This window comes from Vulpes lagopus, chromosome X (assembly GCF_018345385.1).
Source record: "Vulpes lagopus strain Blue_001 chromosome X, ASM1834538v1, whole genome shotgun sequence".
Lineage (NCBI taxonomy): Eukaryota > Metazoa > Chordata > Mammalia > Carnivora > Canidae > Vulpes > Vulpes lagopus.
In genome coordinates, this window is record NC_054848.1 from 100,566,642 (window position 1) to 100,688,537 (window position 121,896).

Below are 121,896 nucleotides of genomic sequence, written 5' to 3' on the forward strand. Positions count from 1 at the left end.
AGATAAGATGAACAGGACTTGGTGATTGAAAGTAAGAGAGGAGAAAAAAAGGGGGTTAAGAATAAGTCCTTGATTTAGGGCATAAGAAACTAGGTGGTTGGTGATGCCATTCATTGAGATAAAGAATGCACAGGAGAAGGTACAAACTTGAAGGACTGTAGAGAATGACAGATGAGTTTAGTTTCACAAATTTTGAGTTTGCAGTACATGTAAGTATATCCCAATAGATATAACTAATCAGTAATAGAGGAGAAGCTTGGGATGGAAATATAACCTGAGAGTTGGCATCATTTAGATTCTACTTGAAGCTATCAAATAAGACTGCCTAGGCAGAGAATGTAGGGCAATAGGACTGATGCTCAAGTCCTAAGAAATTCAACATTTAAAATGAGACTGAGAAGGAGAGGCCAGGAGTAAGAAGAAAATGTAAAAATTGTGTCATAGAAGAATAAGAAGGGAATGTGTTGAGCAAAAGGGAGTAGTCAGTAATGTAGTATGCTGCTGAGGAGCCAGTAAGATGTGGACTAAGAAGTGTCCACTGGATTTAATGACATGGAGATACTTTTCTCTTCTGTATCGTAGGTGTCTCACTCTTAAAATATAGTAATTGGGTTCATCTTGGTCTCACTCCAATTCAATCAAAGTGCTTTGGCTTTTATATGCTTTACATGTGGGGCTTCCTTACATAAGATTCCATTTGGGAGCACCTAGGTGGCTCAGTGGTTGAATGTCTGCCTTTGGCTCAAGTTGTAATCCCAGGGTCCTAGGATTAAGTTCTGCATTGGGCTCCCCACAGGGAGCCTGCTTCTCCCTCTGCCTATGTCTCTGCCTCTCTCTCTCTTTCTCTGTCTTTCATGAATAAATAACTAAATAAATAATTTTTAAAAATAAGACTCCACTTTAAGAAAAAACTCTATGGATTAAAAAGAATCTAATGAAAACTATAGAAATTAGACACTGGACTAGGAATTCCAGCTCCAGCTGGAATATTAGCAATATTAGCCCTTCCAGCTCTAATATTCTGTGATTCTATCTACTTAAGATGTACTTCAATCTGTATTTATTTTACTACATTGTCTCCAAATGGTTCCTGATATGGATTTTCAACTATGTTAGTCAGCCTCCTTATATTGTCAACCCCCTGTTAGTTCCTTTGCCTCCCTTTCACTCGTCTCTCCGTCGAAATCTTTCCAAGTCAAATGTAAGAGCTCGCCTTCTCTCAAAGCCTTCACTGACTCCAAGTCACACCGACCATATGCTCCTCTGCCCTTGTTTTAGCAATTATCACACACTATCTCTAACTTAATAGCTCTCTGTTTGAGGTATATTAGTCTTATCATCCCAGTGAGACTGTAAACTCCTCTAGAGCAGCAACAATGTATTTGCTTGCCTATCCCCCCATACCTGACACAGGCTACATGCTCAGCAAGTACCTAATAAAAACCATTTTTATCCTAAAATTGGTATGCAGCCTGCCGTCTTAGGACAGCAAGACTAAGCCCAACACTCTGATATTTGTGGTATGCTTATTGCAAAAGAGTTCCATTCTATGGCATTTGCCATAGTTAATGGGGTGGGGCAGAGAGATGTCAATATTTTAGTCGCAGTAAAGCACACATACACACACACACACACACAGGCAAATGCCACAGGAAAGAAAACAACAGCAAGCACTATGCTCAGGAATCTGGGACATTTGCTACAAACCTTCAAACCCCAGCATGGGCCTGGCCTTAAGAATGAATATTTCATGCTAAGAGGCACTCATTTCTAAAGAAGGTCATGTTTGAGGTCATAGCTAGTAGACTATATTGCTTTAATGGAGACAACAATAAAAAATCACATATTTTCTAAACAAGGGCTGTGGGAATGACTTTGCCTTGGCTTGTGATACATCTGCTTTGAATGGAAAGCAGGTAAACATGGTTGAGACTTTCATTAAGGTATAAAAATTGATGGAGCCAATTATCTCCTTCTGAAACTCAGCCAGTATAAGAAGAGAAATAGCTTGGAAATGGAAATGGGGCATTGATAGAGGTATGAGTAGCATCTAGGCAGTCTCTGATTTTCATAATGGCCTACAAGAAAGTGGAGGTCCTTCTGGGAGAACAAAATTTGACTGAAGTCAGACAGCTTTTATGAAGCACCTCTTGTTCCTATAAGCCTTTGTGTTGCACCCTGTGGTGAGCAATATTAAAATACAAGGTTTCTGCTCTTTGCTCTACAGAAATCCACAGTTGGTGGAACCAAGACAAAGATATCTGAAATAACAAATGAACAGTTACAAAGTGGTATGAGCTGAAACTAAATGTAAATTAGCTTCAAGCACCCAAGGAAATGGGAAGTCAGGGAATCACACGATGTGTGTGTATCTTCAGTGTATGTGTACCCACTTGTATCTGCTGAGGGGGTGGTGGTACAATGATTTGGTAAATCGAGCTTTATCCAGAGGAAGTATATGAATTAGATTGTTGGAGGAAATAGGGCATTCTTTGTACCTATATGAGCAAGGCAGTACAGAATCAAAAATAAAAAGTGCATGTAGGGGGCACCTGGGTGGCTCAGTCAATTAAGCATCTGCCTTTATCCCACGTCATGATCCTGGGGTCCTGGGATCGAGCCCCACATTAGGCTCCCTGCTCAGTGGAGAGTCTGCTTCTCCCTTACCCTCTGCACCTCCCCCTGCTCCTGCTCATGTTTTCTCTCAAATAAATAAATAAAATCTTTTTTTAAAAATAGTGCATGTGAAGCATAAAAAATATCCAGGTTATTTAGATAACTGGGTCTTTGTAAACAAGGCTAGGATTGAGGAGTTGGGCAAAAGGTATGCAAAGGTTGGTAGTGGGGGAAAAGTTGGATAGATCAGTTAAGACAAGTTGAAGGAGAGCTTCAAAACCCACAACTATGGGTGCCTGGGTAACTCAGTCAGTTAAATATCCAACTCTTGATTTCAGCTAAGGTCATGATTCAGAGTCATAAGATCGAGCCCTGTGTCAGGCTCCATGCTCAGTGGGGAGTCAGCTGTGATTTTCTCTCTCCCTTCCCCCAACACATGCTCACTCTCTCTCTAAAATAAATAAATAAATAAATCTTTAAAAACAAAATCCACAGCTAACATCATAGTTAATGGTAAAATAGAGTACAGAGTCATTTCAGGAATAAGATAAGAATGCTCACTTTCACCGATTGTATTCAACATTGTACTGATAGTTCTAGCCCAGGCAATCAGGCAAGAAAAAAGAAATAAAAGGCATCCAGATTGGAAAGGAAGAAGTAAAACTATCTCTAGTTGCATATGATATGATTTTATATTTAGAAAAAAGGAATCCACTAAAAATCTATTATAACTAATAAACATGTTCAGCAAAATGCAGGATACAAGATCAATATACAAAAATCAATTGTAGGACAGCCCAGGTGGCTCAGTGGTTTCAGTAGCACTGCCTTAAGCCCAGGGCCTGATCCTGGAGAACCAGGATCAAGTCCCACGTTGGGCACCCTGTGTGGAGCCTGCTTCTCTCTCTGCCTGTGTCTCTGCCTCTGTGTGTGTGTGTGTGTGTGTGTGTGTGTGTCTCATGAATAAATAAAATCGTTTAAAAAATCAATTGTATTTCTATACATTTGCAATGAACAATCAAAAAATGAAATTAAGAAAACAAGCATGAAGCCTTCTTCTCCCTCTGCCTGTGTCTCTGCCTCTGTGTGTGTGTGTGTGTGTGTGTGTGTGTGTGTGTCTGTCATGAATAAATAAATACAATCTTTAAAAAAAAAAAAAGAAAACAAGTATATTTCCAATAGCATCAAAAGAATAAAATACTTAGGAACAAATTTTAAAATAAGTGAAAAACTGGGGCACCTGGGTGGTACTGATTTTTGGTATTGGCTCAGGTCATGATTTCAGGGTTGTGTGACTGAGCCCACTGTCAAGCTCCATGCTTGGTGTAGAATCTGCTTGAATTTCTCTCTCCCTCTTTCTGCCCCTCCCACTCATATTCACTCACACTCTCTCTTCTCTCTCTCAAATAAATAAATAAATGTTTTAAAATTTAGAAGTGAAAAACTTATAACTCTAAAAACTACAAAGTACTGTTGAAGGATATTAAAGATCTAAATAAATGGAGACACATCCTATGTTCACAGATTAGAACATTTCATATCATAAAGATGGCAGTATTCCCCAAATTAATCTGCAGATTCAACATAATCCCTATCAGAATCCCAGATGACTTCTTCGTAGAAATTGACAAGTTTATGCTAACATTGATATGTAATTGCAACTTCCCCAGAATAGCCAAAACCACCTTGAAAAAGAACAAAGTAAGAAGACTCACACTTCCTGATTTCAAATTTTACTAAAAAAACAACAGTAATCAGAAAAGTATGGTAGTAGCATGGGATAGTCATACAGATCAGAAGAATAGAATTGTGAGTTCAAAAATAAAACCATGTGTCTAAGATCAACTAATTTTCAATACGGGTGCCAAGACTACTCAGTTGAGAAAGATATTCCTTTCAATAAATCATGCTGGGACAGCTGAATAGTCATGCAAAAGAATGAAGTTGAACCCTTACCCCACATATTACACAAAATTAACTCAAAATGGACAAAAAACCTAAATTAAGAGCTAAAACTATAAAACTCTTAGGAAACACAGAAGTAAATCTTCATTCCTCAGATTTTGCAGAGGATTCTTAGACCAGACATCAAAATCATGACCAACAACAAAAATAGATAATGTGGACTTCATCAAAATTAAAAATTTTTGTGTTTCAAAGGGCATCATGAAATAAAAGTGGAAAAGAGAACCAACAGAATGCAAATATCTGCAAATTATATGTTGAATAAAGACTTGTATCCAGACTATAAAAAGAATCCTTACAACTCACCAATAAAAAGACAAATAACTCAATTTAAAATATGGTCAAAATATCTGAATAGACATTTCTCCGAAGAAGATACACAAATGGCCAAGAAGCATATGAAAATGTGCTCAACATCATTAGTCACTAGGGAAATGCAAATTGAAACCATGAGATTTCATTTCATACCCACTAGGATGGATATAATAAAAAAAAATGAATAGGGACACCTGGCTGGCTCAATTGGTAGAGCTTATGATTCTTGATCTCGGGGTTGGGAGTTTAAGCCCCACCTTGGGTGTGGAGATTACTTAAAAATTACTTAAAAATCTTTTTTAAAAAAAGATAACTAGTAACAAGTGTTGAGGAGGACATGGATTAATTGGAATCTTCATACATTTCTGATGGAAATATAAAATCATGCAGCCACTATGGAACACCATTTGGCAATTCTTCGAATGATTAAATATGACCCAGCAATTCATAATTATATACCCAAGAGAAACCAAAACATATCCACACAAACACTTGCAAACAAATGTTCATAGTAGCATTACACATATATCCCAAAAGTGGAAACTCAAATGTTCATCAACTGATGAAAGGATAGACAAAATTAGTATATCCATAGGAGGGGATATTGTGCAGCCACAAAAAAAGAATGAAGCATTAATATATGCTATAACATGAATCAAACTTGAAAACATTTTTCTAAATGAAAGAACAGTTACATTGGACATACCATATGATTCCATTTATTAAAATGTCCAGAGAAAGCATATTATAGATTAGTGATTGCTTAGGGCTGGGGCAGGGAGAAGAGGGAAATAGAGAATGGCTACTAATGGATATGGCATTTCTTTTAGGTGGAACAGAAATTCTAAAATTATATTGTGGCAATGGTTGTACAATCCTGTGAATTTACTAACAATCATTGAATGTACAGTTTAAATGGGTGAGTTGTATGATGTGTGAATTATATCCGAATAAAGATGATAATATGAGTTGAACTGTATCTCCCAAAATATGTATTAAAACCCTAACCCGGGCAGCCTAGGTAGCTCAGCGGTTTAGCGCCGCCTTCAGCCCACAGTGTCATCCTGGAGACCCAGGATCAAGTCCCACGTCGGGCTTCCTGCATGGAGCCTGCTTCTCCCTCTGCCTGTGTCTCTGCCTCTCTCTCTCTCCCTCTCTGTGTCACTCATGAATAAATAAAAAAAATATTTTAAAAATAAATAAAAAAATAAAACCCTACCCCCCAGGATTGGTGAACATGACCTTATTTATAAATTTAATCAATATTTAATCAAGTTAAGATGAAGTCACTACATTGATCCCTAATTAAACATGCCTGGGGATCCCTGGGTGGTGCAGCGGTTTGGTGCCTGCCTTTGGCCCAGGGTGCGATCCTGGAGACCCGGGATTGAATCCCACGTCGGGCTCCCGGTGCATGGAGCCTGCTTCTCCTCTGCCTGTGTCTCTGCCCCTCTCTCTCTCTCTCTCTCTCTCTCTCTCTCTCTGTGTGTGTGTGTGTGTGTGACTGTCATAAATAAATAAAAATAAATAAATAAATAAAAAACCTAATTAAACATGCCTGGTGTCCTTATAAAAAGAAGAGAATTTAAACAAAGACACACAGGGAAAATGCCATGTGCAACAGAAGCAGAGATTAGAGTGATGCAGCTGCCAGCCAAGGAACACCAAGGATTGATACCCAGCACCAGAAGCTAGGAAGAATCAAGGGATAGTTCTAGCTAGAATCTCAGAGGGACCATGGCTCACTGACATCTTGATTTCAGGCTTCTAGCCTCTAGAGATGTGAAACAATAAAATGCTATTGTTTTAAGTCACCCAGTTTGTGGGATTTTGTTATGATAGCCATATCAAATAACACAGTTGTTAAAAATAAATAAATAAAACAACCCAAAGTGTTTCAACTTATATGAGATTTCAAAAATAATTAAGAATTAAGAGACCTAAATTTTTTGTCCCAATTCTCTCTTGACTCACTGTATGGCTTAAGGCAAGTCACTAGCTCTCTCTGAGCCTAAATTTTCCCATTTATAAAATAATGCAGGAATTGGGTTATATAATCACTAAGGTCCCCTCAAAGAGGACATTCCCACCATTAATAGAACTGATTTATTTTACAGTTCTGAAAATGTTAGCATGGGGCCCCAAATTCAAATAATACCAATAAATTAGGGAAATATTTTATAATCAAATTAACTTTTTCCATCTTAAAACTCTTTTGTTCATCATGAAATCTTGCTGGAACTAAAATCACTCCCATTTCTTCTTAACTCATATAGGAACATGAAATCATTCCCCAAGCCTTGTAGGGACTATAAACTGGGACATAACATAGTTTCTAAAACACAATACAGTTGTGAATTAAACTCCATTTGTTCTTCCTCTTACACTTTATAAATACAGAACGTCCTTTCCAGCATTGTATTAATAAAAAACCTATGTGATGCCGACAACTAAGCCTCATTTAACAAAAGAAAGAAAAAAAGCAGCATTGTCCTAGTTCTTGTTCTGCCTTGTATTCAAAGATGCTTTATGTAGTTTGTAAACCATTGGTTTTGATATACATTAAAGTAATCTCATGCTGACCTTCCCTTCCTTATTAAAAATGTACAGCATACTTGCACAACACAGAAAGTGTTCAAAATGGTTTTGCAATCCCCTTTCTATGTTTTAAAGATATGGAACATAAAAAGCTTTCCTTTATGTTTCCTTTCTGCTCTTTTAAACTTTTTAAAATATCTCCTGTAGTCCTTTCTCTTTACAAGAAAAGTCATTTGACCCTCTTGACACTGGCAAACTCTTGTAGCTCAAGAAATGGAGTATGCATCAGTTGCTGAATTGTGTCCCTGCCATAAAGGTGTCTTTTCTTTAATACATAGCCTCATGTAAAGTTTAAATTAACTTCCCAAATCACCACAAACCAGCAGAATGCTTTTTCATAGGCTGAATATTCAGGAAGCAGTTTATTAATTTAGTTTCAAAATAACAAACTCTTCTAGAGGCCAATCACTGGCTTTTTGGCAACTCGTTATGGTTTCTATTTAATAGCCTGTGTGTTGAACTTAAGATTTTTCTAACTTACTACTGCTAATTTGTATCAAAACTTTTTATCCTGTAGGTTTTTATAACATGGCATTTTTAATTTCATCGTAGGGTAGTTAGTTTTACATTCATTCAGCCATTCATTCATTCAACAAGTATTTGTTGAGTACTGTGCAAAGATAAATAGATACAATTTTTACAAATTTAACCACATTTCAATACAATAAATGAGTGGTTACTTATTTATTTATTTGTATATTTTTTATTGGAGTTTGATTTGCCAACATATAGTATAACACCCAGGGCTCATCCCATCAAGTGCCCCTCTCAGTGCCTGTCACCCAGTCACCTCATCCCCCCACTCACCTCCCCTTCCACTACCCCCTGTTCGTTTCCCAGAGTTAGGAGTCTCTCATGTTTTGTCTCCTTCTCAATGAGTGGTTATTTAGAAGAAATCTAGAGTGGATCCTTCTGTAAAGTAAATAATCATTTGGCAAAGAGATACCTCTAACTTAATGTATTTTACATTGAATTTACTTGAAATAAGGACTCTATTAGTTGAACATGGATAGAACATTAATAATCCTAAGGGGGAGCAACAAATATGGTCTTAAGCCCACTTAAGACAGAAAACTGGAATTGAGTCTCCCATTTAAAATTAGGACCCTCAAAATCTACCCATTCTATGTAAAGGAGATTAGAACGATTTTACCAATCATCTCAGGGAAACATCAAGGATACTTATGGGTTCCTGACGGTTACAGATTGAAAATTAATTCTTCCATAAGAAGTCAAATTCTGAGTGTGTGACATATTTCTGCATGGATAAACAGGTTCCCCATAAACATTACTCACATTGATTAGGACAATAAATTAACATAAAACTTGGTCCAGAACTGGTATGATTCCTAAGGATTTTGTGGAATTGAAGCCAATTATTTAGAAATGCCTCCACACCCCAGGGTATGAAACACTCAAGAAAAGACAACCCGAGTTTGCAATAAAAACATACAAACCACTTGAGAAAACTAATCACCGTGAGGAAGAGTCAGCTGTCACAATAAACAGCAGGATTAGCATTTCAAGAACTGCACAAAGTAAACAGTTGAAGATTATAAAATAGGTATGTTTAAAATGATTTTTAAAAAATTAAAAAATAAAATGATTTAAAAGATAATAGGACTGTTGAAGAAAAAATTTGCAGAACAAAAAGAACTTCTAGAAATAGAACATACAGTCATTGAAATTCAAACTGAAAAGAAAAGTAAACCTTCAGACTAGACACAGCTAAAGAGAGACTTTGTAAATAGTAGAAGTAAGCTGAGAAAATTAACAACACGGAAAGATAAAAATAAATGGAAGGTGCGAGTGATTAAAACAGCTAGGGATAGGAGAAGCAAATATAATTAAAGAGATACTATTATTTTAAAGATCCCAATCACAGGAGATAAAAAATGAGTTAAAGAATTGAAGAAGGGATGCCTGGGTGGCTCAGCGGTTGAGCAGCTGCCTTTGGCCCAGGGTGTGATCCTGGAGTCCTGGGATCAAGATCCACATCGGGTTCCTTGCATGGAGCCCGCTTCTCCCTCTGCCCATGTCTCTGCCTCTCTGTGTCTCTCATGAATAAATAAATAAATAAAATCTTTTTTTAAAAAGTGAAGAAAAAGAATGGGGAAAAGGCAATATTTGAGGAGATAATGGTTGCAAATTTTATAGAACTGTTCTCAGATTTTATAGCTCTTCAGATTAAAGAGGCACATTGATCTTAAGCAGTATTAGTAAAAACAAACGCATATCTAGACATATTATAGTGATTTGGTATAGCAGAATACCAAACAAAGGTAAAACTAACCAAGAAAGTCCTACAAAGCAATGACAATTAGATTGACAATAGAGACTCAAATAAAATGGAATGCCAGCTTCAAACTGATGAGGAAAAATATCTGCTACAATGAAGCATATACGTGGCTAAACTAAGTGGGAATAAACAAAAGCATTTTCAGATAAATAAGTCTAGGACCATTTCCCACTCACAAACCCTCACTGAAAGACAATGAAAATATGTACTTCAGTAAGGAAAAAAAAAACAATAATTTCAGGAGAAAGTATAGGATACAAGAAACAATGGTGAGCAGAAAAACTGAAAAACATGTTGACAAGTTTTAAAAGCACAGAGTATAAAAATAAGCAATAATAATAGTTGGGGGTGGTTAGTAATAAAGTTACTTAATGTACTAGGAAATAACATGGAAGAGGGGGTTGGTGATAAGTATTTCTGTGCTACTGATCTTGAATTATTCAAAAAATATAGTGATTAATATTAGACTTTGTTAAGTCACATTCACAAATAAGGGGTCATATATTCATTTAAATTGTAAAATAAATAAAAATGTAGCAATAACATGTATGACTTCCAAATGAGTAGAGGGTGGATAGAAAAATAAAGAAAATTTTATCATTAAGAAGAATCATCATTGAAAGTTTCTCTAAAAGTTAAACATAAAGCTACAAAGGACCCAGGAATTCCACTGCTAGGTATATATTCAAGAGAACTGAAAACATGTCCACATAAAAACTTGTGAATAAATGTTCATAGCAGCGTTATTCACAGTAGCCAAGAAAAAAACCAATTCAAATGTCCATCAAAATGTTATATATATAAAAAGGAATATTAGTCATAAAAGGCAGTGAAGTACTGTAATATGCTACAACATGGATGAATCTTGAAAACATTATGTAAGTCAAAGAAGCAAGACATGAAAGGCCACATATTTCATGATTCCATTTATATGAAATGTCCAGAATAGGCAAATAAATAGAGACAATACGTAGATAAGTAGTTGCAAGGGGTTGTGGGAAGAAAAAGACTATAAATTACTGCTAATATATACAGGGTTTCTTTTGTAGATGATGAAAGTGTTCTAAAATTAAACTGGTGAGGGACACCTGGGTGGCTCTGCGGTTGGGCTTTGGCTCAGGGCGTGACCCCTGGTCAGGGAATCGAGTCAGGCAGCAGGCTCCCTGTGGAGCCTGCTTCTTCCCTCTGCTGTTCTCTGTCTCTCTATGTGTCTCTCAAGAATAAATAAAATCTTTGAAAAAAAACTGTGGTGATGATTGTACAAATCCCTGAATATATCAAAAGCCATTGAATTTGACATTTTTAAATATTTTTTATTTATTTATTCATGAAAGACACACACAGAGAGAGAGAGAGAGAGAGGAGAGAGAGAATGAGGCAGAGATATAGGTAGAGGGAGAAGCACTGCTCCATGCAGGAAGATGGATGTGGGACTTGATCCTCAGTCCCCAGGATCAGGCCCTGGGCTGAAGATGGTGCTAAACCACTGAGCCACACGGGCTGCCCTGAATTTGACATATTAAAAGCACAAATTTTATAGTATGCACATTATATCAATAAATAGGTTATTAAAAAACTAAACAAAAAAAAGAAATCCCAAATATATTGGTAGCCACAATAAATGATAATTGATTACATTTAGTTGCTGGGATGGCAAGGTTCATTAAAGCATCTGACTCTTGGTTTCAGCTAGGGTCATGATCTCAGGGTGGTGGGATAGAGCACCATATTAGTCTCCATGCTCAGCACAGAGTTCGCTTGTCCATCCCTCTCCCTCTGCTCCTCCCCATATTCTCTCTCTTTCTCTCTCTCTCTCTCTCTCTATTGCTGTCACTCGAATAAATAAATAAAATCTTTAAAAAAATTTTAGCTTCCAAAGGCCCATATGGTTTTAGAGGCAAATTTAACCAAAATTTTTTAAACACACAAAAACATTGTATTATAATTTTTAATACATTATGACCAAGTGGTATTTATCCTAGCTATGCAAGGTTAATTTAACATTAGAAAATCCACGTAATTCACAAAATTAAGTGTGTAAGGGAGAAAATTTCATCAAGTTTCACTGGGCACAAAAAAATCATTTAGTAAAATTCAACGTTTATTCATATTTTAAAAACCCAACTCTTAGCCAAATTAGAGCAAAAAGGAACTTCCTTAATTTGATAAAAGGTAGCTATCAAAAACCTGCAACAAACATCATACTTAATAGAGAAATATTAGAATCATACTCTTTAGAATCAGAAAACAAATCAAAGATCCTCATGGCTGTTTCTACAAGACTGAAGGGATCTGTCAAAAAAAGTAAAAGAGTATAAAAAATGAGAGGGGAGGGACGCCCAGGTGGCTGAGCAGCTGAGCATCTCCTTCAGCTCAGAGTGTGATCCTAGGTCCAGGGATCAAGTCCCACATCGAGCTTCCTGCAGGGAGCCTGCCTCTCCCTCTGCCTATGTATCTGCCTCTCTCTCTATGTCTCTCATGAATAAATAAAATATTTTAAAAAATGAAAGGGGATATTTTAAAGAAAAAAGAAAATTGCCATTATTTGCAAATGATATAATCAACATAGGAAAACCCAAGAATAAATGGGTAGAAAATATCAGAAAGGGAGACAGAACATAAAGACTCCTAACTCTGGGAAACGAACTAGGGGTGGTGGAAGGGGAGGAGGGCGGGGGTTGGGGGTGAATGGGTGACGGGCACTGAGGGGGGCACTTGACGGGATGAGCACTGGGTGTTATTCTGTATGTTGGCAAATTGAACACCAATAAAAAATAAATTTATTATTAAAAATAAAATAAAATGCTAAAAGAAAGAAAGAAAGAAAGAAAGAAAGAAAGAAAGAAAGAAAGAAAGAAAGAAAGAAAGAAAGCTTTCCTGGGCTGAAGAGAAAGACTCTAAAGTCCTGCCCCTGCTCCTTGACTTTAAGCCTATAAATATAAAAAAAAGAAAGAAAGAAAGAAAGAAAGAAAGAAAACCCAAGAATCTTCAAACTACTGTCAATAATAGGAGAATTCAGCAATGTTTCTGGACATCAAATCAACATACAAAATTCAAAGTACCAGCAAAAATCAATTAGAAAATGTATTGTACATTTTTAAAAAATATCATTCACAATTGTAACAAAACCTATAATACACTTAGGGATAAAACTAATGAAGTATGTGTAAAACCATAACTAAGAAAATTATTATTGAATTCTATTCCAACCAAAATTCCAACAGTATTTATTTTCATGGAACTTGACAAGCTGATTCTAAAATTGATATGGAATAGTAAGAGGCCAAAAACAGTCAAGAAAATTTTGAAAAAAATGAGGGGGGATTTACCCTACCAAATATCAATTTATTATAAGACTATATTAATCTTGAAACAATGTGATATTAATACAAAAATAAACAAATATGTAAAAAAAAAGGGGGGGGATCCCTGGGTGGCGCAGTGGTTTGGCGCCTGCCTTTGGCCCAGGGCGCGATCCTGGAGACCCGGGATCGAATTCCACGTCGGGCTCCCAGTGCATGGAGCCTGCTTCTCCCTCTGCCTGTGCCTCTGCCTCTCTCTCTCTCTGTGTGTGACTATCATAAATAAATAAATAAATAAATAAATAAATAAATAAATAAATAAATAAAATTGTAAAAAACAAAAACAAAAACAAAAAACAAAAATAAACAAATAATCAGTTTGCCTGGGATAAACTATCCCAGGCAGTGAGGAAGCTTTGTGCCCTCTGTTGAAGACATTCTCTAGATGAAGAGCTACTGGCCAAGGGGTAAGATGACCACTGACCAACCATTCCAATTTGCCTGAGGCTGCCCTTGTTTTAGCCTTGAAAATTCCATGTCCTGGGAATCCCCTCCACCTCCAGAAATCCAGGATGGTTGGTCACTCTGCCTAAAGGAGAAAGACCTGATGGGCTTGGAGGAAGGAAGAGTGGCAGCCACCACAATTATATTTTTAGCCCCAGTAACACCCTTTACATTTCCCAGAGAGCCCAGCTGTCTTAACTTGGGCAAGTGGCCAGTGGTGAAGAAACTTACCAAGTCACCAACTTCCAGACTGAGATTCCACTAAATTGACATTCTACCACTTCATGCTGGCAGTTGGCAATAGCAGAGCCTCCAACATGTAGGCAGAGACAATTGTGGGCTCTGGGTAGCAGGGAAGTGCAGTCACCAGAGGGAGAGCAGGCACTGGAAGTGGAAAAGGTAATAGGGGCAGAGGAGTATGCTCAGGCTCGGTCTTCACCACTTACATTGTTAGTTGGCTTGAGCCAATGCCTATGGGCAAGATGTGACTTGAGGGATAAAGTTCACTGACCCCTGAAATAGATCAGTGCTTCAAATTAGTACCCAGAAGCAGATTCACATAAAGGAACTTGGTATATGAGAGAAATGGCATTATAAATTTGTGGAGAAAGAATAGACTATCCAATAAATGGTGTTGGAACAATTTATTTCCACAGGTAGGGGGAAATAAAATTATATCCCTACCTCACACCATGCAAAAAAATATTTTATAAATGGATTAAAGACCTAAGTGTGAAAAGCAAAAAAATCAAAAAAACTTAAAATTAGAAATGGGAGAATGTCTTTATTGCATAAATTAGAAAATAACTTATTAAACTGGACACAATAAGCACAAACAAGAAAGAAAATATTGACAAAATTAACTACATCAAATAAAAATATTCTTTATGAAAAATGACATCATTAAATAAAGTTTAAAGATAAGCTACAGATAGAAAGAACACATTTACAATGAATTTAACTAATGATAAATTAATACATAGTATTTATCTTTTTAAATAATAAATTTATTTTTTATTGGTGTTCAATTTGCCAACATACAGAATAACATCCAGTGCTCATCCTGTCAAGTGCCCCCCTCAGTGCCCGCCACCAAGTCACCCCCACCCCCTGCCCCCGTCCCCTTCCACCATATTATTTTTTTATTTTTTAAAGATTTATAAAAAGAAGATTTATTTATTTCAGAGAGAAAGCACACACACATGTGCATGTGACAGGGAGGGGAAGATGGAAAAAAAGAATCTCAAGCAGACTCCCCATGGAGCATGCAGCCCCACACATGGCTCAATCTCATGACACTGAGATCATGATCTGAGCCAAAATCAAGAGTTAGAAGCTTTACCAACTGAGCCACCCAGGCGCCCCCACAGTATTTGATTTTTAACTCCTACCAATCAGAAAGAAAAAACAAACAGCCTATATGAAAAAAATTAGACATGGAATAAATAGGCAGTTCCCAGAAGAGGAAATCCAAATAGCTAACATTGCACTGCAGTAACAAATCATCCCCAGATTTGAGTTTCTTAACACTGAGTCTATTTCTCAATCATAAAAAGTCGACTGTAGATCAAGCAACTCTCCAAGGCAGCATTTCTCAGCAAGCTGACTTAGAAATTAAGGCTGCTATGACCGTATGGCTCCAATAGCTCTAAAGCCAACCTCCATGCCCATGATGCATGGGGGGAAAGGGAGGGAGGTGGAGGGGGGGAGAGGGAAAGGACAGGGAGGAGGAGAGTGAATAAATGAATATGGAATCACAGGGACTTTTCACTGCCTTAGCCAGGAGGTAGCCCACATCACTTTTGCTCAGATTATATTGGCCAGAGGCAGTCATAAAGCCTGGCCAGGAGACTGGAAAGTATAGTTTTCTATTGTTCAGGAAGGAAGAATATAAAACAGAATTTGGTAAATACATAGCATTGTGTCTGCCACAAATGTTCATTATAGTTTTAAGGTGAAAACAACACAGTTTGTAATATGAAAACTTGAAAATAATAAAAATATCTGCCAAATATAATGTTGGAGAACATAAAAACAGAGGGATAAGCACAAACCTGTAGATGATTAGCTCTGAAGAGGAAAGAAGGGAGGAGAAAGACATAGTGAGTGGAAGTAGAATGGGTCTTCAGTGGCTTGATGCAACATTTGTTTCTTTTTAAAAATTATCTATGAAGGCAAAATTATAGAAAAAGGTGGTCAATTCAGATGAATGGATAAAGAAGATGTGATATAATATATATATATATATATATAATGAAATATTAGCCATCAGAAAGGACAAATACCACCATTTGCTTTGACATAGTTGGAACTGGAGGGTACTATGCTGAGTGAAATAAGTCAATTGGAGAAGGACAGTCATCATATGATTTCACTTATATGTAGATATAAGAAATACTGAATGGTACTATAAGGGAAAGAAGGGAAACTGAGTGAGGAAAAATTAGAGAGGAAGACAAACCACGAGAGACTCCTAACTCTGGGAAACAAACAAAGAGTTGCAGAAGGGGAGGTGGGTGGGGTGATGGGGTGACTGGGTGATGGGCACTAAGGAAGGGACTTGGTGGGATGAGTACAGGTGTTATACTATATGTTGGTAAATTGAATTTAAATTAAAAAAATTTTAAAAAGTAGTCAATTAATGGTTGCCTGAGGCTAACAGGAGAAATGGGAGTGACTACAATGGACATGAGGGAACTTGTTAGAATGATAGAAGTGTTCAAAAATTGAATTTTGGTTACACAGCTCTGTAAATCACTGAATTCTACAATGAAAATGGCAAATTTCATGCCATTTAAATTATACTTCAATAAAACTATATAAAAATTATATGTAATAAATATAGCAAAATGTTATATCATTGGACTCCGTTTAAAATAAAACATGTTTGGGGATCCCTGGGTGGCGCAGCTGTTTGGTGCCTGCCTTTGGCCCAGGGCGCGATCCTGGAGACCCGGGATCGAATCCCACATCGGGCTCCCGGTGCATGGAGCCTGCTTCTCCCTCTGCCTATGTCTCTGCCTCTCTCTCTTTCTCTCTCTGTGACTATGATAAATAAATAAAAATTTAAAAAAAAAACATGTTTGTATATGTATTAAAAGCTTTTTTAAAAAATACGATGGGGCACAGTAGTTTGTTTCTGCTTATAGGTCTGATAGCTTAAGTTAACTGCTTTTTGGAAATGAAAGAGTTTGGGACTTAAAGATAGTGCAGCTAAAATAATAACAATGATAATAAAAGCTACTTTATATTACTTATTAACTTAGATACATGCCTATTTAAACTTTAAGTTACATGTGTTGATTATCTACTCTCATTTTGTGAAATCAAATCACTGTTTTCATCTCACTGGATCAGTTTTTGCATCACCTAACACAATTTTTCAGAGCACATCATTTTCACTTCCAAATAGTGGAGGAAGTATACAATAGAATATTACTCAGCCATAAAAAGGAATGAAATCTCCCCATTTGCAATGACAAGGACAGAAGAGAGTATAATGCTAGGCAAAATAAGTCAGTCAGAGAAAGACAAATACCATATGATTTCACTCATGTGGAATTTCAGAAATGCAAGTGGGAAAAAATAAGAGAAAAAGAGAGAGAGACAAGCAAAGATACAGACTCTTAACTATAGACAACAAACTGATGGTTACCAGAGTGGAGGTTGGGGTGCGGGGGCGTATGGGTGAAACAGGTGATGAGGATTAAGGAGTGCGCCTGTTGTCATGAGTACAGGGTAATATATGGAAGGGCTGAATTACTATATTGTACACCTGAAACTAACATACCACCGTATGTTAACTAACTGGAATTAAAACTTAAAAAAATAAAAAAAATTTAAAGATACAGCATTTTAAAAATACTTCCATGAAATGGAAAGAAAAGCCCATAACTAGAAGTAAGAAAACTATGAGAGGAAAAAAATTTTATACATAAAAGCAAACATAAAGGTAGTAGATTCATCACTTAATACACATAAAATGTTATATATAAACTCAATGATAACCACAAATGAAGCCTATAATAGATATAAAAAAGAGAGACAGAGAAATCCAAACATAACACTAAAGAAAGCCATCAAACCACAAGGGAAGAGAGGAAAGGAATAGAGAAGAACTACAAAAACAACCAGAAAACAATTAACAAAATGGAAATAAGTAAATTCCTATCAGTAATTACTTTAAATGTAAATGAACTGACTGCTCCAATCAAAAGACATAGGGTGACTGAGTTGATTAAAAAAAACAAGACCTATTTTTATGTTGCCTAAAAGACACTCATTTCAAACATCAAGATACATACATACTGAAAGTGAAGGGATGGAAAAACATATACCATGCAAATGAAAGTTTAAAAAAAGAAGATGAGGCAGCAATACTTATATCAGACTTCAAAAGAGACTGTGGCAAGAGACAAAGAAGGGCACTATGTAGTGATAAAGGGATTAATCCAACAAGAGGATATGACAATTTTAAATGTCTATACACCCAACATAACAGCTCCTAAATAGGGGCACCTGGGTTAAGCATCTGCCTTTCGGTCAGGTCATGATCCCAGGTTCCTGGGACTGAGCACTGCATCGGGATCCCTGCTTCTCCCTCTTCCTCTGCCTGTCCCTATATGCTTGTGCTCATTCTCTTGCTTGCTCTCAAATAATTAAATAAAACCTTTTTTAAAAAGAGCACCTAAATACACAAATCAAATATTAACAAACATAAAAGGAGAAATTGACAGTAATACAATAATAGTAGAGAACTTTAACATCCCCATACATCAATGGATAGATCAGACAGAAAAATCAAGAAAAAATCAGTGATTTTAAATGACACATGAGACAAGATGGACCTAACGGAGAAAATTCCATCTAAAAATAGCAGAATACGCATTCTTTTTAAGTACACATAGAACATTTACCAGCATAGATTAAACATTACGCCACAAAACAAGTCTCAATGAATTTAAGAAGATTGAAATCATATCAAGCATATTTTCTAAACACAATATTCTGAAAACAGAAATGAATAACAAGAAAAAATAAACTGGAAAAAACAGAAACACATGGAGGCTAAACATTCTACTGAACAACAAATGGGTCAATGATGAAATCAAATGGGGAAATTAAAAAATACATGGTCCAAAATCTTTGGTGTGCAGCAAAAGCAGTTCTAAGAAAGAAATCTACAGCAATACACGCCTACCACAAGAAACAAGAAAAATCTCTCAAATAAAAACCTAAAAGTGTAAGAAAAAACAACAAAGCCCAAAGCTAGTAGAAGAAAGGAAATAATAAAGATAGGAGCAAAATAAATGAAACAGAGACTAAAAAAATAGAAAAGATTAATGAAAATGAGAACGCATTTTTGTAAAGATAAGCAATGTTGATAAGCCCTTTTTAATTTTTTTTATTTTTTATTGGAGTTCAATTTGCCAACATATAGCATAACACCCAGTGCTCATCCCACCAAGTGCCCCCATCAGTGCCCATCACCCAGTCACCCCAAACACCCGCCCACCTCCCTTTCCACTACCCCTTGTTCATTTCCCAGAGTTAGGCGTCTCTCATGTTTTGTCACCCTCACTGATATTTTCACTCATTTTCTCTCCTTTCCCTTTATTCCCTTTCACTAATTTTTATATTGCCCAAATGAATGAGATCATAAATGTTTGTCCTTTACCGATTGACTTATTTCACTCAGCATAATACCCTCCAGTTCCATCCATGTCGAAGCAAATGGGGGTATTTGTCGTTTCTAATGGCTGAGGAATATTCCACTGTATACATAGACCACATCTTCTTTATCCATTCATCTTTCGATGAACACCGAGGCTCCTTCCACAGTCTGGCTATTGTGGACACTGCTGCTAGAAACATCAGGGTGCAGGTGTCCTGGCATTTCACTGCATCTGTATCTTTGGGGCAAATCCCCAGCAATGCAATTGCTGGGTCATAGGGCAGATCTATTTTTAACTCTTTGAGGAACCTCCACACAGTTTTCCAGAGTGGCTGCACCAGTTCACATTCCCACCAACAGTGTAAGAGGGTTCCCTTTTCTCCGCATCCTCTCCAACATTTGTTGTTTCCTGTCTTGTTAATTTTCACCATTCTCACTGGTGTGAGGGGGTATCTCATTGTGGTTTTGATTTGTATTTCCCTGATGGCCAGTGATGCGGAGCATTTTCTCTTGTGCTTGTTGGCCATGTCTGTGTCTTCCTCTGTGAAATTTCTCTTCATGTCTTTTGCCCATTTCATGATTGGATTGTTTGTTAATTGGGTGTTGAGTTTAATAAGTTCTTTATAGATCTTGGAAACTAGCCCTTTATCTGATACATCATTTGCAAATATCTTCTCCCATTCTGTAGGTTGTCTTTTAGGTTGGTGGACTGTTTCTTTGGCTGTGCAGAAGCTTTTTATCTTGATGAAGTCCCAATAATTCATTTTTGCTTTTGTTTCCCTTGCCTTCATGGGTGTATCTTGCAAGAAGCGTCTGTGGCCAAGTTCAAAAAGGGTGTTGCCTGTGTTCTCCTCTAGGATTTTGATGGAATCTTGTCTCCCATTTAGATCTTTCATCCATTTTGAGTTTATCTTTGTGGCTGGTGTAAGAGAATAATCTAGTTTCATTCTTCTGCATGTGGATGTCCAATTTTCCCAGCACCATTTATTGAAGAGACTGTCTTTTTTCCAGTGGATAGTCTTTCCTGCCTTGTCAAATATTAGTTGACCATAAAGTTGAGGGTCCACTTCTGGATTCTCTATTCTGTTCCATTGATCTATGTGTCTGTTTTTGTGCCAGTACCACACTGTCTTGATGACAACAGCTTTGTAGTACAACCTGAAATCTGGCATTGTGACACGTCCATCTATGGTTTTCTTTTTTAATATTCCCCTGGCTAGGGAAGCCCCAGTGGTGCAGCGGTTTCGCACAACCTGCAGCCCAGGTTGTGATCCTGAAAACCCGGGAATGAGTCCCACATCGGGCTCCCTTCTCCCTCTGCCTATGTCTCAGACTCTCTTTCACTCTCTCTCTGAATGAATGAATGAATGAATGAATGAATGAATGAATGAATAAATAAATAAATACATAAATAAATAAATATTCTCCTGGCTATTCGGGGTCTTTTCTGATTCCACACAAATCTTAAGATGATTTGTTCCAACTCTCTGAAGAAAGTCCATGGTGTTTTGATAGGGTTTGCATTAAATGTGTAAATTGCCTTGGGTAACATTGACATTTTCACAATATTAATTCTGCCAATCCATGAACATGGAATATTTTTCCATCTCTTTGTGTCTTCCTCAATTTCTTCCAGAAGTGTTCTATAGTTTTTAGAGTATAGATCCTTTACCTCTTTGGTTAGCTTTATTCCTAGGTATCTTCTGCTTTTGAGTGCAATTGTAAATGGGATTGGCTCCTTAATTTCTCTTTCTTCAGTCTCATTGTTAGTGTATAGAAGTGCCACTGATTTCTGCCACACTGCCAAATTGCTGTATGAGTTCTAGCAATCTTGGGGTGGAGTTTTTGGATTTTCTAAGTACAGTATCATGTCATCTGCAAAGAGGGAGAGTTTGACTTTTTCCTTGCCAATTTGAATGCCTTTTATTTCTTTTTGTTGTCTGATTGGTGAGGCTAGGACTTCTAGTACTATATTGAATAACAGTGGTGAGAGTGGACATCCCTGTCGTGCTCCTGATCTTAGGAGCTTCCCCATGAGAATGATATTTGCTGTGGGCTTTTCATAGATGGCTTTTAAGACGTTGAGGAATGTTCCCTCTATCCCTACACTCTGAAGAGTTTTGATCAGGAATGGATGCTGTCTTTGTCAAATGCTTTCTCTGCATCTATTGAGAGGATCATATGGTTCTTGTTTTTTCTCTTGTTGATATGATCTATCACACTGATTGTTTTACAAGTGTTGAACCAGCCTTGCATCCCGAGGGTAAATCCCACTTGGTTATGGTGAATAATCTTCTTAATCTACTGCTGGATCCTATTGGCTAGTATCTTGTTGAGAATTTTTGCATCCATGTTCATCAGGGATATTGGCCTATAATTCTCCTTTTTGGTGGGGTCTTTGTCTGGTTTTGGAATTAAGGTGATGTTGGCCTCATAGAACAAGTTTGGAAGTATTCCATGTCTTTCTATCTTTCTGAACAGCTTTAGTAAAATAGGTATGGTTTCTTCTTTAAACGTTTGATAGAATTCACCTGGGAAGCCATCTGGTCCTGGACTTTTGTGTCTTGGGAGGTTGTTGATGGCTGCTTCAATTTCCTCACTGGATATTGGCCTGTTCAGGTTTTCTATTTCTTCCTGCTCCAGTTTTGGTAGTCTGTGGTTTTCCAGAAATGCGTCCATTTCTTCTAGATTGCCTAATTTATTGGCATGTAGCTGCTCATAATGTTTTTAAAATCGTTTGTATTTCCTTGGTATTGGAGGTGATCTCTCCTTTCTCATTCATGATTTTATTAATTTGAGTCTTTTCTCTCTTCTTTTTAATAAGGCTGGCTAATGGTTTCTCTCTCTTATTAATTCTTTCAAAGAACCCACTCCTGGTTTTGTTAATCTGTTCCACAGTTCTTCTGGTCTCTATTTCATTGAGTTCTGCTCCAATCTTTATTAACTGTCTTCTTCTGCTGGGTTTAAGTTTTATTTGCTGTTCCTTCTCCAGCTCCTTTGGGTGGAAGGTTAGCTCTTTTATTTGAATTCTTTCCAGTTTTTGGATGGATGCTTGTATTGCGATGTATTTCCCCCTCAGGACTGCTTTTGCTGTATCCCAAAGATTTTGAATGGTTGTATCTTCATTCTCATTAGTTTCCATGAATCTTTTTAATTCTTCCTTAATTTCCTGGTTGACCCTTTCATCTTTTAGCAGGATGGTCCTTAACCTCCACGTGTTTGAAGTCCTTCCAAACTTCTTGTTGTGATTTAGTTCTAATTTCAAGGCATTATGGTCTGAGAATACGCAGGGGACGATCCCAATCTTTTGGTATCGGTTATGACCTGATTTGTGACCCAGTATGTGGTCTATTCTGGAGAAAGTTCCATGTGCACTTGAGAAGAATGTGTATTCAGTTGCGTTTGGATGTAAAGTTCTGTAAATATCTGTGAAATCCATCTGGTCCAGTGTATCATTTAAAGCTCTTGTTTCTTTAGAGATGTTGTGCTTAGAATATCTATCAATTGTAGAAAGTGCTGTGTTCAAGTCTCCAAGTGTAAGTGTATTATTATCTAAGTATGTCTTAACTTTGGTTATTAATTGTTTGATATACTTGGCAGCTCCCACATTCAGAGCATAAATATTCATGATTGTTAGGTCCTCTTGTTGGATAGATCCTTTTAGTATGATATAGTGTCCCTCTTCATCTCTTACTATAGTCTTTGGGATAAAGTTTAATTTATCTGATATGAGGATGACTACCCCTGCTTTCATTTGAGGACCTTTGGAATGGTAAATGGTTCTCCAACCTTTTATTTTCAGGCTGTAGGTGTCCTTATGTCCCTTATGTGTAAAATAAGTCTCTTGTAGATAGCAAATAGATGGGCCTTGCTTTTTTATCCAGTCTGAAACCCTGCGCCTTTTGATGGGGTTATTAAGCCCATTCACGTTCAGAGTTACTATTGAAAGATAGGAATTTCGTGTTTTCATAATACCTATTCAGTCCCTGTTTTTGCGGATTGTTTCCTTGGACTTCCTCTTTTTTTTTTTTTTTTTTTTTTTTTTTACAGAGTCCCCTTTAATATTTCTTGCAGAGCTGGTTTGGTGGTCACATTCTTTCAGTTTCTGCCTATCGTGGAGGCTCTTTATCTCTCCTTCTATTCTGAATGAGAGCCTTGCTGGATAAAGTATTCTTGGCTGCATGTTCTTCTCATTTAGGACCCTGAATATATCCTGCCAGCCCTTTCTGGCATGCCAGGTCTCTATGGAGAGGCCTGCTGTTAACCTAATACTTCTCCCCATAAAGGTTAGGTATCTCTTGTCTCTAGCTGCTTTAAGGATCTTCTCTTTATCTTTGGAATTTGCAAGTTTCACTATTAAATGTCAGGGTGTTGAACGGTTTTTATTGATTTTAGGCGGGGGATGTCTCTATCTCCTGGATCTGAATGCCTGTTTCCCTTCCCAAGTTAGGGAAGTTCTCAGGTATGATTTGTTCAAATACTTTCTGGTCCTCTGTCCCTTTCGGCACCCCCTGAAACTCCAATTAAAAGCAGATTTTTCCTTCAAAGGCTGTTATTTATTTCCCTTAACCTTTCCTCATGATCTTTTAATTGTTTTTCTCTTTTTCCCTCAGCTTCCTTCCTTGCCATTAACTTGTCTTCTATGTCACTCACTTGTTCTTCTACATTGTTAACCCTCATCATTAGGACCTCCAGTTTGGATTGCATCTCATTTAATTGATTTTTATTTTTTTTTTAATTTTTTAAAATTTATTTATGATAGTCACACAGAGAGAGAGAGAGAGAGAGAGAGGCAGAGACACAGGCTGAGGGAGAAGCAGGCTCCATGCACCAGGAGCTCGACGTGGGATTCGATCCCGGGTCTCCAGGATCGTGCCCTGGGCCAAAGGCAGGTGCCAAACCGCTGCGCCACCCAGGGATCCCCATTTAATTGATTTTTAATTTTGGCCTGATTAGATCTAAATTCTGCAGTCATGAAGTCTCTTGAATCCTTTATGCTTTTTTCTAAAGCCACCAGTAGCTTTATAATTGTGCTTACGAATTGGCTTTCTGACTTTGAATTGTAATCCAAATTCTGTAACTCTGTGGGAGAGAGGAATGTTTCTGATTCTTTCTTTTGTGGTGAGTAGTCTTCCTTCTAGTCCTTTTGCTCACTGCAGAATGGCTAAAAACAAGTTGTACTTGATAGAAGCGGGAACTCTTCTCACTGTAGCATTCTAGCTGTTCTCTCTTTAAATCTCAGGCCAAATTCGTAGGTTTTCAGGATGATTTGAAAGTTATCTAGGTAAGTTGGTGGGGACAGGTGACTTGGGGACCCTACTCTTCTGCCATCTTGCCCCGCCTCATGATAAGCCTTTTTTTTTTAAGATTCATTTATTTTTTGAGAGAGAGAAAGCATGCATGTGAGTGGGGGGAGGGGCAGAGGGAGAGGGAGAAAATCTCAAGTGGACTGCCCGCTGAGCATAGAGTTCAACCCAGGGCTCAATCCCACCACCCTGAGATGACCTGAGCCAAAATCAAGAGTCAGACATTTTACTGACTGAGCCACCCAGGCACACTGATAAACCTTTAGTCACAGTTATCAGAAGATAAAGAGGACTCAAATTATTAAAATGAAGGAGACAGAAATGAAGGAGACATTATAATCAACACTACAGAAATGCAAATAGTTACAAGAGAATATTGTGAAAAATTATATGTCAACAAACAGGAGAACCCAGAAGTAATGGACAAATGTCTGGAAATATATAATCTTCCAAAACTGAATCTGGAAAAATGTAGCAAATTTGAACAGACCAATTATAGTAGTGAAATCAAATTGATAATCCAAAAACTCCCAACAATCAAAAGTCCAGGGTTTCACTGGTAAATTCTACCAAACTTTTAAAGAAGAGTTATGAATACAGTAAAGTTGTGAGATAGAAAATTAATATACAGAAATCTCTTGCATTTCCATATACTACTAATGAAGTAACAGAAAGAGAAATTAAGAAAATAATTCCATTTATAATTGTAACAAAAAGGAACAAAATAACTAGGAATAAACTTAACCAAGGAGGTGAAAAGCCTATACTCTGAAAAGTATGACACTGTTGAAAGAAATTGAAGACAATAACAACAACAACAACAATAACAAATTGAAAGCATCATAAATGGAAAGATATGCTTGCGGATTGAAAGAATTAATGTTGTTAAAATGTCCTTACAACCTAAAGCAATCTACAGATTCAATGCAATCCCTATCAAACTACCAACAGCATTTTTCACAAAATCAGAACAGATAATCCTAAAATTTTTATGGAACCACAAAAGATTTCAAATAGCCAAAGCAATCTTGAGAAGGGAGGAAAAATCTCGAGGTGTCTTATTCCAGATTTCAAGATATACTACAAAGTAACAGTAATCAAAATAGTATGGTACTGGCACTAAAATATATGCATAGACCAATGGAACAGGATAGAGAGCCCACAAATAAACTCACACTTATATGGTCAATTAATCTACAACAAAGAAGGCAATAATATACAATTGGGAAAAGTCAGTCTTTTCAATAAAAGACTGTGGAATTTAAGAAATAAAACAAAGGAACAAACAAAAAACCCAAACAGATCCTTAAATACAGAGAACAAACTGATGGTTGCCAGAGGGGAGGTTGATGGGAAGATAGGCAAAATAGACAAAGGGGATTAAGAGGTACAAACTTCTAGTTACAAAATAAATAAGGCATGGAGATGAAAAATACAGCGCATGGAATATAGTTGATAATATTGTAATAACATTGTATTGTGAGAGATGATGACTGTACTTATCATGGTGAGCACTAAGTAATGTATAGAATTGTTGAATCAATATGTTGTATACCTAAAAGTAATATAACATTATATGACAATAAGTAATAAGTATTTTCTCCTTAAATAAATAATAAAATTCTTACATGACGTTCTGTCTGAAAAAAAAAAATGTTCCCAGGTAATAAGTACCTATAGGGATAATATACACAACAGTCCATTTTTTCCTACTGATAATGTAACACAGTGATTAAAATATAGGCTCTGGAGTTTAACCAACTAACATCTATTGAGGACTTACTAAGTGCCAAACCTATCCATCTTCACAATAACCCTGTGAAGTAAAGTGTTATTTAGCACCATTTTTTAGATGATGAAAAACAAGGCTCTGAAAACTTGAATTATTTATAGCTAGTGAGGATCTGATGGTGAATCCTGAGCATCTCTATTCAAGCTGTTCCTGTTCAAGAATCCAATCTACCCAGAGTCATGTTATGAAATTAGCCACAAGAATCTGGTGGGAAGGGAGTGTTGTCCTCAATTCTTATCATGGTGTCAGAGCAAAATCTTGTTTTCAGTTCATTCAATGATTTCAAGTAATTTTGACACCAAGGATTCCAGAGAATTCAGAAGTCTTTGCCTGAGTTTTTCAGATTGTTTAAATGTTCAAACAAAGCAATTGACAGATTCAATGCAACTTCTATCAAAATCTCTATGGCATTTTTTTTACAGAAATAGAAAAAAATAATTGCAAAATTCATAAGGAACCACAAAAGACCCCAAATAGCCAAAAGAAGTTTCAGAAATAAGAACAATTTTAAATAGCATCCTCAGAGAGATTCAAGATATTGCCTCCCTAAAACAAGGACAAAATGCTATGACAAAGGACCAATCAGAGAAAAAGTTTGTATAAACTTAAAATGTTATTTCCAGGAGTACCTGGGTGGCACAGTTGGTTAACTGACTCTTGGTTTTGGCTCGGGTCATGATCTTGGGGTCATGGGATCAAGCCCCATGTCCATCTCTGCACTATGTGCAGTCTGCTTGGAGTCTCTCTCTCCCTCTCCTACTACCTCTCCCTCTTGCGCACTCTCTCTTCTCTCTCTAAAAATATATAACAAATATTTAAAAATAAGTAAATAAAAATAAAATGCTTCTTTCAAAACAAAATTTACTGGCAAGGTTGAGCATAAAGCTGAGGAAATTTCCCAGAAAATATAAGAGACAAAGAGATGGGATATCTGAGCAAAAAGACAAGAGACAGAGAATCAACACAGAAATTCTAAATTTGATTAATAGGAGCTTCAGAAAAGAGAATTGAGAAAGGAGAGGGAAAGAAATTATCAGAACAAATGATACAAGATAATTTTATGGAGCTCCATGAAGAACACAGTTTCTATATCAATGAGTTCTGCCCCCTCCCCAGTGTTGGGTGCAATGAATCAAAAACACTCCACAACAGGCCACATCATTATGAAATTCTAGAATGCAAAAAAATCAAGAGAAGTTGCTAAATGCTTCCAAAGATTACAAAACTGGTTATCTACCAAGGTACAAGAACCATTATAATTTTCATCAGCAACATCAGATGCTAGAAGAAGACAACTGAGTCATGCCTCCATATTCTGAAATAAAAGTACTTTCAAATGACTTTCCACATCTACAAAGTTATCAAACAAGTGTAAGAATAGAATGAAAACATTTTCACATACTTAAAATTCAGAAAGTTTATCTCTCACGCATTCTTTCTTAGGAAGTTACTTGAGGATCTATTCCAGCAAGCAAAAGTACTAAGCCAAAACAACGACAACAACAAAAGACATTGAGATCCAAGAACCAGTGGCTCCACCCAAGAAATGCAGTGAAGAGAAGTCCTAGAATGACTTCTGTTCTTTAGAACTGGGGAGCAATCAGGTCAGATTGAGTAAGATGGAGTGCTCCAGGAGTGAGGTATTCATGGAATCAAGAGATATACTATCCTTAAAAAACCTGAACAACCAAAGGAGATGACAAAGGCAACAAATGCCTGGGCATTAGGAAAGCAACCAAGCTAGCAATAAGTTAAGCAATACAATGCCCACAGACTCTTCTGGAAAGAACTACTTAAGAATATAATAAATTCAGGCAAGAAATAAAATAAAATCTTATAGATATTGTTTGATAAAATGGACTGGTGGTCCAGGCATTAAATCAATATAAATATAAAATTAAAATCAACCAACTATGGAAATTGAGGTTACAGGAACTTCCCATGTTAGGTGATGTGGTGAATAGCAAAATTATATTCCCTGGCCTCCCCTACAGATGGCAGGGCCTGGGGCAGGCAGTGAAATATAAATGGCATTTGGGGCTTCTAAAAGAGTCTTTTTTGGGGGCAACTGGATGGCTCAGTCATTAGAGCATAGGACTGTTGATCTCTTGAACTCTTGATGAGTTCAAGCCCCATGTTGGACATACAGATTACTTTTAAAAAATTAAGACTATGAAAAAAGCATATGTAAGTCTTTTTTACCTTATTCTCTCTTCTTCCTGCTTCTTGCTTGGAGTATAGACGTAAGGACTAGAAGTCCAGCAGCCACCTTATGACCTTGAAAATGAAAATCACACACTAAACATGGTAAAGCAGGAAGACAGAGAAAGCTGAATTCCTAATGAGTTCATGGAGCCCTGATCATGTCCTGACTCTTACCTTCAGTTTCCTTTAGGTGTGAGACTAAATCTTTATATGTTTAAGTCACTATAGTCAGGTCTCTATTAACTGGGAGTCAAACACAATTTCTAACCAATTATTAGAACATGAAATAAATGTTATAAACTTTGACATTGTCATAAATTATTATATAAAACATAAATTGGAAGGAGAGAAGAAAAAACCTAAGTGGATTTCCTCATCTTTTATAGCAATCAATAGTATTAAAATTGAAACAATAAGGAAAAAAGAACAACCTCTTGATGTTTTTTACATCAATTTTTCCCCTCAACTTCACAGGGATCTATTAGAAACTGATATGCCTTGTGGGGAATAAATATCTTTCCAAATTATGTAGTTTCTTCAGTTTGACCTTATTTTCTCTTTATTGCATTAATTTCTGGTAATAGTATATTGAGTAATTTTGATTAAAATATGTATAATATGATGCAAATTTTATTTTAAAAAACGATTCTGTACACCTGTCACCTCTCTGCAATGAGATATCTAGAATGCTGTTAACCTCACATTAATGGTGTTGGTATCAGGGTGGTGGGAATTCAGGTGGTTGTAGCTCTCAACTTTTTACTTTGAACTGCTTGAATTTTTAACTAACGAACATGTATCATTTATAGAAGAACAATAAAGTCATTTTGAAATGAGAGCAGACTCAAAGGACTCCAAAAATCTCCAAGCCCTGTAAGTCTATAATTTAATATTCTATGAAGCAAAACAGATCCATAATTCAATGATAAAAGTCTCCAGATTTTTTTTAAAAAATAATGTTTCACTGAATCTTCTAGCCTCCTTTGATCACTGATCTCTGTCTAAGCTCAAGTCAAATAGAAAAGCACTAGAGGACCTCAAATAATTAACCCTAGAAGATAGTGTGTTCTCATAAACAAAAAAATTTTGAATACAAATGAAAAATTTAAAACAGGAAGCAGGCAGAGCACCTGGCTGGCTCAGTCAGAAAAGTATGTGACTCTTTATCTCAGAGTCATGAGTCTGAGCCTCACATGGGGTGTAGAGATTACTTAAATAAATCTTTAAGAAAATAAAAAATAAAACAAAGCATGCTGTCTAATCCAAGAACAATGAAGGAACATTAACTTACACATAAAGTCATTCTAATATTTAATTGTAATGATGATGGACTCTCTATTTAGAGAGGGTGTAAATATAACGTACATTGGCATCCTTCCTTCAAAACAAGAAGTCCAAATACAATATCTGTTGGGAACGTTCACTATTCCCCTAAGCTCCCAGCTCTTTCATACATCTGTGTCTCTATATATACCCTAATGCTTCCTCCTTCATCTGTAAATTTGGACAAAAGACATTCACCTGGCAAAACTCAGTCCTGCCTACCAGTGTAAGCCTATATAGCACTTGGTATATACTCTGTTATAACAGTTCTCAGGGCCACAGTGTATAATTGTGCAGCTTGTGCACTGCTCAAAAGCACACAGATGAAGGAGTAACTCCTAGTTACTACTAGAAATCCATCCTGAGTTCAGCTACCAAGCTAAGCTGGTAGGAAGTCTTTTTAAATTAAATTTGAACAAAGACACCTTATAGGTTCACATTAACTCTTAAAATCGTTGGGTTAAAATCAGAATTTACTCATCTATTATTCTTCCTAGACTGTGAACTCCTCAAGGATCCTGCATAGAGTATGAATTTAATGTTTGCTTAATGGAACCACAGTTCCTCTTAATCTCTTAACATCACAGTAAAAACAAGTGTCAGGCATTTTCTCTTCCTTTATTTAGGTTGAAATACATGTTTTTAAATGTTCTACAGAAAAAAAAGAATATAAAACTAAAATTTCATAAGCAGCAACTGTGTGTTAAGAAGTTCACATATATCTCATTTGATGTTCCCAATAACCCTACCCATTAAATCTTATTCAGAGCAATAACCAAAATATTTAACAACCAGTACAGCATAGGCATCCATCAATCAGAGTGGACACTGGCCCAATCAGAACAGAGCCCAGCTGTAAACAGCTGCTCCACTCATGTTGGTAAGTATCAGCTGAATGTCAGCCTTGAATAGATCATCCCCACAGTACAGATGGGCAAATTAACACTCAGAGAGGTTAGATAATGTGTCAAGCTCACATAGCTAGTAAGTGGAGAAGCTAGGATTAGAACCTGAATGAGTCTGAGTCCCAAAACCAATGCCCTTCCCACTATACATGATGCTTCTCCCTGGCCTCTAGCCCAGCAGGAATGTGGGAAGCTGAGTCTGAGTTTCCTGATGTCTATTCAAATGTCTATTCACTAGACTACTTACCTCCTCAAAAAGGAATAACCATTGTTTATGACTCTAAAGTAATGACTCTCATTCCACAAGTCACACACAACAGTCATGTTGCTTTAGAGTCACGTTTCATATCTTAATAAATCTGAGTGAGACATTTTTATTACTTTATATATTGAAGGGGTTAGCAAAAGGAGACAATTCTTGAATAATGCTCCTGGCTCCCTTTGCATTTTGAAAAGTCTGTATTCTTTGAATTTGAACTACACAATGGAGATCCCTTCAGCAAGTATACTTCCACTACTGAAGATATACCAAATGTAATTTTGTTCTGTGAAAGTTCGGGACAATATTTGCATCCTACACATTTTTTAATCAGTTGATGAGTTCTACCTTGTTTTAAGGCCTCATATGTTCTATGAACATATGTTAATTTCTGGATCCTGTTATTTACTCAATCCTTGGATCAGCCATTGCATAGCACTATGGCCAGACACTATATATTATGCCAAATCCCTACTGGGAAAGAAAACATTCAACAATGTTTGGTTTACTTTTAGCTTGTTTTCCATTACAGCTCTATAAGAGATTCTAATAAATTTGTTTCTACTATGAAATCAGTTCTTCTCTGTAAAGGAAAGGGGATTCTCCCCCGCCCTTAGGTCAGTTTTATTAGAATATAATACCAACTTACAGGTAACCAACTCATTCTGATTTGTGACCAAAATTAATTTTTCTGGCAATAGAAGAGTGAACCTAGGGAAAGATTATTACTTTAAAATGCCTTTTTAGGGACACTTAGGTGGCTCAGTGGTTGAGCGTCTGCCTTGGGCTCGAGGCACAATCCCAGGGTCTCGGGATTGGGTCCTGCACTGGGCTCCCTATATGGGGCCTGCTTCTCCATCTGCCTGTGTCTCTGCCTCTTTCTCTGTGTGTCTCTCATGAATAAATAAATAAAATCTTTTAAAAAATAAAATAAAATAAAAATGCCTTTTTAAAACCTGATTTATTCTTCTCTACAGAATAAATGGTAAATGTTTAAAAAATGCAAAATTTATAGAAAGGCACATTGAAATTGCTTTAGAAGAAATCAAACTACAAAATGTGTTACTTACAACTATACTTACACAAGTACACTGTACATATGTCTTCTGTAATCTGGGTTTTGAATCCTCTTTCTGTGCAAGTCACAGGAGTGGCATTCAAAATATTTAGCAATCACTATGGCACACACATCAGCCAATCAAAACGGAAGCTAACCCTAACCCTAAGTCAGAAGCCTGGAGTCTTCCCCTATACCACAAATTAACTATTTGATTGTTGGATAGTAAGAAGATCTTGAGGTTCTGAGGGAGAGATCAAGTCAGTTGGGGTGGGAAAGGCACTCAAGAGGCTCAGGAAAGGAACTACTTGCTAAGAGGTATTCAATATTTTAATAACCAGTACAGCTGTACTAGCTATTAGATAATTATTAGTAGTATATTTTAATGTATATTATATTTTCGTATTATATTAAATATTACTATATTATTAAAATTAACCAATATGGTAGGTACTATCTGAAAACTAATCCTGCCAGTCAATATGCTTTACTTAAAATGTCCATCAGTGCCTGCCACAACTCAAGCCCTTTTTCTAACTACCCTACCCTTAAAACCTGCTGTCTAGGCTGCCATGTTATATACCATATGACTCAGACATTCACTGGCTTCAGCTACCAAGACAGGCCATAGCCAATAGAACTCAGTACGGACTCACAATCCAAGGGCTGAAAATCCATAGGCCAGCCAGCAACCCTTTTTTGCCTAACACAAAAAGATAACCTAGCCCCACCAATTAGATTCCCAGTCTTAAGATTTTGAGTTCAGAAACACAAAAAGACTGATGCTAGTAGCAGCAAGTCCTTTCCTGACAGGAAATAAGAATGGGAAATATGATAACAAAGGTATCACTAAATACACAAAAGAAGGGGGAAACTAGGTTTGGACACAAGTGGCAGTGTTTAATCACAAAAGGGAGTATGGATACCACAATCAGCACATGAAGAAGGATGGCAATCCAGGTGCCAGGAGAGACAGAACATAGACCTCTGTTGTGGGTTTACAAATTGAGGGATTACCACAGAATAGAAAACCCAGACATAAACCCACAATTATAAGGTCAATTAATCATCAACAAAGCAAGAAAGAATATGCAATGGGAAAAAAGACAGTCTCTTCAACAAATGGTGTTGGGAAAACTGGATAGCCACATACAAAAGAAATAAACTGGACCACTTTCTTACACCATACACAAACATTAATTTAAAATGGATTAAAGACCTAAATGTGAGACCTGAAACCATAAAAATCCTAGAAGAGAACACAGGTAGGAACTTCTTTGACATCAATCAAAGCAACTTTTTTCTAGATAGGTGTCCTGAGGCAAGGGAAACAAAAGCAAAAATAAACTATTAGGACTATATCAAAGTAAAAAGCTTCTGCACAGCAAAGAAAACAATTAACAAAACTAAAAGGCAATCTACTGAATGGGAGAAGACATTTGCAAATGACATCTGTGATAAAAGGTTAGTACCCAAAACATATAAAGAACTTATAAAACTCAATAACAAAATAAATAAGCCAATTAAAAAATGAACAGAAGACATGAACAGACATTGCTCCAAATAAGATATCCAGATTGCCAACAGACCGATGAAGAGATGTTCATCATCACTTACCATTAGGGAAACGCAAATCAAAACTACAATGAGATATCACCTCACATCTGTCAGACTGTCTAAAATCAAAAACACAGCAAATAACAGCTGTTGGCAAGGATGTGGAGAAAGGCAGACACTTCCACTGTTGGTGGGAATGCAAACTGGTGCAGCCACTCTGGAAAAACAGTATGGAAGTTCCTCAAAAAGTTAAAAATAAAACTACCCTACAGTCTGGCAATAGTAGTACTGGCTATTTACCCAAAGAATACAAAAATACTAATTCAAACTATATGTGCACCTTTACGTTTACAGCTTTATTTACAATAGCCAAGATATGGGAGAAGACTAAGTGTCCATTGATTGATGACTGGATAAAGAATATGTGGTATATAGGGGCATCTGGGTGGCTCAGTGATTGGGCATCTTCCTTTGGATCAGATTGTAATCCTGAGGTCCTGGGATCGAGTCCTGCATCCAGCTCCCTGTGGGGAGCCTTTTTCTTCCTCTGCCTGTGTCTATGCCTTTCTCTGTGTGTGTCTCATGAATAAATAAAATCTTTAGAAAAAAGAGTATGTGGTACATATAAACAATGGAATATTAATCATAAAAAAGAATGAAATCTTGCCATTCACAACATAGATGGAACTAGAGCATATAACGCTAAGTGAAATAAGTCAGAGAAAGACAAATACCATAGGATTACACTCATATGTGGTACTTAAGAAACAAAACAAATGAACATGGGGGGAAGAGAGAGATAGAGAGGCAAATCAAGAAACAAAATCTTAACTCTAGAGAACACACTGATGGTTACCCGAGGGGAGGGCTGTAGGGGGATGGGGAAAATAGGTGATGAGAATTAAGAAGTGTACTTGTTGCAATGAGCTGTGGATGATGTATGGAATTGTTGAATCACTATATTGGACACCTGAAACTAATGTAACACTGTGTTAACTGACTGGAATTAAAATTAAAACTTAAAGAGAAAAACTTAAAAAGCCAAAACAAAATTGAGGGTTTCCCAGTAATGCAAATGACAGATAACCTAGAGAGACTCTCCTGGATTGAAACTACCAACAAAACCCCACTTCTACTTGACCACCAAAGCCTGATTCACTCACCCTAGAATAATGGTTTTTAAAGTATGGTTCCTAGACCAGGGAACCTGTTAGAATGCAAATTCCCACTGAAGCAGAAAGTCTAGGGTTGGAGCTCAGCACTCTGTATTTTAATAAGTCCTCCAGGTGATTCCAATCCAAGCTCAAATTTGAGAACTAACCACTCCAAGCTGGCTTTGCCCAGAATGTCAATATTACCTGGAAGTGGACTGCTACTGCCATTAGAGCATATCAAGGGTAATTCTCCCAGAGGCAGATTCTCCAGTTGGTCATATTTGCTGACCAAGGAATGCACTTTTGTGCAATAATGTATGCCTAATGATTCCAGTATATAATTCACCATACCCAAGCAGCTGCAGGATGCAATATATACTCTGAATAAACAACCATAGGCAGGCCTAGGATTTGAAAATTTGAAGATGCCACCTAAAAATTAATCAACACTGGGTCTGATAAATAGCTTTTAATGTGATCTTTTCACATTATTTCTATATAAAACCAGGTTATCTTCCTCCTGCAAGTAGGGGAGCAGGTGTTTGTGGTTGAGGCACGATTGTTAGATTGTTTTAGGCAGAGATGAATTTGGTACAGCATATAGGAGAAAGGTTAGTATACTAATGGGAAAGAACCAGACCATAGGGAGATATCAATTGCTGTGACCTTTGCTGCTCATGCTGCCAAGTTCCTGTAGCCACAGTGTACCCCTAAACCAGGTGCAACCAAGTCAGTCAAACCACTTACCTACAATGTGACCTGATGCAGAAGATAATCTATACCCCTATGATTCTCCCACTTAAAAATCTGAAGACTGTAGCAGTTAGAAATTCCAACCTTCGCTTACCAAAAATGCCATGAAGAGAAGGATCTTTGGAGGATCATAGCAAGGCAAAGTAACAACAAAAGCAAAATTGCCCAAAAAAAAAAAAAACAAAATTGCCCAAACACAGCATGGTGTTTCAAGAAATAAAATCAGTAGGCCATCCATTGAGACTACACATAGAAAAGTAGATATACTGAGAGGAAATGACAATGACAATGACAAGGACATTGAGAGACATCATATAGTCCTGAAGAGAGATGGAAAGCATAACTACCTGGATTCCTGCTGGCTGGTGTCCTTACAATGCCTGAGGGGTCTATTTAAGTTAGAGTATAAGTTAGTTTGAGCAGGGGTCTATTTAAGTTAGAGTATAAGTTAGTTTGAGCAGGTGAAGGTGATTAACAGGATGAGAGAAACACAGTCAATGAGAGAGACAATGATAATGATAGAGAAATATAGATCAAAGGAGACAGAGAATGATAATCCTAGTGATGCAAACCTTGAAGGGCATTCTATCAGAAAAGTGGTCATGGCTACAACCCCTTCTCCCAGGAATTTATCCTAAAGTCCAATTAAACGAAGAATGAATGCACAAATGAATAAATAACAAATGTATTCTAAATAAATACATTAAGTTAATGACATTTGTCAAGATGGACAGAGGTGACTCTGGTCAAGGCCCAGTGGCAGAGAGCAACAACGTTTCTGAGATCAAACCACTAGGAGAGTAGAAAGAGATGGCACTAGTGACCCAGCTCTTGCCCCATGCCAGGTAGTCTGAGAACAGGATTGGATCTGTGGGGTGGCAAACCCAGTAACCAATCACACCTCAGTTCTTCTGGTGTCCTGAAGAAAAGCTAATGTTTCTCAAGAGCCCAAGTGTTTGAATTCCAGACCAGTTTTTGCTAGAGCACCTCTGCTCAATAGACTGGGTGGGATTTCAGGAAGGGGCCAGAGAAGTGATGTGAGTGGGAGATTTCTGCCCTAGACCCATAAATTGAGTCACATCAACTGATAATGCACAGTCCAGCACAGCAATGACAATAGTAGCCATCAAGGGATCAAAAACTTTGCCAACTTCAGTGGCAGTAAAGTGGCATGAAAGTCTTTCCTGAAGCAAACACTTTAGGGTGGCCAAGGTAGAAATCTCCAGACTCAAAAGGACTTGTCTGAATTCATACCCAATGCCAAGAGAGGAATAGCAGAACCAAGCCCTGAACCTGGATAAACATACAGTACCTTGGGGCCATTCGCAGACACAGAGAACACTTTTGCTCTCACTATTTTGACCCCAAGAACATTTTTGTTCTGTTCATGTTTGCTCTTTTCTCCACCCAGAGTGAAGCCATTCACATTAGAAGAACTCAACTTTGCTAGTTTAAAACCTCTTCAACTTGTAAGAAATTTCGTTGAATGTACAAACAGGGATTTGACACCTTGAAAGTAGCCGAGCCCATGAGAGGAAAGATGCTGATCTTCCCAGTTAGAGTTGGCACACATTGCATTCAGTTCTCTTCTTAGAGTACTCCTGTTTTGCTAGTTTATAGCAATGACAACCTGAAGTATGATGCTTGAGAAAGAAAAAAGGCATCCAAAAGCTGACCTGATGGTCACAGCTAAGTCACGTTATTCTCTTACTGGACATTAACAATTTCACATATGAATTCCAGAAAATTTTACTGAGAACAGGAGAATGTGAGATAAAACAAAGCCACTTCATAATTTTGTCTTAAGCACCAAGTCAAGGTCACTGTGCCCCCAACAAACTACCAAACACTACATACGGCCTCTTGGCTAAAATGAGTAACCAGTACTTCTTTACCATTTAATAGCTTTATTCCGTCTCTACCCTGTCATCTCTATAGATAAGATTTTATTGAGAAACCCAGTTATAGAATCCTCCCTAATTTCTGACAGCATCCAATCTAGAAGGAACCCTCATTTCCTTAGACCTTCCCTCAATTACCTAACCAAAGCTCAAATCCCATAATAGATTCTTTCTACTATCCTCTCACTGAGAGACTCCATGGTTCCCCATGGTTTGTATTCTCTCTCCCTGCAACAAGTAATAAACCCAACTTGTTCATATACAGGTGTTTCTGGTAGACTTGAGCTGAAGGTCATTGGCACGCCCCTAAAATGTATTCTTTTAATTAAGTTATTTTGTCTTTATTGTTATGCGTGTGCGTGTGTTGCATTAAAGGTTGAAGGAGGGACGCCTGGGTGGCTCAGCGGTTGGGCGCCTGCCTTCAGCTCAGGTCATGATCCCGGGATCCGGGATTGAGTCCCACATTGGGCTCCCTGCGAGGAGCCTGCTTCTCTCTCTGCCTATGTCTCTGCCTCTATCTCAGTCTGTGTCTCTCATGAATAAATAAATTTTTTAAAAAATGTTGAAGGACATAAACTTTCAGAATCACACTGGTGATTGGGGGTCTGGTAACAAAGTTTTACACGTAGAGCATACAAGAGCTGCAAAGAGTTTAAGGGGAACAGGTAAATAGCTATACTTATATTAGGAGAAATTGCCTAATTAGGTTGTATTATGATAAGTAACATTAATTATTAAACCACTTGAGTCTGTTTTAAGGGAAATTTGGTGGTGTTTTAACAAAATTGGTGTCATTTGGGGGGCTCAGGGATATACGACATTTTCTCCCATTTAAAGTAATGGTAATTGGGACGCCTGGGTGGCTCAGTGGTTGAGCACCTGCCTTTGGCCCAGGGCATGGTCCTGGAGCCCTGGAATCAAGTCCTGCATCGAGCTCCCTGCATGGAGCTGGCTTCTCCCTCCCTCTGCCTATGTCTCTGCCTCTCTCTCTGTGTCTCTCATGAATAAATAAATAAAATCTTTTAAAAAATAAAGTAATGGTAATTGAAATTTTGACTTAGGAGGATCTGCACTAAACAAGATTGCCAGAAACAAATCACTTGTATTCATAAGTATGGATGTGCAATAGCATAGATCCAGTCTGAATGGGAAAATTCTGGAACATCTGAGGGGAGTTGCTCACAATTTCCTCATGGAACCACCGAGAAATTTGTATCAATTTCAAAGTCGTAAAAAAATAGAAAGTAGAGGGGCACCTGGGTGGTGCAGTCAGTTAAGAATCGGACTCTTGATTTTGGCTCAGGTCATGATCTCAGGGTCCTGGGATTGAGCTGTTCATCAGGCTCTGAGCTCAGAGTGGAGTCTGCTTGTCCTTCTCCCCCTATTAGTCCCCCTGGCACTCACACACTCTTTCTCTCTACCTCTTAAATAATAAATAAATTAAATCTTTAAAAAATATATAGCAGGTAGAACTAATCAACATAAATAAAATGGTCAATGTCTAAAAAATACACATAGTAAAATTTATTAAAAACAAAAAATTAGGGATGCCTGGGTGGCTCAGCAGTTGAGCATCTGCCTTCAGCTCAGGGCGTGATCCCAGGTCCAGGGGATTGGGCTCCCTGCAAAGAGCTTGCTTCTTCCTCTATGTCTCTGACTTTCTCTCTATGTCTCTCATTAATAAGTTTAAATAAATAAATATTTTTTAAAAAAACCAAAAAACTAAAAACTCTATGTCATTTGTAACACTGGCAACTCTGAAAACTGACCTGAGAAAATGTAAACTTGGTGGGAATAACCACCATAGAAAAACATAAAAAGTCGTGAAACTGCACATGATAAAATTTGTTATGGCTATAATTTTACATAAAAATCACATGTTCTTGAAAAATTTAGGTCTGTAAAATTTGACTCAGGGAAACTAGACCTTGATGAAAATCATGTCCACAAATCAAAAACTTTAAATGCCAAGTAAATTTTACTATAAAAAGGTAAATCCTTACTGTAAAGTTAAACTAACCAATCCCAAAGAAAATGTTCAGTAGAATAAAAGTACAAATGGAAAAAATAGAAATGGTTTATCTTACAGTTTAGAAAATTCATCAAGGACTTAGTTGACTTAAAGGGAATTTGTTTCAGCAAAAATTTGCTCAATATAAAATCATCAATACTGGGGTGTTAGGATACAGTTCCATATACTAATAACAACAAAATTTAAGACAGTAGCTTAAATAGATGGAAAACTATTTATCTCTCAAGATAAAGAATTCTGGAAGTGGGGACACCCCAGGGCTGGAAGGCAGTTCTACGGTCATCAGGGACCCAGGTTCCTCTTAACCAGTTGCTACATCATCACTGATGTGCATCCATATAATTCAAGATGATTGTTTGAACTCTAGCCATCAAGTCCACATCCCAACCAGAAGGAAAGAAGAAAGGATGAAGAAAACTTCTCCTTTCCAGGACACTTTCTAGGAGTTGCAATGCCACTTCTGCTTACATATCATTGGCCAAAACTTAGCACATGGCCATACCTCACTAAAAAGGAAGCTGGATAATGTAGTCTTTTAGCCAAGTGGCAGTGTGGAAAAGCTAAAAATAGATGTTCTTATTACTAAGCAAGAAGCAGAAGATGTATATTGGAAGGTAATTAGCAGTCTCTGTCTCTATTAGCATAATTGTGATATAAATGCTTATACTTGGAAACAGGGAGTCAAAATATTCTTGGAGCCAAAACAGATGGAGGGTCCAAACTGCTGTATCAAAAAGACTACAAATTCAAAATGGCAGTCGAAAATAAAATATCTTTGTACCCTTCACAAACATATCAGGAAGGAAGGCTCTAAGTGATGATAGACTCTGGACTTTCCACTGTGCTATGTACATGACGACTCATATATTATAATTTGGGATACAACTAGAGGACTGTAAGGCACACACTAACTATAAATTAGGACACCTCAACAGGAAGACCCTGTGATATATTCCCCTCCACATTCATCCTATATCCAGGCCTTTTGCAATGTAACTTCGCAGCATCTCCCATCTAGAAGTGGAGTCAATTTCTCTACTCCTTGAACCTGGTCTGGCTTTGATGATTTGCTTTGACCAATAGAATCTGGTAGAAGTTGTGTGAAATCTAAACCTGGGTCTCAAGAGACCTTTCAAGTTTTACTCTTTCTTTTGGATGCCAAGCTACCATGTAAACAAGCCCAAGCTAACCTGCTAGATGATAAGAGAGATGTGGCTGAGTTACCTCCATTGACCAAGCCAACAGTCAACCACCACAACCAGTGTCAGCTAACTGACCGGAAGTTGACCAAAGACACATGAGTGAGCCCAGTAAGACAAAAGAACTACCTACCTGAGCCTAACCCAAATTGCCAACCCACAGAATTGCAAGTTAAATAAAGTGTTGTCTTGGGGCACCTGGCTGGCTCAGTCGGTACAACATGCAACTCTTGATCTTGGAGTTGTGAGTTTGAGCCCCATGTTGGGCATGGAGATTACTTTAAAAAAATAAAAATAAGGGCAGCCCGAGTGGCTCAGCAGTTTAGCCCCGCCTTCAGTGCAGGGCATGATCCTGGAGACCCGGGATCAAGTCCCATGTCAGGCTCCCTGCGTGGAGCCTGCTTCTCCCTCTGCCTGTGTCTCTGCCTCTCTCTCTCTCTCTCTCTCTTTCTCTCTCTCTCTCTCCGTGTGTGTCTCTCATGAATAAATAAAATCTTTAAAAAATAATAATAAATAAATAAATAATAAAAATAAAAACAAATGGTTGTTTTAGGTTACCAAGTTTTGGAGTAGTTTGTTATGCAGTAAAAGTTAAATGATACAGAACCTAAATAAAACCAAACCAAATCACAAGATTAGTTTTCTTCAAAGGCTGAAGCTGACAATTCTGAATGTAATTCCAAATGTTTCCTTCAGCATATGAACTCCAAACTCTGCATCCTGGGAGATACAATCACTAGTGATGGTTCTACGAGGCTTGGGCAGTGTAGCTTGGTATGCTCCAGCATCTACCTAGCATTGTGGAAGATCTCCACATGAGGAAAATTATGGCATGCAAATTATTCACATATAGTTTACATTGCTTTTTTTAAAAAACTACAAAATAAAAACATGTTTTAAAAACAGTCCATGCATACTCAAATTTTAGCAGTAAATGTCCATTTATAATAGCATATGAAAAGCACCACTTTTTCCCCTACTATAACTGGCAATTGTTGCCATCTCCCAGAAGAGAAGACTCAAAATACTGTTGAATCTTGTTGTACAGTAAATTATTGTTCACTGATAAACTTCATCTCATCAATTATCACAAAATATGATAAGAAATCCCAAATAGATGATACAATTGTTAGAAGTTACCAAGTTTGCATTTTGTAATGGTACCTCTTTTGTATTAGTCAATGTTCCAGTCATTTACCAACATGTATCAACCACAAGCTGTAGGACTTGACCTGGCTACAGAAGCTGAGCATTGAAGCAGTGTAAGCATAGTGTCCATATTAGCTTCCAGGGGAAGGGCTTCTAAGCTCCTCTGTGGTCCTCTCCCTAGCCTCCTACACAAGTAGTGGAGGACTGCTGAACTGATGGGTAATATTCTCAAATACTTTTTGAACCAGAGTTTCTAAGTGGGTAAAGCCGTGGAAATCTAAACAATGCCATATGGATAGAAAGACTCTTTCTGGATTCATTCCCTCTGGAGTTAGTGTTGTAAGATTTTTTTTTTTCTCATTGGAAAATGGGAAATCTTGAGATGTGATTTTGGCTTAAGGGAAATGCTACCCACCTTGGTTTGGTTCTGAGTTCTAGGCAGCCTCTACCCTAAACCTCCTTGTGTTCAAGCCCAACTCAGTAGCATACTAAACTGGGCTTTGGAACCAAAGCCTCAGTTAATAAAATGCTACTTTGCTTTCTTTTACCACCCTTTTATTTACATACATCCCTTATGGAATTTATGGAACACACAGAGGTGGTGAGGCCAAGGCAAAATTTAAGTATTCCTGAGTCCCCATGGCCTATTACCATCCTAATTTCATCCCTTAAAAATACTTGAATCTCACCTCCACCCCCAACACAGGCGTCATCTCAGCAAAGCAAATATATGCCCCAGGAACTGACATTTGGAGAGTGAAGTCCCACAAAAGAGACTGAGATTCAGTCCTCCAACTTGAAGCATTGCTTCTGTAGGCCCAGAATATAATCTCCCATGTGGAACAGGCAGAGGCTGGTATTGGCACAAATATTCATTTTAGGAGCTAAGGTAAGCTTCAAATTACAGGAGCAGCAAGGTCCACAACATGACCTAAGTCTTCCTAAAATAAGCAGTGTGACATTTTTGGCCTATTCAATTGTTAGATCTAAACAGTCACGTGGCAAACTAGATGGCAGGCCCAAACTCTAATTCTCTTCATCTTGTTTTAACCTGCATCCAAGGATAAAGAGAGAATGATGGCAAGATGAAATTCTGGGGTATCATATGTCTTCTCTAATGTTTTCTGAGTCCCTTCACCCATGTTCTCATGTTGACTCTGATTTGGTCATCATCTAAATTCCTAATATTCAAATTTGTGGAAAGAGGGTAAAGGTCAGATGTCTAATCATGGTTGTGGATTTCAGAGGCTTCAGAGTGTGGATACAATCACTGCAAGTAGAGTTCACTAATAAGAAAAGAACTGAGGCCTTTACTGCACAGGGAAAGTAGATTTTTGAGGTGGAGAAAAAATTTAATGAAAGAAAAGAGAAGTCCAAAAGTCAAGAAAGACACTAAGTAATGCCTGTACCCAGAATGTCTTGGCTTTGAGAAATAGGTTCGCCTGGAAATAGTAGAAGGCCCTTAGCAGGTAGAATGATTACAGGATATTTTAAAACTCTTATCCAGGAGATACTGTGAGCTTTAGTTGTGATAGGAGGAGGCAAGCTAGAAAAGAATTAGGAAATGAAGAGAAAGAATAAAGCTTGAGATCTTAGAAATCAGAATAGACTTATGAAAGAAGAAAAGAATATGCCTACAAAGATATACCCAGACCTAATTGCAATGATCTTTCATGAAGGTAAGGGAGGCTATCTACCTAACAGTGAATGATATAACTAACATATACTGAGAAACACTAGATGGAATACTCTTGGTGATCAAAAGAAAATGGGTAGGGACGCCTGGGTGGCTCAGTGGTTGAGCCTTTGGCTCAGGGCATGATCCTCGAGTCCTGGGATCGAGTCCCACATTGGGCTCCCTGCATGGAGCCTGCTTCTCCCTCTGCCTATGTCTCTGCCTCTCTCTGTGTGTCTCTCTCATGAATAAATAAATAAAATCTTAAAAAAAAGAAAATGGGTAAATTATCGTATTTTGGCCATGCTCTCGTATGGCCAATACAAAAATTAAATGGCTTATAGTTGATTCTAGGAGAACTGAATAAGTTATCAATCCCAATTGATGATGATGATGGTCAGGTACCAAATATTCTAGAAAAAATAAGACCTTATGCAAAGATATTACTATCTTAGATATAGCAAATAGGTTTTGGTCTCTACCACTGAAGGAGATACATTAGCTCAAAACTGTAGTCATGATGGAAAGTAAAAACCTGCACATACATGGTACTCACCATCATCCTTCCCTAGATAAATGGAGATCCTCAGAAATAGACCACAAAATTTCGTAGTCCTATCTATATGGACAAATTCTAATATCTATCTCATGGGAAGAAGATGAGAAATTAACCAAGCATGTCTTGGCACTAGAAGACAAGGCTAAAAGCCAAAGGAAATAGATACCTTCAATCTGACTACAATGGCCTAGATGAAAGTCTCCCCAGTGGGAAAGCAATGTATCAGGAAATGGACAAATCATCAGGGGACCAGGCCAACAGCTGAAAAAGCCTGGTATCACCAGGCTGTTGTAATGGCTATATACCACAGTACAGTGAGAAAGGCCAACACTTGGTTCAGTTATCTGAATGGACCACTGCTACAGGAAAGGGGCACCAACAAGCATGGAGAACACTTCCAGAGACCACAGCTTGGGCACTAGCTTCCGCCTTACCAAAACCTTGGGAACCCTTTAACCTCTGTCTAATAATAATTCCCAGTGCCATAAGTCCTGGTTATATGAGAAGGTTTCCTTTGTTTATGGAGAGACATCAGAACTCAGCACTTTGTGCCAGGGCAGAATATCCTGATGCAATCATATCACCTACTAAGTGTCCACAGCGAGGTAGACCTTCTAAGAACAAATCAATGATATACTGTCCAGGCATTACTCTCTTTAAACACTCTACACATTTTAATGACATAACTAAGGTCTAAGAACTGTGTATACAAGGTGAGTGTCTTAAATTGGGTTTCCTCAGAAGCAGACCCTGGGATAAGATTCTCATGCAAGTAGTATTATTTAGGAGTTGACCCCAGAAAATACCACAGGGGAATAAGTGATACAAGAAAAGAAATAAAGTCAATAAAAATTGTCATCAACACAGCCACTACTTTGAGTGACTGGAGCTTAAATCCATGAGTAAATTCTGGAGAACCACAGAGATCACACACCCAAGACAGACCTTACTTGAGGAGTGAGAGAGTTTTGGTACTTATATGCCAACCTCAATTAGGTTTTGGTTGAGAGCCATTCAGAGGTGTTAACCCTCTAGCCCTCCCAGCCTATCATGCAAAGGGTAGAAAAGCCTTCCAAGGCCTCTGATAAAGTCCTCAGACAAAGCCCTTAGACAAAGGGATATTGGCAGTTAGAAATTAGCTGGAGCACACAGAAATGATAAGGTTGAGGGAGAGAGGACATGACAAATAGCATTAGCTACATGTATTTCAACCACAGAAAAATCTTACCCCTTGTCAATGGGGGAGGGTAGCTTAGGCAGACTAAATGAAGGAGACATCGAATAGAATACTGATAGAAGTTTGAAATTTTATGAAAACTTGAGGATTTCAGGAGTCGATAACAGCTAGAGAAAAAGCAACGTGGACATCAGCATGATCATGGGCCTTGAAACTGACACAGGAATCTGAAATAGCTGCATTGGCTACTGCACCATAGAGGAGGAACAATAAACCACAGTGGGGACCTTTGTCAGTATGTGGGAAATAATAGCATTTTATTTTGGTGACAGTAGTTAGTTCCACCAGTTGAGTAGAGGCTTTTCAAACCAAACACCCAGCCACTAAGATAGCTGCAATAACTTCTCTTAACTGGGAGGTCTCAGATAATGGACCAAATTCGAGGGCATATTTCATGAGAGAATTGTGTAATAATGCCAACACATATCCAAGTTTTCCATATTGCATAACCACTCCCAGGCCCAGGGAGCCAGGAGAAAAAGGAGTTGTGCAATAAAGACTGAGATACAAATGGCCATTATGTAAATGAGAGATTACTGAGCTCACCACTTTCTTTTGATTCTAAGGAAATTAGAGCCTGAGTATGCAATGGATCAGACAGATACTTTCCAAGTGCCTCTGTGGGAGCCCAAAGATTATTGGAAAACCTATTCAGCTCTTATCTTCTACAGAAGTCTTGAGTGAAGAAAACCACTCAGGCTCCCTGTTCTGCTTACTTCCCTCTTTGCACATTCGGTAAATCAGAAATCAGGTAAGGTCAATTGACTGTACCATTTTTGCTGGTGGGCCGGATAACTGTGCATTTACAAGATTGTATTCATGAAAACAGCACACTCTTCTGCTGGTAAACTTATTGTCCTGTTTTTTTCTCCCCAGTTGGGCAGCCCGGTCTAGGGCTACTACCCCTTCAGTCTCTACTCAGCCCCTTGTTTGAAATGGGATTTCTTTCTCAGGACTCTTGAATTTTCTAGCATACCTTAATTTATCTGTGGAAAACTGACAGTAAAAGAGGTTTCAAATACAGACTCAGGGAATTTTGTATCCCCAACATTGTATTATTTGGACTGTGCTATCATCTAGTGGTCACTGTATGGGCCTCCTTGGTAGGCTATGTTCGACAACAATCCTGTATATAATCTAAGATGAGGAATAGAGCAAGTGGTGATTTTTTCACTAAATATAGTGTGGTCTTTAAGTTAATGTCCTGGACAAAACCATTTCACAAGTTTCTGAGGATGACACCAGAGGTATTCATTGAACATCTTGGAGAGCTGAATTTCACTTCTCTTTGGTCCTAGAAAGTCTTACAAGAACAATAATATGGATCAGGAAAATGGCCCCATGAAAAGGCTGGAAGAACTTACCTGCAGATTTTTTCCCCTAAAGCAGATATTCACATACAGCTTAGCTATTAACCCCCTCTGGGTTAACAGAGAAAGAACAAGCAGAGATTGTTAAATTTCCATGAAAGAACTTTAAAGATCCTAACTGTACCTGCTCCCACCCTGCATCTTAATTTCCTAAGAAAAGACATGTTGAACTGATCGATCATAGTCTAGGACGCTCACTGTTTTTCAGTATACAAAACGTGGGGGTTTCAGTAAAACCCTCTCAGATATCATTTTCTTTACCCCAAGTAACTATAGCGTTTAAATCCCACTGGAGTAAAAAATTCCAAGATTTTATTTTGGGCTTATGAGCTCTGGACTGAAGTTTGGAGCCAAAGCGCCAGCTACTGAAGTATTACTTTGCTTACCTTCACCTCTTTGTGGACCTTACAGAAAGGGTAGTTAACTCAAGGAATAGATTTGGGTTATCTCTTGGTCCCTTGACTTAATATTGTCCTAATTTCATCACTTACTAGCACTTCAATTTCACCCCAACTTCCAACACAGTACACAACTCTAAGTCCTAAGAGTAGAAACAGTAAAAGAATCCAATCAGGAGCATGGCAGTAAGAAATATGAAATCTAGACAATGAATGAAGACTTGGAAGAGTCCAACAGACAGTGGATTGTCATTCTAGATCAATTCCTAGGTTTCAGAACCCCTATGAGAAGACTGAGGGTGTGAATTTCACAGCTACCCAAGTTTTACCGGTGATAGAATCTGATGGGAAATGCAAAAGATTTTGGTAGGGGCAGGGAACAACTCTTTAGTGATGCAAACCTTGTTTTAATAACTAAAATCACCATCCTGCATTCCCAACTTTGCTTATTTGCTATGTGTTTCACACTAGATTCCAATCCATTTTCCCTGTTTCCTTATAACCTGACCTCAATTCTGATTAATCACATGCTAAGTTCCATGTGAGAGACACAGGTTCTTTCCTGAGTCAACAGGCCCTTGTGGTAGAGGCAGTAATGTAAAACATTCCATTTGTTCACCTACATTTGCCAGCCCTTTCACATACACAGGACCATGTGACTACTTTGGGATGATGAAATATAAGTGGATGGGACATGTATCATTTCTGGGCCTAGGTAATGAAGAACCTACATAAGATTCTTCAGCCTTTCTTTCTCCTACAGCAGCAGGTGCAAAGGCCACATATCCCAGATGGTATAGCTACATTGGAGCCTCCATTAGCCCAGAATCTTGAGTGACTATGGAACAGATCCCCTCCCATTCTCATATCTTTATGATCTGCATGGAATCTGTAGTGTGAGCAAGAAATAAACTCTTGGTGTATAAAACCTCTGACACTTTGAGATTGTTATCTGAGCATAATTGTATTCCTATAGAAGCCAGCCCTCCCTTCTTCTACATGCATAGCACTTATTTCATACTCTTAACTTAGTTGTTAATAAATCTACATGTCATACCCAGACTCCTCTGAACCAGCTCTATGGGACAGAAGATCACGCACAAGTCAGCAAGCAAAGCTTTAACTTTCAACCGAATACATAGTAGTGAGCCATACAATTCAATAACACAACTCTTTTTCTACTGCACAAAACACAGGAAATAATTAAATTTCTTATAGACATTTCTTTATTATATTTTCCCACTTGAATATTTAGAGAATAATTTAAATGTAATGCATACTGACAGCAAGCACAGTATCAAATATTAGGGTTTTTTTAATATTTTTCTGTTCTCACCCTTTATTCCTTTCAGAAAAAAATATTTAGATGACCTCAAAAGCAACAATTATTATGCTAATCACAGTATGCAGTAACACATACAAGCCCATACTCAATAGAAAAGAAAGCAACAAAGAAGTGAAAAAGTCTTTCTCCTCAAATCATTTTAATTCATTTTTCCACAGCCATATAAATTTAAAGTATGAAACAACAATAATACAGCTATAGAATCTCGGTTCTCTTTCCAAGCAGCGGCATATAAAACATAGAAAAGCTAAAACCTCAGCACAAGCTTCAAAGGAACAAGGACTGAGAGGATTCTGATGAAGACATGAAATGCACAAAATACAGTACACAAAACTGCTAGAATGCATAAAATATAAAGCTACACATTTCAGGTAGAAAGCATTGTAAAATATATAAAATATGCAAGAAATCAAAACCAAAGAGATTTTTCTTAGAGTACCATGAATACACTGGAACTGGCAATTAGCATTTGAAGATGGGAACAAGAAAATAGCAGTTTCCCATTTAAAACTTTATTTCTAGGCTTTAGGATTTCACCTTCTTGACATCCTTCTTTCCAGAGCTCTCAGTAGCTGACTCTGCTTTTCTTTTCTGTGACTAAAATGGAAACAGATTTAATGTTCTGCTCCAATATGCACATTTTTAAATGGCCCAACAATGTTAAATCTAGGATGTAAATGCATTAAAAAAAAATTTTAACATGAATATTCACTTAAATGTTATACTCACAGTTAATGTTCTATATAGCCCAACAAAATATATATAACCCAATGTAAAATAACCTTCAAAGATTTTTTTTAAGAAAAGACATAAAATACCCATCAAAAATAGTCAGCAAATGTCTACTTTCACATGGTACTATAAATGTACTCTCATTTTAAAGAACTACGTACTACTTAAAGTTTTCTGGGCAAAATGCTATTTATGAATGTATTATTTTTTAAAACCATATGATAGATATTAAAATACCATATTTCACATATTCTATGATGCGCATTTTTTTCACTTTAGCATCTCTGAAATCTAGATGCATTTCACAATTGATGAAAAATTAATTACTTGGCAGCAGTTTTACTTGGCGAAACATAAAAAATAATGCTATGTCTTACAATAGGAAGCATCTTAGACTTGATGAAATATGGTAGTTTACTTAACCACACTCAAATAATATGATCTATTAAAGAATATTTTAAATTGTAACTATACAAGGCATCCTGACTAGATTAATATCAAGTCACCTTATTATTCAACAGTTAATTTATTACCAAATAAACCAAGTAAAGCTTTGCTGTCTGCTCAAAGTTCTCATTTGCACTCATGGTTCCACAAAGATCAGAAAACTTATTTGATCAAATCAGAACTCCCAGTTTCAATCTCAGCCCCATCCCATCCCATCCCACCCCACCCTTTCTCCTATTCCCCGATGACAACCAGAGTCTCAATTTAAAGGATTTTACTTGCATTATACTTCTGCATGAAGGAACTTTTTTTTAAATACTGAGCCCTGTTACGAGGGAGTTCCTAACCATATGCTCTATAAACAAATAGGGAATGCGGTTGTAGTGTATTCTTTTTCTGTCAAAAACAAATTAGCACTTCATAAAAACAGTTTTTATAATAGGTATCATGTGGCATTAAACATAATATAGGCATTTTAATTATGTAAAAAAAAATGAGATCTACCTAAAAGTTAGGAAAATGCTGAAAATTTTACCATTGGAGTTTTAGTTGCCCGTTTCTTCTTTTCTGCTCTCTCTCTTTCCTCAATTTCCATATTTTCTTTCTCAATCAATGAAATCAGAGTATTACAGCGTCTCTGGAATTCCTAAACCAAATAATAAAATATTTTTAATTTCTGCAACTCAGGTATAATCTTTAAAAAGTAGTAATTATTTAATGGTATCATTTCTGTGGTACAGAATTTCTCAAGTTGGTGTACTTCAGAACAAAATTCATACAGGGTATTAAGAGATTCCACCAAAAATATGGGGAGCAGTAAAAATCACTCAATGGAAAATGGGTAAACATTGTCCATCCATATCATGAAATGCTATTTAGCAACAGAAAGGAAAGAACTATTGGCACACACAACAGTCTGATGAACCTGAAGTGAATTACATGGAGTGAAAACAGCCAATTTCAAAAGGTTACATACCATATTACTCCATTTATAGAACATTCTTGAAATGATGAAAGTTTAGGAATAAAGCACTTATCAATGGTGGTTGGGAGCTAGCAAAGGGTGGGGGGGAGAGTGTGTGTGACTATAAAGAGCTAGCATAAGGGAGTCTTGTGGTGCTGATTACACAAACCTACCTCTGGTAAAACTGCACTGACACACACACACGAGTACATGTATATAACCAGTGAAATTCGAATAAGCTCTATGGACTATACTAATATGGATTTCCTGATTCTGACACTGCCATATAGTTATGCAATATATTACCATCGGAGAAAACTTGATGAAGGGTGAATGGGACCTTCCTATACATTTCTTTATAACCTCCTGTAAATCATTTCAAAATAAAAAGTTAACAAAAATCACATAAACATGGGACACCTAGGTGGCTCAGCAGTTGAGCATCTGCCTTTGGCTCAGGGCATGATCCCGAGGTCCGGAATCGAGTCCCACTTTGGGCTCCATGTAGGGAAATTGCTTCTCCTCTGCCTATGTCTCTGCCTCTCTCTCTCTCTGTCTCTCATGAATAAATAAATAGAATCTTTTTAAAAATCACATAAACAAAAAAGGGGATACTGTCCTATGCCAAAATAAGTTTTGGAGGTATGCGGGTTACAAATGTCAAACAGATTTATAAATAAATAAATAAATAAACAAACAAACAGGCTTAAAAATCACTTTAAAACACAAATAAAGTTACTCAAATCTGTGAAAAAAAAAAAACAAACAAACAAACAAACAAACAGATTTCTTTATGCCAGGGCTTCTCAAAGACTTAAATTCCTGGTAAGCTCTGTCAAGCACTAGGTGGCAGATAGAGGATGCAAGCAGTTCCCAAAGCTATTCAACCAGGAGAAATGTCTTCTCACAGGATGTCTTGAGGGATTAGAGTTCTGAGGAGCGTATCTCAGGAAACTCTGCTGTATTTGTTAATGCAAACTAAACAATACCTGAAAAGATTTTGTATTAATCTTGCCACTACCTATATTTCATTGCCAGCAAATCAATGCATCCAAACTATAAATGGTTTTTATGAATGTATAGTGAGCATTAAACAGGATTCATTAATATAAATACATATATTGACTCTGTATACTCAGCTGTATTTAAAGATAAATCATAGATAAATACCATTCTAAAGTATAATTCCTTTTCTGTAAAAAGCAAAAATGATACATGCAAATAGCTAAACACAAAAATGAAGATGTAGGTTTACTGGCAATTAAGAACCCCAACAAAAAATATGGTCAAAGTATAAGAATAGAAAACTCACAAAAATTTAAAATATCCAAATATTTTTAAAATTTCCACTAAAACTAATGATCAAAGAAATGCAAAGTAAAACAATGCCATCTTTATCAAATTGCCAGTGATACGTGCATGTATGTGTATGTGGTGTACATACCCAGTGCTGGCAATAAGATGGGGATATGGGAACTCTCATTCATTGATGATGGGATGCTAATGTTACTGCCTGCTGTAAACTGCATTGTTCCCTAAACCCCAAAATTCACATGTTGAAGCGTAACACCTCCACAATATTACTATCTTTGAAGATAATGCCTTTAAGGGGGTAATTAAGGTTAAAAGAGGTTGTAAGGGTAGGGATCTAATCCAACAGGACTGGTCTTCTTATAAGAAGAGGAGGAGACACCAGAGATGCCTCTCTCTACACTTGTACAGAGAAAGAGCCACATGAGAATACAGTGAGCTGGCACAGTCTACCAGCCAGGGAGAAAGACCTCACCAGAAACCAACCCTGCAGGCACTGTGATCTTGAATTTCCAATCTCCAAAACTGTGAAAAACTCCTGTTTAAGCCACCTCATTTGTGGTATTCTGTTATGGCATGCCAAGGAGACTAATACACTACACCTCTCGGAGCACCTGGCTGGCTCAGTTGGTGGAGAATGTGACTCTTGTTGTCAGGTTGTGGGTTTGAGCCCTACGTTGGGTGTAGAGGTTACTTGAAAATAAAATCTTTTTAAAAATAGACTATACCTTTCTAGAGAGCAATTTGGGAATATCAATGAAGCATCTTAAAAATTTTCTATCTTTTGGGATCCCTGGGTGGCGCAGCGGTTTGGCGCCTGCCTTTGGCCCAGGGCGCGATCCTGGAGACCCTGGATCGAATCCCACGTCGGGCTCCCGGTGCATGGAGCCTGCTTCTCCCTCTGCCTATGTCTCTGCCTCTCTCTCTCTCTCTGTGACTATCATAAATAAAAATTAAAAAAAAAAAAAACTTTAAAAAAAAAAATTTTCTATCTTTTGAACAAACAATTCCACTCCTAGGAAGTTAATGTAAGGAAATAAGAGATGTATACAAAAATTTACAAAAGAATCTTTGGAGAAGTATTATTTTTAGTGGGGAAATACTGAAAACTAAACTTTTGGATCATTTGAAAATGGAATACACGGACACATCTTACTGTATACATGAGAGAATAGTAACTACAGCATTACAAGTGGCCAGCAGCAGCTATCTCTGAAAGTAGAACCAATGCTAGCTTTTATTTTCATTTTCACACTAGACTGCATTTTCCAAATTTTCTGCAATGAACATTTAGGTCCTGGGCCATCTATAATGCTTTTAAGAAGTGTCAAATGGTTTTTTAGTATATTTTAACTGTCTAAATAAAAGCCAGAAAAATGACATACAACATAAGAAATGATACATACAGAAAGATGATCAACTATCCAGGCATTTTCTACTTCCTAAAAATTCAAGCCCAAAAAGAGGCGGAAAACCAAAGATAATCTAACCAAAAACAAATCCTCCTTAATGTTTTGAAAATATTACTATTTATTAAAAATAACTTTACAAAACACTGGTGCATTCAAATTTCTTTTGCACCCTCAATTACCCACGGTTAAATAATTTAGGAAAAATAACAACCTTACTTACCAAAACAATAGCTGTATCTTTATATGCAGACCATATACTCTTCATAGCTTCATTCAATAACACACATACAAATTAAACAGCATGTTATTCAATTTATCTATTATAAAAAAGGGCTAAGTTGACCCTGATGAGATTGGACTGTTGGTTTCTAGGGAGACTATATAGAGTCTTTATGTGAAGCTGATTCTTGAATCATTAAGCCGTACCCTCTGGCTGTTATTATTCGCAATAAGTAATAGTTACCAGTGACTGCAGATATCTTTAGATACATGTTCATGGTTCATATGGGTATTCAGGGGAAAAAACTAATACTTTTGAGACTGTCTCATATGCAGGGAAGTAGAACATCTCCAAATGATTATAAATAGACTGTATAATAAGTTCTTACCTTCATTCCTTTTAACAGGGCACTAACTACTCCAGACACAGAAAAATACCCTTTAGAGAAAGGCACCAAGGAATGGGAGAGTATGGACATTACCTTCCTAGAATAGGTGATGTCACTTTCTCTACAGATAGCAATCTCATTTTTTATTCACATGCTCAAACACTGCCTAAACAGATGGTATCGTAAACAGAACACTAGCTAAAACCAGAAATTACAAGGCAAAAGGCCAAATTACCAATAAAAGTGATTTGCTTTTTGAATAACTGACTATGAAAAATTTCATGATATCAAAAGCACCTTCATCTTATATAATTTCTCCTTTCACATTCATATTCTCCTAAATTATTGTACCTCTTTATATTCCTATTTCCCTGGGGTTACAGGGAATATTTTATGTGGTCTCAAACTGTTTACACAATTCTGTGGTCTAATTATCTGCTTCACCATTTCCCAACACTAGATTTAGGAATGAAGTTGGAAGGAGAGAAAGAGCACACAAGAGGAAAAGAGAGGATGTGTAAATAACAAAAGAGAGAGAGAGAGAATAAGAAAATGACAATAGAGGGGTCCCTGGGTAGCTCAATCAGTTGAATGTCCAACTCTTGTTTTGGCTCATGATCCTAGAGCCCTAACTTCAAGCCCTGCATCAGGCTCTGTGCTCAACATTGAGCCTGCTTGAGATTCTCTACCTCTCCCTCTCCCTCTGCTCCTCTTTCCCTCATGCTCTCTCTCTCATTCTCTGTCTCTAAAATAAATAAATCTTTAACAAATAAAAAGAAAATGACAAATGGAAAATTGGTCTACAGTGTTAGTATCTGTGGCAAAAAGGAAAAAGTATTATGTGTTCATACATGTGTGGGAGATACTGGATTTTTAAAAAGTTAAACAAATTTATTCAGGGCAGGACTTCTCGAGAGCTTTTAGTACTTTAATGTAAATTGGAAGCATCAAGGGCAAGATTCAGTATCAGCATTTCCCAAATCTAATTGAACACAGAAGCTTTGTTCTGCATATCATAGATTTGCATATCCTAGAACAATGTTTGGTAGAAACCAACTTGGAAAATGCTGTGCAGGGTAAGAGTGATAGATAAAGCTAAGTTTAGATCAAAATACAAAGAACCTAGACACTAACAGTGAAGAACTTAGGAATTTTTTTTAAGATTTTATTTATTTATTCAAAGAGATGCAGAAAGAGAGAGGGAGAGACACAGGCAGAGGGAGAAGCAGGCTCCATGCAGAGAGCCTGACGTGGACCTCAATCCAGGGTCTCCAGATCACGCCCTGGGCTGCAGGCGGCGGGGCTGCCCGAACTTAGGAATTTTATTTAATTTAGCTGACAAAAGGATCTCATTAATGGATTTTTGAGCAGAAGTGATGATGTAATCAAAGGTGTATTTTGTACTTGGAAATTTTCCTTTGATACAGATCCACAATAGTGCAAGTTCATAAAATTACAGACTCTCAAGATTAGAAAGGATCTTTAAAAATCATTCGAGTTGATGCTGAAGCCCTTCTATTAGGTCCTTGCTAGTTAGTTGTCTGGCCTGTCTGAATTCTTCCGATGAGACTACCAATAGACTACCTCCCAGAGTTGTCTATTCCACTTTTGGAATAGTTAAAAATCTTAACTAATACAATGCTACCTTATATTTCCAACAACTGGTTCTAGGTCTAATTTTTGTAGTCACAAAGAACAAGCTGATTTCCTCTTCTATACGGCAATCTTTCAAATACTACAAGGCAGCTCTAATGCCTCCATCACAATCACCACCAGACCTCCCAAACACCTCTCTTTTAGGCTAAAGTATCTCTCCTTTTAACCATCTTTCATTTAACACTTTTCTTAAAGGACTATTATAGCACTTATATCTACCATTGGTTATATAATTTCTTTCTTTCCATCTTTCCTACACATTCTTTTAACCAGAGCGCACATCTTTTCTGTGAAGAGCCAGATAGTAAATATTTTCAACTTTGCAGAACAAACAGTCTCTGTCACAACTACTCAGCTCTGCCACTGTAGCATGAGAGCAGCTGTAGACAATACATAAATGAGGGAGTATGGCTGTGTTCCCATAAAACCTTACTTACAGATACTAAAATTTGAATTTTGTATCATTTTCACATGTCACAAAATAGCTTTTTAATTTTCATCCAACCATTTGAAAATATAAAAATAATTCTTGGCTTGCAGGCCATACAAAAACAGGTGGGGGGAGCTGTAGTTTGACAAACCCTGTTTTAAACTAGTCTTTAGATTTACTTTAAACAAATTATGCTGCCTTGGTTTTCCATACCTTTCTAAATGGTTTGTGATTCTATTCAATGCAAAGTCATCCAAGTTTCAAGTTTTGAATACTAAGATATGTATCTCTATTTAATAAATAATGAAATGTTTGCAATGAGCAGCGCTGCCCCTTACTGTGTGGTGAATATCAATCATGCCAGGCACCAAGTTCAAACATCCTTTGCCCCAATACTCCGCTTCAAAGCATCAACTCAAAAGGCACAGAAAGCATCAGTAGAGTTGAAGTGACTTACTGAAAGAGATTAAAGAGGCTCCACATTACATTTCCTATGTACTAAAATCCTAGACATTAAGCCTACCTAAGTCTGAATGACAGAAGGTCTGTGCCTGTTATAGTTCAAAGTCAAAAGCAGGTGAACGAACAAGGGCAAAAAAATAAATTGCGCTCGACATTTGCACCTCTAAATTTCTAGGTAGTTCTATAAAGTCAGAAATTTCGGGGATCCCTGGGGTGGCTCAGCGGTTTAGTGCCTGCCTTTGGCCCAGGGCACGATCCTGGAGTCCCAGGATCGAGTCCCATGTCAGGCTCCCGGCATGGAGCCTGCTTCTCCCTCCTGTGTCTCTGCCTCTCTCTCTGTCTATGATAAATAAATAAATAAATAAATCTTTAAAAAAAAGGTCAGAAATTTCTTCTACAGTTCTTAGTAAAACAAAATGGGTATTTTCCTCCTTTGCTCTTTTATTAACTCCCTATATTTTACTTTCAGAATCAGGACTTTCAGCTGTACATTCTGTGGTATATTTTCCAGGTTCTTTGCCACTTCTGAATCTCTATCATACTTTTAAAAAGCAACAGCATTCTATATTAGAATCTCAGGGCCCAAGTACTGGCAGTTAAATGGGAGTTAATATTCCAATAACTATATCCTGTATTTCTCAAACAAGTATCAAATGTTATGATACTTTTACTTACCTGTTACTGCTTAAACAGCATTACTTATAAAATGTTACTGTCACTTCCTCACAAGATAGCACATAAGTATAAATACATAAAATGGACTCCTGTTAGTGCATTTATTGTATTTCAGATTATTAGAACAGATCAGTCTTAAATCCAACACTATATTTGCTAATAAAACACCTGATATTTATAACAGATTATTCAAATTTATGAAAAAATAAAAGCCTCACGGATAACAGCCAAATAAAGTCTATCATTAGAAAAAGGTAGATGAAGGGGATCCCTGGGTGGCGCAGCGGTTTGGCGCCTGCCTTTGGCCCAGGGCGCGATCCTGGAGACCCGGGATCGAATCCCACATCGGGCTCCCGGTGCATGGAGCCTGCTTCTCCCTCTGCCTGTGTCTCTGCCTCTCTCTCTTTCTCTCTGTATGACTATCATAAATAAAATAAAAAAATAAATAAAAAAAGATTAGAAAAAGGTAGATGAAAAGAAAAGAACTCAAACTCATTGCTACATTTCTTTGCTTTCTATATAAATCTGATTCAAATGCAGGAGTTTATGATATAGAAGCCAACTGAAGTACTACAGTTCCATGCTCATTATTCACTGAATGCCTACTTTGTGCAAGGTGCTATGCTGGTCCCTTCAGATATAACCAATTGCACTTTAAGTTTAAGAGAGTAGTAAAAAAATTTCTTTTTAAAGGACTCTGAGGTAGATGGTGATACTTTAGCCAAGGGAAGGGGAAAAAAGGAGGAACAGAGGAAAAATAGATATAAATTTGGGAATTATCAGTTTATGTGGTGACTGAGGTAGACACTTGCCCACTTCCACAGAACAGTATTTCTTTTTTTTTTACTTTCTTTATTGAAAATTTGTTCTGTATTATATTTATTTTTTTCATTTGTTTTTATTGAAGTTCGATTTGCCAACATATAACACCCAATGCTCATCCCATCAAGTGCCCTCCTCAGTGCCTGTCACCCAGTTACCTCAATCCCCCACCCAGCTCCCCTTCCACAACCCTTTAGAACAGTATTTCTAAAATGTAAATCTGATCATTGTCACTTCCCTATTAAAGTCTTTCAATGACTCCCCTCATTTGCTATAGACTAATGACAGAAGACTTCTATACAGTAGACAAGACCCTTCATAATCTGGATACCAGCTATTTACTTATCTCTCAGTAACTTATCTCTCAGTACTTCCCTACTCACCCTACCATACTAACCTACTTGCAATTTCTGAATATGCTGTGCTTGTTTATACCCTTGCATAGGCTATTTCCACAACCCAGAATGTAGTCCCATGGCCAACTCCTAGTTTTTCAAGACATGGATCCAAGAAGGACCTCATTTGGGAAGTCATTCCTCTAATCTAACCTTCAAGGCAAAGTTAAGCACTACGTCTCCTGTACGTGCCTCTGAATCCGAAAGGATGAATACCTACCATTTACACTGATGTGGATGAAACTGGAGGGTATTATGCTGAGTGAAATAAATCAATCAGAGACAGACAATTATCATATGGTTTTACTCATATGTGAAATATAAATAATGAAAGGGAACATAAGGAGGGGGAAACTGAGTGGGGAAAAACTAGAGAGGAAGATAAACCATAAGAGACTCCTACCTCTGGGAAACAAAGGGTTGCAGAGGGGAGGTAAGTGGGAGGATGTGATAACTGGGTAATGGGCATTAAGGAGGGCATGTGATGAGATGAGCACTGGGTGTTATATGTTGGCAAATAGAATTTAAATTGAAATTAATTTATTAAATTAATTTAATTAAGGGTGAAAAGGGACATTTTAGTCTTTTAAATGCAACCGGAAATATATCCCTGTGAACATAAATATTTTGTTTTTAATATTTTAATAATATTATACTCAAGAAGAACCCATCAATACATTTTAGTTTACCAATTTTACGAATATTGCATTAATTCATATTTTCACAGTTCATTGTAATGCTCTAAAATAACAATACTGGCTATTATCACACAATTAAGTACTAATATATAAAACAAAAAATCACAAGCAGCATTCTGTATGAAATATCCTAGACTATGCTGCATAAACAACAAACAGAAGTATTATTGCGACTATAGAGTAAGTTGAAAATTTTTGAATCTGACATTCATTTTTCTAAAGTATGTATAAAGAAAATCCTCTCTATTGGACAAATGATTTATATAATATCCTGTACCAAATAGCTTAATAAACATTTGCTTGCAAGCTAAGAAAAAGCTATAGCAAGGGGCATCTGGGTGGCTCAGTGGTTGAGTGTCTGCCTTCCACTCAAGTCATGATCCCAGGGTTCTGGAATCGAGTCCTGCATCGGGTTCCCCACAGGGAGCCTGCTTCTCCTTCTACCTATGTCTCTGCCTCTCTCTGTGTCTCTCTCATGAATAAATAAATAAAATCTTTAAAAAAGCAATAGCAATATTTTCTAAAAAGAATTTTCTAAAAAAAAAAAATAAAATAAAAAAATAAAAAAATAAAAAGAATTTTCTTCTCCTACAATTCTAATGAGGAATGTCATTGCCTTAATTTTAAATAGGGAAGACTTTCATTAATAATAAAGCTGTGAAAAAAAAATAATAATAATAATAAAGCTGTGATTTGAAAACAAACAGTGATAACACAGAATTTTTATTACATTGTATACAATAGTGTACGATTCTTCCTCTGAGATGCTGTCAGAAAAATTCATTTAACTACCTAAGGCAGGGCAATTGTAAGCAATTCATTACTAATACTTTGATTCAACTCCAAGGTACATGGCTACAAGCAGTGCCCACACAGCTTCCTGAGGTGCCTGAGAGGAAAGAAAAAAGCTCCTCAAAGGCTAAAAGGTAAAAATGCTTTCTGACTAAAATTGAGACAAAGCAACCCACCAAGGATGCAATAAATGGTTACATCAAGAAATGTTCTTTATCTTAGAAAGTTAAATTCTGTCTTTTCTCCTACAAGTCCTTAAAAGGAGCTAAGCAGGTCTAAGGAAATACTGATTAAACTTTGGGTATTTTCCACATGTCCTTTCCAGTAAACTTGAATAATGTGCTAGATCTTTTGAATCTCTCAGATTCTTCTCGAATCTCCCGCTCACGTTAGTCTGTCACTAAATGAATGGAGATAATACCCTGAAACTCATTCCCTAAAAGTAATGCCAAAAAATTAATGAGCTAATGTTAGTAAACAAATTGGCAGGTATTACATAAAAGGTACTATACAAACACAGTATTATCATCTCCTCTTATAGTCACTTGGTAAAGGTCCTTTTAAATCTGATCATATTTGAATGTCCTAAGACTAAGACCCTATTACATGGTATTTTTCTTAGCAGGAAAATGAGAGGGCAATTCACATGCTCTGAGCTTAAAAATCTAAATTGATCATATCCTTCCTACTTGTTTATGTAGTTCAATAGCAACTGATTACTTACTTAAAGACCACACAAGTTCTCAGAGAAAAAAAAATCACAATCTTTTTAGCACATAGAAATAGAACTGAAACTCATTTCCTCTTTTGTATAGCCAGCAGTTTTAAATGGAGAAAAGCCTCAAAGAAATCTTCATACTTTAGCTGAAGGCTTTCAAACTGAGGCATATTTAAAAGTGGAGGTTCATGCCTTTAAGCACTTTAAGACTGTTAGTTAAGTCAAAAGCCATGAATCCAACACTTTGAAATGTCTGAATAAAATATAACTACCAAGGTTTTCACTTTTTTCCTAAGTATTTCACACTATTTATTGGTGTCTCTGGGAAAGAAGAGTCAACTTTAAACAAAACTATGTTTTTAAAAGATAGCTTCTTTAGTAAGCCAAGTTTAAAGTTTACTCATTAAGATTTTAATTTGAACACAGTGACACACTCACATAATGAATCAAATTACATCCTCTGTATTTCTAAGATAGGATTTTTCAATGAAACTAATTTTGGAAGTAACAATAGTTTTTTCTTTTTTTAAGATTTTATTTATTTCAGAGAGAGAGAGTTAGTGAGAGAGAGCACAAGTAGGGTGAGGGGAGCGGGGAGAGGGAGAAGCAGACTTCCTGCTGAGCAGGGAGCCTGACACGGGGCTGGATCCCAGCACCCTGGGATCACTACCAGAGCTGAAGGCAGATGCTCAACCACTCAACCGACTGAGCCACCCAGGCGCCCCCCTCCAACTGCCTTTTTCAAGAAGTTTTCTTCCTAGATTGTACATGTGATTCGCTATACAAGAACAATTATTTAAAATAAGGAGGCAAAGAGATCACCTAAAATTATTAATAATCCATTCCTTTAATTCCCTAATGATTGATAATGCCATGAAATATTCCAAAAAGACAGCCTAACTGTATGCATGTTCTAAAATATATTACCTATACTCTAAATCTAGAAATATAAACAAAAATTATCCACTAGCTAGGAGGGAAATAAAAACAGTATGATAGAAAAGTTAACAAACAAAAAACTTTGGATTAAAATATTTAAATATGAAATAAACTACTATATGTTCTTAAAGATTCTTTAGAAATCATAAATTCCACCTCCCAGGAGGACAGAGGTATCTTCATTATTAACAGACAAAATAAAGGTTTCACTTCACAATCATGTAATTAGTTAATATCTGCTCTTTGGAAAGTATACATTGGAGATTTAAATCTCTTGGTAAAGAAAGAAGTAAATGCTTTGTAGAAAGAAGATGGAGGAAAATAAGAACCTTTACAAGGGTGTTCAGAGACATCTAGTGGTTGTTAATAATATGCCGGGGTTTTTCTCAGAAAATAAAATCAGGTTATGGAGTTCTATAGCCATGTTCTTATTACAAATAATATAAGGTTTTTCTTTCACTTTTGAATCTGTTTCATACTCTGCTTTAGTTTAATGATTATAGAAACTGAAAAGAGCATTAAATTCTCAACCTTTTAAAAAATTAGTAAGGTACCACTGAAATAATACTCAAAAATCAGCAAATGCTTTATCGCATAAAAGGGCATTTATGATCTTAAACATGATTCACTGACAAATGCAAATAGACAGATGTCTCTTACAAGGTGTTGATGCTGCCCTACATGAGATCATTACACACATAAAACTCCAACTAGCTAAAAATTTTTAAATCATGGCTTTTGAAAGGAGTTCCCTGCTAAACATGGTCATAGATGCAATGAGCTAGAAGACACCTTAAAAGGCTAACTAACTCACTGCCAAAGTCTTCAGAGTCAAAACAGAATCTCATTTTCAAAGCTAACAGAAAAGCTATTTACATTGTCCTTCAATAATCTATTTCAATGATCCAAAGAACCCTGTCAAACTTTCCTACCTCAAACCTAAGCCTTTCATGCTACAGATTAATTCTTAATGTTTTTATTTTTAACTTTTTTCTTATTAACATATATACCTCTTCATATCCTTTTGTGTAAGCACAGCACTTTAAATTTATTTCTATTAAGCTTCATGTTGTGAAATTCAACCTATCCATCATTCCAATTTCTCTAGTTCCTTCCTTTTGAATCTGGGTTAATCCAAAGTATTTGCTAGCTCTCCAGTATTATGTATTCCATAAACTTGACAGGGACATTCTAACAGTCCAAGAACACTCTAAATTTATGTTAAAGTTTTAAGAAATATCTGATCTTATAAAACATCTGCCAAAATTAGTGTCTTCGATATAGCAACTCAGATTTTTTTTTAGATTTTTCTTTTTATTCAGCTTGAACTGATAATACAAAATGAATCAAACAAAATATTAAGCATTGCTTCACACCCCTATTAGCACTTTAGGTCAAGAAAACATTTATGATAAACAGCAACTACTTAAAAATGTCCATTATTTGGGGGTACCTGGGTGGCTCAGTCAGTTAAGTGTCTATCTCTTGATTTGAGCTCAAGTCATTATCTCGGTGGTGACTGCATGCCCTGCATCAAGCTCTGCACTGGACGTGGAGCCTGCTTAAGGTTCTCCCTCCCTCTCCCCCGCTCTCTCATCACCTCTCTCCATCTCTAAAACAAAAAAAAAGGTCCATTGTTTGCATTGTTAGTTTCTGGTGCTTTTAATTTTTAGGCTATATAAATCTATTTTTGTCTTAATTACCTCAGCTGACAAAAGACTGACAATGCTAACATTAAAAATGTGTTATATTTAAAAAAGTGTTCAGGGGATCCCTGGGTGGCTCGGTGGTTTGGCGCCTGCCTTTGGCCCAGGGCGCGATCCTGGGGTCCCGGGATCGAGTCCCACGTCGGGCTCCCGGCATGGAGCCTGCTTCTCCCTCCTCCTGTGTCTCTGCCTCTCTCTCTCTCTCTCTATGTCTATCATAAATAAATAAATAAATCTTTAAAAAAATAAAAATAAAAAAGTGTTCAATATCAATTTGAACACTGTCAAGAAGCACTAGAAATTAAGAGGAACACAATTCATGTTAGAAAGTAACAAAGTAAATTGCATGAAGCTAAAATATCTCTTCTACTTAATTATTCTCTGTCTCATCATATTCTTTTAAAGACTCAACTTAAGGGATCCCTGGGTGGCGCAGCGGTTTGGCGCCTGCCTTTGGCCCAGGGCGCGATCTTGGGGAGCCGGGATCGAATCCCACGTCAGGCTCCCGGTGCATGGAGCCTGCCTCTCCCTCTGCCTGTGTCTCTGCCTCTCTCACTCTCCCTCTCTCTCTGTGACTATCATAAATAAATAAAAATTATAAAAATAAAAAATAAAAAAAATAAAGACTCAACTTAGGCAACAATTCCTTCTCATTAAAAATCCTTAAGTTATTCACACAGTCTCAAATATCACCTAACTAATTACAAAGGGGGAAAGGTATCTTTAAAGAGGACAGCTCTGGAGGTCATCATATTAACCTAGGCCAATGTGCCTCCTGATGTGATACAGTAACAAATACACATCACTTATGTGACATTCTTGTCCAAAATGCTTAACCTAAATCTAACAATGAGCAAATGAGATAAATGTGGGATTCTACAAAACAATAAGCCTAGGCACGTTAAAAAGCCATTGTCATGAAAAACAAAAAGTTGTAGATTGAAAGAGACTGAAGAGAATCAACAATCAAATGCAATATGTGAACCCTGCCTGGAACATCAATTTAAAAAAAGAGCTATGAGAGGCACTCTGGGAACAATTGGAAAATTTTGTACATGGATTGTGTACCAGATGACATTACTGAATCAATGTTAACATTTTCAGGTAGGATATAGGTATTGTGGTTATGTAAGAAAAGGTCCTTATTTTTAGGAGATAAATGCTTAGGTATTTAGAGGTGAATACTCATGATGTCCACAGCTTACTTTCAATTAGCTCAGAAATCTAGATACATATATTTATGAATATCAGATACAGACATGTTTCTAAATATAGATATGTTCCTGTATTTCTGAATACAAAATACAAATTCTATATGTATATATAGATGCTATGTATGTATATACAAGTGCATATATGGGTAGAGGACAAAATGTTAACAATTAGAGAATCTAAATGAATATATGATATTCGAAATTTTTCAAGATAAAAAGTTGAAGAAAATAAGAAAAGAATACATACCATGGCAGTTCTAGACTTGATAAACCAGTCAAATCTAAACTGAGGAGCATTCCGTACACACTGTCTTAATTCTTCATATACGTTTTCTCTATCAAAGCCCATTTTGTGTAACATACAAATCAAGAATCTATCTTCTTCCTCAGTATAGTTCTTTCCTTTGCTGGTCCCATACTGAATACGCAACTGATGAAATGGAGCCTTGTATCTTGCAATCTGCAAATTTAAACAAAATAGCCACTTTGAAAGTGCAGTAAGTCAAAGCTAATTACCATGTCAATTAAAACAACCTGATAATAATTTTAAAATTACGAAATACAGTACTTTGGCATCCAGGGCTTTCTTGATACTGATCCTTCGTTGAATTCTTGCTTCTCCACGTTCAATTTGAGCCATAATTTTCTCAATGTCCTGTAATTCATTGCAACGTTCCCAAAATACAGCTGAAAAACAGAATTATCACTTTTCAGTAAGTGTACTAGCATCTTAAGTAAATGAATCCAAGGAACTGTAGAATAAATAATTAACAGGATATGATACAGTGAACTTTATACTATTTAAAACTAAGATTCAGATTCATCTCTGTGTGTGTGTGTGTGTGTGTGTGTGTGTGTATTCAATTATCAAATATCCTTAACTTATTTAAAAGTAAGGCCTCAGAAGGTTTTAGGTTAGTGAATCTTTTTTCGTGAAATACTATGGAATACTTAATTATCAATCAAAAATTACTAGAATTTCAAAAGATACTACAGATGTTAATTTAAGCTTTGCTTTCATTGAAACATGATATAGAAGCGACCATACACATAAAGTAAAACAGAAGAGAGGGTGGCCATATAAACTTGAGTACATAGCTTCCCTAGCATGCAAAAACAAAAATGAAACCCATTATCAAGAGATCACTCAAACTTCCTATGAAGCAGCAATTTCTACCAAAACTCTTACTTTACCTTTGGAACCACTCACACAATATTTCCAATGACCCATATCTTGTTTTCTAAACTTACTTGAAACAGCCTTTTCTCTCAAAAACAAAAAACATAAAAAACCCACAAAGTCACCCAAATTTGGCAGCTTTGTGTCACATGTTATGACTTCAGTGAAAGACTTTTTTTTTTTTTTGTGAAAGACCTTTTAATGGCATATTCTACCTTCTCAAATTTCTCATTTTTAGAGCCTATCACAAAAGAATGTTAGTGCTGATTTTTATCTATTTTTGTGGGGGTAGGGCTTCAACAACAAACATTATTTCTCACAGTTCTGGAGGCTGGCAAGTCCCAACATCAAGGTGCTGGCAGATTCCAAGTCCAGTGAGATCTCATACCCTGGTTCATAGATGACCATTTTCCCAATGTGTCTTCACATGGTGGAAAGGGTAAGGGAGCTCTCTGGGGTCTCTTCTATAAGGGCACTAATCTCATTCATGAGGGCTCCACCCTTACAACCTCATCACCTCCCAAAGGCCCCACCTGCTAATACCATCACATGTTGGGGGTTAGGATCTCAACATAGAATTTGAGGGGAAAGCATTCATCCCATAGCACAGAATTGGTACATTAGTGGGTCATTTTCTTCTTTGCACTAGACACTAACCACCCATGTCAGCATCACATGAGAAACTGTCACTCTGACTTTTATGAGCACCTTTGTTCATTTTTTCATTCTCTCACTTATTCGCTCAACATATAAATGCCTGCTATGTATAATATGCTCACAAGCAGCCAATTGTATACATTTCTTCTTTTATTGTAACAAACTACATAAAGCCGTTGCATCTCCCTACCCTCTGACGTGGGCCCCAATTAAGCTGTCCTGAGCTAGTCATGCCACCTGAACACCTGACACTGTATTTTTTAATCACTTGTTTTCCCACAATTTCATACACATTGATGCTATTTTGAAGAAAATTCTACTTCAGAAAATCCCTCTGCACAAAATCTCTTATACTCTACATTATATTCATGCTGCTAGAATTTTTCTCTCTCATCTATTTTTACCCTAAGCCCCCAAATGCTCTAAAACTTATGTGATAAAGCTTAAGAGTAATAGTGATATTATGCCAGAATCAAGGAAAAGGAAACTCATAAATCTGATATTATATAAAATAAAAACTCAATATAATCAGCCTCTAAATTCCCTGGTAATCACCAGAGAAACTCTTTTCAGATTTCCAAAAGAAAAAAGTGTCTTATCTCTAATGAACCTGGATTTCTCTAAGCACTAACACTCTAGATAAATTAAAAGCTTTTTCTAGTTTATATCCATTTTTGGTGTATTTATTAGTATTATAATGTTTCCTCTCTGCTATTTTTCACTGCAAAAACACAGAATTTCAGTTGTTAAGCTGAATAGGCTTTGAGGGGTTAGCAGAGAAACCTAAACCTACTTCGTAATATTGCTTCTATAAGAAAAAAATGCTCTAGATTCTAAACAGCTCATATTGAGACTAAATTTGAAAGTTCAATCTATGGGACGCCCGGGTGGCTCAGTGGTTGAGTGTCTGCCTTCAGCCCAGGGTGTGATCCTGGGGTCCTGGGATAGAGTCCCACATTGGGATCTCTGCAGGGAGACTGCTTCTCCCTCTGCCTGTGTCTCCGCCTCTCTCTGTGTCTCTCATGAACAAATAAATAAAATCTTTAAAGAAAAAGAAAGTTCAATCTATTTGGAAGTTAGAAACTTACTATTCTACATATGGAAAACTTGATAGAGATAATTACATATTTTAAATAAGATTTCTTTCTCTTTTTTAAAAAAAGATTTATTTATTCATGAGAGACACAAAGAGAGAGAGAGGCAGAGACACAGGCAGAGGGAGAAGCAGGCTCCCCGCAGGGAGCCCAAAGTAGAACAAGATCCTGGATTCCAGGATCACACCCTGAGCCAAAGGCAGACCCTCAGCCACTGAGCCACCCAGGTGTCCCTCTTTCTCTCTCTCTTTTTTTAAAGATTCTATTTATTTATTCCTGAGAGACACAGAGAGAGAAAGGCAGAGACACAGGCAGTGGGAGAAGCAGGCTCACTGCAGGGAGCCCAATACAGGCATCAATCTCAGGACCCCAAGATCACGACCTGAGCCAAAGGCAGACGCTCAACCACTGAGCCACCCAGGCATCCCAGTAAGATTTCTTTCAGAAGCCTGAGGTTGGGTATGCTATGATATGGGAATTAGTATTAACTTTATATGCTTCAAGACCAAAGACACAGCTGAGAAAGAAAGGGATATGATTCTAGAACAAATCAAAAGAATTATTCAACCAGTCTTTTTAGATCTATTCCAGCTTGCCCCGAGTTAATGGAATGCACATGACCTGTCTAGAGTTGACTGGAACCCTGAGGGTGTTTGAGGATATAAAAGGGCCCGAGAGGAGTTTTCTACATCAAGGATGACCTAGAAAGACACTAATTCAATCACCCGAACCTGAAATCTCAGATTTGAATTGCCGAGAAGAGGACCAAAATTTCAGAGATGAGAAAGTGGGAAAAGAATTTTGTCAATGCTCATTCTATGGCTACACTCGTTTCATTAGGGCTTTATCTGGCTCTATTAGCTAACTACTAAGGACAACAGCAGTCCATTTAGATAAATCTTATAATCTTTTTGTGGAGATACAATTATATTTTATACTTTCACCTACACTTTATTCGAAAAAGTTTAAAAGATCTCTGAACAATGATACAATTAAATTGACACTAAAGAAATGAATAAGGATACAATCAAACACTATCTCTAAAATTATACACAAACCTGAATACTCCATAACTTCCTCAGGGGATTTGCCCTCCACCTCTCGAGCTATATTATCAATGTCATCTCTTCCATACTTCTCATTAGCTTTAATAAACTGGTTAAAATCTCGCTTAGTCCAGTTTGTGAATCCCTGTGAACAGAAATTAAGCATCATCAATTCAAGTTAAATTAGCAAACCCATTTATTGTTCTACTTATTTCTATACAATGATACATTAAAAACAGTTTAAAAGACTTAAAATGTTCCTCCTTACAAAATCCCAGGGTAATATTTAAAAAAAAAAAAAAAAAAAAAAAAAGGGCAGCCCCCGTGGCGCAGTGGTTTAGCGCCGCCTGCAGCCCGGGGCGTGATCCTGAAGCCCCGGGATCGAGTCCCATGTCGGGCTTTCTGCGTGGAGCCTGCTTCTCCCTCTGCCTCTCTCTCTCTGCATCTCTATGAATAAATAAATAAAATATTTAAAAAAAAAAAATCCCAGGGTTTTTTTTAGAATCAGAAGTTGAGTGTTATAAAACTAACTGCTTTTTGGACACCTGGGTGGCTCAGCAGTTGAGCATATGCCTTTGGCTCAGGGCGTGATCCCCTGGGATCACGTCCCACATCGGGCTCCGGGCATGGAGCCTGCTTCTCCCTCTGCCTGTGTCTCTCCCTCTCTCTCTGTCTCGAATGAATGAATGAATGAATGAATATTTTTTAAAAATAACTGCTTTTCTATCATGAAGAGACTGTACTTCTCTCCAAGTAAAACAAACCTATTACTAGTTCCAAGATATTGTATAGTTTTTAATTCTATACTTTATAGATGCCCACATTAAAATACAAATGCAATGATATAAAAATGCTAATATAAATAATGAAGTCTTCATACTCAAGTACTTCAACAGTTTTTTTTCAAAGATCTGTTCCCATGTAAATTAAGAAAGGAATGTGATTGTATTAGTTAAAAAAACAGAGAGGAAAATATAAGAATGTAGAAAAAAATTTGTAGGTCTTTACATCATTCCAAACTACAGGTGACCCTTGAATAATATGTGTTTAACTGTGTGGGCCCCCTTATACATGGATTTTTTTCGATAAATACTGTACAGTACTATAAATGTATCTTCTCTTCCTTATGATCTTCTTAACAACATTTTCTCTTCTCTAGCTTCCTTTATTGTAAGAACACAGTATGTAATACATGTAACATATAAATTATGTGTTAACTGACGTTTATGTCAGCAGTAAGGCTTCCAGTCAATCAGGAGGCAAGTTTTGGGAGAGCCAAAAGTTATAGGAAATTTTTCAGCTTATATGGAGAGTCAGCACCCCTAATACCCACATTGTTGAAGGGTCAACTATACTGTGAATACATAATTTTTATTCAAAATTGTATTCATAAATAGAATTTCTATTAATAGACTACTGATCCCATTCAATTTCTTTATTAAAAGACATAACAGTTGAACTAATCAATGTTTTAAATCTCTTTGGTATTATTAGTAGCTCTGTGATGTCATAAAACAAAGAATTTGTATTCTACTCTTTATATCCCAACCCGTAACAATGTGATATCCCCGGCTGTTCAAAACTCTATCCCTAGTCTTTAGCTGGTGAAGATTTCAGGTGACCCCACATTTTCTTTGCCATGATTTTTTTAAAAGATTAATTATTTAAGGTACCAGAGAAGGACGTTTAAAGATGAATTCAACTACTAGAAGGAGCAAAAAAATTGATTTTACTTCTAATTACAAAGTAAAGCAATTTCTCAATTGATACTGTATATTCACAATATAGTGTACATTCACCATATACTGTAAACCAAGTAGCATTCTAAGACCATAACTTTATTTTCACACTCAGGAAATAAATTGTGAAAATAAAACATGAAGATTTAAATGTTTTATTTTATTCTTTGGTTAAGTCCTAATATTCAGACAACTGCAATTACATTTTCAAACTTAACTTTATGACTTCCAGGCATTTGGCTCAAAAGCTTATGAATATAATTTGTAAAGATTCATTCAGTAAAATTATACAACATAACAAAGAAAAGACCTATATAATAAGATATAAATATAAAACTATCTTTCAGTAATTAATGTGGCAGCTTTCCTATCACTGTGCCTTGCATATTGTTCAAAAGAATCCACTGAATAAATAAATCTTGCTGACAACTTTCTATACTAAGGTGGTAACATAGAGTACACGTTTTGTTTATTATCTTGCAAGGATCTTTTATGCTGTAACTTTTTCTAGCTTCTACAGGTTATTCATCTTTTATAAATTATTTGTATATTGTTTCTACACTCATTAAACTCATTAAAGCGACGATACCAGAAAGTATTAATATTTTGTTCAAATGAAAATGTTCCCTATTTAATAACTATTAACTTCTAATTATACAATAATCATTTTATGAAGTTTCAGAAATCTCTCATTGTTGTATTAAAGTTCTCTCCAAGAAAGAATGAAAGGCATCTTGAGAATTATGAAATTATTCCATAAATAAAAGATTAGTAGAGTATAATTTCAGAGGACAGTTCACAGTCGATAAAATAAATTTAAAATTCCAAGAATATGCTAGTAATTATTATCTACCAGGATTCATACCTGGATTAACTGACTGATAAAAATACATGTCTTCTTAGTAATAACTGACACTTATATTTTGCATTTATGTATTTTCTAGTAATTCTGAATGGGTATATTCTACAAACACAATAAAAAATAGGAATAGCTATCTTAATGTATGTTTACAATATAGCCCTGAGTGTTGCTGATGTGTCTAATCAGCCCACACAATAAAAGATAAATGTGATCTTTTTTTTCTTTTTTCTACTAGCTAATTAGAAGCACTTCTGGCACTTAAAATAATTTACTTGTGTGAGAAGTTTTTCTTTTTCTTCAGTCTCTTCTGGTGTAAGAGGTTCAGCTCCGTCAATCTTTTTTTGCTCCTCTCTTTGAGCCACAGCTGGATTTGGAATATCAGGATTCCTTGGGACCTATAAACCAAGAGATGAATGTAAAGTAAACTGTTGGGAAAAGATAATTGAGGATGTATATACACATATCAATCTTAGAGTTATTTCAACAGTAAACAATTTAAAGTCATACCAGAATGACATATAATCCTCTCCATGTTCTTACTACCATGATATTACTAAAATAAAAACCATTCTTAAATGTGCTGCATGATATTTTAGAATTAAACCCCTTGCTAAAATGCCACATTATATTCTAGATTTAATCATAACTGTGGAACAAAATACATCCTTATAAAACTGTAATACATGGTAGTAACAATAATATTATGCCAACATCAACATTATACAATAAAATCTCAAGCCCAGAAAAAAACAGAAATAGTCCATATTCACCTGGCAATACAGACCAGGGTAGAGAAGTACAATGCACCTGAAGATTGCATTCAATGCTCTGATCAGTTCAAAATGCAAAAAGAAAGGTGTGATTTTTACTGCCTGCCAGGGTATGGAGAGGGAGAGCATCTTCACATAAAATGCAAAGACTGGAAGAAGTGAGAGGATAATGAAGAAGCAAAAAAAGTAGAGAATATATATGACGGAATGGGTAGCAGAGCACACAAATAGCTATGATGGAACCTGCAGTCAAGAGAAAAAGTTACAGTAGCAGTGACCAACAGAAATTCTAGTCTTTTAGATACAAAGCTACAAATACACTGACAACTAAGCAGAGAGCTCAAATCCAAAAGACTGGGGACAGGAGCTCAGCTCTCCAAGGAAGTAAGCAGTCAGCCATTCACTTGTATCTCAAAACTGTGGCCTCTATGTTCAATGTATCAGAGTGAACACAGACAACCAGGACAGTTCAGCAGTATAGAGCAGCAGTCATAGTATGGAGTGACAAACTAAGTCACTCAGGCCAAAGCCCCACACCATGTCTGTGTGCACCTGCAGTGACAACTCTAAGCACCCTAATTTAAGAGGACAGGTACATAACACGTGAAGTACAATTTATAGCATTCCATTAAACATGAAAAGGGTTGACACTAAGCCTTCCACTGTTTGATATGCACACCTACCATAAATAACTCATTCCCTAGGGATATCAAATAATCATGGCTTTACTACAATGTAATTATAATACATACCAGAGTACATTTTTCTAATTGTTATACATATCTCATAGAGTTTGAAACTATAGCATTGTACCTTGAACTAAGTATTTCTTAAAACAATTGCATCCAATGGTTTTTTAAATGTAAACCCTACTAACTGGGTCTAAAAGAATTACTGAAAAAAAAAACATGTTCATGTGCAATCATCAGTACCAGACAATCAAATAAGTACTGATTAAATGTCTATTATGGGGGGATCCCTGGGCGGCTCAGCGGTTTAGCGCCTGCCCAGGGCGTGATCCTGGAGTCCTGGGATCAAGTCCCAGATTGGGATCCCTGCAGGGAGCCTGCTTCTCCCTCTGTCTATGCCTCTGCCTCTCTCTCTCTCTATGTCTCTCATGAATAAATAAATAACATCTTTAAAAAATAAATAAATGTCTATTATGTCCATAGCACTATGATAGGTATTCATTGAAATATAAAAGTAGTGGATATGGTCCTTGCCTACAGGAAGATCACAACCTAGTTATGGAATTCTAAATTCTAAGGATTTGGGGACATGGAGAAGAAGAGGGAAACATTCTAGGCTGGAACAATATGGGCAAAAGTGGTGAAAGTAAGGCCAGGAAAGACCATATAGGGTTTATATTATAAAGGGATAAGAAACAAGGCCAGGTTGAGATAGATTTATAAGGGCTTTTGAAACTACACAGTAGTGGGGCACCTGGGTGGCTCAGGCAAGCATGTGACTCTTAATCGCAGCTCAGGTCTTGATCTCAGGGTCATGAGTTCAAACCCTATGACAGGCCCCATGCTGGGCAGTGAGCCTACTTAAACAAAAACTATACAGTAGACAACAGCAACCATTAGAGATTTTTCAGTAAAAGACTAAAGTGCCAAAATGTAGTGTTCTCACTTGTAAGCTTTGTGATGGATGGATTGAAGGAGGGAAGCAACTAGAGGTAAGAGAACCAGCTGAATGGTCATAATCTAGAAATGAGGTATGATCATCTGGCCTAGGATGGTAACAAATGGAAATAGAAAAGAAGGTATAAGTTAAAAATGAGATGCAGTTCAGTGACAAGCATGATCAAAAGTAACTTTTATCAAAAATAAATATAAAAAATAGCTTTTACAATAGCTAAATTCAAGTTTTAAATTATAGGCACACCAGCAATTCCATTCCTAATATATCTATCTATACAAAGACCTTTGCACACATGTTCACAGCAGCTTTACTCATAGCAGCCAAAAACCAGAAAACAGCCCGATGTCTACCAACATGAGAATGGATAAGCAAACTGTGATATATTCTTACAATGGAATAGTACTCAGCAATGAAAAGGAATGAGTAACTGATAATGGGACACGAATGCAACTCAAAAACATTATGCTAAGGGAAAGACACCTTACACATAATGTTTGATTCCATTTATGTGAAATTCTAAGGAAATAACTAATCTATGGAGGAAAATAATATCAGAACAGTGGTTGCCTCTGGGAAGTGAGTATAGAAATTGACTGGGAAGAGGCACTTTCTAGAGTGACAGAAATGTTCTATGTTTTTATAGGGGTTTCAGTTATGTCAGCATATACATTTGTCAAAATAAATTGAATAAAACACTTAAGATTTATACATTTCATTGTATGCAAATTTTACCTTAAAAAAAAGTGAGTAAATATTGAACCCTGGCTAATGATATGCATATTGAAGTGTTTCCAGGTAAAATATACTTATATCTGCAAGTTTGAAGTGCATAAAAAAATAAGTTGGATATCCATTTGCTAGAGGCTGGACAAATGGACAAATAGATGATAAAGTAAACACAGCAAGATGTAAACTGGAGAATATATGTGGTTGTGTACATAGATTTCACTGTATAGTTACTTCAATATTTTGTATGTTTACAATTTTTATAACAAAATTTTTGGGAAAAATTACAGATATAGCTTTAAAAGTTTTAACAGATCCTTGCTGGTATGTGAAATTACTTTGGCTTCAAATTTTAATTTTAACTGAAGAAAAACCTCTTTAATTTTAAGACATTTCTCTATCAAATAGCTTCGAAATTTCCATGTCCAACAAACCATACTTTAACAAAGTATTTCATAAACACCAAATTTTATGCCAGAAAATGGAAACATACCTGGAAACATACCCACACAAAATAAATTGTTATTCCTATGCAGATATCCCCAGTACTAAAAATTTCCACCTGAACTTTAATAAAAGTAAAATCATATTATATTATACCAATAGATTTTAGATTTTAGGCTCCATGGCAGACTACTTCTTCCACATCCACTGTTCATATTTTTAATACAGCAAAACTTTAGAATGACTTCATCAATGTTATGTTTACTAATTTTAATTCAAATACATAAAATTTAATTCAAATACTGCTAAAATTTTTAGAATTAGAAATGACTCAAAATTCCTACATTCTTATATCTCCTCCCATAAGAAAAAAGTCCTTAATATTCATCATTTTTAAAAGCTATTCATTTTTTACTTTATGAGGTTCTTATCAGCACTAAACTTCCTGGAGTGATTTCAAAGTGCTATGTAAGAATTAAGTAGACAAATTATAGACCAAAAATACTAAAGGGATACCTAGAAGCTAACCCAAGCATTCATACTGTGTGTCTTACTGTTGGCCCCCAGTAACACATAATACAGCCACAATTTAATTAAAGTTATCTTTCAAAAGGAAACATCTCAATTATTACTTAGATTTCTAGTCAGACACACTAAGGCATTTTCAATTAAGAGCTGTGTTCCATTGAAAAGTGAGGAAAAATTCTGGTCTTGGCTAGATTGAGTTTTAGCAAGCATTTCACAGAAATATGGAATAATGAATTAAATGTGGTGGCACAGAAACTGAAATCAGCACACTGTACTGTTCTACCACTGCAAACAGGTGGCTCACAATGGCACATTACCAAAACTCACAAAGATTATGGAACTTCCTTCATTTGTCAAATGTTTGTATCTGTCTCTAAAGAATTTTTTATGGAAAATAAATGTTAGAATGTTCTACAGCTTTCTTCAGCTTCAAATACAGCCAAAGTCTTTCACTCCAGGTCTTAGATTCAACGAGACTTCTAGATTCTCTGGATATTTTTAATTCTGCAATTGAAATTTCAATTAAGTCATCCACTACCAATAAAAAGATTTCAGGGAACACCGTGATTAAATACATTAAGTAATTCCTTTAAGTTGCAAAAGCAATAAAGCTTCTGAATGTGTCTAACTTGCAACAAGGTCAAAGCTTAGACAGCAGGGAGAATTAGCACATAATGCACTGCTATCCACCAAGTGGTTAGGGCAAAACAAATAGTATTTCTCAGTCTCAACTAAAACAAAACTCTTTAATTCCAGATCTTATCACGAGCAATATTGTTGTGACCTTGTTGTGGTAAATATCGGGGGCAGGGGGAACAAAATAGAAAATAAAAATGCAAATAAGCAGGCTCTGGAGCAAAATGCTCCTTACCAACTGCTTCAAAAGTACAGAGCCCAAGGCGCCTGGGTGGCTGGGTCATTAAGCGTCTGCTTTTGGCTCAGGTCATAAGCTTGGGATCCTGGGATTGAGCTCTGCTTCTCCCTCTGCTTCTGCCCCTCCTGCTCATGCTCGCTAGCTTTCTCTCTCTCTCTCTCTCTCTCTCTCTCTCTCTCTCTCTCAAATAAATAAAAATAAAATATTTGAAAAAAAAAAAGTACCGAGCCCCTTACTGGTCTCACCCAAAATCACTACAGAGTAAAACTATGGGGACTCAAAATGGACAGAACAGTACTGTGTACAATACCCTCAGCTATAAGACTACACCTCTCTCCCCTAAGCTAGCAATCCTATAAGCAGAAGGAGGAAAGGAGTCCCTTTCTGAGAACCTAACTATACACAGAGAATACCAGGTAACTGCACTGTAGCAATTCTTTTCAAATGAGAATAAGCTATTGCTCCACTCATTTTGTGGCTCTACTGGGTTTTCTGGAGCTATAGGGGAAGAAAAAACAATGCTAAGTATCTTTGAGAAGATATGTATAACAGTTATCAATATCACATCATCCTTGCAAAAAAAAAAAAAACAGCTTTTGCAAATGACTAGCATGCCATGCTCATCTGTCCATACTCTGAACTCAAACACAACACCTACCCAATTAAAGCACCCACCTTAGCTCAGGTCTGCATCCCCTGGTAAAGAATGGAAGAGACAAGGTTCAGAAAGAGCCAATATCCAGAATGTACTCTTATTTGTCTTATAAATCCTCAGCTAAATATGCATTTATGGAGGATCAAGGTAAGTCTTAAGATGATACACAAAGGCAATCCAAAATGAAGCTAAAGAGATGACAAGGCTAGTAGAGTGGTAGGGGATGGATTTTCCTTCCACCATCACCACCACTCCAAGCCACCACCATCTTTTCACACTTCAGCCTCCTGGCTGGTTTCCCGGGAAAAACTTGTCATTCTCTGTATTGCAGCCAGAGTGATCTTTTAAAATATAAATCTGATCATACTCTACCACTTAAAAGTTGTTTGACCTAGGGCAAATTACCTCACCTCTATGTGCCTTGGTTTCCCCATCTGTAAAACAGGGATATATAGTCCCAAGGCTGTTATGAGGATAATGAGCTGATCTTTTAAAAGTACTAAGAACAGAAAGGAACACAAGTAAGGACTAAATAAGTATCTGCTATTAGTATTTTACCACCCACCCATCCCTCCACCTTAAAAGCACCTCAGTGGTTTAACCTAAAGTTTAACCTAATTAATGTGACCTACAATTAACGTTCAGTGCTCCACATGATCTGACTCTACTCACTCACCAACTCGCACTGCTCCCTCCTTACCAACACTCCTGCCTTCAGTTTCTGAAGGAACCATCATCCTTCCTACTGCAACACTCTGTACTTATGGCTTCCCTGCCTGAGCTCTTCTCCCCCCACACCTCACTTGACTAATTCCTGTGCATCTCTCCGATCTCAATGTAGTAACACTTCCTTAGGGATCATCTCCCTGATCTCCCAAACCATATTAGATACCTTTGTCATGCTCCATTGTAGCACCCTCTGTAAGCACAGAAAACAAATAATGTCATTACTCTGTGGTATCAGCTTAATATCTGTCTGCTCTATTAGAACACAAGTTGCATGGACTGAAGGATCTTGTCTGTCTTATTCACTATATCGTCAATGTGTGGCATAGGACCTGACACAGCAGAGTACTCAACAAGTATGGATTAAATGAAAACCAACCCTCTTTTCACTCATACTTCTTTCTGTCATTTATCCCTGGGAGGTGAGGAAAAGAGTACGGTGCCATAGCATGGATTCCATGCCATCTTCCCATTCCTCATTCATCCCTGTCGTCCCTTCTTCCACCTGCCTCCTTCTTGTCACTCTTTGCAGCTGTCCCTTCATTCCTCCCTCCTCTAATGTTTCTCTCTCCTCTATATCCTTCCAGTTGGCCACCACCCAACTGTGATTATGAAACCTCACCCCTAACCACAAACTGCCTGTAATGAAAGGCACTGCTTGCATTAAAACCAGAGCTGTGGTGAGGATGTGGTGGGTGCTTATATTATTGCAGGGAACAGAATCTCAGGATCTCCAAAGAAGGAGCATAAACACTTATATTGGCAGAGATGATTTTTTTTATTGCTGCTATTTGACTACCACTTGGCTCACCTCCCAAACAACATGTTACACCACTATAAACACAGTCCTTATTTAGGGCTGCAAAAAGCAGCAGGGTTATGTCACATGCAGAAATAGCGCAGAATGTCTGAGTGGAAAGAGCATAGCATTTGAACACTGAGGACCCGGACTGGAGACCAGCACCCTTGGCAATTCTGTTAGCTATATGACCTTGAATGAGTCTTTTGACCTCTCAGAACTTTAGTCTCCTCACCTCTTACATGGAGGTTATAATAACATCTATCTCAGAGGGCTATTAGAAATCAAATAAAGTATGTGATAAAGCATTTCATAAATTATAAAATGCTCTACACAGATATTTGGCTGATTACTAACTGGGCTTAACATTTCAATTACTTTTCAAGTCTCACTAATAATAGTCCACAAAAGTAACAAAATAATGATCTAAACCTAAACTTTTTTGACTTTTACTGGGATAATAGATATATTTGTTTACCTCATGAAATATTGTTACTTTATTAATTTAACTATTTTCATTTTTATTTTGAATCTAGAATTTCCTGTTTCTTTTGGTATATCACCATTTTCACTTTCTTTGAAACTGATTTTATTCCTGGTCTGAATGTTCAACCATGGGTACTTTTATTCTTTGACAACTTCCTAAGACAGATTTTATCCAGTCATGTTAAATAGATTTAAATGCAATATTTCCCTAGTCAGATTATAACTAACTACTTATATTCACCTTCAGTTTCTTGTTCCTGTTTATATATATTGAAATTTGGCACACAAATAGCAAGCAAACCCTGTTTTGTCCATTTCAAATGGTAATGCTCTCACTTTGGACAAACAGCGGAAATACTCTAGGGATCCACTCTAGTTCCAAAACATAAATGAACTATCTTATTATCCATGGAGCTTGTCTAGTCACATTACAGCTACTAATCAAAATAATCGGGCACAGTTCCACTTGCGATAAAGATTCACAAAATAAATTTTAAAACAAGCTTCCAATTCATAAAAGAAAACCATAAAATTATAATAGTGTTAATATTTCTATAATTTTGCTTATACTACTGAATTTTATACATTTGATATCCCTTTCCATTCTCTGGAAAGTCAGTTTCAGCATATAGAATAACGAGTTATGCTTAATCTCTCAGTGTGTTAGCTTTAGGGTGATAAACATTTCACTCACTAAAAATGGGTTCCTTCCTATCTACCTATATAAATAAGAATCTTGTTTTCCAAGAAACAATTTTAAAATGTTAGAATTTGTTATCACATTTATCATTATCTTTAACACCTAAGTGACAACAATCTAATAACTACCAACAGGGCTTCCATCAACCAAAGAACAATAAATACAAAAGAACTATTTCTTGGTCATAGTAAGGAAAATGATTAAAAACTTCCTCTCATCTAGCATATATTCACTTCTTTTTTTCATATATTCACTTCTAGTTAAACATATGCCTATTGTATATCTTTCTACATATTCTTTCACCACTCAAACATTAGCATTATTAAAATAATATATATATTATTATCATTATTTTTGAAATACTGAATAATTCTCCATTAATCTCATTTTGTGATGATCCTACTGGTGATTTGGTAGTTTGATGCTTTACTTCCAATTAAACCTCCTCTTTGGATTTAGAAACACCACTGTTTTGATGTACTCTTATGTTCTCTCACATTAAAATGGAATGCTTGCAGTCTAATTTAATAGATTATATTCACTTAAAAGATTACATTATACTAATCTAAAAACTTTAAAAAATAAAAATAAGTTAAATAAACAAGAACTTGAAAAATTACCTTGTAGCCTATTGTCTTCCTGTAATAAAGAATTTCCTTTTCCAAGAGCTCAAATAAACGTGGTGGGAAAAATTGAAAATCCTGAACATTTGGCTGCTTTGGAGGTCGTGGAGCCTATGGGGGAAAATGCATTACATATATATTTGTTTTCAGTACATGAAGTGAACATAGTTCTTTTACTATTTATTTTATATATAGAAAAATAAATATAATGGAATGCCTTTATATGGCTGGGCCATATCAAGTACTTTTCTACATTGTTGTTATATTTTAAGGATTATAATGCTGTTGCACTGACACAAGTCAATGTAAATCACAGACCATGTTACAAGAGAATTCTGCTGTAGAACATAAAAACTGGTCTTATACTGTTTTACCTTTGGAACCTTTGGCTCGCTGACACGTAGAGCCTCTCTAAAGTAGGCATCCACTGCGTAGTTTGCTTTGCGTTCTCGTTTAGGAGGTTCAATCCATTCCACCATCCCAAGCTATACACAACAAGAACAAGGAATTTAATTAGTCAAAAATGTTTATGAAACTCAAATACATCAAGATTGCAGAAGCATGAGAAAAAAAAGAAGAAGCATGAGAAAACTACAACCATTCAGAATAAACAAAACTTGCAATTTAGAAGTCACAATTATACATCTCAAATTCCAAACCCTTGAACTGTCTATGCCACGTTTAGGTAAAAGAATGCTTTTGGTTTCTTTCTTTTTTGTAAGTAAGTTTAGTTCTCACTAAAAAATTTAGTTCTTCCTTAGTAATTGAGGAGAATTTGCACAATCAGGCTAGTATTTTATGTCGAAATACATAGTATCTAATATAGAAAACTAAAATTGATTCTGGTAACTGTGTTAACTGTATGAATTAAAAAGTAGCTGAAAGAGGTAAGTGATGAATATCAACACAATAGGCATATGTCCCTTCAAATAAAGAGAAATTTTAAAATGAAGTAAGATGGAGCGCCTGGGTGGCTCACAAAGTTAAGTGTCTGCCTTTTGCTCGGGTCATGATTTCAGAGTCCTGGGATCCAGCCCTGCATCAGGCTCCCTTGGTCAGTAGGAAGTCTGCTTCTCCCCCTCCCTCTGCCTCTCCCCTCTGCTCATGCTTTCTCTGTCTCTCTCTCTCTGTCTCTCTCTCTCTCTCTCTCTCATATGAATGAATAAAATATTAAAAACACAAAATAAAATAAGGTCTTGGTAAGGTAGCCGTGGGGAGTCAGTGGAATCAGCAAAGAACTGAATTTGAAACCAGGTTCCGCCACTTTACCAGTTGTATAACTTCGGGAAAACTAATTCCCCCTTCTGTGAAATGGGAATAGTAACACCTACCTTGAGTATTAATGTGACCATATAAGTGAAGGCATTAGATAAACTGCCAGGAGTTAAACCTAAATTATTATTAAACACCCAAAGTTGGGTGAACGATGGTTAGGTAGCATTACAAAACTCTACCCTAATATCAGCTAGAAAATACAATTTAAAAGCCAATAGGCAAAACTGACAATACAAAATTCTGGAATCTATAGGGATGGTTTTACAGTTCAGGTGTTTTTCTTGATTTCATAGTACCTGCACACAAGAGAAGCCATTAATCTCCAATTAATGATCCCACTCTATTTGATCTTATCGAAGGGTTGAGTTCCAACCAACCTTGGTATCACAGGTTAAAAGTGGATAATAAACTAAGATGACTCAGATGGCTAGAGATCTACAAACTCTCACAGTATCCAAAGAAGTAAAAACTAAAGACAGACATAAAGGTAGCATTCATATACATAAAAACCTATTAACTAGAAAAGAATGCAGTTCTCTGCTAATCCATATGTTAAAACCAATGTGGAAAGTAGACTGCTAACTATATAAATTAACAAATATGTGTTAGGTACCTAATGTATCATTTACAAGTCAGTGTCAGGGATACAAAGATGAATAAAATAATCTCTTTCATCAAGGAGCTTTTAAGTCAAATAAGAAGTTTTCTGAGAACCAAAAAATATAAAACAGTAAAATGAACTCTCCTAAAATGAAAATTCCCAATACGACCACATTCAAATAAAGGCTGAATAACTGCCCCACATGCTATAAATGGGATTTCTTAATTACAAAAAGGTTAGACTAAATGATCTCGAGGTTATCTTTTAACTCTAAGATTCTATGAGATATAGACACTGTAATGTGAGTTTACATAAGAAATACCCAAAGAATAAAAGTAGTTTTGTTTTCCCCCTTTGATAGAAAAGATATTTTATAAATAACCAATATGTTATTTTTCCCAATTGGAATGAAAATAAATCAAGAATAATTTAAATTAACTTGGTCAAAAGTAATGTACTGGCCGTTTAACCCATACTTATATGCAGGTCTAGGTATTCAAATGTGGAATAAGTATTAAGAGCCAATTCCCAAACTTTCAAAAAAAACTAAATCATGCTGAATTCGTTGCTTTTAGATAAGAGTACACTAATACAAAATAATTCAGATTAATTTCTTCAGGATCAATGTCAGTCATAATGACTTAATTTACCAGGTATGGTTATAAAGTAATACAACTGGTTCAACAAATCACATGAAAATCTCATTGTGTAATTCCCATGATTTATGTAAAAACAACATTCTTATAGGTTTTCAATTCTCTTCAAAAGATAATTTGAACATATTTTAAGAACCTATCTAGAAAATATGAAAATCCAAAAATAAAAGATAATCTCAAATCAGAACATTTCTAAAATCTGACTTTGTCATTCAACAATAAAAATATAAGTAATCATAATTACAACTAATATTTCTCTGTATTTGTACATTATTTTCCTAGAATTGGAAGCACAAGAAAACCTGCTGCATTAGAAATAGGTAAGTATTTTACTAGTCTAATTTTACTCTAAGAATATAGATTAGACACTCCACTGATATTTAGACTGTTTAATATTTTTCCACTTTATAAAACACCCCTAATACCAATGAGTCCATAGAAGTAACTGTAAAATTTTTAAAATTCATATCACACAATGGGATCTAAAAACAATTTCTACCTTATTCATGCTAGTCATCATGTTCATCTCATCAGAATAAAATGGAAGGAGTCTAAATTAAGGTTATAGATAGAACAACCAGATAGATGTAAGTCACGACACTAAAAACTACCAGAAATAATGACAGCAACAAAGCATTATCAGCATACTAGTTGCAATGCAAACTAAAATGGCTCACGTCTCGTTCTTCATTAAAATCAATATCCAAAAATAAGCTTTCTTATTTTAACAGAATTCATTTCTGTGAGTTAAAAATATAACAGCTTACAGAACAATTTCAGCAAACAAAATAATGATAAAACTGTATTATAACTCAAGAAATTAACTATCCATGAGTCCATGCTGATATAAATAAATGATTAGAAAACAAATGAGGAGAAGAAACAGATATTCCTTACAGAAAAATCCCAGCTAATAAATGTAGGTGGAATGAAAGAAATACAAAATTACTATTAGACAAACACAATTATAACTTGCAGGCAAACTCCACCAATACATGCTAAAATCAGTGGGTATGTATTTGAGGAATATATTCCCCAAGACATTTATCAAGTAAAAGGGGAAAATGGTAACTCTACAGTGAAGAAACAAAGCAGACACCTCCTCAACTAAGTGATCAAAGTTAATATTTCCTGTAATATGACACCAACATCTTATATTCCCTGGTAAAATATACTGAAGACTTAATATCTCTGCCATGGCATTCTTGCCAAAGAATACATAATCTCAATCCAGTCATGAGATAATGTCAAACAAACCCCAAAACTACAAAACAACTAACAAATACTCTTCAAAAGTGTAAAGATCATGAAAGACAAAGGAAGGCTGAGGACTAATTCAAATTAAGGAGCCAAAAAGGACACAGCAAAAAAAAAAAATGCAATGTGGGTCAAGAGAATAAGAAAAATGCACATAAAGAATATTTGCAAAACACATCTTATAAAGGACTGTTATTCAAAATATAATATACAAAAAAACTTACAATTCAACACTAAGAAAACCTGATTTTACAAATGGGCAAAAAACCTGAATAGATGCCTCACCAAAGAAGATATACAGATAGAAATAAATGAAAAGGTGCTCAACATCTTATGTCAGTGAAATGCAAATTAGAATGAGATACTACTACACACCTATTAGGCCAAAATCCAGAACACTGAACACCAAATGCTAGTGAGGATATGGAGCAACAGGAATTCTCATTCATTGGTCATGGGAATGCAAAATGGTATGGCCACTTTGGAAGAAGGGTTAGCAGCTTCTTACAAAACTAAACATAAGCTTACCATACGCTCTAGCAGTCATGCTCCTTGGCATCTACCCAAAAGAGCTGAAAATCTATGCACACTCAAAAACCTGCACACAGATTTTGACAGCTTTATTCAGAACTGCCAAAACTTGCAGACAACCAAGATGTCCTTTAGTAGATGAATGAATAAATAAATTGTGATACATCCAGACAATGGAGTATTACTCAGTACTAAAAAAGAAATGAGCTATGAAGCCATGAAAAAACACGAAGGCATCTTAAAGGCAAAGGACTAAATGAAAGAAGCCAATGTGAAAAGGCTATGTACTATAGGACTCCAACTATACGATATTCTAGAAAAAGCAAAACTATGGAGGTAGTACAAAGATTAGTTGTTGCCACAGGCTATAGAGAGGGAGAAATGAATAGGCAGAACATAGAGGGCTTTTAGGGGGCAGTGAAATTCCTCTGTATGATACTATAATGGTGGATACGTGTCATTACACATTTATCTGAATCCACAGAATGTACAATACAAAAAGTGAACCTTAACATAAAAGATGGACTTTGGATGATAATGATGTGTCAGTGTAGGTTCAATTGTAACAAATGTACCACTGTGATGTGGGATATTGATAGTGTAGTAGGCTATGTTTGGGAGAGGTAGAATATGGGAACTCTGTATTTTCCACTTGATTTTGTGGTGAATCTAAAAGTGATCTTAAAAATAAATATTTTTCAAATTGCAATGTGAGATCCTGGTTTGTATCCCCTGGAACAGAGAAAGAACATTCGGGAGAAAATGTGTTAATTTCCTGGATTTGATAATTGTACTATGATTATGTAAACTGTTAACATTAAGGGAAGCTAGCTGAAAGATATATGAGAACTCTACATTTTTTGTACAAATCATTTCTAAATCTAACATTTTTTAATTATAGCCATAACTTGAAACAAAATAAATAAAACTCCTCTATTTCCTCAAAGGACCTTTGCTGTCCATGCCATATATTACTATACCCTCCATCTGACAGGAGAAAAATGAGTGCCCAAAGTTACTTAATTAGTGATACAGTTGGGATTTCAGCTTCAGAATTCAGGAATTCCACCACAGTACTGTACTGCTTCTTGAAAACAACAGTAGCAAAAGCAGCAAAAATGATGATGAGCATGATGGCAATCCTCATCATCATCATCCAGCAAAGTTTATTAAACATAGCACTTGCGTGAGATTTGACCTACATCAAATTTCACTCCATAGCAGAGCATTGAAATAGGAGAGTGTCAGTAGGGTCTTTTAAATTTTATTATTGTTTTAATTTTATTTCTTTATATTTTTAAGTAATCCTTACACCCAACATGGGACTTGAACTCACAACCCCAAGATCAAGAGTCACACACTCTACAGACTGAGCCAGCCAGGCACCCCGTCAGTGTTTTTTAATAATGGTTATGGGAAGAAATGCTAATTTGAGGGGCTAATGGCTGAGAATAAAAAGTTACCTTCTGTTTTTCTCTATAATCTTCTCCTTCAAACTTGTACAAACTTTGTTCAGTATCCATTCTAAAATTTCTCAGAGAAGACTCTCCCATTTTCTGCAAGCGTTCATTCATCTCTGCAGTCTACAATTCAATGCATTGAAATTAGAAAATTATTGCTGAATTACTTATAAAAATCTGTGGGCTCTCTAGCTTTTTAAAAGTCAGGTTTGACATGAAATATCCAATCTGTTCATTTACACGGTAACAATGCAATGCTAATACTAAATGAATATAAATTCTACTTGCTCCAAGTACTTTAAATATTTAAATAGTTATTCAAATATTCTCAGGCTTTCTTTAAAGTCTTTTATCAGTGAAGATGTAGTCATATAATACCTATTTTTATGTGTATTTGAAATTATCCAAAATAATTTGTAAAAAAAGAAGGTAGGACTAGAATAGAACTATTTCAGAACCCCACCAAAAAAGGTAAATTCAACACAAAATTGCAATATTCTGAAATAGTTTATTAGACTTTAACAAATAATGCTTTAATATTTCATGAACAAAAGGTTTTCACTTAACACAATGTGTCAGAAGATAATTTCCAATCCAGTGCAAGAAAAAGGTTGCAAAAATGTAGTCCTGATATATGACTAAACATGAAATTTATTTGGCTTTTAAGTAAATACCAACATTATTTTCGATAAACGTGAGACGTAAGATCACTCATTTTTAAACTCTAGTTCTTAGTCGTTCTTAACAAAAAATTAAACTAAAAAACCCTAAACTACCTCTGGATATAAATCCACAAATCCTTAGAGAGAACATGAGTCATGTGAAACAACACAAATCCAATTAAGCATGCTGAAGTATGTTGATTTTAAAGCAATTCATCATGAAAACAAATGACATTTTAACTAACCTTCTTTTCCCCTCTTTCCAGAAGAGTTGTAATATCTTCATCTGTCAGCTCACTTTCTTTAGAAGCGAAAACATGGGTGGCTCCATGACGTATCATCTGCAACATTTCCTCTTTTGCCAGCTTGTTAGATTGCTGGTCAATGAGTCTTCCTAATAATAATAAAGATAATAATAATAGAAGTTTTGTATATTCAATTATATTCCAGAGAAAGCATAGCATAATAGTTCTAATCAGACACTAGTACATTTAACTGAAAATAAAGCTTTACAAGCACATAAAATTAGTGAGCTTTAAAGCTATATTAACGAACACACCTACAAGTTTTTCTTCTACCATACCTTCTATTTCAATGAGTTTCCTTCTGTAAAACTCAGTTAAAACTCAGAAAAACAGAAACATTTTATTCATTTTTCAAACTTCATTTTTCAGCTCAAATTTCTTTGTATCGACAGGCACTCTCTAATATGCGTTTACAAAATTTTTAGGGGTGCCTGGGTGGCTCAGTCGGTTGTGCCTGCCGTCAGCTCAGGTCATGATCCCAGGGTCCTGGGATGGAGCCCTGAATCTAACTCTGCTCAGCAGGGAGCAAGCTTCTCCCTCTCCTTCTGCAGTTCCCCTCCCCACCTCATGAACCTGTGCACGTGCTCTATCTCTCATAAATAAATAAAGTAAAAAAATATCTTTAAGAAAATTTTAACTAGACATTTGAACTGCTAAATAATATCAGGTATTTCAGAAGACATGCCACTTGCATTCAACTATAAGGTAGTGATGTTCAACTAGTTTTACTCTATATATTGATTGCAAGGATTTAAATTAAATAGATTTAAATTAGCATTTTTTAAAATGGCTTTTTTCCTGTAAGTCTATGAATTTTAGTCAACATTAAAAGTAATCTCCTTTAAAGATAATTGCATATTTTTTTTAAAAACACCTAATTAAGTTTACAAGTATAAATACCTTGTTGTATAACAATTGAGTCAAGTCTCAGTTTTATCTCTGCTCTTTCTACAATCCTTTCTTCAACGGTGTTATCAGTGATGAGACGGAACACACGTACTGGCTTCTTTTGACCAATACGATGTGCTCGATCCTAGAAGAAAGAATCCTAATATAAGATATATTGGGTATTCTGGATAAAATATATAGTACAGCCACCATATGCTATAAAATTCTGAATATTAAATTAGTTTTTGAGTTCTCTAGACCTGCCACTTTTTAAAGGAAGATGATGAGTATTAAGAATATCTATGGGGCGTCTTGGTGGCTCAATTGGTTAAGCGTCTGCCTTTGGCTCAAATCATGATCTCAGGGCCCTGGGATCGAGCCCCATGTTGGGCTCTCGGCTCAGTGGAGAGTCTGCTTCTCTATCTCTCTCTCCCTCTGCCCTTCCCCTTGCTCGTGCTCTCTCTCTCTCTAATAAATAAAATCTTAAAAAATATCTAGAGGTCTCTGGCACCAAAAATATCTGCCCATATTATTATACTGTCCCATTAATAGACAGCAGCCAAAGCCCTTTTAAGATGAGGACTATACAGAGTTTATTAAGTAACTTTAAGCCACTAGATGCAAACACCTTCCACACTAGCAAGTAGTTTTGTGAGGGCCAAAGTAGTTAGCAATGGTTGCTATGGGGGCAAGTCACTTTTATTTCATGATCAAGCAGTTCTTTCTGCTTATGGAGGTAATTCAAGGATGTGTAATAAAAGGTAATAAAAATTAATGGTATATTAATATCCTTACTATACAGTGGTCTAAAATTGGTCCTATGGTTTATAGTTAGTAAAGGTGACAGATGGCAAGTTCCAACAATATAAAAACAGCCAGGGGAATTATCTTTAGAACACTGAAGCTGCTAGAACAAACAGGTGAAGGGAGGAGGGCAGTCGAGAAAAAAAAAATCAAAGAAACAAGATTCAAAACAGCCCTTGAATTAAATATAAAAACACTAGAGTTCAGCAACAATTTCAACAAAGCACATTGAATGAGAATACAACACCCCTATACAAACTTAAAATTTCAAACTCAAATCAGTCAATCATGAAAGATCAGCTATAGTCTCACAATTTTAAGGAAATGAAGTGTTATCAACAGGTTTCCCAGTTTAATAACGCTGTAACTTACTGGGGCTTACTCCTATGGAGTCATATCAAACAGGTAGCTCATATCAAACAGGTACCTCAGTACCATGCTAAAGTGATGATAAAAAAGCATTTCAATCTAAAAACATCCTGGGGTGCCTGACTCTTTGGTGTCCACTTAGGTCATGATCTCATTAGTCATGAGCTCACTGGTCATGAGATCAAGCCCCGCATCAGGCTTCGTGCTTAGCAGGGAGCCTGCTTGAAAGTCTCTCCCTCTGCCCCTAAAAATATAAATCTTAAAAAAACAAAATAAAAATAAAAATGCCCTGATAGTCAATATTTTTCAGTTCTCTGTTATAAAAAAATTTAAAACGGAAGGTGGTGAGTTCACTCCCAGGTTTCAGCACCAAAAAATATAAACATATAAAATCTTAAAAAAAGGAAGGACTTCTAAGCTAAGCCTCATTGACATGTGACTTTAATTGCTTCCAAATATAGCAAATTATCCCGTAATTTACTAGGATTTTGAGTGCATAGCTATTTTGCATATTTGTACTTCTGAGACTACATTATCTTAAAATGTGAGTCATACTGCCAGAAGTTGTAGCAATAACTCAGTAAATGACAACATCATGACAGGTAAAAGAAATGGCTCCTTGAATTCTTTTTTTTAAACAGTAGGATAGTTTCCGATGTGTCCTTAGGTATCAAACGTTTTCCTAGAATATATTCCTTTGTTACCTTTTTACCTCCTCACCCCAAATGTCTTATTACAAAAGTCGAAAACATACCTCCCCCAATTTTAGTGCTAAGGATCTTAATATATTTAGTTGTTCAGAAAAATTAATATCAACAGATTAACTTTTTAACCTTTCTCATTAAGACATATTATATGTCTTCTTCAATATTCAGGAATAGGATTGGGGTGTGTGTGTTTGTTTTTGTTTTTTCTGTTTTTGCAATTAGCACAGTATCTTTGTTTACCAAGGTAATCTATTATAATATTTAGAAAACCTCCCAAAAGTTGTTGTTGCCCTTTTTTCACAAATTACATCTGTACTGCATAAATAACAACAGTATTCCTAGCTAAGATAAATTTCTGACATCATTAAAGATTACTAACCATAGCTTGTAGATCAACCTGTGGATTCCAGTCTGAATCATATAGTATAACCACATCAGCACTTGCCAGGTTAATTCCAAGACCTCCAGCTCTGGTACTCAGCATAAAGATGAATTTGCTACTATTAGGAGCATTAAAGGCCTCTATTGCTTCCTTTTTTTAAATGACACAGAAGATGGAAAAAAGAGAGAAAAATAAAACTATATTACCAGAGTCCTTAAGAAATAAGTATTTTTAACATGCATAGTCAAAAGCCCACTTTATGATATTCTTCCATCTCAAAAATACTTAAGCATATACCTATATAATGTACTGTGTGAATTGCTGTAGAAAATATATTACATGAAGTTCCTAGTCTTTAGAAGCTTACATCAAAAGAGACAAACTCAGAACAATCACATACACAAATTTAACTAGGCAAGCAATAAATCGTTTAAATCATTTAAAGCAACAATGGTGAAAATGTTTTGAGTGAGAGCTGAAAAATATCTAGGAGGTAAAATGTCAGCTATCTCAACTTCATTCCCATTAGTTTAGATAGGAGTAACAAAGAAGGTATAGTGTGGAAGACCAAGAGAGAAAAAAGTTCAGTAATGTGAATGAGAGCAATGGATAAAGGAGAGGTTGAGTAGATTTATTTCCATATGGTGACAAGGAGCAAACAGGGAAGTAATGAGGAAATTTGGTAAGGTAATCCAGGGATATTTAGTAAAGAGTCTTAAAAATTAATGGGATGTTAATATCCCTCCTATATAAAGATCTCATACAAATTAATTAGAAAGAAACACTAAGACCCCAATAGAAAATGAGCCAAAAAAAAAGAGAAAAAGAACAGACAATTCACAGAACAAATATGAATGGCTAATAAATACAAAAATAATGTTCAACCTCACTAGTAATCAAATAAATGCAAATTAAAACATAATACCATTTTTTGAAGATTAATAAAATGATAATACTCAATGTTGACGAGGGGGCGGTGAGACGGGCACTCTCATACATTGCTGCAGGGAATGGAAATTGGTACAACCTTTCTGGAAAGCAATTTGGCAATATGCATCAAGAGTCTTAAAAATGTTCATACCCTTTGACCCAGTAATTCCACTTCTAGGAATTTATCCTAAGGAAATAATCAGAAATGTGCACAAAGATTTATGTATAAGGACTTTTGCTTTAGCATTGTTTATAATAGTGAAAAACTGGAAATAACCTTAAATGATCAACAATTGGGAGATAAATTATTTATAGTACTTCCACTGGATGTAATATTATACTTAAATTATTTTTACAATGAATTACTGATATAGGAAACTACAACATAATGCTGAGTAAAAATGTTACCAAACTTTATATATAATATAATATCAATTACTTATATAAATTATATATACAAAAAGATACTGGCCAGAAATACTTTTATTTTGTAAATTTCCTTCAGCAATCATATATGACTTTTATAATCAGAAAATACAGGAAGTTATATTTTTAATTAATGGAATGGCATGATCAAAAGTTGCAGTAGAGAAAGGGACACTCACTACTGCGGTCCATATAGCATGTAGAGGGGGCAGTATAGAAAGCAGCATGGTGTAGTGAGAGGCAATTTGGCGTAGAGGAAATAGCAAAAACCTGGTGTGAATCATTACCATTTGTTACATATGTGTTTCTAAGCAAGCATTTAACCTCTCTGAGACAGTTTCAAGTGGAGAGAATTATACCAGTAAATTATACTTTACTGGGCTGCTAAAAGAACTCTGTTGGAACTATACATCGCTTAGCCTAGAGTACTTGCTTAACAAATGTTAGATCCTTTCCCTATAAAAGTAAGAAGGCCAATTAAGTAAAGGTTATAGGAACTGAGTCAGAGGATGACCAGAGACCAGCTAGCTGAATTTAGCTGTAGGAATGAAGAAATGGCAAATCTGAGAACTACGGAAAAAGAATTCTTTATTAACAGCCGGCAAATAATTAGAATAAAGAATCAAATGTGGCTTTCCCTTCTTACTAGGAAAATAAATGAAATTATTATGTGGACAAACTGTATAATGGGAAAGTGGAACATTGCCAAAAAAAACAAAAACAAAAACAAAAGAACAGAACAGCTCTGACTTTGTTGTATCTAAAGTCAACATGTAATTCAAAGCCTCTGAAGGGAGAAATTACTTGAAATTTTAAGAAACCAGAATAATTTGGGTATAATTAGGTAAAGTCCACACTGTTCATAATCAGGGAGATCACTAAGAAATGCAAATTGGCTATCTTAGGTCAGAAAGCAGCTACTTTTCTGCCTCAGTATCATCTTCATTCCAGGGAAAAGGGTCATTTTGAATAGCACTATATGGTTTATGCTTAATGTGGATTTGAAGAAACCCATTCTGAGGAATAAATCAGCAAAAGCCCAATAAAGCTTCAAATTACCATTTCAGAAAAGGTCAACTATTATAGAGCAGAGGTCAGTGTAAACTTTGAAACATCCTCATATTTGTAAACGTTATCAAAAAGGTTTCCCTGCAATGGGTGGCAGGTAAACCATTAATATGAAAAGGGCCTGTGTGCCTGCTATGGACCCTATCCTATGCTACAGCCAAGCTTCAATAAGGAAGCACACAAGGGACAGAGCACTCACAGAATCTATGGATGGACAGGAACATGGACTAAGAGTCTTTGTGGCCTGTGTGTAATTTCATGACATGTAATATATTCTGCACTGCACAGCTTAAAAACTGCATTCATATCTATTATATCCAAGGATCCTCACAACATTGTCAGAAAAAAAGAATCCTAGGTATTAATATTACGCCAATAATACAGTTAAAGATACTGAGGCTCAGAGAATTAAACAGCTTGCATACACTACAAAATGGTGGAGTTGGTGCTAAAATTTAGGTCTCCTGAAACCAAGTTCAATGCATTTTCCACTATACCATGAAATCACAATCTCTGCCCAGAGCATGAGAAAAGACTTAAGAGCAACCAAAGACAGAGCCTTGATGATCACAGAAAAGAGAAGATAAATTGGCAAAGCCCTCCCCTCAAAAAAAGTATTTAAATGGCTTAAAATACATTAGACCCATGACATTCATGAGGGCTAATCTAAAGATCTGTAAGAATTCCTAAATTTGAGAAAGACACTGGGTGCTAGGTAAGCTTCCTCACTAGCTAAGTAACTCATTCCCATACACCAACCTTTTAGTATTCTAAGATCCAAATGCATAAGCACCTACACCTATGTTGTCCAATTTCAGTTTTATAATAATCTAACATGGAGATTATTCCCTTTAGCAATTACTATGTTTCATGAGTCTTTAGGATTGCTCATAAACTGGAAATATCTCAACTGTTAAACTCCACAAATGGCGAGGGTCTACTGTAGGAAGTAAATCAAGAAAAGAAAATGGCAGAATCAGAGATTAAAGAATAGGATGAGAAACAGTATTCAGAAGGCCAGAGAGACCAGTGGTTAGAGGAGGTAAGTGTGTAATGGTAAAGTATCCTTTAGATAAGTGAGGATGTCTTTGAAGACCTTGAAAAGGACGCTTTGTAAGGAGTCACTGTAATACAAGCCAAACTGAAGATCTCAGACAGACAGAGAGGTGTTAGTGAGGAATTTATGCAACAAGCTTTTAAAAAAGGCCAAAGTTCAAAACTACCTAATGATGAAAAACATGGCTTAACTGAACTCTGATTTTTGAAGTTTTGTTTTATTTTCCTCACCTCTCTTTCTTCATGTGGGGTTTGTCCATCCAATCGACAATACTCATAACCACGCCACATACAATAATCCTCCAAAATGTCCAGCAAGCGAGTCATCTGGCTAAAAATGAGAACCCTTGAACCTAAAACATTTCCCCCAAAAAGCAAGTTATTCAACTTGTGTAAAACTAATTTGAAAGTTACAAAAATATAAGTAAACATCACATGTTAATATACAGTACATGAACCCTTCATGAAACCCACACACCTACACTTTCAAGGAATGCTATACAGAATTACGCACTGCGAATTATACATATTTAAGAACTTCGAAACCCTCCATACATATTGAGAAGATTTAAAGTCTGCCTTTACTCAGTCCTAAGGATGAATGATGGGTCCCTACAACCTTTCACTAGACCACCGCAATAGTCTCCCAACTAGTGTCCTGTTTCTCATTTCTCATCCTCAGTAGAACCCCCATACCACTTCAAAGGTTCTCCTCCAAATGCACAAGTCTAATTGTGTCAGCTGACACAGCAAAATCTTCTATGACACACCTCCCTCCCTGCCTTCCAAATAGTCCAAACTCCTTTAAGCGTGTGTAAAAGGCCTTTCATAATCTGGCCCCATTCAACTTTCCAGATTCATCAATTGCCACTCTAACCCAAATACTATAAGCTCTCCATTCCCATTCTTCACACTTCTGTTTCATTGTAAAATGCTTCCCTCTCCTTTTTCCCATGATTTACTTCTAGACATTCTCCAGCACTCACTTCAAATGTCACCTTTGTGAAGATTTCCCCAACTCCCAATTTCTCAACATATCATAGCACTTATCAAAATGAACTGCAACTATCCCTCTTCACTATACTGTTTGTCCAAGGCAAAGACTGTTGTCTTATGCATCTTTGTATACCCCCAGCCAATAGAACAATTCCTGGCAAATAAGAAGTACTCAAAAGTGTTTGCTGAATGAGTGAATGAATGAATGGTGAGCAAAGATGCAAAATGTTATTCATACACAAGTCACTTAAATAAAGTCATTTTATGTTAATGTATAGATTTGTAACTCACCCTGTTCTTTGAGTTTGGCCAATAGTTTATCAAGAACTACCATTTTACCACTGTTGCTGACAACGTGCTCATCAGTGGTATAAGGTGGACCAGGTTCAGCACCATCAAACAAGTAAGGATGATTACAACACTTTCGAAGCTGCATCAGAATGTTTAAGAGTCGCATCTTGTCCATCTTGCCAGCCGAGTTTAACACATCAATATCTTTCATCAGGATTTTTGTATACCTAAAATTTTTAACTATAATTAGTCATTTATTATATGTAATCGATGAATCAGTAAACTCTACTCCTGAAACCAGTATTACACTATATGCTAATTAATTAGAATTTAAATAAAATTTTGAAAAGAAAAAAATAAAAAATACTCAGTTTCGGTGAATATGTGATGAAATAGAAGGATCTTATAAACTGATATGGATATGTTAGTACACTCTTTCTGAAGGACAATCTGACAAGATAGAGAAGTTTTAAAATGTGAATATTCTACATCTGCAATTTTGTCCATTGTGGATAGCAATATATGTGGAATAGTGTTCATCACAGCACTGTTTGTAATAACAAAAACTTAAAAAACTACCGAAAAAAAAGAGTTTAATGCCATCAAGCAACATCCCTTTGGTGACCAGCATAGAGTCCTATTTAAAGATAAACAACAAACTCAATTTTGAGACTAAATATGATCAGCAAAAACAAGAAACTTTTGAAGATTTTAACTTTATGCTGCCTCCAAACATGTTTCCTCCTGCTTTAGCCATTGCTACAAATTGCCATCAGCTGATAACTATCCAGATAACTATTATAATTATTCAATAACTACAATATTTGCTGAAAGCTGGCATCCAACTTTTACTTGTTTGAGCTAAAAACAATCATGATTTCTTATACCTAATCTTCCTAAGGCATTTTTTTCTGATCTGTAAACATTCATTATCTTTTGTTGACCTTTACCAGGTGAATATAGACCTATGTATCCACTTGAACAGTAATTAATATGTAATTATAACAGCCAGCTTGTATCGAGTGAAAGTGCCAGGTATCATGTGAAAGGCTTTATATAAATCATCTTGTTAAATCTTCACAAAAATTCTGACGTATGTACTAGAATCACTCCCACTTTACAAATGGAAATTCACGCGGCTAAGAGAATTGAAAACAACCTACTCAGGGCCACAAAAAGGGACAAAGTCAGAATTTGATCTTATGTTTCAATCTAGAGAAATGTACTCTTCACCACTACCCTATACTGATTTCAGTAGTAGAGAAGTCATTATATATTATTAGTCATCTAACTTTATTTACTTTATAAGCAACATTTTGCTTTTTCTTTTAAGTGGGCTCAACACAGAGCTAGAACTCATGACCCTGAGATCAAAACCTAAGCTGAGATGGAGTCAGATGCCTAACCTACTGAACCACTTGTGGGCAAAATGATGCCCCACAACATTTTGCTTCTCTAAGCAGCATGATTACATTAAGTATGTCCAATTTATGATACCTTGGGACTTCTCGTCAATTTCCTGCTTTGCTTGTCTTTATCAAACCAATTCAGCTTTTATTTAATATTCACAATCACTATTCTCATCCATCTTATTATTACTTATTACTGTTATTACTATTTTCACTGATGAAAAAGCAAGAATAACAAATATGCAAGTGACATTAGCCTCTTTAACCCTGACATCAACTCATAAGCTAAATACTATTATCCCCATTTTACAGAAGGGAAACTGAGGTTATATAATTTACCCAAGCTAAATAGCTGCTAAGATGCAAAGCATGGGATTCAAATACAGATCTATAGACTCAAGGCCCATGTTCTTTCCCAAAGGCTACAAAAATATTCATCAATTTTATATTAAAGCATTTGAACTAACTTGCCATTTAAACATAAAATGTAAATTATAATATAAAGGCATAACTGAAAAAATAAGGGCATAACTGAACAACTACAAAGCTAAATTTTAATAAATCTTTATATGTAAATATATTCCAATAATATTCTAATAAATTTATTTATTCTAAATAAATAGCTCACCATTCTCGTTGCATTTTGCTCAGTCCCAAGTAAATCTTTATTTCCTTTTTAGGAGGCAGACTCTTCTCTACATCAGTTTTTATACGACGTAACAAAAATGGTTTTAAAACCTAAAAAGTGATAGTTTTATAAAAGTTTATAAAATATTTAATATTATAAACCAAATCTTTCACTGGCAACACCCTAATGTGAAATTTACTTCCCAATGCATAACCTGAAAAACACTACCAATGCCAGTTGCCAACTTTCTCAGTAAAAACGAAGTAATGGCCCATTAAAAAATCAGAATAGTGCTCACTTCAGCAACACATACACTAAAAAAAAAAAAATCAGAATAGGGGACCTAAATTAGATATTCATTATTTGATGGCACAAAATACATTAAAAAATACGACAACAAGATCACAGACTTTTGAAGAAGCATGAAACAATCTTTTATTTTTATTTTTTTAAAGATTTTATTTATTTATTCATAAAAGACACAGTGAGAGAGGGGCACAGAGACACAGGCAGAGGGAGAAGCAGGCTCCATGCAGGGAGTCTGATGTGGGACTCGATCCTGGGTCTCCAGGACCACGCAGGCCCTGGGCTGAAGCTGGCACTAAACCGCTGAGCCACCTGGGCTGCCCCAATCTTTTATTTTTAAAAAAGCTGCTTTCATACATTTGTTTTTTTATTCTGTATACGAATAAATTTTGATGGTGATAAATAGGCATTTTTTCAGAAAAGACATACAAATGACCAACAAACATATGAAAAGATGCTCAATATCATTCATCATCAGGGAAATGCAAATCAAAACTACAATAAGACATCACCTCACACCTATCAGAATGGCCAGTACCAAAAAGACAAGAAATATCAAGTGTTGGCAAGGATATGGAGGAAAAGGAACCTTCATACAACGTTGGCAGGAATAGAAGTTGATGTAGCCACTGTGGAAAACAGTATGGAAGTTCCTCAAAAAAATAAAAATAGAAATGCCACATGATCCACTAATTCTGCTACTGGGTATTTACCCACAGAAAATGAAAACACTATTATGAAAAGATACATGCACCCCTATGTTTCTTGCAGCATTATTTACAATAACCAAGTTACAGAAGCAACACTTAGGTGTCCATTGATAAATGAATGGATAATGAAGATGTGGTCTATACTCTCTTTCTCCCTCTCTCTCTCTCTCATACACACACAGAGACACACGATGGAATGTTACTCAGTCATAAAAGGATGAGATTTTCCCATTTGTGACAACATGAATGGACCTAGAAGGTATTACAGTAAGTGAAACAACAAGATTTTTTTTTAAAGATTTTATTTATTTTTTAATGAGACACACACACACACACACACACACACACACAGAGGGAGGCAGAGACACAGGCAGAGGGAGAAGCAGGATCCATGTAGGAAACCCAATGTGGGACTCAATCCCCTGACTCTGGGATCACACCCTGAGCCAAAGGCAGATGCTCAATCACTGAGCCAGCCAGGCGTCCCAAAAACAACAAGATTTTTAAATCTTAGATAAAATCTTAATTCACAGTATGGATCAGGGACTCTCTATAAGTGAGATAAAAACGCAGGCCATTTCCAAACAGTTAAATATATGAATGAAGAGAAAATGGTTCAATGTTAAGGAATATATGGACAAAGGGAGAAAAAAATTGAAATAATCAGTGTATACCTGCAAGACAGATTCTATCACAAAGAAATAATAGTGCTATCATCATCTATAGAGTACCCGTAATGTGCCAGACAGTGCACCATGAACTTTACAACAAAGAGTACCAAATCCTTACAATAGGCGCACCTGAGTAGCTCAGTGGTTAAGCATCTGCCTTTGGCTCGAGTTGTGATCCTGGGGTCCCGGGTTTGAGCCCCACATCGGTCTTCCTAAGGGGAGCCTACTTCTCCTTCTGCCTATGTCTCTGCCTCTCTGTGTCTGTGTGTCTCTCATGAATAAATAAATAAAATCTCTTTTAAAAATCGTTACAATAAATCTTTAAGGGAAATGTGATTATTTTAATTTCTTTTTTAAAAAGATTTTATTCAATGAAAATTAAAAAAAAAAAAAAGGGATCCCTGGGTGGCGCAGCGGTTTGGCGCTTGCCTTTGGCCCAGGGCGCGATCCTGGAGACCCAGGATCGAATCCCACGTCGGGCTCCCGGTGCATGGAGCCTGCTTCTCCCTCTGCCTGTGTCTCTGCCTCTCTCTCTCTCTCTCTCTGTGTGTGTGTGTGACTATCATAAATAAATGAAAATTTAAAAAAAATAAAAATAAAAAAAATAAAAAGATTTTATTCATTTTAGAGAGAAATAGCACAGGCAGAGGGAGAGGCATAGAATCTCAAGTGGACTCTGTGTCAGCATGGAGTCCATCCATCACACTTGGCACTTAGTGGCTTGATCTTACAACCCTGAGATCATGACCTGAGCTGAAACCAAGAGCCAGATGCCCAACTAACTGAGCCACCCAGGTAGCCCTCAGTTACCACACTTATTTATTTATTTGAGGGGGCGGGGAGAGAGAGAGCAGGGGGAGGAACAGAGAAAGGGAAATAGAGAATCCCAAGTAGATTCTATCTGAGCACAGAGCCCAACTCGGGGCTCCATCTCACAACCCTGAAATATGAAATCTGAGCTGAAACAAAGAGCCAGATGCCCAACCAACCAAGCCACCCAGTTGGCCTTCAATTTTATTAACTTAACTGAAGTTATTTTGCTAGTAAGTGGTAGAAGCCAAATTCAAACCCAGATCAAGCTGATTCTACAATCACCTCGGCCTCTGATCAGCTATTGTAAGCCTGGACCAGTTCCTTAGCTTTTCTGAGCCTGTTTCCTCATCCATTCATCAAAGAAAATTATGGTATATGTACAAGACAAGCATTTTAAAATAAGGATAATGATACCTATTTCCAAAGCTGCTGTGAAAATTTATGGTAGTACTTGTGTAGAGCTTAACCACAGCAGACACTAGTAAACAACAGCTATTACTATTAGAGATTTATGGGAGTTAAGGAAAAGGAAAGAGTAAAAGACAACTTCTGGCCTCTGGTTTGAGCCTCTTAAAATTGTCTAAGACAGGGCAGCCTGGGTGGCTCAGCAGTTTACCGCCGCCTTCAGCCCAGGGCATGATCCTGGAGACCAGGGATCAAATCCCACGTCGGGCTACCTGCATGGAGCCTGCTTTTCCCTTTGCCTGTGTCTCTGCCTCTCCCTGTCTCTCATGAATAAATAAAATCTTTAAAAAATTGTCTAAGACAGATTCTTAAGAGTTTCAACTACCTGTGAGACATTTATACAGAAAGACTCAGAAGGCAGTGGGATATGCAGGAACTGGGTGAGAAATCTAGAAAGATAAATTTGGGAGTTATAAGTAGATAAGAGGTAGCTGAAACCACACGAGCGGGTCCCCAAAGAGAGCACATATAAAAAAGAAAGTCAAAGACAAAGCCCTACAAAATACTAAACTTTCAGGAACAGACTGAGAAAGAAAAGACCATAAAAGGGACTGATAAGGAGTGGCCAAAAAAGTAAGAGAAAATCCATTCTGTACCCCCAGAAACCAGGTAGGAAAGGGTTTCATGCAGGAGTGGTTAGGAATACTAAGCAGTACAGAGAAGCCAAAATACTGAGCAAAAGGTGTACCTTGAATTCAGCAAGTGGAAAATGAAGACCTTACAGGGTAAGTTTCAGTTGTGTAAAATGGATGGAAGCCAGTGGTCAATGGATTCAAGAGTAAACAGGAGATTAGGTAGTAGAGATGGAGAAAATGAACCACTTATTCAAGAAACTTAGCTATCATGGGAAGAAATCAGAATCACAGCTACAGTTATACAGTGTTGAGAGAGTATTATTTTGTTTATGTGTGAGGGTGGGTGCATAAGGGGTGTGGGTTTGGATTTTAAGAAGGAAGATACTTGAGCATGTTTCCATGTTAGGAAAAAGAGCCAATACAGAGTGAGAGCTAGAAAATTCAGTCAATATAAAGGATAAATTATGGAGAAAGATCCATAAGGAAACAGGGAGAGATGAGATCCAGGGTTCATGTTGGAAGACTTAGCCACTGACCAGAGGCTAAGTCTCTTCCATTCATTTCAGAGAAAAAACATCTGTAACACAGATCCAGATATCCTTAGAAGCTGGATGTCCTTGAAGGAGTTCCTATCTAACAACTTCTCTGTTCTCTTTGAGAAAATAATGATGTTACTTGCTGAGAAAGGAGGAGGTCAGGCAGTATCTGGAATGGAAGTCTTAGGGAGATTAGTGAAAGTCTGAAATAGCTGTTATAGGAAATGGAAAGGAATGCTATACAAGGCCATGTTGAAGGACTACTGACATCATCAAATCTCAGCTTATGTTACAGAACATGAAATTGGAGTTTTTCCAATTTAAACAGTTGTATAATCTTCTTTATCACTATTGAACAGCCCCAATACAGAGTAAGTCACTCTGAAAATAAGTGGTAGAAGCAGAGTTCAAACCCAAAGACAGAGTCAGTTATACTATTCCAGTTTAGGGCTTCTAGGGCAGAAATGGCAGATGGACAAGAAAGAAAGAGTTTGAAGTATTGGCAAAAGGTGGTTTTAAGGGGGATCCCTGGGTGGCTCAGTGGGTTTAGTGCCTGCCTTTGGCCCAGGGCATGATCCTGGAGTCCTGGGATCAAGTCCCACATTGGGCTCCCTGCATGTAGCCTAGTTCTCCCTCTGCCTGTGTCTCTGCCTCTCTCTCTCTCTCTCTCTCTCTCTCATGAATAAATAAATAAAATCTTTAAAAAAAATAAAAAATAAAAAGGTGGCTTAAGTGACCAAAAAATGGGCTTATTGTTTGACACAGAAAAAAGTAACAACAGGGGCACCTGGCTGGCTCTGTCAGTAGAGCCTACACACTCTTGATAATAGGGTTATGAGTTGAACCCATGTGGAGTGTAGAGATTACTTAAAAATAAAGTCTTTTTTTAAAGAAAAAAGTAACAACAGAAATGAAGTGATGGATGAGAAAAATCAGGGATCCAAAGACTGGAGATCTCTGTAAGGTAACAGAATAAGTAGAGGAGTAACATAAGTGAAAGAGCTAAGAAAAAAAGGTATAAGGAGTTGTTATCAAAGAATGGAAAACTGGTATTTAATGAATGTGAGGGAGTTACCTGGTGATGAGTGGATAACAGAGAAGAGAATGGGTGGAAGATGAACCTGCAAGATAACTTCACCTTAAAAGAAAGAGTTCTATACTGTATACATGAGGGTGGAGAAATAGTGGCTTAGAAATGGCACTAGGGAACTAGAAAATCCTGATGCCATCTTAAGGACCTGTGGGGTATGGGAGTATGAACAGCTTCTACTGGAGAGGACCACACTATCCATGCAGGAGAGCCAAAGCAAAAACGCTATTCCCTAGACAGGCTGAGAACAGAGTTGAGTTATTTCCCAAAGGGGCTGCTACAAAGACTGGGAGGGAGAAGCAGTATCACTGAGCCAAGAGGTAAAACCAACAAGTTCAAACAGATTCTATGGCATTTTGTTTTCTGGTTCAGTATGTATTTAATTATTAAATTTTCTTGTCTATTACTTACTGCGTGAAGTCTTTCCACAAGTTTTTGATCACCAAGACAATTTTTAGTGTCAAACCAAGAGTCAAAGTCCTGTAGAGGGGTGAAAATTCTGCAGTAAGCACACAGGTGGTTGGCTTTTTTTTTTTTTTAATAAACTATGTCGTATAAATTCTTATCCAATGATACAGCAGTAATTCATTTTAAAAGCACTTTCAAAAATGTGTTCACTGTGATGGTCAATATTATTTACTTTTCAAAATAGCTAAAATACCAGAGGAGTTAAAATTTGAACTCCACCAGCAGTGTTTCCTTAAAAGACTTTTATTAGGCTTCCTCATACCATAGTAGCATTACATCCAGTTAAGAGGTAGAGTAGGAGTAAGAATATAAAATTGAAGGTACATAATGATAATGAAAATTCTAAATAATAAAAATAAGCAAAAGCAAGATAAGGTATACAAACCAATGGATAGTTGAACTTGGTACTTTTTATTATCAATTAATTTCAGGAATGAGAAAAATCAAGCTCCAATGTCCTTAAATCATTCAATTCAGTTTGCTGCACTAGCATAACCTTGTGTTAATGATAAAAACAATGTAAATCATACATTCACAAAATAAGTTGTTTTTCGAATCACACATCATGAGGTCTTTAGTACTTACCAAATATTAATGACTATAATAATCAAACACCATTTTAAAGACTACACCTGCCATACTAGTATGTAGAAAGCCCTTCCAATTTAATTAGAAGAAAATTTTGAATTTACAATCGTGAACTCAGTCTAATCTCATATCGTAAGTTTTTGACAGCAATGCAATATTCGCAAAGTTTAACAGGCAGAATAATCTCAAAGAAAAGAATCATTATTTCTCTAAATATCCCCATTTGAAAACTGTGCACTTAAGAACTTTTTTCTGAGAAAACCAAAATGCACAAAGAATTACAAATGAAAAAGAATTATAAATTTCAAACTACATTCTATGCTTTGAAAACAGATGTCTGTGAACATAAGAAAATTACATTTAAAACATAAGACTTAAACTTACATCTGCAGAATTAAAGACATCAGGCAATAAGAAGTTGAGTAATGCCCAGAGTTCATGCAGGTTATTCTGCAAAGGTGTTCCAGTTAGGAGTAAGCGGTTAGTTGACTTGAATTCACGAACAATCTCTGAAAGCTGGAAAAATAATAGTTATGTTAACATTGCTTTATTCATCAGAATGCTCAAAATTCAGCTCTTTATCCAACCAATACATGTTTTGAGTAAAATAAAACTTGAAAATTATTTTTCAATAGAAAAATATCCTAGCTCAGGTGATATTGCCACAGTGAATCACAACTAAATAAAATCTTCTAGGCATTTCTATGCTTACAAGAATGCAAATTATAATCATACCGGAGACTCCTCCCTCACTTCAAAAAACTTATTTTCTCCATTTTGGCTCCACAAAAACAGTCAGAACTCCATGGAATCCAGGCTAATCACTGTACATACTAATATCTCTTTCTCCCTGCTAATCATGTTCATCTACATACCTAGCCAAGTTCTAACTTGGCCTGGTGACAATTTCTAAGCATGAGAGTTGCACCCATTTTTCCTATCTTGTATTAACTTTCTAAATATAAGACTATAAAAATTAAAGCACAAAAGGATAAAAGAACGGTAACCTTTGTGAATAAAAATGCATGTTTTTATAATACTCTTAAATAATTATTCTCTCACATGCGTCTTTTTTTATTGGGTACTGGTTTCAAACTGAAATTAGTATGATCAACCTGGTGGTTTTGCTCCAGTTCTGTCCCTGTTTCTCCCAAAGTAGCCCAGTGATCCAAAGGGAGGTTCATCATAATAACTGATGCTCTTCCTACTGTTGATGGAGTTGAATGGCAAGAAATATTGATATTTTTCAAAGTTAATACCACACTCTAATTCACACAAGTCAGATAATTCCAGGAAATGATTTTTTCTAATCCTTATGAACACACATAAGCTGGCAGGCTCCTCAATAAAAGACAAATCAATGCAAATGACTTTTGTATATTAAATATTACCAAAATATTTAAATACTATAGCATAACAGAGTTAGGCTGCAACAGGTAGAGCAAATGAACACCTAATTTTCTTTATATTAAAAACTGTGCTCAATTTTCATTTGTCTCATATTCAACAATTTAAACTTTAAAACCATTTTTTAAAGATTTTATTTATTCATGAGAGACACAGAGAGAGAGGCAGAGACACAGGCAGAGGGAGAAGCAGGCTCCATGCAGGGAGCCTGATGTGGGACTCAATCCCAGGACCCCAGGATCATGCCCTGAGCAGAAGGCAGATGCTTTAACTGCTGAGCCACCCAGGCATCCCCCTAAAACCATTTTTAGAACTAATTTTCATTCACATTCTGTGAATAAAATCACAACCTTCTAAACCTTTTTCATCTTGAATACACAAAGGTAAACAGACATGGTAGTTAAAAGAAAACAATGACATTGAAAATTGGCTTACCTTGGATTTTTCATTCTTTATTCTGTGAGCCTCATCAATGACTAGGTATCGCCAATGAAACTTTTTAAATACAGATTTTTCTTTAATTACCATCTCATAAGAAGTAACACAAACATCCCATTCTCCTGGCATCATTTCATCACGAATAAAAGCAGCCTAATGCAAAATAAGTTCCTTATATTAGAATACACTAACAAGATGGTCACAGAATTAAAACATCAAGAGAGTATCAATAATTCTAAGAGACCTGGGAATCATTTAGTCTCATCCATTTCAAAGATAGGAAAACCAAGGCCCAAAGACACATTTGTGAGCAATTATCTGAATGACATGTTAATATATTCATCAACAAAAGAGAAGCAAAGGCTTCCCTTAAACACATACAGTATATCCAATAAACCGAAGTTCTTATCACCAGAAGATGACTATATTACTAGGCTCTCTTCATAAGACAAATGATCCAAAAAGACATAGGTGAGATAACTACTTTCTGAAAACTATATTCTTACCAAGATCCAAGCATTACCAACTATTACAAACACAGTTTTACCAAATGAAAAGAACTCATTATACATGAATGATTACAACCTTTTGGGATCTCTTAATATATTCCTTCCCTTTCTAGTAGGAATGAGTCACATATTTTGTTAAGGGGTCATGAAAAGCCCATTAATGTTTTTGTGAACTTCCTGATGTTAATGTGAAGCTACAAATATGATTTGATAAAGGGGACTTGCTCTATCTAGTACAGGAGGCTATTTAAAACAGTGAGACTATTTAGAACTATTTTTAAATCTTCACAGGCAGTGGCCAACATACTTGCCAAGCTTACTGAGAGCATTTTTAATTTGAACAAACTGAATTTTAGGTTTACAGGTCAAAATAAAACCACAGAAGTTACAGGGAGCAGCCAAATCTATATTAAGAAGGTTCTGATGAGTACTGTAAATCTAAAATTACAATGCATAAACAAAGTAATTGTTAGCTGCAAACTCATTATTTAATAAATTCTCAGTTATGGACCAAACACAGTTACTCATTCAACAAATATTTACCAAGTGCCCATATGTATAAAAGAATTGCCTGAACTAAAATAGAAGACAGAAAAAAGGCCTTTGTAGAGATTTCAGTGGCACTCTGGAAAGTGGTCATATTTAAAAAGTTAATTAAAACATTAGGGAACTAGAGGCAACATAAAGAGAACCAGGGTGCCAGACCCCATTTGGTCTCACAAACACCCTATCTTTGATTTTATGAAACACTAAGTTTAATGATTTCTCCTGCAGTTTCATGAAACATATGCACATTTTTCAATTAAAATTAGCCCTACTTTGAAATTTGTGTAACAGAATATTGAATATCACATAATCCAAAAGCTCTCACTTTATAGTTGACAAAATTAAGGCCCTTCAAAAGTCACTCAACATCACAGAGTCAATAGCAAATCTAGAAACAGATCTCCCATTCCCATGTCCAAGATCTTTGATGCCTGTGGAGTGGAAAAAGAAGGGGTCAAAAAATCAAGTTTGGTGGGGCATCTGGCTGGCTCAGTCAGTAGAGCATGCATAGAGCATGCAACTCTTGATCTCAGAGTCATGAAATCAAATCCCATGTTGGGTGCAGAGCTTACTTTAAAAAAGACAACTAAAAAACCTTACTTGGGATTCACATTTCTATATACTCCAGGACTACATTAGCATCAAACTGGATCCAGACTATTACTGAGAATTTCCCAACTCAAACAAGTATCTGTTATAATCTATATCAAATTCTTAAATAACACATTGACCTCATAAAATGTTTACAAAAGGCCAGGAAACCATAAAGACCCAATATATCCCATATGATACCAAGGTTTAAATCCGTCTAGGAGTAATGATCTGGATTTTCTCTATACATACTGACATCAATCAAGTCAATTAAGTGTTGAATATAGTACATTACTCATATTACTAATAATTACCAGTTTGCAAATTCTATTGCCCCTGGCTCACAGTAAAATTATAGTTTAGATTGCAATCCTTTAAAAAAAGGAGTAATACATATCCCCACCATGTGTGAAACACTCTATTTTCCATTCTACTTTATCTCAATGTTTTAAAAAATTATAATCACCACCAACATGAATTCCCAGTATCAATGACTGGCAATATGAAAAACACGGACTTTGAAGATTGGTTTTCAAGATTTAAAAATTTTTTCTTAAAGATCTTATTTATTTGACAGAGAGAGAGTGCGTGCACACACACAAGCAGAGGGGAGCAGCAGGCAGAGGGAGAAGCAGGATCCCAGCTGAGCAGGGAGCCCGACACAAGGCTTGATCCCAGCATCCTGAGATCATGACCTGAGCTGAAGGCAGACGCTTAATGACTGAGCCACCCAGGTGCCCCAAGATTAAAACAGTTCTGAAGCCACCAGTAGAATCCCAACTTCCATGGGGTAGAGATAAGGTTGTCACAAATTAAATATATCTACTCTTTCTTTAAAACTCCCAGATATACTTCATGAAATCCTTGGATTCCATATAATATAGTGGAAAACCACTGACAGTTTTACTGAGACAAAAGAAAATGCAAGCATACATATTTCTTCTCTGCTTACGATCTTCAAGAAATAATTTCAGCCAAAAATCAATACTTTAGAAATGCAGTTTTATAAAGAGTGGTATTATATTAAAGAACAGCAGTGAGGGGTGCCTGGGTGGCTCAGTCCATTCAGCGTCTACTGCCTTCGTGGCTCAGGTCATGATCCCTGGGTCCTGGGATAGAGACCCTTGTCCGGCTCCCTGCTTAGTGGGAAGTCTGCTTGTCCCTCTCTGCCCATCCCCACTGCAAATGCACTCTCTCTCTCTCTCTCCTTCTAATAAATAAATAAATAAATAAAACCTTAAAATAAAGAAAAGAACAGTGGTAAGAAAGAGTTCTAAATGACTAATTTGCCACTGGGAAATACCAGGCATATGGAAGAATCAAGTCTGTAATTCTAAATTTATGAGTTCAGTATTTCAACATTTAAATTATTTATAAGTTAAATTTAAATAAGTTTATGTAATTTTTCTTCAAGCAAAATGATAAGAATAAAATTACATAATTCATTATGCTACCATTCTTTTGAGGATATCTTTTGATAACCTATCTAAATATGTAAAATAGAATAAATCTTTACTCTAAACTATGTCCTCTGGAGGCAAAATAAAGGCAAAGTTTAATAATATGCTTTCTAAGCTGATTATTCATTTTTATATTTTTGCATAATTTATTTCTTTTAGATTAATTCTACAGTCCTAAATAACTGTAGCCTACTAGATTGACAAATGGCTAATTTAAGCAAGAGCCCAGAGCTTCTAATATCTAAGAATGTATGCAGATATGTATTTTTTTATTCAAAGACCAAAACTGAAAGCTGTGTCTATGCATAAACACAAAACAGAAGGCTCTCCATAGTAATAGAAAAGGTTCCATTCATGTGTGTGTGCACGTATACCAAGTCAAAGTCCAAAGTAAAAAATTTAAACAAAAATATTAAGTCATGCAAATTTACATATTTTTGGTGTCAAACAGCACAACTGATAGTGTCATGGAAAAGATATACTGTCAATAAAGACTTTTTTATAAAACATGATTTAAAATGCAACTCAAAAATACTGAGGTTAATGACCTAGTTGAAATTAAATGCAGATAAGCATAGTAACAGATTGTCTGTTATTAATAAGTAACATATCTACTTCACAGAAGTGTTGTGAGAATTAATTAATATATAAAAGGCACTTAAAACAGAGCCTAACATGGAGTTATTTACTAGTAGCAGTCAACTTCAATGCCTTTTAAGGTAATAGTATGCAACTTAACCCTATAAATTATGTTGTTCTTGATGGCCTCTTTAAACCTATTACTTACTCTCGCATCCTTGTCTCCAACGAAACAAATAACACGGAGAGATGGGACCCATCGCTTAAATTCATTCATCCAGTTGTATAAAGTAGACTTTGGAACTAAAACCATGTGAGGTCCAGGAATGTTTCGGTAATGTTTCAGGTAACCAAGCAAAGCAATCGTTTGTAAAGTCTTACCAAGACCCTGCATTACCATTACAAAGAAAAAAATCCATAAATGTTTATTTAATGAAACATTTTGTTAGTGGTAACATTACAAAAGACATTTGCCAACTATGTAGGGAAAAATTTAAAGATCTTTGTTTTTTTTTTTTTTAGTGAATTCCAATTCATACTTACTGTGTGCACAAAAAGAAACCAGGAACTTGCAAGTAGAAAGCTGCTTTGTTGCTCCTCCTTTTTTCTTTAAGATTTTATTTACTTATTCATGAGAGACAAAGAGACAGGCAGAGACACAGGCAGAGGAAGAAGCAGGCTCCATGCAGGGAGCCCGACCTGGGACTCAATCCCAGGTCTCCAGGATCAGGCCCTGGGCTGAAGGCAGTGCTAAACCACTGAGCCACCCAGGCTGCCCATGTTGCTCCTCTTAAAGGAACAAGCAGTCTACTTTATCATTTCTTCTAGCGGCAAAATTAGTATTTTTGTATGTATGTGTTTCACACTCATTCCCTTTACCAGCCTGCTCAGACACTGATCTTTATTTCCCACTGTCCCCAACATTATTACAGCCCAGGCATGAAATATTCAGACTATGCATCTCAAGGGACTTGTGGCTCTCTGTACTTGCATCTCACACCCTTGAAGACCTACAGAACCATAAAAGAACCAGAACATAAAAGAACTCTGCAGCCAGAAAGGGCCTTAGAGATCAACTGGTCTGGTGAACTTTTTAAAAAATAACATACTGAACACCATGAACTTGCCACCTAACCAACAAGAAAGGGAGGGATATCCTATACTGTGTGGTTTTTAAAAGAGTTTCTGGCTTTATCTCTATGCAAGCTATATATTTGCTTTGATAAACCTAGGTTTAAACTATTTTATAGGGTTTATCCTGTCTAATATTTCATTTAAGGAGATGCACCAAACCTTAAAATAGGGCAGCCCTGGTGGCTCAGTGGTTTAGCGCCGCCTTCAGCCCAGGGTGTGATCCTGGAGCCCCGGGATCGGGATCGAGTCCCACATCGGGGTCCCTGCATGGAGCCTGCTTCTCCCTCTGCCTGTGTCTTTGCTCTCTCTCTCTCTCTCTCTCTCTCTCTCTCTCTCTCTGTCTCTCATGAATAAATAAAATTTTTTTAAATAAAATCTTTTAAAAAAAATTAAAATACTTAAAATTTCTTAAGTAATTCCATTTTTAGGAATCCTATGAAAATAACTGGAAAGGTGCAGAAAAACTAAATTACAAGTGTTCTCAAAACAGTATTATTATGTACCAAATACACACATATAGCAACCCATATATGCTAAATACACACAATATGTACTATATATACACTACACATCAACCCAAATGACCTGCAATAAGGGAGGAAATGAATTATGGTAATTCCCCCAGATTAATTATTACACAGTAATTATTTTATAAATATTTGAATTATGTAGAAAATAAGTATGAATGTGAAGAAATCAGAATACCATCTTATATGTACAATATGATCTCAACTATGTAAAATAAATACAACTGGAGTTAAAATACTAAAATGAAATATACCAAAATGTCAACTATGGTTATTTCTAGGTAGCATAATTACAATTTATTTTCAATTTTTCCTTGACTTTTTTCCAGATTTTCTACACTCCTTAAAGTATCTTTCCCTTTTTTAATAATTAAAAAGTATCTGGTGTCAGCATAAATTCAATATGAAGGATCTTTAAATCCTTCATATTTAGACAGGCTGCAACCAAGAGGAGCTTGGGGCCAATAATCCTCCTGGTCTTTCTGTTACCCAATTAACCAAGCTCCTCCCCCTCTGAGTTAACTGTAGTCTCCAGCCCAGAATGCTAAATATAAGGAGCTACAGACCCTTGATTTAAAGGACCTCCTGCCACACAGCTAACGGTTGCCCAGCATCTATGGGACCAACTACTACACTACATGTTATAGAACATAAATAGTCATGTGGCTCTTCTGGGTAAGAGTGATAGCATATATGGCTCCAGAGTCACATAAATATGAATATCGCTGGGTCATAAAGATCTAGAACTGCCCCCTCTTAAATCCTATCTTATTCATTTGGTCTTAAAATACCAATCTAAGCCTTCATATACTCCCTGATCTGGTGGAATTAGCATCTTAAATAGCCTTACTTTCTTTCTTTGGTCATTTTATTTATATGCCCATCATTCCTTAGCTTACTTCTCAGGCCCTATCTGGCACTCTGCTACATCAGGACTCAACATTGCTCTTTACTTTTTTTTCATTATTCTATCTATGCACTTTCTGACTGCTCACACATTGAGGTTCTTACATTCATTGATTCATGCTTTCATCATTTATTGTTCAATTTATTCATTCACACATTTAGTATTTGCTTTATATACCCCCACTTTACTACCAAAAGGATTTCAGGTCACCTACAAAGAAAATATGTTTCAGGTAGCCTACAATGAAAACATGGAAGATAAATTAATGGTAAAATAGAAATAAAGAAGGGCCAGGGGATCCCTGGGTGGCGCAGTGGTTTAGCGCCTGTCTTTGGCCCAGGGCACGATCCTGGAGACCCGGGATCGAATCCCACATCGGGCTCCCGGTGCATGGAGCCTGCTTCTCCCTCTGCCTGTGTCTCTGTCTCTCTCTCTCTCTCTCTCTCTCTCTCTCTCTGTGTGTGACTATCATAAATAAATAAAAAAATTAAAAAAAAAAGAAGGGCCAAGAACAGATTAGAAGATATAGAATAGAAAAAGGCACAAAAGACACAATGGGCCTGCCATTACATTCCACAGTGGCTCCATTTTGGCATTAATTCTGGCTCTGAGTTTCCTGGAAGCGAAAGTGCAAACAAAATCAAAATTACAGGGAGGTTTTTTAAACCTATAAGCAATTCACACTAAGAATTAAGAATTTAAAAAAAAAAAAAAAAAAAAAAAAAGAATTAAGAATTTTGTAGCCTGTGAAAGTATATGTTCTCAAGGTTATTTAAAGAAACAGTTCTAGAGTTTACAAATGCCCTTTATATTCTAACTAAATAAAGCAATTAGACTCTAAGCCTTAAGGAGGCAATACAGCTCAGGTATTTCAAATTTACATAAAAATCATTACTAAGATTGTGTTTTCAGCTATCAACTCCTTACCATTTCATCTGCCAAGATACCATTTACTCCATTTTCATACAGAGAGATCAACCAGTTCAGCCCTCGAATCTGATAATCTCTCAGTGGTCCTCCTTTCACATCTGAAAAAGAGATCAAGACGTTTCATACTTTTGTTAATACAATCAAGAATATTTTTCTAAAACCTAATTGAAAAAAAACACCAACGCGATGAGATACTTACATGAAGGTGATACCTCGAATCTAACACAGACGTTAGATGTTTTCCGACTCTCTGAGAGGAGCTCTTCATCTTCTTCTTGTTCTGTGCGCCTGTGGCGGTAGCTGAATTGAAAAGAAATATCTTTATATTCAACTCAAATACTAAGCTATCAATTAAGTCAGTATATCTGTCATGAAAAAAATGAGTTATCTAAGGTCTTGCTTAGAAGTTGGTAGAACCAGCCTGCATTTTTACTGATTCCTAGTGAGAAAAAATTGTTGCCTCCAAAACTTATTTACATTGACAATAACCCCATTTTTTAATACAAAATTACACTCAGTAAGCAAAGAGGGAATGAGAGGAGAAGGAGAAGTGGGGACAGAAGGAAGGTAGGGAAAAAAGAGAGGGAATAAAGTAGAGATGCCAACATACTCTCCAGCAGAAATTAAGCTTTGCTTGTCATCTTTCTTTATTCGAGGACGTCCCAACTTCATGTTCAGAGGAGAGGTTGGAGATTTCTGTGCTGAAGGTTGAATAAAATGTGCAAAAAGTTCTGTCTGCTTTAATAAAAATTCAAATCTCTTTGCTCGGTCTGCTTTCTAACATACAAAACAAAAGAAAAAATGATGATTTTCTTTTTTACTCAAAGTTATTTAACAAATACTTATATTGCCCTTACTTAGTACTATTTTCTCAACACTTTCAACATATTAACTCATTTAATGGTCTTAATAAACTTATGAGGTAGGTACTAATATTATCTACATTTTACAGATGATAAAAGTAAAATATGGAGAGTAACTAACTTGTCCAAATTCCCATAGCTACTAAACAGCAGAATTCAAAAATGGCATTTTCAGATAATCTGAATAGAAGCCAAGTGATCTAACAGTAGTAAATGCCCCAACAAGAAGTACCCTGCTTATAGAGTCAGGGTCAAAAAGCAAAAACTCTTTCTAAAACATAATGATTTTGGAGATGCCTGGATGGCTCAGCGGGTTAGATGGTTGCTTTCGGCTCAGGTCGTGATCCCAGGATCCGGGATCAAGTCCCGCCGCATCAGGCTCCTGCGAAGAGCCTGCTTCTCCCTTTGCCTGTGTTTCTGCCTCTCTCTGTGGTCTCTTGTGAATAAATAAATAAATCTTTAAATAAATAAGTAAAATGTAATGATTTTCTTCTCCCAAGTGAACAAAATAAAGCATCATAACATACTATATATCCTAAATACAGAAATATAAATTATTAGCTATGATATACATACACCATTAACTGAACTCTTAGAATTTTCAAGTTGCATCTAGATACAATTAACACCTTAGAATACAGTGTCATCTTGTCTATAAATATTGTCAATGCATGGTACAATAATGTAATAAATATTTCTCTCTTCAATTACAATGATCTGGAAAATTGCACTTTTTTATTTTTTTAAAGATTTTTATTCATGGGAGACACACAGAGATAGAGACACAGGCAGAGGGAGAAACAGGCTCCCTGCAAGGAGCCTGATGCGGGACTCAATCTGGGACCCCGGGATCATGCCCTGAGCCAAAGGCAGATGCTCAACCACTGAGTCACCCAGGCATCCCAAATTGCACGTTCTAAAAAGATTTTACTTATTTGAGAGAGAAAGAGAACACAAGAGTGGGGAGAGGGGCAGAGGGACTTGCATAATCCCTGCCAAGCAAAGAGCCCAATATGGGGCTTGTTCCCTGGGCCCCAAGATCATGATGTCAGCCAAAGTCAGATGCTTAACTGACTGAGCCACCCAGGTGCCCCTGGAAAACTGCACCTTATGCTAATAATATAAAAAGTCTGTCTCTAAAGCAAGCAGGATTTGGGGGAAAAACATACACACACACACATAAATAAAATAATTAATATATATTAACTACTAAAAATCGGTATGTATTATAATTTCTCAATTCTGCTCACTTCAGCAGCACATATAATAATTTCTCAATAAATTGTAAAAGGGCATATAACTTGTACCATAATAATAAAATAAAACTTCACTATAAAACCTTAGAAGGTCAAAAGATATATACATCATTTTAGATTTAAAAAAATGAAAATGATTTTTTAATTCCCAATCACTTTCTGACCACAGGGTAGAGAATATTTGATTGCTAATGAAGGATGCATAATTAATAACACCAGAAATGTACAAGGGTTCATTAACATAAACACAAGAATTAGACAAATATATTCAGACAAGAAGCTGGAAGGAGGCCAAAACCTTTCCATTTTATGTTATCCTCACTGGAATGTTGTTTTTAGAGTTGTTAAAACATTAACTGTCTACGTTAGATGTGACCTTAGACATTTAGGCAGGGAGTTTGGTAAAATAACTATGAACAACTAAAAAATATCCTTCATCTCTACTTATTTTTTTTTAAACATTTTTTTTTTTAATTTTATTTATTTATGATAGGCACACAGTGAGAGAGAGAGAAGCAGAGACATAGGCAGAGGGAGAAGCAGGCTCCATGCACCGGGAGCCCGACGTGGGATTCGATCCCGGGTCTCCAGGATCGCGCCCCGGGCCAAAGGCAGGCGCCAAACCGCTGCGCCACCCAGGGATCCCCTCTACTTATTTTTATAATGTTCCTGCAAAAACAACCCCTCAACAAAAAAGATCAGTTCCAAATACCTGTTAATTTCTCTTTTGAGTTAACCAAATTCACTAGTTTTGAAAGATCCCAAGGCATAGAAGTCTAGTTAAAATGAAAGCTAAGATATGAACTTTGGTGAATAAAAATTAAATTAAATATATGACAAAGCAGTAGCTGGGCATAACTGAGATTATACTGCTTAAATATGTAATATTTCCATGTACTGGGCAAATGTCCTTTCCTCCAGAAAATGTATTACTATGCTACATTTCACAATATGTAACATTCATTAATATATCCAAAGCAAGAAGAGAAGGAGAAAAAAAAATATCAGTCTTACTTTGTAACCTGCTTTCTTTCAGCCATACTGATGTTGCCACTGATACTTTCACTTAGTGGATACAGTATCTATAGCATAAAACATCTTATGTGGGGGCAGCTGGGCAGCTCAATCAGTTGAGCATCTGACTCTTGGTTTTCACTTGGGTCGTGATCTCGAGGTCCTGGGATACAGCCCCCCCACACACTGAAGTTTGGGCTCTGCACTCAGTGGGGCATCTGCTTGAGGATTCTTTTCCTCTCCTTTTGCCCCTCCCCCAGCTTGTTTGTGCATGAGTGCATGCTAGCTTGGCGCGTGCGCGCGCTCTCTCTCTCTCTCTCTCAAATAAATTGATAAATCTTTTTTAAAAATCATCTGAGGAGGGATCCCTGGGTGGCGCAGCGGTTTGGCGCCTGCCTTTGTCCCAGGGCGCGATCCTGGAGACCCGGGATCGAATCCCACATCAGGCTCCCGGTGCATGGAGCCTGCTTCTCCCTCCGCCTGTGTCTCTGCCTCTCTCTCTCTCTCTGTGACTATCATAAATAAATAAAAAATTAAAAAAAAATCATCTGAGGAGCCTGGGTGGCTCAGTCAGTTAAGCGTCTGACTTTTGATTTCAGTTCAGGTCAAGATCTCAGGGTCCTGGGTTGGAGCCCCTGCTTGAGGATTCTCTCCTAACTCTGCCCACCCCACCACCCCCACCCCCACCACTAGCTCACTCATGCTCTGGCACACACTCTGTCTCTCCTGTCTCTGTCTCTCAAATAAATAAATAAATAAATCTTTTAAAAAACTCTTAGGGGCACCTGGGTGGCTCAGTTATTGTCTGCCTTTGGCTCAGGACATGATCCCAGGATCCTGAGATTGAGCCAGGGTCGGGAATCCCTGCTCAGCGGAGGAGTCTGCTTCTGCCTCTCCCCAACACTCTCTCTCAAGCTCTTCTCTCTCTTAAATAAAGTAATAAAACCTTTTTAAAAATCTTATTATGGCATAAAGAGCACGGAACAAAAGTGAAGAGATAGAATGTCTGTTCCCAACTATTGCATAAAATTTCTCTGATCCTTATTCTCTCATCTGAAAACAAGAAGATTGATTTATTCAACAAACATCTTTTATGATTGGAGGGGGGCACCTGGGTGGCTAAGTCGGTTGGACGTCTGACTGGCTCAAGTCATGATCTCAGGTCCTGGGATCAATCCCAGAGTCAGGCTCCCCACTCAGTGGGAAGTCTGCTTGAGTTACTCTCCCTCTGACTCTGTCTCTTCCCCTCCCTGGAGCTTGTGCTCTCTCTGCCTCTCTCTCAAATAAGTAATTTTTTTAAAACCTTTATGATGAATTATATCTTAAATTACTTCCCAATTGTAAAATCTATGATCCAATATTCATTATATATACACATGTATTTTTTCAATCTTTCACATCTCCTCTATAAAAATCAATTATGGTGAAACTAATTTAAGACTGAGTATCAACTATATTTCAATATCAAAAAAAATCAACTATAGTATTCACTGTCCTACCCAAGAATATATTTACCATTTTCTCTTCATATTCTGGGTCCATTTCCTTCTCAGATTTGGAAGCTTTCGCAGCAAGTTTGAGTTGAAACGAAGAAACATTTTTCTAGAATTTCAAAAAAATAAGCTATCAAATTACAAAGCAAGATCTTAAAAGTAGTCAACATTCTCATTTGAAAAAAGTAAAAAGTAATTAAATACTAAATGAATAAATGAACATGAGCCACACATAAACCAATGATGAGAGCATGTCATGAAGCAGGGCTTATAATTAGTCCAGTTCTGTGCACCTGAGGTCCAATAAAAAATCTGAATTGTGAAAACCAGAGAAATAACATTAATTCAAATGAACACCAAAAGGTGAGACATTGAGCCTTTTCACCTATTTTTTAATTTAAAGTATAAAAAAGCATATAACCATTGAATAGATTTAAAATCTAGAATATGCTAATATTATCAACCACAAACCAAAAAATCCAAGGAAAGTAAACAATAATTCTCAGAAACACTTCTTTATGTAATGGAAACAAGCCAGATTTTCGGAAGAAGACTGTGGTTTCTGTTCCTGAAAAGACACTTTTCATTGTTTCCATATTCTAATCTGAACATTTAAACTTTTTAGTGTAATGCAAAGTGTTCATTTCTATTTAAATAATAAAACAGTACAGTTTTAAACTTGATTTATGCTAATTTTCTCCAACTGGAATGAAAAGAATTTTAAACCATATCACAGAAACATTTTGTGGAAGCAGTTTCTCAAAGCTATCAACTATTATTAACCTTTGATACTTAAAAAGTTATAATTTAGTTAAAATGAATATAAATCAGCTTCTTAAAAATAATGAAATTATCTGGAGGGTTATATTTCATGCATGCCATCCTTTCTAAAGATAGGCTTGTACATGTAAATTTAAATAGGTATATAAAATACACCTCCTTCTCCGTAAGAAATGGAGAAATAATAAAAACACGAATCTACCCCTTAGCACTCGAGCCAAGAGTATTTCTGTTTTAACACAGACTTTGTGTAAGTCAAAACTCAAATCTGTTGGTGAAAACTAAAGAAATCATGTCCATTTTATCATGGCTTTTGTCAACCAGTTCCTGAAAACTTAGGTTCTAAAATAACAGAAAGTGATCTTAAACCTAATAAAGACATGACTCCAATAGTTAATGAATAGGTCTTCCAACATTTAGTGAAATTTCTATTTTGAGAAAATCCAAACTAAGATTATGGAATTTGACCCTGGTCAGGGTTATACTTTGAAGCACTGATCAGATACTGTTCAGTTATTCTTAAATAATAGCCATCTTGTTTTAAGCATGTCATATGTATATATCATCTATGTGAGATGTTTTGATATTATCCTGGATGGACAAGAAAACTGCTAAAATCCCCTCAACCCCACACTTTCAAACTATCACATATACTATAAATCCAATTTTATTTTCAAAGCAACAAGTTAAAGCTGTGTTAAAAAAAATTCACTTTTATCATAACTTGAAAAGCTACATGAAGTCTAGTTTTCAACTTTCAAAACAGTGAAAATTACTTCACTTCATATGCACAAGTGTATATCTAATAATGTGGGACATAGATTTCACTTACAGAAAAATTAAAGCTTGAATTAGAAAAAATTTCACTCAATACTCTTGCCTACCTTGTGGTAGAATACCATAAAATTTAATTATATGCTGATTAAAATTCTTAATCTTGAGCAGTGCTATTAAAAGCTGTGGGTAATTACTTAATTGGCACTATCTTCCACAACAAATTTTAAAATACCTACCTTCTAAACCTCCTTTGTAGATTTTCAAAAATACACTTCTCATACAAGAAAAGATAAAAGGTGACTAAGATATTCTAATTTCTTATGGATTTTATCATCTGGTAGTTTAGATGCCATGAGCATACAGCACAAGATCATCAAGATGCCCTGTCTTAAAGACCATGACCCTTTCTCTGATGTTTTCATTACCAAATACACCAACTCCAACTTCCAGCATTAGGTTATCCAACTATCACTTAAACCAAGTAAGTTCAAGAACCAAAAGATAAGCAAAAGTATGTTTCTACAGCTAAATGTCACAAGTCAATCTACTCTCATCTATTTTATGCATCACAAAATGCTCTTATTCAGGGCCTATTTTCTTTTATTTGATACACAATTCTAGCAAGTTTGATAATCTGGCTTGCCATACCACGGAGAATAAAAGCAGCAGCAAATGACATGAGAAAGACCATTAGAAGTCACAAAAATAACACAAAGAAAGGTAGGCAGAAGCCCAGGACAAGACAGGAGTCCCTCTGCAGCAACATCTCTTTTGCTTACTATTCAGGTGTAATTATTTCCCTGTGCCCGCTGCATTACTTGTACTTTGGCGGGGGGGGGGGGGGTTGTTATTGTTATTGTTATATCATAGTTATTGTAAATGGTCTTATGGTTTTGTAACATCTATATCCTCTATCCTAAATTATTTCTGATGGAAGTAGATGAAGTGTTTAAAAAATGATAGCTAATAGCATGACAATTGAGGCAGGAGGGATAAATATCATTTAAAAAATCAACACAATACTGGAAATGTCTGAGAAGTGGTTATTAAACTGAGGAGAAACAGTCTCCTGCCTCTCAAATGCCTTTGTATCATTTGCAGAGGATAATAAGTGAGGAACATGAGGAACAGGTTAATCTGTACTTTCAGTACATCACTTAAAGGAGGCAAGGGAGTGAGCTATCTATTTAGGTTTGGGGGGGTGCCAAATAACTTTATTTGAAGGAATGAAACAAACAAAAGAACGTAAGTAGATGTTTTGGTCCTCTTTAGATTTTTCAGGAAAAATTAAAAAGATGTAGTGACTAGAGTAAAAAACTTCTGGTATTCAGAAAGTTCCTGCCATGCAACACCTTATTTCCCTATGCTGAGCAAAGAAATCAGGTACTATTAGGGGAATTCCTGATGAGGATACAGAATTCAGGAATAGATATCAAGTCAATGTTTGTTACATAAGTTTTTTATTGATTCTGAATCTTTTCACAATTCAAAAAATTTACACAATCTGGAAATTCAGCAACCTGTACTGCCATACAAAAGACAGTTTAGCCCTTACATTTGCCCAGTCTCGGAAATAAGACACCTAGACTCATTTCTGAATTCCCCACTAATTGATTTTATATTGATACTTGGTATTTGACCCATCTTCACAATATTGTCTTACTGATCCAAGTACTGTATAGATTTTAAAAATTGCATGTTTTCTATGGTTTTCACTTACCACTACAATTGTCTTCCTGTTTAGTGAATCTTGAAACAGTAAAAGATGTCACTTAAACAACTGCTGCATTTAAAATTACGCTAATTCACGGCAAAATGTGTTAATTTCCTTCAAAAGCTTTTCATTTGGTCGTATCATATCAGATAATGATTCAGACAAAGCCACTTGAGATATCTAAAGCATAATTTTAATTACCTACCGTTTTTTAATTGTGTAATGCCTACTGGTACACGGAAACAAATCCACCCATAAACGATCCATTCTACAATTTTATTATACATCAACAATCCTTATACCCCATCCTATTTTTTATTTCAAATTCTCCGTTTCACTTGCACGTCCTCCTCCATATGAGATGTGCCTTATGGAGAGAATACATATTTTCTGTATTTGGTTTCAATAAGGTGCCTGAGAGGTCCCCTTATGTATGTTAGCAGCAGCTCATCCTAGCGACGGTGGGTTAAAGAAAAATAAAAAATAAAAAAATATAAACCCTGCGTGTGTCCAGGAGCCAGCAGCGCCCACTAGGAGAGGGAGGCGGAAGCCTGGAAGGCTTGGGGCCGGACTGGGGGACCATTTGGGTGGCCCTGGAGTGAAACACTATACCGTCGGGGGCGGGGCAGGAGCGGGTGAGGGTGCACACGTTGGAAATTTTCCTAAGCCAGCGTCCACGGTTCCACAGTTTGGGGTTTGGATTGCGGCCGGGGCGGGGGGGGCGGGTAGGACGCGGAGAGCTCATTTTCTCGGGGTGACACCCCCGCTTCAGCAGGCGGGGACCAAAGGAACAAGGGATTTTTTTTTTTTTTTGCTGCCACCTAAAAGGCCGACATTGCCATTCAAAAAAACAACAGTCTCTCCTATCGTCCTCCGCCTCCCAACTACCAGCACCTCGAAATTCAAATAAAAAAAAAGCCCAATCAGAACCCCTTTTGCGCGGGTGTGGGATTGAAGGGCCCAGATTTCCCAGGCAGAGGCCGACGGGAAGGGGGGGAGAGGGAGCGAGCGAGAGGAGAGGGAGAGGCGGAGGCTTTTTCCTGCACAGCCCCATCCCCCACCCCGTTACCCCAGTTCCGGGAATGTGAATGGGGCCGGGGGCTGTCTAGGGGCTCCAAAGCCCCCAAGCCCCGGGATAACGGGCACCCTCCACCCCGCGCCGCGCCCGCGCCCAGCCCCGCCCCCGCCCTCCAGGCGGCCCGGAGGAAAGGGGGAGGGGAACCAGCGCTAGACTGTTCGCAGCCCCCCACCCCCCAGCGCGCCCTCGGCCCCCAGCCCCGCGGAGCTCCACCGGTACCTGTCGGCGCCGAAAGGTCAGGGCTTGGGCCCCTCAGAGGGGCCCGGCTCAGGATTTGTTCACCATACACACACCCCCTTCCTATTTACCTCCTTCTTCTTCTCGCCCTTCTCCGTGGCCACGGTGGCTTCGGTGGCCGCGGCGGCCGCTCCCTCCTCCTTAGAGGTGGATGGCCCCGGCTGCTCGTCCTCTATGACCACGATTGTGGCGGTCGCATTAGCGGCTGCCACGGTGGCTGCCACTGCAGCGGAGTCCGGCTCCATGGCGTTGGAGCGGGAACGAGAAGGGGGACGAGGAAGGGGACGAGGGCTCCTGGGCGGCGGCAGTGGCTGCACTGGAAAGAGCTAGATGGAGCAGGGTGGGGAATCACTCCGCTTCCAACCCCTTCGCTCAGCCCCCCCTTCTTTAAATAACCCTCAACCCTGCCCCACTTCCGTCCACCCACCCTACGTCATGGCCTCCCCCCGTCACCCTCCCCCCTTCCTCCACCCCCCCCTCAACGATCGCGAGACTCCCCCTCCCCACCCAGAGCCCGGGCCGGCCCCGCACGACCAACTGTTGCCTGAGTATGGGGCACGGACCAGGGTGGAGGCGGGAACCCACAAGCCCGCAGCTCCCTAAAAATCTCCTTTCCCACACGCCCCCAACAGTCAGCCTGAGCTCCCCTCGCAGATGTGTGCAGAAGGAATCCTCTTTCCCTTAAATCTGCTCTTTGTACCTCGGGGCGCTCTCCCCTTCTTGCACAAAGAACTTTTCCTCTGCTTT

At 36.7% G+C, this 121,896-nt stretch overlaps 1 protein-coding gene and 1 long non-coding RNA gene across 7 annotated transcripts; one reads left to right on the forward strand and one right to left on the reverse strand.

The window, feature by feature from the left end:
- The first annotated feature begins 45,707 nt into the window (after nucleotides 1-45,707).
- LOC121483321 lies at nucleotides 45,708-82,832 on the forward strand. Its single transcript, XR_005985730.1, has 3 exons — nucleotides 45,708-46,087; nucleotides 59,909-59,987; nucleotides 82,801-82,832. It is a non-coding gene; the product is annotated as an uncharacterized LOC121483321 (long non-coding RNA).
- SMARCA1 (SWI/SNF related, matrix associated, actin dependent regulator of chromatin, subfamily a, member 1) lies at nucleotides 48,313-121,555 on the reverse strand. 6 transcript variants are annotated; one of them, XM_041741754.1, is made up of 25 exons: nucleotides 121,221-121,555; nucleotides 116,586-116,672; nucleotides 112,548-112,714; nucleotides 112,137-112,237; nucleotides 111,935-112,035; nucleotides 108,648-108,827; nucleotides 104,752-104,907; nucleotides 103,294-103,425; nucleotides 102,265-102,333; nucleotides 96,688-96,797; nucleotides 94,651-94,877; nucleotides 93,595-93,716; nucleotides 90,965-91,000; nucleotides 89,881-90,033; nucleotides 87,634-87,766; nucleotides 86,674-86,822; nucleotides 85,770-85,889; nucleotides 80,361-80,471; nucleotides 79,984-80,097; nucleotides 71,281-71,403; nucleotides 68,420-68,552; nucleotides 64,999-65,117; nucleotides 64,678-64,890; nucleotides 50,164-50,274; nucleotides 48,313-49,046 (listed from the first exon to the last, which is right to left on the reverse strand). In XM_041741754.1, exons 1-25 carry the CDS (start codon nucleotides 121,392-121,394, stop codon nucleotides 48,975-48,977), a joined length of 3,213 nt encoding a protein of 1,070 aa, XP_041597688.1. In that variant the 5' UTR covers nucleotides 121,395-121,555; the 3' UTR covers nucleotides 48,313-48,974. The 6 variants fall into 6 exon arrangements, with proteins under 6 accessions (XP_041597688.1, XP_041597692.1, XP_041597691.1 ...); XM_041741758.1 differs by having other exon boundaries at nucleotides 48,313-49,115; XM_041741757.1 differs by having other exon boundaries at nucleotides 50,133-50,274.
- Between the last annotated feature and the right edge of the window lie 341 nt (nucleotides 121,556-121,896).

What these genes read in the sequence shown, in the direction of transcription:
- SMARCA1 (XM_041741754.1), bottom strand. Translation starts at nt 121,394, where the DNA reads ATGGAGCCGGACTCCGCTGCAGTGGCAGCCACCGTGGCAGCCGCTAAT. An exon ending in ATGTCTTTAATTCTGCAGAT is followed by an intron (nt 102,334 to 103,293) that starts GTAAGTTTAAGT and finishes ACCCCTCTACAG; the next exon opens with GACTTTGACTCTTGGTTTGA. An exon ending in GGGCAACTAAAACTCCAATG is followed by an intron (nt 49,047 to 50,163) that starts GTAAAATTTTCA and finishes TTTCCATTTTAG; the next exon opens with TCACAGAAAAGAAAAGCAGA.